The 144,179-nt window shown below is 44.9% G+C and overlaps 1 long non-coding RNA gene across 1 annotated transcript; it reads right to left on the bottom strand.

Moving 5' to 3' along the window:
• Window positions 1-47,517: 47,517 nt before the first annotated feature.
• On the bottom strand, window positions 47,518-113,430 carry LOC308552982. Its single transcript, XR_013998165.1, has 3 exons — window positions 113,280-113,430; window positions 52,718-52,779; window positions 47,518-51,856 (listed from the first exon to the last, which is right to left on the bottom strand). It is a non-coding gene; the product is annotated as an uncharacterized lncRNA (long non-coding RNA).
• Between the last annotated feature and the right edge of the window lie 30,749 nt (window positions 113,431-144,179).

Below are 144,179 nucleotides of genomic sequence, written 5' to 3'. Positions count from 1 at the left end.
TGTGGTGCATTCTTTGTTCATTTCCAAAACAACCCCTTTCCAAAGCAGTGATGATAATGCTCACTTGGAATCTGTAATTGTGGCTTTAGTGAGCCGTGTTTAAAGCATAATATCTAAGAACAAAGACCCGTCACAGATGCCGAATTGCAATCCGAAAACAGGTCAAGGGCCAGGGAGACCTCCGTAGGCTAACTTCTGGTTGTATGCGTGCCTTTGCTTGACAGTGGGACTCATCTTAAGTATTTTTTCATGTAAAAAGAAACATCTGAAGGCAAAAGTTCAACTGAAAATGTGAAATTCTGAAGCACATGTCTATTATATATGACCTAGTTTGAAATCTAAATTATTTTGGAGTTTTATTTTATTTAGAGAAGTTCATTTTGGAGTTTTGGATAAGACTCTCCATATTAGGCCAATGGAAATATTCACATATTTCCTGATTTTTTAGTGGGGGTCTGCAAGCCACAATCCATGAACCAACTTTGGTCAATCATTTTTTTTAAATGAATAAAGTTTTATTGAAACACAGTCATGCCCTCTCATTTATGGATTTGGTAAGCTTCTTGGATCTGTGGATTTATAGTTTTCATCAAATTCACAGCATTTTGGCTATTATTTCTGTAAATAGTTTTTCTGTGCTAACTCTCCCTTACTCTTTAGGATTTCAATTATATGTATATCAGGACCCTTGAAGTTGTCCTGTAGATCACTGATGCTCTTTTCTTTAAAATTTTTTTCTTTGTATGTTTCTTGTTGGATAGTTTCTATTATTATGCCTTCAAATTTACTAATATGTTCTTCTGAATTACCTGACCTGTTGTTAATTCTCCCCAGTGTAATTTTCATCTCTAGAAGTTCAAAAATGGTCTTTTTTCCGTTTTCTTTTTCTAATTTTAATTTTTTTATTAAAAAAATTTTAATTAATTTTTAATCACAGTTGGCATATAGTATTATATTAGTTTCAGGTATACAACATAGTGATTCAACATTTATATAATTCACAAAGTGATCACCATGATAAGACTAACAGTTTTTTAAAACAATATTTTTATTTATTGTTTTTGATAAACAATTGTATATACTTAAGGTGTACAATGTACTGTTTTGATAGATGTATACCTTGTGAAATGATTACCACAATCAAACTAAGTAACATACCTAACACCTCCCATAGTTACGTTTTGTTTTGTTTTGTTTTGTTTTGTTTTGTTTTGTTTTGTTTTGTTTTGTTTTGTTTTGTTTTTGGTGAGAACACTTGAGATCCACTCTCTTAGCAAACTTCAAGTGTATAAAACATTATTATTAACTACAGTCACCATGCTGTACACTAGAGTTCCAGAACTTACTCACCTTATAACTGAAAGCTTGTACCCTTTGGTCTTTTTTATACCTTCTGTGACTATGTAGCTGGGAAACAGTTACAATAACCTTTAGTTATAATAATATAGTTATAACAACCTTTCATGTTCTTATTCTCTAAGTCTAACATCAGCGTCCATCCTAGGCCCGTGTCAACCGGCTGACTCCCCTCACTATGCATCCAGTTTTCCTGCCTCTGCAAGCCTGCTAACCTTTGATTGAACGCCAGATACTGTCAATTTTACCTATCAGTTGCTGAATATTTTTGTATTCCTATAAATATTCTTGAGCCTTATCTGGGACACAGTTAAGTAGTCTGTTTTATTCAGATCTTCCTTTTAAGCCTATTAGGAGAAACCAGGGCAACATTTTGTCAAGGGCTAACTGGCCCCAGTCTTGAGGCAAGAGCTAAGAGCTCTACCGAATGCCCTGTGCCCGGTGAAGCTTTTCAGGTTGGCCCTTGGGAACAGACACTCTTCCTTGCCTTGTGTGAACGCTGTATGATGTTCCCTCTGATCCTTTCTGGTGGTTCTTTTCCTGGCCTCAGACAGTGTCCTCAGATGCCTGCACCGGTCAGGTGTCTGCTGAATACCTAGGAGGAGCCCTTTGCAGATTCCTGGAGCCCCTTTTCTGTGGACCTCTCTCCTCTCCAGGGCTGTCCTAGGAGCTCTAGATCCTCAGTCTCCCTGGATCCTCAGCTGTGTGTTTTCAACTCAGGAGTTTGCTGGGCGCTGCTTAGGCTCCCCTTCTGCCCCATGGCATGGAAACTCTTTTAAGACAGGAAGCTGGGGAAATCATTGGCTCACCTTGTTTGTTTTCCACCTACCCAGCATTGCTGGATGCCCGCGGTCTCGAAAAGCATTGTTACATTGGTCTTGTCTGGTGAGTTGGTTGTTTCCTGTTACTCCATCATGGCTGGAAGTGAAAGTCCTGCATCACAGAGTTTTAAAGCCAAAAAGAACCTCAGGCCACTTAGGGCAATTCTTCTTTATATGGATGAAGGCCCTGAGGCTGAACAGATTCCTGGGGTCCAGATCAGACGGAGCCCGGAACTTGGTTGGGATGCTATGCTCTAGTTTGAGTTCTGTTGTTTTCCAAAGATTATTGATTTTAATGGATCCGCAGTTGGTTCCCTCCAAGTCACAGCTCACTGCTGGTTAAAAATATGAGGGTGGCTCTCCTGATGTTTCACTAAAAGGTGACAGTTGACAGACAAAAGGAAATAACGGAGCCATCATTTAGTATAACCGTTAAGTATGGACCTGATAGCTTTCTAGACCTCATCCGGGTGCTTAATAAAGCAGCAAAATGCACAGTATTTATTAAAAGTTTCCATCCAGCCTTAGCCAGTTTGGTCCAGCGGTTAGAGCATCGGACAGGGGACTTAAGGGTCCCAGGTTCGATTCCGGCCAAGGACACGCACCTCGGTTGCAAGCTCCATCCCCGGCCCTGGTTGGGGCACGTGTGTGCGGGAAGCAACCATTCGATGTGTCTCTCACATCACTGTTTCTCTCTGTCTCTCCTTCTCCCTCTCTCTCCCTTCCACTCTCACAGAAAAGCAATGGGGAAAATATCCTTGAGTGAGGGTTATTAAAAAAAAAATTCCATCCAGTTAGTGTTTTAAAGTGTACTTAAATGGAAGCTTATAGATATTAGAAATTTTGGTTAATAGGACACTACTGTAAGTATAAGTATGGCCATGATGTTGATAGCAGCCTCCAGAGACCCCCCAAATAGCCCCACGGACACCTTTGCTTCATTGCTTCCCGACACATCCCCGTCTGTTTCCTGCAGGGCATGTGTCGGGGGCCGCAGTTCTCTCGCTTGCCCCTGTCTCCCTGTCCGCCCCCGGCCCTCACCCTCTCGGTTTGAGCGTGAGCTGCACGAGAGCCCCGGCCTCCTTCCCGCTGGGGCTGGCGCTGCAGACACAGGGGCTGGCACACGGCGGGGCCCCCGTGAGACTCGCTGAATCGCTGGGTGAAAGAATGAGAGGCTCCTGCAGGAAATCAGCACAATGAGGATGGAGCAACACAGCAAGAAACTGAACTTGGGTTTGGAACCTTTAAAGCCAAGCTCGGCCCTCGCATGAGCTGCGTTCATTCGTTGAACAAGTACATACCGAGCACTGGCTGAGTCTGTCGGGGCTCCGGGACACGTGCCAGACCTTGGACAAGTCGCTTCAGCTGCCTGGGCCTTATTTTCTCCCCTTGCAGATGGAGACGGTGAGATCCACCTCCCGCGATAGTAATGTATGGAAAACCACCGGGCGCCCTGCAGCGCTCACGTAAACGTAGGCTACTCTTGACTATTTTTATATAACTCCCTTTTAAATTTCTGATCCTTCTAGAAGGGGCTTCATGACCTCAGTCTGGGAGGATGTGAGTGGCTTCCTATGTTTAGTATGTAAGCCTCTCTGCTGACGTAAGCAACCATGGTGATTTTTCTTTATCTTTTAAAATTTCCTTCGGTGGGAGCATCCTAAACATTTTGGATTTTCTCAGGGAATAAGATGTCTTCATCCTGCCCTGACACCTCTCCCTGAGATATATGAGTGTAGGAGGCCCCTTTGGAAGCCGGCCACTGGGGAGAAAAGAAAAGGGAAAAGCTGGTGCTTGCACGTTGCCTTGGTTACAGGCATCACCTCCCTTCTGATTAGGGCCTGCCCTCCCCAAAAGCCTGGTTTTAATTTCCCCTTTGAAATGCAAACTGGGTCTTGTTGCCAATTTAGATTTCACTGGTCAGCTGTTTGGCACATTCTGGCCCCCTGAGGCCATTTCCTTTCCTTAAGCTACTCACTGGCCTTTTTGCAGTCACGGCTCCTTGGTGTGACAGTTCTTGTTTGGGTTGGGATGAAAGGCCCTATTACTGCTGTTCCCTGGTCACCCTAAACCACTCTGGCCATGACTGTAGGGTGGGGTGGGGTGTCACCCCACGAGATATGAAAAGAATGTGATGAAGCCCTATTATATTGAATGAAATACCCCACGTTTCCATAAATGCATTGCGTGGCTGGGATGATGTTAATGTTCTTATAAGTTAAAGGTGAACTGGTGTGAGGGAAACAGTGGAGATATAGGTGTGTGTGTGCGGGGGGAATCCCAAAAGCTGGGCTGTTTTTTGGGGCAACACTGGTTGGTTGGTTGTATGGATCCAGCCAGGTTCATCATCTGTCAGGTGAATTTAATCGCCCATGTTCCTGAAGGTGCAGGGAGCTGCTTAGGGGGCAATAGGCCAAGGGAAGCTTTGAGGGCTGGGGTGTGTTAGCAGAGAGGTACCTGGGAGGATGTGGGTGGGCAATCATCAAGCTAAGGAGGAGAGATGAAAGGGGCAGCCAGGAGGTGGACCAGGACATTCGAAGCTGGGGGAAAAGTAAGCCTTGATTTGGACTGATGGGCCTCGGGAAGAGTTCTATCCGGGAGGAGAGAAGAGTGGCTGGTGATGAACAGGGATTTAAGGGCAAAATATGGGGTGGAGAGACATATGCAGCTATCCGAAGCCACAGATGCTGGGCATCCACTAGGGCGGTTCTTGGATGGAACCCCAGGGGGATCTTTCCTCGCTGTACTAGGGGGTGGCGGTGCGGCTTCCTCATGCTGAGAAGTCAGGGCAAACCATGGCGTTGTGAAGGCCATATTGACAAATGTGACAATGCCTTGGAAACTGCAAAGCAGTTCAAATACTTGTGATTACTGATGTCCACTCTCTGATAATAACAAACATGTGCACGGTTTCCCCTTTCCAGGCCCTGGGGGGGAGGGGGTCCTTTCCTGCCAGTTGACTTAGGTCTAGCCAACCTCCATCCAGCAGAGGGTCTAGCAGTGGAACCTACAAAGAGAAGGAGTCAGCCCTCCAATTTCCCCTCCCAGGCGTCTCCTCTGTCCTTATGCGAAATTGGAAGGGGCTGGAGAGGAGTGGCCTTTTCTAAGCCAAGAAACCGTCCTATTGAGCCTTTCCTCCAGAGCAGTGGGGCTCTTCGCATCCTACATCCACATAACCAAAAGGGCCCTTTGAATGCTTCCAGGAACAGAACGGTTTCCTGGAAAATGACTTGCTATCTTCCCCATTTAGAGATACAGTTGGCAACTCAACAGCAGCCTCCCTCGCTAAAATGAAAATCATTAAGTTCTGCACTCGGATATGCATGCAAAACGCCAGGAGCAGTTATCAGTGATAGTAAGGTGACGACACTCAGGCCCAGAGCAGTTGAATAACTTGTCCAAGGTCACACAGCTAATACAGGCAGGACTAGGGTTAGCCCCCAGGCTTTCCCTTTACCTCTGAAGTGGCATGCTACTTTTGGGCTGTTATCTCAATGACACCCACCGCCCCCCCCCCCCACATCCTCACCATTCCTGGGAGAAAGGGGATGTCCTTTGTGAGCCATGCTATCCATATTAAATAAAGTGTGTGAAGTCTGGGGTCTGTTGTGAAGTGTGTTTAACATTCTTAGGCTGGGGATCTGGCCATCTTGGCCGCCGCTCCCTTTGATGGGAACTTAAACATCAAGGCTGTGATAATAGACTCTGCCTGTCTTAATGGAAAATATAAGCTGGGCATTTTGCACGTGCACAGGAAATTCTTTAAAAATAACCAAATATTAGGAGTTTATTTTTTATTCTTAAAATAAAAAAGTTGATGTATCTGCAAAAGTTCCTCTGCAGAGCTCTTCATAAACAGTGTATTTTTCAGATGTCTGTAATGTTAATGTCTGGCCAACCAGCATGTGTAAGACACAAGACCCCATAGTCATCTGTGCAACATCAGCCGTGATCCCCCTGCTGATCACTGTAGGCGCCACTGCCCGGGTCTCCCTGCTCTCAGCCCTGCCCGTTCTGCCCCTCCACCGCCACCTGGTGTAGGCCTTTTCCTCACCTGGCACCCAGAATGGGCCTTTCAAAATAAAGGTCAAAACGGTTCGCCCCTTCCCTGCTTACTTTGTTGTCTCTAAGTGTTTTCTTTTTTTCAGCCAATGTTTGCAGAGTCCTCGTGCTGTGCCAGGAGCTGTTCCAGGTGCTGGGAACCTGTCAGTGACTAAGACAAAGCTCCCAGGCCTTGGACAGCTAGCAGGAGACAGAGAAGAATACAGTCAGGATAATAAATAAGGGGGGAAAAGCAAAGACTAGAAGAAAAATACAGCGAGGGAAGGGGAATCGCCTGCCAGGGCTGGGGGTAGGGGTGGGAGAGCGCCCTTCCAACTTTAAATAGGGCAGTCACGTCAGACAGCGCCGTGCAAGTGTCCTGTGAGCTCAGAATCCTGCGATTGCTCCCGTCGCTTTCCATCTCACCCGGGGAAAAGCAAAGGCCTCGCAATGGCCCGTAGGACTGCAAGACCTAGACCTCTCCCAGCTTCCCTCTCCTTCTGTCCCTTGATTGTTCCCCTAGACCGGGGTCGCTCGAGCTCTAGTGGGCATCACATGGAGGCCTCATTCGACCCAAAATTGCTAACACTGTGAAATCCAAATAAAGTTCGCAGCTTAGTCAGTAGTGTTGCACCAGTGTTCATCTTGGTTTAAAAAAAAAGTCCCATGATTACGTAAGATGTTAACATCAGGGGAAGCTGGATATATGGGAAATTTCTGTACTAACTTGACAATCCTCTGTAGATCTTAAATTATTACAAAGTAAAACATGAACACACACACACACACACACGCGCACCCAGTCGGGCTTCACCCAGAGTTTCTATTTCCACAGGTATGGAATGGGGGAATTTGCCCTTTTCTAACTAGCCCCCCGGTGATGCTGACACTGTTGGTTCAAGGACAGAACTTGGAGGACACTGTCCTAGGTCACTCAGCTCCAGCCACAGTGACCTCCTGGGTCCCCCTGGACCAGCCCCGCAGGCTTCCACCCCAAGGCATCTGCACTGCAGTTCTCTCTGCCCGGCAGGCAGCTCCCTTAAGAACAGGGTGTTCAAGGTCCCCTCACCTCCCCAGGTGTCGTTCAACAGGGAAACCTGTTCACGGGTTTAAAATGACTGCCCCAGGAGCCCTGGCCATCGTTGCCAGTTCCGTGTTTTCTCCATAGCACTCATCACTGCGACACACTATGTGTTCCACTATTTGTGTATTTTTCTGTCTCCTGTCACCTCGGCTCCAGAAATGTAAGGAGGGTGGCTTCTCTGTCTCGTTCTCTGCCACTCATTGTTTTCGGCTCTTATAACAGGACCTGATCACAGCATGGGCTCAAACCCTCTGCGTTTACTAGAGAAATGACTTGGATTGGAATTTACACCATCGGCTCTCCTGGTTCTCAGGCTTTGGGGCTTGGACCCGGAGTACCTCCTCAGCTCTCCTGAGCCTCTAGCTTGCTGACTTGGTGACTGCAGATCTTGTGACTTTTGGGCTTCCATACCAATGTGAGAGCCAATTTCTTATCATAAATCTATCTGTCTATCTATCTATGATCTATCTATCTATCTATGATCTATCATCTATCTATGATCTATCATCTATCTATCTATCTATCTATCTATCTATCTATCTATCTATCTATCTATCTATCTATCTATCATCTATCATCTATCTATCTATCAATCATCTATCTATCTATCTATCTATCTATCTATCTATCTATCTATCATCTATCTATCTCTATCATCTATCTATCTATCATCTATCTATCTATCTATCTATCTATCTATCTATCTATCATCTATCTATTTATCTATCTATCTATCTATCTATCTATCTATCTATCTATCTATCATCTATCTACCATCTATCTGTCATCTATCATCTATCTTCTATTTCTCCAGAGAACTCAGGAGAGTAATATACTCCTTTCTGATCTCATGGCAAAAGATACTTCTGCTTTGATGAAGCACAACCTCTGGCCCTGTCTCCTTGGGGACAGGATAAGGGGCAGATGCTGTGCCAGCGCCTCTAGCATGACAGGTCAGAAGGGTAACTATGATGGACCCCAAGGGTTAACTATGATGGACAGGGCCATGACATAATTTGGTCCGCTGGGCCCGGCTGAAGACAGAGTCAGGGCTAGAAGCAGAGACCTGAGCCTGATCATGCGAGTCGAGGAAGGTATGTGGAGCTGGTGCTGCTCAGAGAAAAAGCCGACCTCTCAGAAGCCTCCGGGGGACACAGTTTGATCCCACCAACGATATGACAGGCAAGCCCTGTGCCAGGGGTAGAGATACCAGAGTGAGTCAGACACAAATTGGCCCTCACCAGGCTCACAATTTAGTTTGAACAAATGGGCAAAGAGATAGTTTCAGAAGGACGCTATGTGTGTTACTGTGCCTTCAGCCAGCCGGACTCTGCATTCGACCTCCATGTGTTCGGCTCTGCCTCTGAGGCATTGCCTTTGGAAGATCACTGAGTCCCTGCTTCAGTGTGGTCCCTGGCACCTGGCTGTGTCTGTGTGACCTATGATCTCATGACCCCACAGATTACAGCACTTCCATGCCATGGAACGGCCAGTCATCAGAACAGGCCACATCACGCGGATCTATCATTTGTTCCTGAATAAGCATTTTCAAGTAGAGGACCACAAGCCAGATATATGCTGGAGGGAAGATGCACTTTATATTTGGAAATTCTACGAGTCTGCTGGAGCCAAAAGTATATTTGTTGTTGCAAAATGCTGTAATTACTAACGATGGCAATAAAAGCTATGAATTTTAAATATAAAATAGTTATCAGATCCTTCAAATACTTAGCAAAGAGACAGTGTGATGCTAATATAGATATTTTAAAGGGAGTAGGTTAGCTGGATAACTTGAAAAACAAGTTAACAGTCTTTTGGAGCCAACAAATGTCTGAATAATAATGCATGACAGAATAAGAGAGAGAATGGAGATTAGATTAGAATGCTAATGAGTGTAGAATTTTTCAAGTGTCAGTATTTGTAACACTCCTTAAATAGCCTTTAAGAATCAGATTTGCCCAGCCGGGCATGGCCCAGTGGTTGAGCATTGACCTAGGATCCAGGAGATCTCGGTTTGATTCCCGGTCAGGGCACATGCCCGGGTTGTGGGCTCCATCCCCAGTCCGGGACATGCAACAGGCAGCCCATCAATGACAACTCTCTCATCATTGATGTTTCTCTCTGCCTTCCTCTCTCTGAAATCAATATATATATATTTTAAAAATCAGATTTAATTTGGTAATATTTTTTTTAATTGATTTTAGAGAGAGAGGAAGGGCGAAGGAGAGAGAAATCGATCGGCTGCCTCCTGCCCACCCTCTACTGGAGATCTAGCCTGAAACCCGTGCATGTGCCGTGACCCAGAATCAAAGCGGCAACCTCTGGGTGCACGGGGCAGTGCTCAACCAACTGAGCCACACTGGCCAGGGCAGATTTAACTTTTTGGTATTTATTTCCCATTTAGACCATGAGTTTTTTGAGAAAAAGTCTTATTAGGAATGCTTTTCCTCTTGTGAGGATGAATTTTAAAAAATTAAAATGCCAATTTTGCCCCCTCGAAGGGGAAAACTCTCCAAAGTCATGTGAAACAACATGTATGAGAAGCCTTCTTCAGACCTAGACCTTAAGGCCACACAAAACAGGAATAAAACAGAAGTGTGTGGGAAGACACCATGTTTCGTTCTGGTGGGTTGCCACGCCTCGCTGGGCAGCCCAGCTGGGTGCAAGCTCAGTCGTCTTAGGGAGAGAGCCCAGGTGTCAGGAGGCGAGGGATCCCAGCAACCCTGCATCCCAGGGTAAAGGGCCTCCAGGGGACCAGGTGTGGGCTCCCACGGCAGCCACCCCAGGAGTGGCCTGGACAACAGGGCCTGCGACACACCAATACCCCGAGCAGGGTTTCCTGTTTCCAGGGAGCAGGAGAGGTCAGGACACCTTGCAGAGCACAGCAAACTCAGTGATGGAAGTTCTACATGGCTGGGGTCCCTAAGAGCAGCTCCCAGGTAGGCCCACACACTCTTTCTAGAGGAAGTGAGATCTTCACATCGCATGGTTAATGCAGAAAAGACCTCAGTCTCCAGAGCTGGGAAGACCTAACGTTTGATGCTGGCTGTTGCCCACTGCCCATGTGACCTCTGCAAGCTTCAGTTTCCTCATCTGTAAAATGGGTATAATAAAAGTAGTAGTAGTAGTAGTAGTAATAATACTACTAATAAGTACATAACACTTATTGAGCACCCACTACTGGTTAAGGCTGTTTTAAGCACATTCCAGGTACTATTTTATTGACATTCTATGGAAGGGCAATCCTTTGGGGTGGGTCCTAGTGTTGTCCCCATTTTAAAGATAACAAGACTTATCTCAGAGTGTTGTGTTGGAAGGATTCAATGAGTTAAAATGTGTAAAGCTCTTACTGGCAGGCAGTAGGGCAGGTACACATTAAAGACATTCATCTCCCTCCCTTCCTACCCTTTACCCCCCCTTCCCTTTGTCTCTCAATCTCCCTCTTCTTCTCTGTCTCTGTCTGTCCCTCTCTTTCCTCACCTACAGTTAACTTCACCCAGATTCCTCGATTCTCCTTATGAGGCCTTTGGGCCCCTCCAAAGGCGTATCAAATGGCCGGGGACTTGCCCGATGGTCCACAGCCTTGGTTTCCTTCTTGCTGTCTGGCTCAGGGCTCAGCGCACGCGCTGGTAGCTGGAGCAGCACATCTGGGCTGCACTTTTGGTGGAGAGTCCGTGGTCCCTGAAGCTCTTTCTCAGATGTTCCTGCTTTGGGCCCCTCAGATTGACCCATAAAACCCCAGGGCTCTTCTGAATGACGAAGGCAGTGATCAGATTTGTTTGTCTTCCTGAGCCCAGTAAATGGCTTTTCAGTGTGTCTGTCCCAGGTGGCTCAGATGTCCAAAACCACGTGGCTGTGACTGAGGCTACTGAAGCCGATTGAAGCTGGCTGGTGTTCCAATTGCAAACATCACTCCCCCCTGGGAGCCGGGCCCAGGAATGCCTGCCACCCCAGCAATGCTTGTTCCAGCAACCTGAATTGCAATTTCTTTGGATTCAACAGTAGCAGAGCCCTGCCTTGGAAGTAGCACCAGACACACTATTGATTGGAGCGAATGTAATGGGCTGGTAGGCTTTCCGAATGCCAAAGAATATCAAGAGTCTCAGCATTTGCTGGTCTCTTTCAAATGGGTCCCAGATGGAGCCCAGCGGTTCTGTCCCCTGAAACAGCAGGGCAAGCCTTACCCTCTCGGGTTGGGTTACACTGCGCATCTGTCTCCCCAGGGTTCTGGGGGAAATTCTTTTCAACCTGGATTCTTACTGGTTGACAGCCATGCACTGTCATCCCTGATGGATTGGGCGGTGGGAGAAGAGTTCCCACCTCATTAAGGGCACAGGTTAACTGGGAGTGATCGATTTTCCATAGCTCTGAGAAAGCCTACAAATCCTTTGGATAAACACGGGGTTGACAGCGAAAACAGTTTCCCCTTCTTCCGTTGAGGGCGGCAGACAGAGTAAATATTGACAAATGGACAGGTTGACTTTCCTAAGAGGCAGCGGCAGGTAAATGGTGCGGGGGGAGAAATGCTTGGGTGGAGTCATTATGAACAGAGGGAAAGGCCTTCTCTTTGGGCACCATCTCCGACGTGGTCTGTGATGAGACCAGGTTTTATGAGTCTCAGGTGGTTATGCTGAAACTTTGTCAGACAGCAAAATCGTCTGGGTCTTGACCCTACCCCTCCCCACCCCCCACCCGTGGGGACTCTGGTGTGGAAGGCCTGACGGGGAGCCCTGGCATCCATAGTATATTTACAAAGCTCCCAGTGGCTTTGATGTCAGCCAAGGCCATGAGCTCTGTTAAGAGCAAAATATTTGAGCTTAGCATGACCCTTGATCCCTTGATCCCAGCCATCTCCAAGGATTTTGTCTGGTCTACACTGGAGCTTGGGGACAGTGTAGACGATGTGAATAGTACCTTAGCCTAAGACTTTCAAAGTGTGTATTTTGGACATTGCTGCCGAAGGAAGCCTGGTTACGTACCAAAGCCGATGGTCAAGCTGACTTCCAAAGACCCCAATCCTGTGGATCCCCACCTGACCCACCCGGCCCACTAATGGTCCAGCCTCACTTCACTGCCCTTGCCCACTCCCTGCCCTGACGGCTGCTCCTAGGCCCCTCCACGCATGCTGTTCCCTCTGCCCGAGGGAACTCTGTCCTGCTCTGCTGTGAGGCCTTCTCCCACCCCCGCCCTGAAGGTGCACCGGTGATTCTCTCTCTTCATACTCTGCTTGTTTCCGTATTTCTGGACATGTTTTTTGTGTGTGTGTGTGTGAGAGTTTTTAAAATATGTTTTCATTGATTTTAGAGATAGAGGGAGAGGGAAAGAGAAACAGCAATGAGAGAGAGAAGCATGGATCAGCTGCCTCCTGCACACCCCCTACCAGGGATCAGGGATCAAGCCCACAACCCAGGCATGTGCCCTGACCGGGAATTGAACCAGTGACCTTTTGGTGCATGGAACACCGCCCAACCAACTGAGCCACACCGGCAGGGCAAACATGGTTTGATTCTGTTTATAGCCTCCCTCATCACACGGAAGTTTCCTGAGAGCAAGGCTGTGGTTATTTCCACCAGGGTACCCTTGGAGCCAGCCAAGTTCCCAGGACATAGGATGTGCTCAACAAGGGTTTACGCAGTGACTGAATGAACCCACGCAGAGCTGCATGAACTCAGCGTCTGCCCTCAGAGGAGCCCTAGAGGCCACCGCCTGACCTTTCCAGGGTGGAAGCTACTTTTCTACGGAAGACACGTGTAGGGGCTGCCGACGAGAAAGGCCCTCGGCATCTCCCGGCCTTTCCTTTCCCTGTCCTGCCTGCCTTCTCTTACTTCGCTTCAGCCCCCTCTCACCTCCCCGCACTCACGCAGTCCTCTTGCCTCCTTTTTCAGGGAAAAGCTCAGGCTGTTGGGAGAACCTCCCTCGATGCTTTTCCCCTTTCTGCTTCCCATCAAACACGTCTTCATTTATGCCCATTTCTTCTCTACCCTACAATCTCTCGCAAGGTAAGATGTGTTGAGCTCAGGATGGGCACGGGATCTAGACAGAGGCCTGGAGGACGCCTGGAGTCCTGGAAGGAGCTGGTCACCAAAGGGCAGGCTCCAAGATCTCCAGTCGCCTCTAGCAGCCCCGGCCTTCTGGACTGGCCTGCACAGGAGACGAGGGGCCAATTCCAGGCAGGGGCCCCCATGGACCATGTCTTCTCACTAAGTCCCTCCTCCACATTCCTCAGCACTGTGTCTCACAGCATAAAGATGCAATCGGGTTCACCTTCAAGGTCATTAGAGTCAGATTTCAGCATCTCTTCTCAACCCAACGCACACACATGCTGAACGACAACAAACCAATGGGGGGGGGAAGCGGAGAATTCATTCTGTTGTTAGACTGATAAATTTTAAATATGATCTGAGTTAAAGGAAATTTATGGAGATGGTATTTAATTGCCACATTAGGTTGGCACGATAGCACGGGATGGCAGGAAAGACAAGAAGGCAAGGAGTCTGGATTGAAACCTGATTTGTGTCCTGCCTCTACTATTTACTAGGCTTTGGGAAGTCCTTTAGCCTTTGATTCTTAGTGGTACAGTCTGAAAACTAGGACAAATTCCTAAGGTTATGGGGGTTAGATGACATTCTCTAGGTGAAAGTTTCTGATAAGATCACAGAATAATACTAGGGAACATTTACTGAGTGTTCACTATGTCTAGATGCTTTGCCTTTATTAACTTACTTAATCCTCACAACAGCCCTGTGGATGTTATTCCTACTTTACAGATGTGGAAACTGAGGCACAGAGAGGTGGAGGAACATGCCAGCGAGTGGAGAGCCAGGACTGTGCTCAGAGGCTGGACTGTAACTTCTCTCTGTGGGTAAAGATTGAGCTTTTTAGGCTTCTGTTAGTCAGGCTTCTTTCCCTGCATTGAAATGAGGGAAGAGATGAAAGTAATGTCACTTTAAATCCTTCAGCAAGAAACAGGCAGGAGAAAGCAGAAGAGTCCGTCCCGAGATTGAAGAAGTCATGTTTTCCAAAACATTTTGTCATAAGAGAAGTAGAGAGTGTTTGCATTACAAGGGCAGTCTGTCCTGTGTCATGCAAATTATCATTCCCCCCTCTGGGGGAATTTTGCCAAGGCAAAAATCCCCTCTGTTGCAATTTGACCTGTGAAAGGAGCTCCTACTTGTGTGGGGCAGCCCAAAGCACTTGTGTTTCTTTGTCCTTTTGACACGTGATTGATGGCGGTCTCTGGAGCCCTCTGCATTCATGGGCTGCACCTGCAAGATGCCTTTCTCATCAGCAAATGGTTAGAAGTTCAGACTTACATGAGTCAGCATTTCCAAACATTTACAGCTCTAGATGTTTCCATTCATGCTCACTTCACTAGGTATTTGCTGCTAGTGTCTCCATCCAGCAATGACATTTTGATGTGGCCAACCGAGTTGGCTTCAGATTAATGTTTCCTGTCTTAGCATAGTGTTTCCATTGCTCAGTGCTAACGGTGGCAGTGTGGAGGGTTTTAGCATCCAGATGACACCTCAGAGGAAGAATGCTTGCCTCCCCTTCCCACTTCCAGTCACCAACACCTTTGATGCTATCCCTCATCTATTGCAATTCTAATCTAAGTCCTTCTGATTCCAAAGGTTAGGGTTTACTTATTTATTCATTTCCTCATTTATCCATTAATACATCCATTCATCCATAATTCATCATCTATCTCCATCCATTCATCCCTCACCCATCTACCTATCTATCCATCTTTCATCTACCCATCCATTTATCTAGCACCATCCATTATTCATTCATTCATTCATTCATTCATTCATTCATCCATTTATCAATTCTTTATCATCCATCCGCCATCCACCCATCCACCATCCTCCCTCCCTCCCTCCCTCCCTCCCTCCCTCCCTCCCTCCCTCCCTCCTTCCCTCCATTCCTCCCTCCCTCCCTCTATCCATCCATTCATTATAAGCTCTTATTGAGCACCTATTGTGATACAATCCAACTTTAAGTGCTGGGAATCAGTAGTGAATCAAACATTTAGCTCGAGTCTCCAAGGGGTCACCATGTCACATCTACCATCTTTTAGATTGTACTTGCTCATGTGTTATCTCCAAGCTTCCCACACTTCACTTACCATCTGCACAAATTTTGCCACATTTACATATAACTTGTGCTGTTATCTGCTTAATAACTTTTAAAAATGAATCTAACCTAAATTAATTTATTTAAAATAATATAAATAAATAAAGAAGGCCTAGCCCTAATTGTATGAAAGGCACCCTTCGGAAGTGTGCATGCCCAGGCTACGCAGCAGTCCCTGGTGGCACCGCAGCTGGCCAGTGGCCTCTTGGAGGTTGCGTTTCCTTTCAACTTCTTGTTCTCCCATCGCATTTCAGTGTCTGCTTCTCTTCCTGGCTCTGAACCAAGGTTGTGTGAACAGAGAGAGCTGAGTTTTCCCTCCTGGGATCTTTCCTGCTACTCTCTCCCAGTACAGCCCTTGAGCCCTGCTCCTGTCTGCTCCCACCACCACCACCACTCTTCCCAAGCCCCCGGCCCCCTAGGACATATGAATGGAGGCCGTTTGACCCTTTCTGCAATAAGCCCTGAGTGACACCCTTAACCAGGGGAGTGGGGTTTGAGAGTAATATGAAAAACTATGAAATTCTCCCAGTGCGAGGGGCCCAGCCCAGTTTTGGACAATGAATCATGGTCTCGGCCAAGATGTTCTCATTACAATATCTGTTGACCTCCTCGGAAGAGTGAAAACTGTTGCCTAAAAAATAGGAAGCTTCTCAGTCTCCCCCTCTCCATGGCCCTGCCTCACTCCGTGGTGGTCTTATTCTGCATATCCCCTCTGTCTTTCTGTCCATCTTCTTCCCAAGTGACTGCCTTATCCCAGCTATGGACACATGAGCCTGGCCTGAGGCCTGCCCATGTGCAAGAACTAGAATGACAGAAGCGATAGCTCAACTCCTTGCCATTTAAATTTCCTTATTACTTCTCTTGTTATATATTTTTAGTTAAGATCATGCCTGGAATGATGCATCTGACTCGTGGGCCACAGGTCAAGGTGAACATCAGCAGCTAGAATGGCCCAGAAGAACGTCAGAGTGGGCCAAGTGACAGGACACTTTTTTTTGGAGACATGTTTTGAGTGAATAGGGGTTTATGGAACAGGCATGTAGGATGGAATATCTATTTATCATCATAGGTCCTTCATATTATACTTGAGATAAGGAGTTTTTTAAAATAGCCACTCAAAGTCTTAGTGTAAAAAGGGGCCACATGGTGCACTGTGAACTTAGATGTGATGGCAGGTAGTCTTTCCACATCTCCACAGGATGCGACTAAAAAGCTTCTTTTGTTTTCCTTTTCTAGCTTTATCTAGAAAAGCTTTTCTAGATCTCAAACAGTTGTCTGTTGCATCACTGTCATCCTCAACATGCTGTGCCCTTTGAAACAAACATTTATGGAGTTCTCACTGGGGACCAGCCCCTGGGGTAAGTACTTTACTTTATCACCTTATTTAAACATCACAACAACCTTATGAAGTGGAGACGGAGGCATTGAAAAGTTGAGTCGCATAGCTAGTAATGCCAGATCATCCCTTGACTACAAATCTGTTTGTTTTTCTTTTTCTTTTTCTTTTCTTTTTCTGGTCTACTGCTGGTTCTCTTGGGTCTAGAATGTATCTGGCACATAGTAGGTGCTCAATAAATATTTGTGGAGCGAATGAATGTATGACACCCATGTTCGCGCTCTTGATAATTTTGCTGGTGGATCTCAAACTTAGCTCATCATTAGAATTTTTTCTAGAGCTTTTCAGAAGGCAAATGCTGCAGGCCCCATGGAGATTCTGAACTGAGGCCCAGGAATCTGATTTTTAATACACTTTCCACCAGATTCTGATGCAGCCAGCTCAGCCCCAGGATGCAGACAAATTTAGCATCCATTGGCCACCACATTATACTGCCTCTTGAAAAAATTTCAGTTTTTAAATACTTCTGCAGAACAAATAAAACCACATTGGTGTTTCTCAATTTGTGTGGTTGAACTCATGTCCTTTTGACAGACCTTTCACATTTTAGAATCCTACAAATTGCTTTCTTTTCTGAAATATTAGAACATAACATTGGATCTTGGGAGGCAACTGGCCCTTCCCGTTGTTGCGCCCAAAAGTCAGATAGCTATTTCTTGTTCTTGGTCCAATGATCTTTCCACTAAGGAAACCAGCCACCCTTGTTCATTCTAGAGGAGAGAGGACACAGGGGGTAATCCAAGTGCCTTTGAATATCTGGAAGGGGAACTAGAATTGTTCTAGCTATTCCTGGAATAAACCTAAGATTGAGGCAGTCTTAAGTCTTGTTTTGCCAGGAGAGCTCCAGTTTATCCCTATTGTCCTGGTATAATTAATAATAGTGCCTCTATTTAGTCTCAGACATGAACCTGGGTTTGCACAATAAACGACATGGCCATCCTACTAAAGACCGGAAAGAAAAAAACTATAAGGAGATAAAGATAAGTTTCTGTTCATTACAAGAAAAGAATCTCCATAAGACATTTTTAGAAATCCCCCAAATCCCCAAAATATGCAATCAGGCTGCAAAGTTAGTGAGCTTCCTATTACTGGAGGTGTTAAAAGAGAAAGAGACATGGCTATTTGTGGAAGGTGATGGAAAAGAAGTCAGGCGTCAGTGGATGACCTTGGAGATCCCTCTGACTAAATGTCCCAAATTCCCAGGGGACAGCAGGATCCCTGGTGCCTGAGCTGTGGTAGGAGCATGTGTCATGCCCACACCCACATGGAAAGAAGTCAGGAACAGCAGAGCCTGTCCTCACTCTTGAGTGGAAGGCCATCCCGTGGTCAGCAAGCACAAGATGTTTTCCCAGTGCTGTAGAATTGGAGAAGGCTCAGGTATTTAGGATTTGGCTCTCAGCATCACACCCAATGTCCTCTGCTGAGCAGGCTGTGCAAATCCTCAGGGTGTGATGCACTAGGATGGCCTGCCTTTTCCTGGGAACCAGAGCCACATCTGCTCCCATCTGTCCTCATGAAAAGTGCATATAGTGTAAGCCATCCTCAGCTCTCCACCCCTCCCACCCCCAGGTCACTGGGCAGATGTCCATTTGACCCTTGGTGGAGCTTGACCCCTGCTCGCACTGAGCGTCTCAGAGCTGTGCAAAGTGTTAGGGAGTTTCCCAACATTCTTCAAGGGAGCTATCACTTTCGGCCCTGCCCAACTTCCTATTGCCTTACATCGTTAGGAACTAAGGCGCTGGATTTCGTTTCTAGCTCTGTGAATTTCCCTAAGATCACATGGTGCCTGGGCGGCAGGGCCGGGGACCCAAACTCAAGGTGTCCCAGGAGAAAGCTCACTGCAGTATCATGCATCTTTCCAAGGGGATCCAGACGGCAGAAGCAAACTGTGCGGATCCCAGGCTGAGACACTTTTCTTGTTGTTGTTGAAAGTCACAGTTTATCCTGCTATCCTTAGATTAGGAGGAAAATGAACCCACTGGTCGCAGAAAGAAGCAAGAGTCCTCTAGGGTCTGGCATTTGGTGAGATAGGTATTCAGTCATGTGCATTTCCACTGTTGTTTTTTTAAATGTATCTTTATTATTGAAAGTATTACAGATGTCCCCTGCCCTCTCTCCGCCCCTGCCCTCCTCCCAGGCCTCCGCCACACTATTGTCTGTGTCCCTGTGCTATGCACATATGCATATAAGGTCTTTGGTTAACCTCTTCCCACCCACCCCCACCTTCCCTCTGGGATCCCTCAGTCTGTTTCATGCTTCTATGTCTCTGGGTCTATTTTGTTCATCGGTTTATTATGTTCATCAGATTTCACATATGAGTAAGATCACGTGAAACTTGTCCCTCTCCGATTTCCTAGCAGGACATACCTCAGGGGTTTAAGAGCACGCGTGTCTGAGGCCAAGTTACCTTGCGTTCCATAGCTGCAGTGCTTGAAGGGCTGTAGCTGGCCGTGCCCCAGACAAGTGGGGCGCTGGTCTCTTCCTGCAAACCTTTATCTTGGTCTTCATCGCAAGGAGCGCACTGCCATGTGCTCTCAGCCAGAGTTTCTTGTCCGAGGTTCTTGGTTTGGTTGACAACATCCTGCTCAATACAACTTTGTCCTCACAGCTGTTGTTACAGAGATATGATGACGGACTTTGGCTGAGGAACCTGGTGGCAAGCATGGAGGGACACACAGGGGTCAGATCATACAGGCCTTGCAGGCTGTGCTGAGTAACTTTAGTTCTATTCTAAGGGCAAGGGCAAGGTATTGAAGCACTTTCGTCAGGAAGGTGAGGTTTTAAGGTTTGCAGTTTGAAAAGTCAGTCTGGCTGCAGGTGACGAATAGGGGCAAAGTTCATCTGGGAAGGCTGGTGGGGTGTCATTGCAATCCTCCGGGTGACAGGAGCTCGCAGCGTATAATCCGGCGGCGGTGCTACATTTAGAGAAGTGAATGGGCTCCAGAGATCGTTAGGAGGTAAAATGAATGTGAGATGATGGAGTGGGATGTGGCACGTTACAGACGCTTAATAAATATTTGGTATGGGAACGAGGGGGATTGTTATGATTCTGCCCATTCTCTGAGATAGAAAGCAGCGGAGGGAAAGAGCAGGTTTAAAGGAGAAAATTGCAAATTGGGTTCTGGACATATTGACTGAAATAATGAGATATACAGTGGGTAATGGGCACTTATACTCCCAAGGTGCTTCATGAAAGTGGCACTGTGGGGGGTGTCACAGGGAAGATCCCCACACCGGCAAGGTAGCAAGGCTCAACGAGCTGTGTGGTCCCTTTCCGCTGGTGGGGTCTTATGATTCTAAGCGGAAATCTTTAAGATTTCCCCTCGTCTCTGGTGTCAATCCAGGACAGATCTCCAAACACTTCGAGATCAGCAGCAGCATGTAGCACACAGCGTGCATGCCCCCTTCAACCTCCTTCCAAAAATGTGTCCCTAAGGAAAAAAATTGACACCCTCATCATGCTTGATGTCCCCAGAGAGCTGTCACATCCGTCTTCTCCATGGATTGTCACCACAGCCCTGTCAAGCTAGATGCGACTTTCACGTCCGTTTTACAAACAAGGAAACCAAGGCCCAGAAAGGTGAGGTGTCTCATTCAAAATCCTCGGTCCCTTTGTCAGGCTCACAGGAACTTCAGAAATGCTCCTGGGCACACCTGGAGGAAGAAGCCATCAGACAGCCAGCCCACGATTGTGGCAGAAAGCAGAGAGTCAACAAAGGCAGTCGGTTTTCCGATCCTCACTGGCCTTCTGTCAGCTCCCGCAGACTCTGTGGCGTTAAATACAGTTTTTCATAGACAAGAGGAGGTTAGCAACAATCCTAGTGAATAGGAATCTTGCTCCATTAAAATTCAGAGCTGGCTAGAAGGTTTTATTTAAGGCATTGGTGCCCCTAAGGAGCAGGCTGGGTAAATGCCCACGGTGCTACCGCATGAGATAGAGTTCCCTTGGGCCTGGCTTCTTTGGCAGAAAAGTGAAATTGGCCATGTCACTCCCTCTCTGAAGTCCTTCACTGGTACCCTGCCTTCTACAGCAGTGGTTCCCAAAGTGTAGTCCCTGGACCAGGAGTATCAACACCTCCTGGGAACTTATTAAAAAGCAAAATTCTCAGGCTTCTCCCCAGACCTTCTGAATCAGAAATCTATGCTCTCCTGGTGGTTTTGATACATGTTAGCTTTGGGGAAGCATTGCTCTAAGGGATATAGTAGAAATGCACAAATGTTCTACACATACATGTCTCCAGGACATGACCTCGGGCTGCTTCTTTACCCTGATCTTCTCGATGCCTGCTGCATTTTCTAGCAATACCCGTCTGCTGGTAGCTCCGTGCAGCTATCACATCCTGTCCACACCTCTGTGCCTTAGCTCATGCAATTCTAGAATGATCGACCATCTTCTTTCTAGAATAATGTTCTCAATGAAAAGCAAATGAGTCTGGTTAATTCTTAGCCAGGCTTGAAGATCTAACTTTGGTGTCTTTTCCTCCTAAGGCTTTTTTGAAACCCCAGATTGCTTCAGCCAGTCAGCGACCACTCCTAGGCTGTCTAGCTGGGTGTGGGCGAGATTAATACCCAAATAAAAATGCATTTTAATGTTATCCAGGGGAAGGGAAGAATGGATCTTTGACAGCCCAAAGCAGCAAACAGCCAGTGATGCTGGTTTACAGATGGCTCCTCCCAAGTCCTTACATACATTGCTGTAGTCACACAGACTCCTCTGTATTGTAAATACCCACTTCTCTATCTTTCTCCCCACGAAAGGGGGGGTAGAGCCCATGGGTCCTCAGCCCCTAACACAGACACTGCCACTCAGTAAATGCCATTCAAATGCATCAATCAACATAATTGAATGAAGAATGCTTCCTTCTCACTTAGTGGGAAAATCTATTTCCATAGCAGCGGGAATAGAGCCCGTGCTAGAGACCAGAAGTTGATCTGGCTCTCTGAATCCCAATTCCGATGCCCGGGATTTCCGCCCGGCAGATGCTTTTTGCACCCTGCATCACCCGGGCACGCGGCCTGCCTGAACTCACGTGTCTGCTCCATCCTTCATCGCTCCATTTCCTGGGAAGAAACGCGAGCCGTGGGGGCCCCGTGCTAGCTGCACATGTTTTCCGTTTCATGTTTCAGCCAATAAATGAGAGACTCTCTCACGGGCCACTTAACACATATCGCAGACGTTTCCTTGGACAAATGGTCTCTTCTTCCTCTGGGAACCCAGCGCCCGAATGACCTGCAGACCTGATAGGTGCACAGAGATGGGCTTAGCATGCCCAGTGGCTAAAGACAGAGCGCCTTTGATTTAACTGTGTGACTTGACGGTGAGCGGCCTGACCTCACATAGGTCCCGTCCTCGCAGCTCAGGTGGCTGTGCCTCGGGTGGATGAGGCTGGGCACCTGGAGGAGCTGCCATCTGGATGGCCGCACCCGGGGAATGAGGCTGGTACCAGCTGGCGCCGGGGCTGGGGCTTCGCTCACTCCTTTCCTTCCTACCCCTTGCATGTTCCTTCTACATTTTTAGCTCTCTCTGAAAATGGACAAGGGGCAGTTTTAGCAGGGACGGAAGGGAGAGTTATCTGAGTCCCGTTACATCTTCCAGACTCATCATTACCGGCCAAAGTAACATGAAATCAAAACTCAGGCCTGGCTACCAGCTGCAACAAGCAGAAATTCAAGACCATAACACATAAAACACAACCTCTCGCAGACCTAAAAATCTGTGCAAAGCCACAGAGCTCAGAAATAGCATTTGGTTCTTCTGCGAAACTACCACTTTTTTTTTTTTCTCTCCCCGCCAGACCCAGCCCTGGAGAGAATTGATGGCATTCTCGCTACTGTCCTTCCAAATGGCAAAAGAAGGGAACAGGAAAATAAGGAAAGGGAGACTGATGTTCCAAAAACGGAAACTAGGAAATTTGAAAATTTGAGGGGTTAGGGGAGATACTCTGTTTAGAGGGAAAGAACTCAAAGAGAGAACACGGGCCTAATGCTATGGCACTAGGCTCGCCTGGCAACATGGCTTATCTCAAGAGGCGCTTGCTTCCAGACCTCAAAACTGGCCCCGCTGTGCTCCAGAAATTCTTCACTTCACTCTAAAATAGAACTTGTAAAGAGAAGTTGGAAGTAACTTTTATGTGGTTGTTTTCTAAAAATCTCCTCTCCAACAGATAAATCCCAAACACTTCACTCAAAGCAACAAAAGGTCCCCATGATATTGGATGTTTATGCAAACCTTCCAAGCCTCCTGTGTTTATAAAAGTGAGCTGGAAATATTCGAGAACAGTTTGTCTTGTGGAATTTCAACATTTCCATTTTTGCTTAACTTTGGAACCAAAGGTTAGTTTAACGCTGTTACAGCATCAATAAGACCACACCATGTTGAAGCTCACGTCTCATTAGATAAAAATATTTGGTACAGAAAGATTAGTTTTCTAGGGCTTTTAAAACTTGAGGTGAAGCTGGGCTTCAGAAATGTCCAGAAGCGGTTTAATGGCTATTGAACATATCGCTCAATCAGATCGTACTTAAGGGTTTGATGAAATAATATGTAAGTCACTTAGCACAGCAGCTAGCAAATAACAGCTACTACTTTTATAATACAATTTCTACTCCACTGATTGAAAATACATGTGGTCCCCGAGCAGTCTCATGTAACAGATGGGGATTAATTTTTCTGTTTCGTAGCATCTTTAGTCTCTGGCTCATCTAATATTTCAGCCATCAATTACATTTTTATGATTATTATCATGGTTGGGTAGGTGGATATTATGAGAGAGAGAGAGTGAAATCAGGCACGGTCATTCGTAAGATAATTAAAGTATGTGAAAAACTCATCTTATCTAGTAATCAATGAGATGCCAATTAAAACACAAAATGCTTTTTGCCTACCAGCATTTTGAAACCCAAAATTGTAATTTTCAATGTTCTTAAAAATTAAGTGTAATTTGGCACTGTTGATTTTGGGGAAGCAATGTGACGATATATAAATTAAGTGCCATTGACATGTTTCTATCCACCTATTTTTAAGAATTTATCTGGAATCTCTAGGAGGAAAGTGCATGTGGTCAAAGATTTAGGTACAAAATGTTCACTGCCTCGTGCATCTGTCAGGATCTCGTCAGAAAACAGGACATTCAAACCAAGTCACTAGAGGACAGTTCCATTGAAAAACAAAACAACAACAACCAAACAACTACTCACAAAGTACGGCCAGAGCACCAGGGCTGGTGCAGGACTGTGGGGCCAGCCCCAGGGAGGCACCCGTAGCAGCTCAAGGCCTAAAGGGCAGGGAGTGAGCGGTTTCCAGACCCTGGAGAGAGAAGCTGTTTGGAAAGAGCCTTCCTGGGGCCCACGTGGCATGAACGGCCCACCCTCACCTTGCTCCCAGCTTCTGGCCTCCTGCCGGCACCTCCCATTCTGAGGCCAAGCAGAGCGAGAGGCAGGCGAGGATTTTGACAAAGCCCATATGGTCCCAGGGTGAACAGTGGCTCTGCAGAGACAGATGAAAAATATTTGGCACCCTTTGTCAGTTTTAAGAGCAGGAATGAAAAAGGAAGACAGTTTGAGTGTCCAGTAACTCACTGGGAAATGAGCCCATCAGGCGTGGTACGTGTTGGATAGGGGTGCTACACGGTCATTGAAAAAACAATGCTTTTGAAGAAACAATAACATAGGAAACTTGTCAATGTAAAGTCAACTGAAGAAAAGCAGGGTAGAAAATTAGAGATGACTCCAATTATGAAAAAAATGCACACGTGACCCATTGAAAAAAGACTAGAGAGAACATGCCCAAACTTAAATGATGGCTCTTTCTGAGTTGGAGAATTATAGATTTTCTTCTTGTTTCTAATACTTGAATTTTCTAAATTTTACATGCGTACGCATTACTTACAGTAAGAAATACATTATTTAAAAGAACTTGTCTTCTGACTGCTGTCCTTTATAATCTAGTTAGAGAGAAAGATTGATCTCTAACTAATTACAGCAAATGCAATGGAAGATTAAAGGACTAACTCATTGATTTCACCTGCAGCAGAATCAGGGAAACTTCCTGGAGTAGGTGGCATTTAAACTGGGCCTTGGGAACTGAGAAGCATTTTGGTAGGTTGAGAAATGACAGAGGAACAAAGGTGAGAAGACATGAGAACCAAAGAGTCAGAGCTCAAGCTGGTGTGAAATACCCAGAGCACTACCGTAGATGGAGGATTCTAGAGCGCTACACTGGCAAGCATCAGAGGAACTTTTACAATATACAGATTTCTGTGTACCTCTCCACCTACTGAATTGGTGTCTCTGCTGGGGGGCCCAAGGCAAGTATTTTGAAAATGCTTCCAGGTGATTCTAAGGCATGGCCAGCATTTAGAAGCAGAGGCAGGCAAAGCCTGTAAGAGAGTGTGGTTGGCCCTTGTGTAGCGGGCTGTCTCCCTCCCCTGAGGGGAAAAGGGTCCAGCAGCCACCTTATACGATGTGCCCCTGCCCATGACTATAGGTGACTGGGCTGGGGTGGGCCTGAGTCTCTGGTGCTAAGGTGCAGATGTGCACAGCTTCCACCTGCTCTGTAACCTGGAGTAGCCAAGGCCGAGGGGGCACAGAAACAGAAGGAATGAAGCTTATGTAAGGAGAGGAGAGGGGATAGGAAACTGAGATGATCCTGTGACCTTCCAATCCCTGGTTCTAGTACTTTCTGAGGTCCCACTGGATCCATGGCCCTGAGTTTACTGAGACCTCCTTTGTCCTTATAATAGAGCCCAGTGTTTAATGTGGGCCTGACTGGAACTGGCCTCAGTTATCTGCAGCGATAGGCAGGGCGAGCTTCAGACACAGTGACATTGCATGTTGCAAAGTCCCAGCTGGAGTCTAGCAGGTGAGGCTCTGCTCCCAGCTAACCAGCTAGTGCAATCTTCCAAACTGTTTGTCTTGGGACAATAGGTTTAGTGGAATCAATGGGAGCTGCCACACACACACACACACACACACACACACACACACACACACCCCTAACGAGCTATCCTTGGCCAAATAACTTGGAACATCTCTGGATTAACAGTTACACTGGTTTCTTATTAAACTTACATATGTTATATCTCAATAAAGCTGGGAAAAATAAACTTTCAGGCTTAAATGCTAAGTATATCATAAAAAAATGTTGTATTTTTCTTTTACTAGAAAAATTCTCAGGACTTTTATATTCTCTTATGCATTGCAAATCTTCTACAGGGGTTACAAGATTCAGTGTTCCCCAAATTTATTTGTCTGGGGTACCCTTCTGCAGTGATTTGCCCCAAAAAAGCATGTTTAGAGTTAGTGCTTGGCCCATGAGAGCTAACTCATTCATTCATCTATTTCTTCATTCAGTTAACATTTATGAGAGTAGCAAAAATAAGAACTATTTCTCAATATGGCATGTTATTTTATGAAACGGATACACTAGCCTCTGGGAATTGTGTGTGTGTGTATGTGTGTTTGTGCTCTTGCATGTGTATGTGTACGCATATATGCCCATGTATGTACATGTATACATATGTGTGCACATGTGTATACACCGGGGATGTAATAAAGAGGAGAGCAAGACAGAAAGAGGGATGGGCCCCAGGCTTTGTTGCTCACATATATGGCTTCCAGATGCCCATTAGTGAAGATATCTTCTCAATCTCCAAATAGATGTCAAGTGGACTCAGGCTGGTTGCTGTGATTAATTCTGACTTCAATTAAAAGAAACCTCCAAATCGTTTACCCTCCAGCCCATCAAACGTAAGGTTCTGCCACAGCAGAATGTGCTTATGCTCAAACCAATTCTTAATTTGTGAAAGTAACTGGCCTCCCTCTGTAATCTTTTCCAGTGTCCTTTTCTTAAAAGGCCTTGATCAAAAGAAGTTTCCCTTAGGATAATACGGGAAAGTTTCCTGATGATGATAATGCTTTTGTCAGGGAAAGAAGGTGGAATTAACATCCGCTGAGCATTCCCTCTACGCCACGAGGCTGAGCATTGCAAACACTTAATCTTATTTGATTCCTCCGGCAGCCTTGTGAGGCAGGCAATTCATGTTTTCCTTTTTCCGGATCAGAAAGCCCGCGAAGGTACGGGCCCCGGGTCTTCATCATTTGGTACCTGACCCGTACTCGGCCTCTGTAACATGTTGATTGAATGAAGGAATAAGTGAATGAAGAAAAGAGCCTCCGCCATTTGGCTCAGGATCATTCAGCCTGTCGGTGTCTCAAACCACGTTTGAACCCAGGTTTGTGTGATTCCAAAGCCCGACTGCTTCCTTCCGCAGCCTTTTAAAACAGAGCAGAATGCTTTTATGTACATCGTTTGGTTTAATTCTACAACCTCGTGAGGCGGGGAGGCCACACCATCCCATTCTCATTTCCTCAGTGACAATACTGGGCTCCGAAGATCAAGAAATGTGTCCCAAGTCACATAGGTGGTAGGAGCGGATTCAATACCATCCCAGGTCTTCGGACCCCCGTCCCAGTGCTCTGGCAGCTACATCAGAGCCATCCTGAAAGCAGCTGGAGATCTTCCTTGGAGTGAGTGGTGTCCAAGCTGATGTTTAAGCTGATGTGTCACCACCCTCTCCTGAGACTCTAGTTGTCAGTCTCCACCATCAACGCACATGCACATGTTTCTCCAGAATCTTCTCTCCGCATTTGCCTCCCTGTTGGGAGCCTGGGGTCTTCCTCGCCCGGGCTGGGGTGGGCCGGGCCCAGGCTGGAAGTTCTCAATTCCGTTGGTGGCTCTCTGGGGCGGAAATGGGTTATTTTTTTTCCTTTTGCCCTTCTCTGTTTTCATTCGCCACTTTGTTCCAAGCTCATAATGTTTCTCTCAGCTTCTGTCTTCATGGTGCCAACACCATGGAGTGAAAAGTGAGTAATGCCCGCAGAAAACCCAGGGTCATTCATTTTCAGACACAAGGCCAAGAACTGGCCTCACTCGGCTTTTCCCCTTCACCAAACGGAAGAGATGCGAGGCACCTTGGGAAGGGTCGGGGGGCTCCTAGAAAAAGAGAATGCGTATGTTTGTAAATCTCTCTCCCCTATTCTTGCGTTTTAGTCTCTCACCAGCTCTCTCCTAGGTGATTTTGATAGGGGGTTGTTATAGACTAAATTATGTCGCCCCCCCAAATTCATATGTAGAAGTCATGACCTCCAGTATCTCAGAAAGTGACTGCATTTGAAGATAAGCTTCTATAGAGATGATTAAGGTAAAATGAGGTCATATGGGTGGGCCCTAGTCCAATATGACTTACGTCCTTATAAGAAGTTGAAATAGGAAACAGACATACACACAGGAAAGACCATGTGAGGGCCAAGAGAAGCCTCGGAGGAAACCAACCCTGCTGACACCTTGCTCTTGGACTTCCAGCCTCCAGAATGTTGAGAAAGCAAATGTCTTTTGTTTAAGCCCTGCAGTCTGCGGTGCTTTGTTATGGCCGCCCTGGCAAACTAACACAGATTCTGGTTCCAAGAAGTAGGATGCTGCAGTAACAAATACCTAAAAATGCAGAAGCGGATTTGGAACTGGGGAATGGGTAGAGGCTGGAAGAGTTTTGAGGTTCCCGTCAGCAAAGGCCTACCTTGTCTTGAAGAGACTGTTTTGTAACCTGTCAAATTAATACAGAGGTTAATAATAATACTATAAAAATATGGGAAGCAACTTTGAGATCATTCTAAAGTTCCAGAGAGAGTTTAATTGATATTAATAATTAATAATTAATTAATACCCCCACTTTATAGCCAACAACGACAAGCATGATTAATAAGCTCTCACTATGTGCCAGACACTATTTTAAGAGCTTCGTATATGTGCCTTGATTTTTACAGCACCCCTATGAGGTAGGTAACACTGAACGATAAATGACAAAAATAACATAGTAAAGAGTACAAGCCCTGGAGCCAGATACCAGGGTTCAAATCCCAGTTCTGCCTCTTACTTGCTGTGTGGCCTTGGGTGAATTACTTACCCTCTCTGAGCATCAAGTTTACCATCTAGAAGATGAGGATGATGGTGGTGATAATAGCTCCTATTCTACAAGGTTACTGGGAGGGTGAAAATAGTGAATAATGAAAATGAAGTACAGGTGTTCAGTCTAGAGCCTGGCCAAGTATGTGTCAACTATTATTATCCCTATTTTAAATATGGAAAATTGAGGCTCAGAGAAATTTACCCTGTCTGAGCTTGCTCTGCGAAAGCTTTTTAAAAAAATTCTATTTGGTATGCTACTCTTGTTACATAAAATCTTTGTTAATTTATCATTCTCTGAACACCAACACTGTGGTTTCATGGGAAGGGAGGCAGATGTCTAATGAGACTGGATCAATCTTGAGCATCACATTTGCCCCCAGAGAGAAACACACTCTGAGAGGGAAGTTGTAAAGTTGAACAATTAAGTGGAGGGTGTGGGAGGTTGATTGCAAAAATGGCCTATTCTCCGCCTCTCCTGTAGCCATGCCCCTTGTTTGCCGCGTCTCTCCTCCAGGCTTTGGCCAATAGAACAACTGGGAGTGACATGTTCCAGTTCCAAGCTCTCAGGAGGCCTTCAACACTATTTATTGCTTACTCTCTTGAAATCATCCCACTGGCCCATGAACAAGTCTGAGTCAGCCTAGCGGAGGAATTGAGAGGTACACGGAGGAGAGCCCATTCATCCTAGCCAAGGCCATCCTAGACCAGCCTACAGCCAGTCAACCTCCAAACACGAGACGCCGGCCAAGATCAGCAGAACTGACCCAGAGCTGACTACAAATGCGTGCGTGGTCCCAGCCAAGACCAGGAGAACCACCCAGCTGGTGCACAGACGCCCAAGCAATAATAAAGACACTGAGTTTTGGAGAACACTGTTACACAGCATTACTATGGTGACAGACAACGATGCAGAAGGAAAGGGGGATCAAGTTTTCAGTGGAAACATTCTACAAACTATTAAACTATAATAGAAAAAATATGTCTTGTTCATAAATTTAGGGACAGTGTTTTGCCCGTTATAATTGTCAGACATGTGTTGGGATGAAATTTTATGTTGGATGCTCTAAAGATATTCAAAGTCCACATTTTGAAATACACTTGCAGTGAGATTTTCCAATTTCCCCTTGCTAATGTGGTTTAATGAAGTACACTATTTGCAATGCACCAGTGTCACCTGCAGCTCCATCTTCCCAAGTGTAACAGCCATGGTCACCCACAGTCCTTGGAAGGCTGGGCTGAGTACTCTGCAAACCTGGTGCAGGTGGCCTCAACCATGCAGCTGTTTTCGAGGACTTCTTCTGGAGTGGGCCTCTGCGGAGTTGAGCTGGTGGGTTTTACTTGTAAGGAGGGCCATGGAGCCACCTGGCAGCCTGAAGTGACTAGACGGGAAAGGACATTCCTCTGATTGTCCACTCCCACACCAGGTACATTAGCTCTTCCCAGGCTGCGGGTTTCTCTGTGAGCTGGGAGCAGGAGAGGGAGGCCGTGGGAGCAACTGGATCAACTGTTCCACATAGAGATCTTTCACTTATCCCCCCATCCCTGCTCTACTCCCCCTAGACATGGCTCTTGCTGACTCCAAGCTTTGGGCCTCTTGGGCGGTGCCCCTGGGAGATGGCTCACACTCCCATTGTCACCCCCTTGGTGGCATATTCTGGGTGGCGACTTCTTCTTTCCTGTCTTCATCTACCAACCCGTCTCCTTCAAACTGATCAGAAACTTTCAGTCGCAGAGGTTCCTTCTCTTTACTGTAGGGTTATCAGTGAGATCTCTGGAGTCTGACCAAGGGAGCTCTCTCTGCCACATTGAACAAGAGGCTGTCCCTTCAGTATCGAGAGATGTTCGCCGACATTCACTGTCCCACCCCAGTCCCACCCCACTGCTCTTACAAGTCAAACCCAGACACTGTTTTTCCAGGGATCTGTTGCCAACCCCAAATAAGAGGTGCTTATTTTTAAGCACCCTCCCCAGTTTACATGTCATGGGGTGAATATGTCTTTGGGAAAATGTAAATGAGTAAAATAAAGATGTAATAAACACCATCAGCCCAGGTTCTGTGGGGGCCTCCAATGTCCCTGGTGCTTTTATAGATGCAATCTCTTAATTCTCACACTCCCTGGAGAGGATTTTCCACATCTCCAACTCCTAGCGGGAGGAAAAGGGGGCTTAGGGAGGTTCAGCATCCCTGCTAGCAAGATGGGGACCAGAAACTAGGTTTCCTTACTTCAAATTCAGTGTTCTACCCCCATCAGATTATTCTATTACTTCTTTCTTTTCATGCATTCTTTCTGGCCTATGAAATGTAGTCAACTACACAGTTTATTTATTAAAATTGTATTGCAACTTATTGATTGCTTCATTAAAAATATCAAACACTACATAATAGTAATGGCTAACATTTAGTGAATATTCACAATCTAATGGTCACTGTGTGTGTATTAACTATATACATAATATAATTCTCACTCTCCCATTATACCCCCATATAACAAATTTTTTAAATGTAGACACAGAGAGGTTAAGTAACTCTTCCCAGGTCACACAGCCAGTGCAGATCTTGGCTGCGAACCAAAACAGTCTGTCTTCAGAGTCCACGCTCTTAATCACTTACACACTGTGTTTTGTTGTAGACAGAAATAAGAAAACCACTTATATCTGATCTACTCGTAAAGACCAGCTAGTGCATAAACCTTTCCTAAATATATCACTTACAATATTACTCTATGATTCAGAATAATAGGTGACATCAGCTGAAAACCTAGCCCTTCTCAGGTGTCTGGTGCACGTTAGTTCCCTTCCCCACCTTCTGTAGGTGAGGGAGATCAGTTTTTCATCTGTTTCTTCCAAGAACACTTAGAGAGCACTGTTGATGAGCTGTGCTAATGAAGTGCTGGGCCTGTGACTTGATCAAGGCAAAGTCACTGCCCTTCAGAAGCTCCTAGTGAGAGGAAGAGGCAGATGGGGCAACACAGCAGGGCTTTCTATGGGCGCCTTGGGGGCCACAGGGAAAGGGTAATGTCCATGGCTGGCGAGAAGGGGCACTTTACAGAGCAGTCTTGAAGGCTGATCAGAAATCTCCGGTGTGAAGAACCTGCGCCTCAGCAAGGAGAGGTGTGAAATTCAGGTGATAATAGCAGTTAACAGTTTATAGGACATACTCTGAGTCAGGCAGTGCTCTAAATGATGTCTATCTCAATCTACCTACTAATCCATTACGCCTGGAGAGGTGAAGTAACTTACACAAAGTCACAAAGCTGGTAAGTGGCGGGGCTGGGATTTGAACCCAGTATAGCCTGGCACTAAAGTCTGGCTGTTGCATTACCTCTAAAGAGGTAGGAAAGTTAGGGGACATGCATACTTTGGAACCAAGCAGATTCAGGCCCTTCAGTGTGTATTTGTTAACCATCCCAAAATAGCCCAAGTCTACACCTGGAATCCTCACCTCTTTGTGAATGAGCAGCAGAAGAGGAGGGGAGGGCAGGAGGCTCCAGCTCACAGCTCTGCAAACAGCAAGGGCTCCGCTTCTGCGAGGAGCCTCGGCCTCTTCTAGGAAAATCACTGGAAGAAGGGAAGGCGGCAGGAACCGTCGCTGGGCCGACGAGCCCTTTGCGATCTGGATTCCTTGGAAAACTTCCACATGACGTTAGGCCTCGGCAATCTCAGCAGCGCCTGCACTTGAGATCCTTAAAGTGATCTCAATAAATCACCCATAATTCATGCAGGGCTGTGTTGAATGGCTCATATTAAGCTGGACGTCTAAGGCTGTGGGTCTAAAGAGATTTGAGTAAATTGGAGATATATCAAAAATGCTGGAGAAAGGACAAACATAAACGCTTGGCTCTGTTCTTCCCCTGGACAAGAGGTTCTTGTCTCTGCAGCTTAAGGCTTCGCTCTCTAAGAAGAAGGATCTGGGAAAGCGGGGAGGTTTTGTGCCTGTCCCCTCCTGCCCCCTGGTGCCACCTCTGGGACTCTCCAGTCTCCTGCCTGTCACTCATCTTTCTTGTGAGCACAGTAGAGGCCAGAGCAAAGCTTGCGGGCAAGTGCCATCCCCACCTGCGCCTGGCACCAGCTGCCCCCTCCTGCGCTAGCCCTCTCCGGCCTGTGGGAACCTGGGCACACCTTAGCCCATCTCCCCTGCCGGCTTGGACAGAGGCCACCCCCCCCCCCCCCCCCCCGAAGGCGAGGTGCGCCCTGCCTCTTTTCGGAGAGGTTGGCCCTCTCTGGAATGTGGCTTACTAAGCAGTAGCTTTGCAACCTCAGCTCTCTGATAGCCTCCAAAAAGTGATGATTTTATAAATGATCCAGCATTTTCTTCCTTGTTGAAGTGGGATCACCATTCTCTTGGGGTTTTCAACATTCTAGGCAGAAGTGGAATTTCCTAACTAATACCTCTCCTAAATGTAATTGCTCTCGTACGGTCTTTCAGGAGCCCGGATTTGGTTCTTGGCTCTAAAAGTCATGAGCTCCGAGACCTGTGACAGGTTGCCTGGCCTCTCTGACACTTGGCGTCCTCGAGTCCAGCGTGCAGGGCTGACGGGATTATCTCAGGAGCCTCACTCAGTGCTCACGGCCCATTATTTCCCAAGGTCCTGGAGCCCTCCTCCAGCCTGGAATGTTCTCGGTCCTGCCTTATTTGACTGTCAAGTCTTCAGGAGGGCGTGTCTGGAGTGTGTGAAACGTACTTGCTTTTTGTGTGTTTTTCCAAAATGGGGTGGAAGGTGGGTGGGTCAGGGGTTCTCCTCTGCAGATTGCAGACTTTCATGTGCTTCTAGTCACAGGTGAGGTGCAGCCTTTGAGGCAGACACACCGCAAACCTTAAACACTTCTGGAGTTTACCGCAGTAATTAAGGGACTTATTTTAAATGTATTTTGATTTCATTGCTAGCACTTAGGGAAAGTTGTACTGGTGCCAGGTGAGGTGAAATCTGTCAACAGGGAGTTTTTCATCTTCTGTTGCTCCCAAGACGCTCAGGCACTTAAGCGGGACCAGAAGTGGCAGTGCCCGGGCGTGAATGCTGGAAACGAGGAGACAGCTTCCCCGAGCGGATGCCACGGCCTCCCTCTCGGGCTCGAATAGCTCTTAAAAGGGTTTCTGTCTTGGGGACATGCCAAACCCGGGCTCCTCCCTAAAATAAGGCAGTGCCAGTGACCTGGGACTGTCTAGAGGACTCTGAAGCCTTTGGGCCCACCAGGGGTGTCCGTGGTGGGTGTCAGTTAAGATGAGGACAGTCTTTCCAACAAGCCTCGTGAGGCTTTATTTGGAGCTGCAGGATGGACACTAAGAAATAAGAAAAATCATGCAAGAGAGTGCAACAAGGCTTGTGTTTTTTTCCATTAAAAAGATACGTAAGTTGGCAAAATCATTTTATTTATGTGTTCCTTTATTCAAAACACATTCACTTGGTAGCTACTACATGCCAGCTACTATGCCAGGTGTCTGGACACTGCAGTGAGCAACACAGGCAAGGGCCTTGCCCCCATGCAGCCTGGAGCCTAGGTGGAAAGAGATTAGATAGGTATTTACGTAAAATAATATTTTAAATTATCTTTGGGATAAGTACTGGTCATAAGAAGTACAAATATTGTAAACATTTATTACAAGAGCTCAAAATCAGGCAAATCTGGAGGATTAGAAAAGATCCCTGTTGAAGGGGCATTTTCACTTAGATTTGAAATATCTAGACACTGAATAGATGGTGAGAGGGGAGAAGAAGATATTTCAGTTGGAGAAAACAGCAGGTGCAAAGGCCCTGAGGCAGGAAGGGGTTTTGCAAAACCAGCCTGCCTAGGAGAAAAGACCTGTATGTGCTGATATTTGGCGAGTCCTGTCAGTTAAATGCCTCTATTGGCTCTAAATAACTCCAATCTAAAGTCTCCCAGGCGACAAGCCCAGGTCATGCTCCCAGGACTTTCAGTCAATGTTATAGGACCTCATCCTTCAATAAAAACAGACAACTGAGGGTCTTCAGACCTTTGAGGACATCCTATAACATGAAGTTCAGAACCACAAGAGCAAATACAGAAGAACTTGCAAGAACGATCTAATTTTCCGGGAGCAGAAGGAAAGCTTAAAGTGAGACAACACTATAATAAAACACTCAGAGAAACAAGAGAAGTTAGTGCACCCATGACGAAAGAACAAGTCGGTATAAAAATAACATGCAGAGGATTAGAAAGAAAGAGCTCTTGGCAATTAAAGTTACGAATTATGACATCCCTAAATGAAAAAATAATCATTGAAATGGTTGGAAATTAAAGTTGAAAATATCTTCTAGAAAATATAAAAAAGTCAAAGAGATAGAAAAGACAGTAGGAGACAAAAGATAAGATACTAATTCTATCAATACTGGAGGTTTGATGGTCCAGAAAGAGACAACAGAGGAACAGAGAGAGGAGAAATTATTAAGGAAATAGCATAGAAAAGGGCCTTAAGGACATACAAAAATAATCCTAACACTCCTGTGGAAAGGTGGGATCTATTTCTCCGCTCCCTGGTGCCAGCGGGCTCTGTGGCTTGCTTCAGCCGCTAGAGAGTGGCAGGAGTTCTGCGGTAGCCTCAAGAGACTCTGCAGCTTGCACTCTTTCTCCTGGGACCCTGCTAATGACGGAAAGCCAGGACCAAGCCTGGCTACCTGCTGGAGGACGGGCGATGAGACGGAGCACAGAGAGGCGAGTCCAGCTGAGCCCAGCCTAGGTGGGCACAGCCTGGCCACCGCATCAGAACCGCTCCGCAGGGCCCAGGCCAAACGGCTCTCCATGCCTAAACTTGTGGGTAATGTGCGGTAAAAGCTGATACGATGAGTTTCTAGACTGAAAAATCCCACCAAGGGCCCATCCCAGTGAATGAATTGAAGTCCCACAGATCCCAGGACATCATGAGATGAGAAAATCTCAAAGGAAAACCAGATCACTTACAAAGGAAGAGAAATGGGGATGGCAGGGAAATTCTTAGCAGCAACACTAGGTGCTAGTAGATAGCAGAGCAGTATCCCTGAAGTTCGAGGGAATAATATTTCTAACCTTGATATTTTCTATCTAAACAAGATGTATTAGGTTTTATTGCTGCCATAACAAATTACCACAAACTTAGCAGCTTCAGACAGCACGGATTTATTATCTCACAGTTCTAGAGGTCGGCAACATGGCAGTCTTGGCTCCTTCCTCAGGCTCGGGGCCTCCAGGGCCGAAATCCCAGTGTTGGCACAGCTGCGCTCCTTTCCCAAGGCTCTAGCTCGAGACTCTTGTTCCAGTGTCAGGTTGTTAATGGAATTGGACCGATACCCCCATTTCTTTGCTGGCTGTTGGCCAGAGGTTGTTCTCAGCTTCTAGAGGCTGCCCACATCCCCAGGCTCACGGGTTCCTTTGGCTGCCTTCAAAGCCAGCAGGGTTGCAGTGGGTCTGAGAGACAGAAGACTGTTGGAGACTAGATCCCATCAAGCAAGGGAGTAAACCTATGTGTAAGTCTTGGGACTGGAAATAAGATGATGTTGAAGCCCCAAGACAGGAACTCCGTGGAAGGCTGAGATAGGAATGTATGAAAAACCTTCATGGAAGAGGATGGGGGGAAAGGTGCTGAGCTAAGTGACCCTGGAAGTGTGCGGGTCCCTGAGACTAAAGGGAGCTGTGCATAGTGCTGCACTCCAGTTGATAAAGTTGAGTCCCATACTGGAATGGGTTAATGACACTGAAACCACTATACATGTACACTGGGATCAAATAGGTAAGTAGATGACACATGCCAGGAACTAGGTTTTTCACTGTCGGGGTGAAGAATTATAGGTAAGCGACGAGGAAAGGTTAGAATGATAGTGTCTTAATGGGTTAGAGTTGGAGACCTCTATGAACCCACGCAGCTTCATATAGATTCAGATGGTTGCATATAGAAACATTTACAGAAATATATCTGTACACCAGTTCGTATACACACACATAGCCCCTTGTCCTCTTAGATGAAAGGGTCTAGAGGCAATGATGCCCCTGTGGCACTGAGCACACTTCATGCTCAGATCTTAGTTTCTAATACTGTTCTCCGGTAAAAGGACCCAGGGCTCCTTGGAGAAAAGGCTGATTCTAGGACTGTGGCAGGAAATGACCAAAATGATTCGGAAGCAACTTACAGTGCCAAAAAATATGGAAGGGCTCGTAATCAAACCAGCAAACACAACTTCCAGTAATAAATAATAAAGGTATGTCAAAGGTGTATAGGAGCCAACAAACGTTCAACCACAGTTGTTCTGAACTACAAAATAATTGAGGTAACAAAAGTAGTATTGAATTACAACCCAAAGTATAAAAAGAACCCGAGAATCCATCTTGATAGAAATGATTGAATAAGTGAGTAAATGAGAGGAGAATGAACACCCCCTCTGCAAAGGAATTCCAAATAATTTACGCACATGTCCATGATCAAGGCGATAGAGCATAACCCCCACTCCTTAAGTGTGGGCTTGACATAGTGACTTTCTCCCAAAGATTATAGTTTAAAAAAAAAAAGAAGAAGGTAATTTTATAGTGGAGAAACCTGAAAGTAGTACCTCCAGCCAGTTGCTCAAGGTCAACATCAACATTGGTAAGTCACAGTGATAGTGTATATTTGATAGGATGTGATGAAAATGGCATTTGACCTCTGTGGTCTTTCTCCCCAAAACCCATAGCCCCAGTCTAGTTGTGAGCAAGACATCAGGCAAACCCCAAGTGAGGGGGACATTCTACAAAATATCTGACCAGTGCTCCTCAAGGCTCTGAAGGTCTTCAGAAACAAGGGAAGTCTGAGAAATTACCACAGCCAAGCAGAGCCTAAGGACACATAAATGTAATGTGACATCCTGGTTGGGATTCTGGAGCAGAAAAAAAGGACATTAGTTAAAAACGAAGGAAATCTGAATGAAGTATGGACTTTGGTTCTGAATGTACTGACATTGGTTTACTAATCGTGGAAAATGTATCATGGTGATGTAAGATGTTAATAATAGGGACACTGGTGTGCGATATATAGAAGAGTTCTGTAATATCTTCACCAAAATTTTGTAAATCTAAATTTTTTTTAAAGTTTATTAAGAAAGAATTGATTAAAACATTTTGGAATATACTGCAACAGTAAGGATGATATCGTTTCATGAAATTTTTGCTTCACTTAACTATAAATATATATGTAGACACACACTAGGTCTTGAGGGCAAATGCATTTCTTCCTGAGGATTGTGTATACAAAGTTTGAAAAACACAGGATTAGAGGGTTCCGTTAGCTCTAATATTTCTTAAAATTATTCATTTTAAGTTGTTTAATGAGAGGTTTCATTCACTCAGTCAACAGTCATTCAGCAATTAATCGCCATGTCCAGAGTCCTGTGCTTTGTACTGCAGGGCATGGCACGGATGAACAAGACACAGGGGTTCCTCCGCTAGAGACATTAGCAGGCAAACAAATACGGGATCATGCAAAAGGCTGTGAAGTAAATGCCAAGCAGAGGCTTATAAAACTGCCATGAAAGCACAGAGGACAGAGTCAAGACTTGACTCAGAGTCAGGAAAAGCTGAATGGGAACTGGCGTTAGAGTTAAGACTTTAAAACATTTAAGACTCACTAATGCTTGCTCAGCACTTCGTATGTTTTCAGAGTCTCTGCAAAAATATCACAGGGATCATCTTATTTTATCCACACACCCATCTGGCTAGGTGCTGGTTTTACCCCCACTCTAGAGAAGAGCAAACCGAAGCTCAGAGAGGTGAGGGAACTGCCCAGGGATGCACAGCTCTGGAGTGAGGTCAGATCTGTGCCATGCCCTGTGTCTTAGAACTGACTACCCCATCGACACCACCTCCCAGCCATTCCCTCCTGTTTACTGTTCCCTGCTCTATTTTCCTCTAGCTACAAAGTATGATTTAGGAGTTTCACGCCCTAGAAATAGTATTTTGTTGCCTAGCTACCACTGCTCGTCTTCCTTCTCCCTCCTTATAACACTCCTACACAACCCTCACAGCCCAGCACAATTGCTACCTCCCTTCTGTGAGTATCCTTTAGTCTCTAGCAGAACCCATTGCTCCCTTGTTTGTATTAAAGCTTTTGTTGAAACTCTCTCTCCCCCACCTCCAGCCCAGCCATCCCACTCCAATCAGGGCCAGTCATCTTTCTCTCGTGTTTCTGCCTCCCAGCCGTGTGTCTGGCGGCACTATAGTCGCCGGATAAATGAGACGGGAAGGAGGAAAGAGCTGCGGGATTTCCGTGAGTGGATAAGGGGGATCCCAAACTGAGGATAACACAAGTATAAGTGGAGTAGAGGGCGGCCGAATAGTCCGGCGGCCTAAGGTGTTCAGACGCCTTAGAGAGATGGCAGCCCGGGGCCGGGCTCTGCAGAGCTGGGTGCCTTGCCAGGAAGCTGGGGCTTTATTCTGTAAAAAGTGGGGGGGAAATGGTGCACCATGGAGGGGTTTCAGGGTTTCAGGACAAGATTTGAATTGAATGAAACATCTTATTTTGTCTTCTCACCTTTGAAGAGGCTGGAGACCAGAGGAAATATGAAAGCTAATATTTACAGTGTCCCTATTATATTTCAGGCCCTGTGCTGAAACCTTTACATAAACCCTCTCATTAATTCTCACGATAACCCAGTACACCTGCTATTTTCCCTTGTTTTACGACTGAGAAGGTGAAGCTTCGACAGGTTGAGTAACTGATCCCAGATCACACTGTTGAGAAATGGCAGATCCAGGAGCTGAAGCCAAGTTTGTCTGGTTCCAAAGCTTGGGTTTTCTCACCACATCATTTGCCTCTTTAAAAACTCCTCAGAGCCCCTCCTCTTCCTCTGGCCGCTTTCTGTCTTCCCTGACCCACCTCCCTGGCCTTTTCATTCCTGTTTTCCTGGACCTAAGTGGTAGCGGCCTGGGGAGAGGGCGGCCTGAGCCCCAGCAGTAGGAACCACGATGATGGGTTTATTTGCCTCCCGCCGCGGAGGACAGGGGGACCGAGCCTGGGACGTCAGCCAGAGGCACTGGCTATGAGTACAGCCCCTGGATACACTGCCCATGGCCCTGCTCCTGGGAATCTTTCTGACATTTCGAAGGAGACCTTCCCTCCAGCTTAGGGGTATCCATTTTAGTGCCTTCGGGCATCTGCTGGTTTGAAATCTCCTTTTGGATGGATGTCCTTTGTTGTTACTTTTCTTCCAAGTCTCTCAGGCTAACCAAGGACACTGAAGGAGTTATGAACTTTAAAAAAAAAAAAGCCAGTCCTTCCTTTCTGGATAATGGTCTTATGATTCTGGCATTCCCATTCAAGCTTCTCCAAACTTTTCAAGCAATATCTGCTTTCTGTGTGCTTGTGATTAAAATAAGATGTCCCTTAAAAGCCACTCCGACCTCTTGTGATGCGGTCATAAAAATGATTTCAGCATTAAATACCTCATTCCCATCGTGTCAGCTTCGAGACCACTGCTGGATGAATCATCGGAGAAATGAAACGCTTAGCAAAATGTTTTTCTTTCTGATTGCAGGGCTGAGGTTTATTCGATTAAAGGATGAAGGTAAATTGATCAAATATGTGGATACTTGGAGTTTGTTCTTCTCTGCTGAGGGAATTTTGAAACGCAGCGATCTGATTCGATTTTCCTCTCTGTGGCTCCCCGTGAATGAGGAAGAGCTCACGAGAAACGCCCGATGGCCTCACCGCGTGCATGACAATTGGCCTGTTTCCATTTTTAGTTTTCCTGATGCCACTATGATCTGGAGCGATCACACCAGCGTCAACCAGCGTCAGAAAGGCCCCCTTCTAAGGAGCACCCAGGGACCTCATGACAAGCTGGCTTTGAAGCCTTCATGGAGTTAATAATAAAACATAAAAGCCTGGCCGGCATGGCTTGGTCATTGAGCATTGACCTATGAACCAGGGGGTCACCGTTTGATTCTGGGTCAGGGCACATGCCCAAGTTTTGCGCTTGATCCCCAGTCGGGGGCGTGCAGGAGGCAGCCAGTCAATGACTCTCTCATCATTGATGTTTCTATCTCTCTCCCCCTCTACTTTCCTCTCTCTGAAATCAATAAAAAATAAAAAACACTGAGCTTTGCAGATTCCATCTGCAGAGTCCATCTCCATTAACATTTGTCCTTCCAGCTTGGGGTTCCTGTGGCCTGTCACTCTTTTCCACCTCTGTTGCCTTCACTGTCCTGTGACCCAGGTAGCTGAAGTTTCAGGAAAATGAGAAGAGGCTGAGAAGAAGCTGAAGGATGTGGGGGCAGAAAAGGAACCGTTGGTTTTAACTTTAACTGTGCTCTCAATCCTTCACCCCGCTGGTTTCCAGAAGCTTCTGTGTCTGGGGGAGTGGCCAGCTGTCTCCCTGCTCTGAAATCCCCAATGTTCTTTAAACTCTGTTGTTTTGAAATATCACTAACCATAACAGTAATAATAAATAGTGAACTTGGTTAAGTGTATTCTGTGCACTCACAGTGCACTGAAACCCTCCATTCCTCATCTTATTGAATCCTTACAACGTCCCTACAAGGTAGATGTCATCCTTATACATATAGATGCGGGATTACTGGCCAAGCAGTGCTTCTGGGGGATGGCAGCCTCCACGAGGCATTCAGCATAGACTCTCCCAGTGGCCAGTGACCTCTGGGGTTGAGTGTAAGTCCCTGAGGTGGGGGGAGCAGGGAGAACCTTAGGAAAATAAACTTAATCCTATCTCCTCTAGTAGGCTATCCCAGATTCCCTGCTACACACACACACACACACACACACACACACACACACACACACACAGAGGAGTTCATTTCTCTCTCCCTGCTCTTTTCTGCACTGGGAAATGATACAGAAGGAAAAAAAAAATGTTTTATTCATTCATAAAATAAACATACTGCCAGTTGTTTGGAATTCAAAAATCAGTAAGTGGAAAAAACCATGGGCCTTTGGGTCAGTTCCCTTGTGTTTGCATCTGGCTCTGCCACTTTTTAATTGTGCCATCTTAGTCATAATTTTTACTCTCTGAGCCCCAGTTTGCTCATCTATAAAATGGGATTGATGATATTTACACCTCGGGGAAGTTGAGGGGCTTGGGGCTACTACGTGCAGAGCCTGAAGTTCCTGGCTCACAGCCAATGGTGAGCAAGGATTGTAATTCAGGTACAATGTAGGAGGGGGAATGATTCAGCCTGGAGGGCCGTGGGGAGGGCTGGGCAGGGCCAATTTTTGGATCCACAGGATTGGGACTTCCTCCTACTTCCCCTCACTCAGGTACCTGGCAGAGTGTCCTGCTACTGAATCATTTACTGACTGTGCTTGCGAATAAAACTAGGCCATGCAAGGATCCAGGACTAGCCCTGTGCTCTGCGAAGTGAAGACTTGGGAGAACTAGGAAAATACTACTTGGCGTCCAGAGAATATCTGCTAAACGAGCTGATAAACACAACCAGAGGGGATTCCTTGTAGGCATTAACAAGATGCAGGGAGGGCGCCCTTTCTTTGGCAAATAGTTTACAAACAAAAGAAGGAATGGATGGACTCCTGGGGCCCACTGGGGAGTGATGCCACTTTGATAGCTAAAGAGGCCAAACCATTGTCAAAAATAGCAATATTTCTTGCACAACCAACTTCTGAAAATGCATCAGCAAACACTATGCTGCTGGAACAGCCAGAGACACGCCGGAAGCTGCTCATCTCATTAGTGGCCCTGGCCTGCCCAGGCCAAATGCTAGCAAAGAAGCTCGTGACACTGAGAGGCAGCAGCCCAAAGTGAATGAAAACCCATCTTGTCCCCCAGCTGACGGAGGTGGCGGACCCGGAGCCAGAATGTATTATCAGACTGGGGTTCTTTCAGGCTCTAAATTTAACCTGCTGGCGTTCTTTTCAAAGTAGCACCATCCTATTCAAACTTGTGAACTGAAGAATTCGCCATATGATGGGATTTGAGTGTAGGCAGAACCCGGTGTCCCAGGCTTGGCTCCGTCTTTCGCACTGTACGCCACCACCCCAGCGGGACCATCGACGGCAGGCAGACTCGTTCACAGAGCAAAGATCTCTATAGACTTGACCTTTCTTTGGGGTGACACCGCTAATGTCCTTGTAACTCTTAGCGGGCCAGGGGAGAGGATAGTGCCAAGAACGAGGGAGAGAAGTCAGAAAAACACTTAGAATGAACTAGGGTGTAAGAGAAACAGTACCTGCAAGGGAACCACAGCTGCGGGATGGTTTAAAGCACACACACCTTCCTCTCTCTGCACAAGGACCCACCTTTGCTGACACAAGCTTCAGCCAAGGGCTCAAGGCACATAAACACTGCCATGCTTGACTTCACTTGACTATGAAAAGTCCTCTTTCTGATAAACAAATAGAGATGGATAGAATCCAAAGGGGAAATTAGAATGATGAATAATAGACTAATATTACATAGCATAATCCTATTTTAGGCATATAATACACCCATAAACACATTCCAAAAATCTAGATGGATTTACATCAAAGTGTTAACAATGGGTACCTCTACATGGAAGAATTAGAAATAGTTTAAATGCATCTTCCTTTTTCTTATTTTTTTTTTTTAATTTTTAAAAATCTTTTTTGGTAAGTGAACATGAGCTACTTTTTTTTTTTTTTTTTGTCTCTTTGATTTATCTTTATTGTTGAGTATTACAGGTGTCCCATTTTCCCCTCAATTGACCCCCTCCGCCTCACTCCCACCCCCTCCCCAGGCCTTCACCCCATTATGGACTGTGTCCATGGGTTATGCATATATGCATATAACTTCTTTGGTTAATCTCCTCCCACCCTCCACCCCCCTTCCCTGTTCCCTCTGAGATATGATCGTCTGTTGCATGCATCAATGTCTCTGGATCTATTTAGTTCATCAGATTCTTTTGTTCATTAGCTTCTTCTTAAAGAAGACCCTTCAACGTTTCCTATAGTGCTGGTCTGGTGGTGATGAACTCCTTTAGTTTTTCTTATCTGTGAACCTCTTTATCTGACCTTCAGTTCTAAATGATAGCTTTGCTGGGTAGAGCAACCTTGGTTGTAGGTTCTTGCTTTTCATCACTTTGAATATTTCTTGCCACTCCCTTTTGGCCTGCAAGGTTTCTGTTGAGAAATCAGATGATGGGTCGTATGGGGGCTCCCTTGTAGGTAACTAACTGCTTTTCTCTTGCTGCTTTTAAGATTCTCTCTTTGTCTTTAACCTTAGGCATTTTAATGATGATGTGTCTTGGTGTGGGCCTCTTTGGGTTCCTCTTGTTTGGGACCCTCTGTGCTTCCTGGACTTGTAAGTCTATTTCTTTCCCCAGGTAGGGGGAGTTTTCTGTCATTATTTTTTCAAATAGGTTTTCAATTTCTTGGTCTCTTTCTTCTCCTCTGGCACCCCAACAATACGAATGTTGGGCCGCTTGAAGTTGTCCCAGAAGCTCCTTATACTATCTTCATATTTCTAGATTCTTTTTTCTTTTTGCTCTTCTGGTTGGGTGTTTTTTTGTTTCCTCATGTTCCAAATTGCTGATTTGATTCTCAGCATCCTCTACTCTACTGTTGATTCCCTGTAATTTATTCTTCATTTCAGTTCATGTAGCCTTCATTTCAAATTGGTACTTTATTATGTCATCGATTTTCTAAGTTGTTTCATAAGACTCTTACTAATATGGTTGAGCATCCTTATAAACAAAACTCTGAACTCTGTATCTGTTAGCTTGCTTGGTTTATTTCATTTAGTTCCTCTTCTAGAGATTTCTTCTGTTCTTTCCTTTGTGAAATGTTTCTTTGCCTCCACATTTTGGCTGCTTCCAGTTGTTTGTTTCTATGTATTGGGTAGAGCTGCTATGACTCCTGGAATTTGTAGAGTGGCTTTGTGTAGTAGGTGTCCTGAAGGGTCCAGTAGCTCAGCCTCCCCAGTCCCCTGAGCTGGGCCTTCTAGGTGCTCCCCTGTGTGGGCTGTGTGCACTTTCCTGTTGCAGTTGAGCCTCAGTTACTGCTGGCATCACTGGGAGGAATTGATCCCCAGGCCAATCGGCTGTGAGGACCAGCTGCAACTACAGCCAAAGAGCTGCTGTGCTGGAGACACCCCTATGGAGCAGGATTTACTTCAGTGGAGCTTTGGTGTCCACCAAGTGCGCCCCTTGAGTGTCACTCATGGATGTGGTAGGGTTGTAATCCAGCGTGGTCGAGTCTGACCACCAGGTGCATAGTCTCTGGGGCCTCCCGGGAGGTGCACAGTCAGCCTGTGCCAGTGCCCTGCCCAGGGCCACCCAGCATGAGCTCCACAGCAAACCGTAGTTGGCTGCTCCTTGTGCTGGGTTTGGAGGTGCCCAGGAGAGGCCCAGCTATGAGCCAATGCAGCTGCCGCTAGTGCCAGGCCTGGGGCCGCTTATCAAGACGTATGGGGCCCGCTGCTGCTTGTTTGAGAGATTTTAGGAAAGTCCTAAGCCTGAGGCTTGAGAGGCCACTTGCACAGAAAAGCCCCTGGAAATGGCCTGGATGAGCTGCAGGTGGAGGGGCGGGGCCTCCGGGAATCACGGGGCGGGGCCAAAGGTGTGAGCCAGGTGCTGGCGATTCAAACATGGCGCCTGCCTGCCAGCTGTGTGCGGGGAGGACTCGCCACAGGAGCCATGGCCTCCGCCAGCCCTTCTGCCTGGGAGGAAGCCGCCCCCCACCTCTCGCCCGGACTTCAGGCAGGTCAGTTCCTCCCCGAGTGTCCCAGGTCCTTTCAGGCCGCTGCCCGGCGCTGGGCTCAGAGGGAGCGTCGGAGTGAGTCCGCGCCGGGCCCTTTAGAGGAGCTGCTGGGGCTCCCGCAGCCTCCGCGACCCTCAGGGACAGTCCCCGCTGGTTTCACGGCCCGGAGTTGTGGGGACGTCTCTTCCCTGCCCTGGAGCCCTGGGCTGGGGGCCTGCTGTGGGGCTGGGACCTGTCCCTCCTCCCTCCTCCGGGACACCCCCGCCACCGAGATTCCCTCCCGGGTTTACCCCGCAGCACTGGGGGTAGGCCCGAGGCAGTGTCTCTGCTTCAGCCCCCATCCGCCCGCGTCTCCGCCCCTCCTCCCGCTCTCGGTGCCTCTTCAGCTCCCTGGTTGTGGGGCTTCTGTGCAGCCGGATTTCGGGAGGCTCTGAGTGACGGTGGTTCTGTATTTTAGTTGTGATTTTGATGTGGTTGCGGGAGGCGGCGGGGACCTCGTTACCTACGCCGCCATCTTGTTTCCTCCCCACATGAGCTACTGTTGTAATTGTAAAATAATATTTTTAATTTAAAAACTTGACAAGCTGATATGTGAAACTGATTGAACTATGAGCTATTTTCTCCTCCAAAGTGTGTAAAAGGTGCCACGGGAGGGGTCAGGGCAACGTGTTCATTGATGGAGGGAAATGGAAGTCTCCTGGGAATGAGCCCTTTCAACTGTTCACTGTGCTGATCCAGTGCAGCTTCCAGTCTAAGTGGGGATATATTCTCCTGAGGTCAACACACACAGTGTAAAATGATCTACGGTCGCAGTTGGGGATAGAGAAGTGAGCATCAGATACTGAAAGGGCAAAGGCGTAAGTGTAACATATTTTGGTAATAAAAAATTTCATAAAAACATACCCAGGGACATATGTATACTGTGGCTCGTCATGCCTTGTCTCATATGCTCTTGTCCATAGAACCATCACAAGTTCCTAGTTAACTGCAGGATAAATTCGAAGCACTAAGGAGATTCCGCCAACAATGACTCCTATTGGCTGAATCCTCTATTCCCCCGGCAGCCCCATCTTTTACTGTGTGAGGAGCACTCTGAGAACATCCAGGAGTTTGCCTTCACTCGTGACCGATTAACCTAGAAAACTCTCTGCTCCCCTATCCTTTCAGTCCTCAGTAAGTATTTACAGATCACTAGATGGTGGCTCCTGGAAGAGATAACAAAAGGCTGGAAAACTCAGCAGCAGGATTAATAGATCTGAGTCAGCAGAGTTTTCTTTATTCCTCGCGTGCTTTTGAAAATAATGTTTCCCCATTCTCTCTGTATAGCCAATGTGGTCACCTTCATGCTCCCGGTGAAATGGTCCCGGGCTTTGGGATGACAGTCTTTAGAAGTCCTGGGCTTTGGGATGACTGTCATCCCCTGAGCTCAAGTATAAGTGTGAACCCTCTGGCTGGGCTGAGGACCCTGATCCATCCTGCCTCAGCTTTCAGGTCAGGGGTTCTCTGTGGTGAGCAGAGAGTAGAGTCAACACCTTCAATGGAGTAAAAGTGCTCAATTACCTAGTTCCAATTTTATCCATGCCTAGCTTCTTGTAAGATGTCCTCATTGTCACACTTTGGATCAGAGAGACGTGGCTGAAGATGATGGGGAGCCAAGAAACAAAGCAAATCTAGCCTTGAATGTGGTTCAGATCCAATAAGGCCAAGGTGAACAATGAGTGGACAAGAGGAGAAATTGGAGAGAGGCACTATGGCATTGAGGTTGGTGTTCCTCCTAGACCCCTTCAACTCCACTGTTGAGAGTGACATGCCAGAATTGCCTCCTTCTCCAAAGAATGGACATGACCAAACAGGAGATGCCCACACTGAAGGAGAATGGAGAGGGAAGGAGAGCCAGAACCTGATGACTGCTAGGCACAGACAGGAAGAGCTTAAGTCATGCCCCAGAGCTCCCAGGGACCAAGCTGAAGCTCATCTCCAGCCAGGACTGAGTCCTTCCTTAGCTTCCTTCCCCTGTCTTATCCTGATGCCTCATTCCCTTCTTTCAAAACCATTCCACCAATAAATCATTTTCACAAGAATCCTCATCTTAGGCTCTGCTTTTATTTTTTATATTTTTATTGATTTTAGAGAGTGAGGAAGGGAGAGGGAAAGAGAGGGAGAAACATCAATGTAAGAGAGAAATATCAATCTGTTGCCTCCAGCACACACCCCAACCAGGAATCAAACCAGCAAACTTTGATTGCACAGCCAGCCAGGGCAGGGTTCTGCTTTTAGAGACCCTCACCACCACAGGTACCATATAGCTAAGGCCAAGTCCAGGGTTATCATGGAGATCATTTTTTAGGAAAATAATTTAATTGCAAGGTGCCATGGGTGTCACATTTCCCAGGCATATGCTCAGAGGGCCAAGGTGACGTCTGCACTTGGTTGATAACAAAAGGATGGAAACAAATTATAAAGCTGTTCATTGTTGCACCATCCAAAACAAAGCAAACTGCTAGGAGCATTTTGGTGTATTCCATGAATTTTATTGTACAGAATTTTAGTTACATTCCATGTTAACTGAGAGGTGATTTTTCACTTAATATTAAATGTCAGCATTTTTACTAAGTTATTTAAATGTCTCATGCTCCCTATTTTGGTAGCTACCTACCATCTTATCATTTGTGCATATCATAATTTACTTAAAGATCACCTCACTGTTCGCCAGTTATACAGAGTTCAGACTGTATTTTTGGATTATGCCTTTAGGATAGATGCCCATAAGTGAAATTACTGGGTCAAATGTAAACATATTTTAAAGCTAAGAAGCCATATTTATTTTCCCAAGGTTACATGTATTTACCATTCCACCAGTAATGTATGCGAGTACTTTTTGTACCCTGCGACCTCCCACCTTAAATGTCATTTAAATTTTGTTTTCTAATATTTTAAGGAAAGTAATATTTGAGTGTCATTTAAATTTGCATGTTATTGTTTGCTTATAAGACTTGGTATTTTCCCATGTGATGTTTACCAGTTTTGGGTCTATTTTGTCAATATCTTATAGGCGTCCTTTGACAATCTAGCTCTCAGGATCACATATCTTATCAATGAAATGAACTCTTTATGCTCCAAAGATATGACCACTTTTGTCATATGTGTTACAAATATTCCCCCGAGTTTTTTCTTGCTTTGTTTTCTAGTATTCCCTTGAAACATGCAGATATATCACATTTTGTCCCCTCAAGTCTATTGATAATTTTCTTTGTGATTTATTGCTGTTATTTTTAAACTTAGTAACTTAGTAACAAAACCATTTTGGCTTTTAGAAGACTATAACACCAAAATGTTAGCAGATGTAGATTTTCTCAGGATTAAAAGAATGGTTCATTTTTCTTATTTGTATTTTCCAAGCATTCTGGAATGAATTAATTTTCTGTAATAAGGAAAAACTTTAATGTATTTCCTAAAATTTCTTCTTTTTTAACATCGAGTTTATTTTAGGGAGAGATAAATCTTTTTAATCCTCCAGGGACTTGTCATTGGTGTTAATTTAGCAATTGCTATGTGCCAAAGCAGCTGAAACACCAGTGGCTTACAACAACAGTCATTTCTTATCGTAGCTCATGTGTCTGTAGGTCATCCAGGCTCAGATGACCTTGGATGGGCTCTCTCACTTGTCTGCAGATAGGACTGGGGGGCTCAGTGGAGCAGAACTGGGCTGGGGCTGCTCATCTGGGGCAGCTCTGCTCCACCTGCCCCTCAACCCCTCCTGGGGCCGCCAGATACTCTGGCACGTTCTCCATCTGGCAAAGGTAGAAGCTCAAGAGGGCAAACTTATGCACACAGGTTCCCTTGAGACCTAGGCACACACTCACTTCTCCTTCATTCTTTAAACCAAAGCAAGTCGCATGGGATAAGGAAATGTACTCTGCCCGTTGGAGGGACTCCAGAGTCACCTGAAGGAAGAATAAAGAATTGGGTTCAATACTGCGATCAGTCTACTGATCTATGCTTACAAAGAGATGTCTATTTGTGCCTGGTTTGGCTTATCAATAAAAATTCTCTAGAGAATATAGTCAATAGTATCCTAATAACTTGTGTGGTGACAGATGGTTACTAGATTTATTGCGGTGATCAATTTGTAAGGTGTAAATGTTGAATAACTATGTTGTACACCTGAAACCCATATAATATTGTATGTCAACTATACTTTAATAAAAAAGAAAGGAAATGAAAGCAGTAAAAGAGATGTAAAGTTGATGGAGAAAAAAAGTCTACCGCATGTTCATGTATACATACCCCTATGATTAAGACGTGTCTATTATTTAAGGTGGAGTTGCTTAGAAATTGTGCAGCTTTATGTAAATATAGTTATCCCCAACTTTCTTAAAGCTTATTAATATACTTTGCAAAAGTTTCACTCACAAAAAATTATTTTTTAAATTACAAATAGTACACTACAAATTGATAGAGAACCTTTCTTAAATGCTTCACAGAGAAACACCCAGTTCCAGACCAAGTAATTAAAGTGGGGAAGCGGAGCAGATTCTGCTTCAGACATCAGACTCCAGGGAAATTTGAAAAGGCAGAGATGGAGGAACAAGCTGGGGGCCCCATTTACGGCTAAGCAGCCGGGGGGCACCTCCGCCCAGAAACAAATGGGCCCCAGGGAGAGACTTTCTCTAGCGCCTGCCGTCTGTGAACAGCGCCCTGTGAGGGGCACGGGCCTGGGCAGAGCGAGTAGAGTGGAGCGGGCAGGTGCAGTGACAAAAGCAGCTCCTCTGAGAGGCTTGTTCGCACTGACGGCAGCCGTCTGGTCGGGCAGGTGCACGAGCAGAGGGAGCTGAGCAGGACGCACGGCTGGCCTCCCAGCCTGCCTGTCACCGTCACCGTCACCGGGCCCTGCTCTGGGCCGGGTTCAACGGAGACATGGGGTCCGGCCGGCTAGGAGGTCATCTTAAGCGTGGCTGAGGTGGCCATCGTGTTGGTCTTCCTGCACCTTCCCAAAGCAGGTCACAATTCACAAAAGCTTTCCACAGGCTCCATTCCATGTGTCTCAGTGGCCATTCAAATATATAGGAATGTCTCTTCCCTCTTCTAGTGAAGAACCTGAAGGCTCAGAAAGGTAGTTGTTGGACTATCGTAAACCAGACGAAACATAGTTTGGGTCTAACTCTTTGCAAGTCCCGTTTGTGGAGAAAAGGAAGACTTTTTGTGGTCCAAGGATTTTAGTCAAGCGAGTGTAAGTTTCTCCAGGTTTCACCAGCAATAGACTTTGGGGTGTAAAGTAGGATGAGGTCAGAAGGGGATTCCCAAGAGAGCCCCGGGACCACAAATCTGTTTCTGACGCAGCAGCTGAGGCCACGCCCAGGGTCGAAGGGTGAGAGGGACAGACTGACCTGACGTCAGGGCCTGGCCATTCCCTTCTCTTCAAAGCCCTCACTCAGGCCTGAGGTCAAAGGTCTAATCGCGTTTCTTGCTGCTCCTTTCAGGACACTAATGGGCTACTTGAAGAGCTCAACTTGCTAAAAGCCCCACTGCTTTTGGAAAGAGGAGCTTTTAAGTGGGCACTCTGGCATTCTGCAGTTAGATGAAAAGGGTGTTTGATACTCCAGAGGGTAGCTGTCACCTGGGGGAAAGGTTAAGTCAATTATTTTGTCTAGAGATGGAAAAGATGAGGAGTCCGCTTAGTCACGGGCTTCAGGTCTATGGGGGCCACTCTGGGGAAGACCGTAGCACCTGCCCACCCTCTATAGCAGAAGGGTTGGGCTCCTGTTGAGGGAACATGGTCTAGGTGAGGCTGATGGACAGACAGTTGGGTTGTAGCACTGCCTGTCTTTGCTTCGGCAGATTACCATCAATGGGGTCTCCCCAGAGGGACATCATCAGGACAGGAGGTTGAGGTTGATGACCCTTAGAGCTTGGTTCTGGACAAGACAGAGAGTGCCAAGACCTAGATGTGGGTCCTGATTACTGCTTACTTATTTGGTCTGAGAGACCATTTCCCTGCACCTCAGTGTCCTCATCTGTATAATTGGATTAATGGTTATTTTCCTATAGTAGAGTAAGGAAGATGGACCAAGATAATGTATGTGAAAGTGCACTTCAAACCACATGGCACTAAGCAAATGAATGACATTATTTTTCCTGGAATAACTGCTGATTATTTTTCAAGTCTGGTGTGCACTAAAATTTTTCTTCCTGCTTTGGATAAAGTTGCCAGATTGCTTTGGACTCAACCTTGAAATAAGGTGCCAATTATTTTTTTCTTCTAATTCTCAGGCCTCTTGCTGCATGTCCTGCTTGCTCCTAGCTGTTCAAGGACTTGTGCCTTTCAGAGAAGCAGGGAACCTCAAAGAGCATCTTCTAAACCAACTTTCAATCCATGTTGGTTTTCCTTTCATGGGTGGTGGTTCGGCTTCCTCTTGAATGCCTGTGGTGATAGAGAAACTCACTATCTCATTTTAGAAGCTATTCCACTAAAAAATTTCAGATAGTTAATAATTCATTTCTTCCTATGGGAAGCCCAAATCTATTCTCCTATAGCAGAGCTCAGAAACTGAGACATATCATCCAGAAGCTGGTAAATAAATGAATGATGTGGTCTTGCTAAAAACAGGAGTCATGGAGGATGCAGTTAACTGGAGAAGAGATGTCTTTCCAAAGCAATGGCAGCTACTCTACACCAGTAGTTTTTATAGCCCTGCAGGAATGTGGGCCCCGACTTACCAGACCCAGAGCTTGGCTTGGGCCTGGGGTGGCTTAACTCATGTGGAGCGCCCAATGAGTCACACTTGAAAAGAGGCTCTCCTCTGGGATATTGTTATATATCAAAATTAGAAATTGGATTTGAATCATTTTAATAAACTTTTACTTCTCAAAAGGAGCACCCCAGGGGTGCTCTCTCCCCAGCCCAAGTGCAGAACCTAGGGCAGCCTCCCCAATTACTCTCCCAAAGGGTGGTATTTCCAGACCCCCTTAACTTTTAAGAGACAATGGAACTCTTTATTTTTGTGTAAAATTTCAAGGTTGAAGTTAGCTTTATGTTAAACATTTCATAAAGCCAGACAAAATATTCTCTGGGAGGTGAATGTGACCCATCCCCCAACCCCAATTTGACATCTCTGCTGCCCAAGAGCTGCCACCCTCAACTTAGTTCTATTTTGGGGGGGCCAAATGGAAACAGACCATTCCCAGCTCTGTAAGATAGGCCTTTGGAGATGCAAAGACATCTCTTATCCCCTCTAGGTATTTTCCCTACCAGAGTAAAAACCACTAGCAAGTTTTTACTTACCTCTTTGTCCAAACTTCCAGCAGGATCCCCATCTCCTCTGACCCAGGACTCTTCAAACTAGACTATTAGAAGAAAAACAGTCCAGAGTAAGCTTCAAGTTACAAAACTTGTGATGAAGGCATTTAGAGAACTTACACAAGAGGAATTGAGAAAGGCAACCTCAGAATTGGTTCAGCAGCTCAATGACGGTCATCAAGTTGTTCACATCATTTTGTTTTATCTTGCTCAGAATGCCAGTGATGTAGCCTACGGTGACAAACTGTCCTGGTTTCCCAGGTTATGGGACTTTTAGTGTTAAAATTTGGAAAGTCCTAGGCAAAGCGGGATGAGTTTGTTATCTTACTTCTCTCCTCTTAGTCATAAGATGGCTGCCACAGCCCCAAACTGTGTCAGAAAATGGGCCATCTTTACACATACTTCTCTCATAGAGAAAAAAATAGTCTTTCCCTAAAACCCCAGTAGACTTTCCCTTCTACCATTGACCAGAACCCTTGGTCCAAAGAGGATTATGATCACTATAGTTGGCTTAGAACAATCATCATTTTTCCCCTTGGTTTGGGCACATTGGAACCAGACCTTCAGTTGAATTCTGCTGGTATGGGAGAGGGGAGGAATGGCCTGTGGGTGGGCAACTCACAGTATATGTCACAAATGCCACGCTGAAGATTTTGGACTTTGCCCCGAAGACAGTGGGATATTATCGAACAGTTTTAAGCAGAAGGCAATAGGCTATCACTTATATTTTAAACTTGGAAGCAATAGTGTAACTGGATTAGAAGGGATTTGGGAACAAGACTGAGAGAAGAGAGATTCATTAGCAGACTACCGCACTAATCCAGACAGGAGATGATAAGGTTGGAACTAGGACTGTGATTTTAGATGTGTAAACGAAGTGATGAATTTGAAAAAGTCATAGGACATCATCTCACACATGAATGAAAACTGCACACAGCACAGGTCAGGCTGCGATTATTCCCATTTGTGAATAAAAAAGAAAATAGTGGCACAGATCTTAGAGGTCACATGTCCAAGTTTCTCTCTGATGCCAAACATTATCTGCCTAATGAAGCTGAACTCCCATCGCTACCAGAGTGGGATTTCTCCCATAATTTGGCTCTTGGACAAGTTCAACACCAGCTGGATTGCTCTCCTGGAGCCCCCGCGTCTACCTGGCGCCAGGTGGGTGTCAGACTGGGCAGAAAGCCCTCATTCTTTGTAGTTAGACAGCTTTGTAGATGATGACTGGGGCAGGATGTGTTGACTAATCAAATCTACCTCAGCAGAGATGAGCAGTAATGTAGACTTAAGAGAAAGAACATGAAGTTGGCAATATCAGTCCAAAGATTTGCCTCCCAATCCCAGGAATAGTCTTGAATTATTTATGCATGTTTTGCAAGTGAAATCAGCTAAACTCCCAAAGACCTCTAAAAGTGGAAAATTAACCTAGTGGGAAATCTAGCTTGGGGTCATGCATTCTCCTTGGTGAGCCATGAAAAGGACCATGAGGAATATATTGGGTGAATGGTGGCTTTGGTGGCATTGCTGAATAAAAAGAGGAGTTGGGACAAGAATTTGACAGATTGTGCCTATGTCACAGCACCCTATTTTTTTCCTTTGCAGGTCTTATCGCATCTGGCAATTATACATTCATAATGAATTTCTAAGTTGTGGCCTGCCTACCCCATGAAGATAAGGGTGACAGGGAGTTTGCTCACCACTCTATTTCCAGGGGCTAACACAGTACTTGGCATGTAGCATATGCTTAATAAATATTTATTGAATTAATTTTTTAATTAAATGATTACTCCATGCTGTTTCTTTGCCTATATCATCTCTTTGAAGCCTTCTAAAATCCCCGTAACATAGATAATGAAACTGAGATTATTTCTATTTTATAGAAAATAAAACTGAGATTTAGAGCTTTACAGTGAGTTAACTGGGGTCACACATGGACCTAGGCTGTCTCATATCCCAAGCTCTTTTTTCTCTAAATGTGGTTTGGATTTTCATTTCATGTAATGATATTTCTCAATACAGAGGAACTCGATGTTGGTTTAGCTCTACCCCTCACTTTATAGATGAGAGGCTCTAGGCCCCAGGAGGCCAAGCATCTTGGCCAAGTTAAATCAGTTCTCAAGTAAATCTAACCCAGCATTGTTTTCAACTGGACCTTGAAGTTCCTTTAAGATAAGGCAGCCACTGATTCAGAAAGAGCCAGAGCCTGTGGGTTGGACCTGACCTATCTCTACAGCATTGCTGGATGTCTGCAGAGTAGAAAGGCATGAAAAAAAACCTCATCAGATACAAGTTTTAAAATCTACACAGTTGTTTTCTGGTTCTTAGCTTTAACTGGCACAGTCCTCTTTTTGACCGAGGGGAAGGCCAGCCTCAAGCTTTTGGAAAGCCACTGTAAGTTTGCTGTTGAAAACTTCCAGGTTTGGATGTAATCTAGACTCTGGTAAAGTACTTAAGCTAATAAAGGTCTAACGCTTCCTCCAGGCTCCTTCCGAACGCCCTGCTGGCTCAGCGTGTACAAACCCACAGGAGAACGCTGTGTCCATGGCTTGGACAACCCCACACATGTGATCCTGGCCGGGGCACTGCCCAGAAACCAGGACCTTTGCACTTCCCTGTCCCTGTCCTCTCCTGACACTTTCCTCCTCAACATGCTACCCGAGTCACTTCTTTAAAAATTTGATCTGTATGTCCCTGAATTTCAGCCTACGAGGTATATTACCTGCCTGAGGTTAAGCTTGCAATTCAGCCAAAGGCACTGAGAAAGCCCCGGATTCTAAATCCATCTGCCTGCTCCTTCCCCACCCCCTGAGCTGAGCCCTTCCCTCTGCCAGGCACTGGGCCAGGACCGCCACTCAGGTGCCTGTGAGTAGCACCCAGCTCCTGCCAGCGGGGCTTTCATCATGGGGGGGGGGGGTGTCACACTGCAAAACCTGGCATGGTCCTGGTCAATTCTTTGTGACTCACTGGACTTTGTGCTTTTCTGTGGCCCAGTGTGGTCTTCTGAATAGAAGAAAGATGACTGCCTCAGTCCATATATGACAGCCCCCAGGGCATGAAGGAGCCTCTTTTTCAGTATTGAAAATTTTTCTTCCCAGGAGCCTCAACAAAATATCCCTCAGGTCTCACTGGCCTGACTTGGGACACATGGCCATCTCTGAGCCAATCCCAGAGGCTGGAGATAGCATGAGTGTCTCAGGACTGATTTTCTTGCAACCCCAAACCAGAACTTGCTAATAAAAGCCAATTTTCATTTTTAAATTTCTGCTAGGGCATTGTTGCTTTACTTAACCGATCCTCATCTTCTCCCATTTGTTATCATCATCACCATCTGGAAGGCGGATGTTTAAGATCAATCGTAAAGGAGAAAATGAATGAATCTATGACAACTGAGTAGATTTCTTGCTGCTGGCACATCTAGAAATTTCCCATTTCCGTTCCATTTTGGACTTCATCCTAGAGGCCATGGGATGTCCTCAAACATTTCTAAGCAGAAGGTGGTAGATGGGCTGTTGCTTGTATTCCAATGACTCACGTGGGTCAAATCTGACAGGAAGCCAAGGTAATTAAGGAACCCTCATGGGACAGCAGTTTCAGTCTGTGCGAAGCAGATCATCTTGAACATGGCACTTGGTCTCCAGGGTCATACTTGGAGGAAATCAATGCAACTGATCGGTAGCACGGAGCAGGAGGGCTCAGGTATATTCCCAAGGGTCTGTCCTACCCAAAAGCCAGATGTTCTGCCTCCCCCTAAAGCCAATATACGCTGAAAAAGTTCCCCGTCAAAGCAAAATCTTGAGGCCCACTGTCTTCCAGGCTCTTTCAACTGCCACTGAGGGGACTTGACAAATGGTTCCCGCACGACTTCTCTTCTCGCACTGGGATTTCGGTTAGCTAAGGTTTACTAAAAGTACTTTCTTTTCTGTTCATTCAGGGAACACCACTTTCAAAATTCAAGTCAAAATGTCCCCTTCCCTGAAGAGTTCCTGTCCATACTGAAGCTATTCCTAAAATTAGCAAAGCATTCCTTTTGCCACAAAACAACAGTCCCTTTACAAAAAAAAAAAAAAAAAGACTATTTCCTTTCTGGACGCAGATTGATGTAAGAGAATTGAATGGGGGAAAACGAGCTTCCATCCAGCTTCTGCAGTTGCTTCCCCATTGGCCCAGAGTCGGCCTGTTATTGGGATTATACTGCACTCATTTGGGCAAGGGCTGCTCAGAGGCAAAAACTCAGATCCATTGAAACCGGATGCTTTCATTCAGTGACTCTCAAGCTTGCGTGTTCATCAGAATCTCCTGGAGGGTTTGTTAAAACAAAGATCTGGGTACCAACCCCGGAGTGTCTGGTTAGTCAATCTGGGGTGGTGCTCAGAATTTGCACTTCTAGCAAGTTACCAAGTGATGCTGATGCTGCTGGTCCAGGGACCAGACTGGAGACCACAGCTCTAAGTTAATAGTTTTCAGTCCCCACAAAGTTTTGAGAGAAGAAGCCATTCCCACCAGAACTGTGTGACTGGCGGCGACTGGCAGTCTCCTAGTCTAGAGGCTGTGGCCTGTGAGGGGCTCTGGGGTCATGTCTCTGGCTGGCCAAATGTTATCCCCACAGAGGGCTTTGGTCACTTCTTTCCTCTGAAGAAGCTGTGTGAGAACTGTCAGGGAAACAACACCGTTTGGGGTAGCACTCAGATGAACTTGTGTGTGAAACTGGGTTCCTTTGCTAACTAGATATGTGATCGTGAGCCAGTGAAATAACTTTTCCTGAGTATGTTTACTTGTCATCAAATACAAATAATAATAATATTCTATTGTCATGGTTTATAAACCTGGCTAAGGTCTCTTCCCTCTCTCAAACCTGTTTCCCCTTGATAGTCCCCCTTCTTGATAAAGGACATCTCTACCCAACCAGCTGTCCATAGATCCTGGGAGCCATTTCTGTCAACCTCTTTCTCTTTCACTTTCTGCATCTAATCAACCACCAGATCCTTTCTACCCTACTTCCAAAATGTGCCTTGGCCCTGCACACTTCTGTTTCCATTGTCCCTCCTGCCCCTACATAGCTACCTTCAACTCAACTACAAAAAACAACTTTTGACATACCTTAGTAGTTCCTATTTCATGTAGAATAAAACATAAAATCCACAGCATGGACGACAAAGGTCCACAAAGTCTTCAGGCCCTGCCTCTCACTCCTCTCACTCACTGTTCTGGCTGTGCTGGAGCAGCCAGCTTTGGGATTGCTGAACATGCCAAGAAGCCAAGAACTTTCCTGCCTCAGGGCCTTTACACATTCTGCCTTCTCCCCTGCAAGCTTTCCCTCCCATTGTTTTTCCAGGCCTGCTCCTCCTGCAGGGCATTTGTACCTGCTGCCCCTCCGCCTGCATTCTCATTGTCCTAGATCTTCCAGTAGACCTCTCCCTCACTTCATGCAGGCCTGCTCACTATCACTCTCTCAAGTGAGAGGAAGGGAGGAAAGTGGGGTAAGGAAAGGAAATGGAGCCAAGACTAACTTTGAAAAAGTGCATTACAAAAAGACCTTTCCCTTGCTGTGACAAACAGCTTGAATTTTTAGTGTCCAGAACAGAAAGGGAAAAAAAAGACAACTACACCATTCACCAAGTATATAAGATAAAACCTGAATAGTGCCTCAGAAGTCCATCGATTTTTAGCATGAAAACCAGACAGGACCCCAACTCTGATGTAATGAATGAGATTTTCATGGCAGCCTGACAGGAATGTGATAGAAAGTGTCATAAGGCTGCAGCTTCTTCAGTATAAGCTGATGCCAACGCATCACAGCTCGGGCCTCATGAGATGCAGCTCAGGCCCTAGTGTCTTGCTGATATGGCTTCATTTGCAACAGATTTCAGAACTGAAAGAACAAATAGTGTTGAAATAGATCTCCCAGGTGATTTGTGTTGCCTTGAGGCCTGAAATATGTGTATGTTGTTTTGTGTTTTTTTCATTCAATAAAACTTACTGGGCACCAATTATATTTCAGACATTGTGCTAAGTAAGTGCTGTAGCAATGCAGTCACTACTTGGTGATCAAGGACATGGGACTTAGTAGTGATTTCTCAAGGAAAGAGAAGTCACTTGAGACACTTTATGTGTGCATCCAATCACCCATCCAATTGTTTATTCTCAAATATTTATTGGCACCCTGCCATGTGTCAGGCACTGCGCTAAGTGCTAAGGTCAGAAAGGCGAGTAAGGCAAGTTTCTGCCTTCAAAAAGCCACTGCCTAATGAGGGAAGAAGGCCACTGTAGCATGCTGCCATACTGAAATTACATACCAAACATTGTGGGTGCTCAGAGAAGACCAAATGGACACACAAGCTATTTTCCAAGAATTAATCCCAAGAGAAGAAACTTGTATGGTCACTTTTCTTATGTAGAGGGTAGATGGTGGCAAAGGGAGAGAGAAAGTATGCGAGAACTGAGAAATGGATGAGGCCGGCTTAGAGTGCAGCAATTAACAGAGGAGCCCTGGAGGTAGATAAATTTGGGCTTGAGATGCCTCTGCCGTTCAGAAGATCCAGGACCTACGGGTGATCTAATGCTGCCATGTAGAGCCATGAGAATCAAGAGAGAGAATGCTCATACAGTAATTAACACCGTCCCTGGTGCAGAGTACCCGCTCCATATGCTCTACTTGTGCTTGTGTTATCATATAGTCACATCTCCTTTGCAAGGAATGTATGTTGAAACATCAAATGGGGCTTGGATATGTTGGATGCTTATGCAGGGGCCATGAGGACGGCAATAGACTTGATCTCTGAAGGACCAGAGTCCAGGTAAGAAAAGATCAGTAAATTGGGAATTGTGATCAGAGGTCCACCTGGCCTTTGTGGGTCCTCAGACGAGCAGCACCTGCCATGGCAATGAGAGTTGAATACTAACTGTCCTCTGTCTAGAGTGTTAGGGACTTGCATGGCTCAGAACAGTGCTTTTGTGCGGGGGGGGGGCTGGGGGGGGGGGTCTATTATCCTAAGGCTTACTTCTAGCTCCAGCCTCACCAATCTACTTTGGTGGGTTATATCTCAGATATTGATCTCTTTGGTGAAAATGAGTCAGCTCAGCATAAATTTGGGGGTAACCTTTGGCCTTGATAAATTTTGAAAAACACTATTCCCCATTACCAAGTTTTCTGAATTGGTTGAGAAAGTAGACCATCTATGTATATATAACAGTAATAATAATATTATATAACATCATATTATTACATACTTTATGTATTATATGCAATACAATAATAATAATATCTAATTTATTGGGTGCCTATTCTGTGCCAGGAACTGTATTATATGCTTTACATAAATCATTTTTTAAAATTCTTACAGTATTTCTATGAAGGGGTTGTTTTTGGATGAAGAGACTGAGGCCCAGGGGTTCTAAATCATTTGTTCAAGGTCCCCCAGCTGGTAAACTGCTGGGATTAAATTCAGACAGTGTCCCTGGAGGCTAGCTCTTAATTGTTAGGCTTTCAAGTATGTGTCCTTACCTATATATCTATATATCTATATATCTATATATCTATATATCTATATATCTATATATCTATATATCTATATATCTATATATCTATATATCTATATATCTATATATCTATATATCTATATCATCTACCTAATTAAACAAATTGTTTGTAAAGCTTGGTATAGTGCCTGATACATGGAGGGGCACACTACATGGTAGCTATTATCAGCAGTACTATATAGAGCGAAATCTGACTGTTTACTACCTAGTCATAAGCACTATAGCATGGTAGTTAAGGGAATAAACTTGGGAGCCAGAATTGCCTGAGTTCAAATCCCAGCTCTGCTACTAATTACATATGCAATCTTGGGTGAATTCACTCAGTGCCCTCACCTATAAAATGAAGATAATAATATTTACCCATGTGGTTGTTGTAATGACAATGTCCACACTCATCTGAGTGTATGCCAGTATTATTATAATAATCAGTACTAACCCAAAGAGCAGGAACTAACCTTACTGCAGATCAAACATGCTTTTTCAGTGACCAATGCAACTTGGGAGTGAACTTGTTGACCTTGGAGAGTCTCACACATGTTCTGGCTCAAATCTGAGAAATGAAGGTGTATAAGGTATGTTGATCCAGCTCCCTATCCCCACCCCCATGGGAAAAAGATGTGTCAGGCCAGTCATACAGGTCACTGGGTACAGATGCCCCAGCCTTTGAAGACCTGAGCCTACAGAGGTTGAAAGAACAGGCACCCCACCGGGCAACGGTTCAGCTCAAAGTTCACATTGTTGCGCATTTGAGAACTTCCTGACCAGCCACCCTGGTGTCAGAGGGATCTGAACCCCTCCTTGTCTTGGGCCCTGACATGGAATTGTGAGCAAATGCTCACGTTCACAAGACAGCACAGGGCATCAATGGGCCGATTATGTCAAACATCAGAAGACAAAGCAAAATAGAACTTCAAAGACTTAGGAAGGGCCTGGAATCCCCTTTCAGAAGTCAGCAAGGTCAGCTGTTGCTAAAATCCCCATATTGGGCTCACATTTTGGCTTTGAAATTACAGCTCAGATGGCAAATAAAATTCTTCAATGTATTTAAACTTTGATGAAATCGTTTCACCCTCTAACTCTTACCTGAAAAAGATTTCTTTTTTTTCATGAAGGTTTCCCCTTTGAATGTCACTTCTACATTTACGTTATAGCGTTCACACAGCTTCCATAAATATGTGTGTGCACATTTATACCATATATTTTCCCTCTAAAATGGAAGGAGAGAGTGGGGGATTGGAAACCTTAATACTTTTTTTTTTTTAATTATATAGAGGATTGCATGTTCCTTGGACTTTGAAAAGGAAATACTTTCTAGCTATTTAGCTTGGCAAGTCTAGAAAAAAGGTGCACAGAATCTCCTGAAAGGCTTTTTTAAGGAAGGAAAAGATTTTGTGAAATGGGTTTTAATAAAGGCACTTAGGGAAATATAACTCGACCTGAAATATAGTCTTACTTCCTGCCTATTTATTCTTTTTTTAAAAAAATTATAGTGTATTTCATTTTCACACATAGCCATATGCAATTCACTGTTAAATGTTTTTAAAAACTTTAACTGTAAAATAAAACACAGATACAGAAAATTATAAAAACCAAACATACAGCTTAGTGAATTATAAGGCTAACACTCAGACCAAGACATAGAAATTTACCAGATTTTCCTGAAGCCCTTTACATGTGTCCCCTTCCTCTTTCCAAAAATAACCACTATCTTGACTTTTAGAGTAATGACTTTCCTGCCTTTTTTATGATTTTGTTACCCAAGTGTACATTCTTAGCACTACAGTTTATTCTCACTCACTCACCATTTTGATGTTTTAAATTTTCTTTTAATCTACTTGTTTTCCCTCCATCCCTTGCTTTGGCTTATAATTTATCTGTTAAAGATCCTTAGAGGTTTGACCTGTGGAATTTCCCATTTGTCTGGATTTTGCTGAATGTGTACTCATGGTGCTTTTTGACATGTCTCTCTCTCCTCTGTATAATCTGCAAATCAGAAGCTGGATCCAGAGACCGATAAAACGTTGACTCAGTCATTTTGGCAAGACCATAGGAAGTGGCATGTTATTTCATTAGATAGCATATGTCTAGTCGTCTCTCTTTTTGTAATGTCAACAACATTTGAGGGTTATTGCCTAGACCCATTAATTCACTGGAGATTGAAAAATGGTGACATTCTAATTCTATATCTCATTTTACTTTTTAGCTGGAGTAATTTATAAAGAGATGCTTCTCTCATCTATTATTTGGTTACCCAGTTGCATAGTTTATATATAAAAGGACAAATTCTTGATTCCTTCCCTTTATTTACTTGTTTTCAAGATAATGAATTGGTTCTTTATGACCCTCTAAAACTGACTATTTTAATTTTTAAAAATATACATCGTTATAAACTCATGAATTTAAACATATTTAATGGATTTAAAGACATTGCATTTCTTACCTTTATTCAAACTCAAGTTGTCCTATTTTTGACCAGTGGAAATCTCTTAAAATTGGCAGCTGAGTCCTTCTGACATGACCCTATTAATCTTTGGCAGCATCTTTTCTGTTTGGTAGGACAAGATGTTCTAGCCCCATCTTGCGTAGTTCCCACCCCAAACTTAGAATGAGCTACATCTCCAAGAAACCCTGGTTTCTTACAATGGGAAATGATATCTGAAGATCACAATCTGGGCACTACAGATGCTTATTGCGACTACAATAGTCATGTTTCCAGACTTTTTGTTGGATGGAATGAGGAAATAAATGTATTTGTAAATATGAAATATCTTATAATGGTGTTTCTGATTCAAATTTAGAGTTGTGGGATTTTTACTTAATTCCTCCCATATCATATATGTATTTCCTGTTTCTTTCATTCCAAAAACACCTGCGTTAGTCCATGGTGGTGATCACTGCCACTGTGAGACAAGCAAGAAACTCTCCCTCACTTCAAGGCAAATGTTGGCTGCAACATGGGGAGAGGTAGAAAATAAGCCTTTATAGGTTGCACTGAAATTAGTAAAAACCCTTCTGCTCCGGAGAAGAGGCAAGAAAACTCACTCATACATTGTATCAGGATCCTGCATTGGTACAATGCAGAGGTCTGCTACAACTGGTGGATGGACAGGAAGCTCACACTCATCCAGGACACTCGGCCATCACAAGACACAGTTTGAATGCAACATGGAGGGAGGGGTGATTTGAAAGAATACTGAGAAAGGCAAATTTAAAAAAATTTTAGACCATTTACATTTAATATAATTGAAAATATAGTTGCATTTAAACTTATCATTTTACATACGTTATTCTATTTTATTCTGCTGAAAAGTGTGGCCCAAAAGTCTGGAGGTAATCTAATTTTCTTTCCTTGATGAGTTACTAGCTATTTTTGCCTGGATGCCAAGGGATTTTTTTTCTAAATTTTAAACCTAGTAATATTTCTTGCTATCATTCAGTCTATGTTAATATTCTCAGATACACAATATGCTCTTTCAATATGAAGTTCCAAATGTTATTTAATTTCAGGAAAGTTTTCTTGAATTACATTTTTTTTAGAATTTGTTCTGTTCCCTAATTTTGGTTTTCTTTTTAGGAGACTCTGGTTATTCATACATTGGATCTTCTTTAATTATAATATTTGCCATGTTCTCTTGAATACTTTCTCCCTCTTTCTTCATTTATTTTTTATTTAAAAAAACGTTGCTCCTTTTACTTTCTGTGTCTGTAAAAGCATCACTTGTTGTGCTTATTTGTTCTGTGCTCCTTATAATTTATTCCTTATAGTTTATTTCTAAAATGATTTGCTCTTTTATTTTAAATTATCTTTTCAGTTCTGTTTCTGAGTTTTTTTCAAGTTCCACTTTTTGTTCTTTCATGTCTTATATCATTTTCTTAATGTCTTTTATTCATTTTGAAGCAATAGATTGGAGTTTTGATCTGTTTTATGAACATGCCTTTCTGGCATGTTTGCATTTTCCATAGCGATATTCAGATGTCTTAGTTTCTTTTTTCTTAAAACAACTTTTCATGGAACTTGACGTCCATAGTTTTCTATTGCTCATTTTTATGTGAAATTCGCTTCTGCTAATTTTAGAAGAATGTAGCTTTCTTCAGATAAAATGTTCAACTTCACAGAGCTTATTCTTCTGTGGTTTTCAGGTCGTGTTAAAAATATAAAAATTTTCTCTCTGAAATTTCCTGTTTTTCCCTCCTTCCTCTACTTTTATCTGAAACTTCTCTTTCGTCATTAGCATTGTCTCTAACCTACTAAATTTGATTCCACTCCTAGCATTTTTGTCTCAGTGTGGGGCCTTGTCCTGAAAGCAGGAAATGGCTGTCAGTTTCAAGATTTCATAGGATGTAGATGGACACAAGATTTTTAGTTTTCACTAAGTATCCTCGTGGACAAAATCCTACTGAAATGTCTGTGTCAGCTGTTGTTCCCAAATTACCTCTCTGTGCTTCTCAGTGAATGACGAATGGCTATTTGAGCTTCTTTTGTACTCAGGTCCTTCAGTCACCTTCCTGCCTCCTTTGCTTTTCCAGCACAGATTGAGACAATGCAGATCTTATGGTTATCGGTGTTTTATCCATCACTCTATATTTTTGGGTTTGAGGACATACCTTGTCACCCATTCTTTTGCAAACGTAGCCCATGAATTTTGGGTTTTGTTTCTAGCAGCTCTACAGAAATTTGAGAAGATCTGAAAACTATACTTGTATTGCCACCACCTCCTTCTCGAAATTCCTTGCCTATTTATTCTTAAATATTTGCTGAATAGTTCCCTGAGAAACTTGGTTTTTATTAAGCACGTTTGATTGAATTACAACTTCCTCATTTTCCAACTAGTCCAGGCTTCTAGGGGAGCTCATTCATTCATTAAACATTCCCTGAGCACCTACCATTGTGCATTAAGCCCTAGAGATGCAAAATTGAACATGACATAATGAGGTCACAGTCTAGGGTGTGGGCTATGACATCATGACCTGCTTGAAGGAAGGAACACAGAAAGAAAGACCTGGGTTATCATGGACCTACTGGCCTGGCTTTTCTGTGTGGTACAGAACATGCTCTCATATTCTTCTTCTGCTTATTCGTTTGCCCACCACCTTTATCTCCACCATAATGTACATGTGCAGAGGAGAGATCAGCATAAAAAAGGCTTTCATAGTCTTTCATCTGATCTTCACAATAACCCTGGGACAAAGTATTATTGTAAGTGAGGAAATAGATGTTCAAAGAGAAGAAGTGATGTGTCCAGGGCCATACCCCTCAGGAAATGACAAAGCCAAGACCGAAACTTTGGTGAGTCTGATTCCAAAGTTCTTTGTTCCCTAGCCTGATACATCTGTTGTTGTTTTTTAGAGTTAGTTTAGAGAGATTTGCTGTAGGACTCAGCCCACAAGTGCTTTTATAAGGTTCATGATGACAGACACTAGGGATTGGCTAATGTAACACCCGTTTTCATCAATTTCTGTCTTGTCTGCCTCCTCTACAGAGGCCCGAATTGGCAAAATTTCACTTTCTCAGTCTCCCCTGCAGAAGAAGGTCGTGGCCCTGTGGCACAACTCTGGCCATGGGCTCTAAGTCTATTCAGTGCTTCTGGAAAACATCTTGCTTTTCTGATTAAAAGGATATATATGGCATGTGGCTGGTCCTTCCTCCTCATTCCTAGCTCTTCAATTGGTTGTAGATTTGATGTCTGGTGCCAGAGCAGCCATCTTACAACCATGAGGAAAAGACAAAAGAATCACAGGGATACTGGCCCTGAACCAAGGTCTCTGTTTGAGAAAATATGAAAACAATGACAAAGAGCCCTCTATTTGTTTAATCCACCTTTAGGTAAGTAAACTGAGATTAGCATCCAGGAGTGTTCCTGATACACTTGCCTTTGATATGACTAAGGCTATCATAAACTTTTAAAACTTTTCTACTCTAAGCAGTAGGATCTGGTTAAAAGCATTGTTGTAACTGTAAAAAGTGATTCAGATACAACGGAGGCTAGAGTTCCCCTTTGGATGGACCCACTTTTTTTAATCCTACAATGTTTAACTTTATATTGAGCCTCACTCAAGGCAGGCTAGCGGCTACTGGATTTGAGCAGTCAACATTCATGCAGTTTCTGTTTACTAAAGCATTAGCAGAAACATACACTGAAAGATATACCACCACATAATAGATCCCAGATGTGTTATATTTTTTAAAGAGAGAAAAAAAGGTAGTTGGAGGAGTAAGGAACCAAAGAGCATTTTCTGTGAATTTGATCAGGCTTGGTGGCAACTCGTCAGAGTGAAAACTAACCAAACTCAGAGTCAAAATGCACAGGGACTATGATCCAGTTCACCCTGTTTAAATTCAACAGATGATCACTGAGTCTTCCTCAGGGCCAGGCTACCTGTGTTATCATCGCCTCTCAACAGCCTGTGCCTTTCTGATCGCCATCCCAGTTTTAAAGACAATTAAAGGAAGGTTAGTAGGCTGCAGGGGCTCCGGCCACAGAGAAACGGAACTGGGATTCCGTCCCGGTCTGTCTTACTCTAAAGCCCACATGATTGCTGCTTCCAAATATTTCAAAAGCAATTATGATGTCTATAAACAGAAGGGGGAAAGGCATTATTTTTTAAAAGCAGAGACTTTTCTGTATAAGGGAGGAAGCTCTTTCGGGATGACTTCAGTAGATGGACCAATGACATTTGCTAAGTGGACACCACCAAAGCAGGTGTTGACTCCACTCTCATCACCCAGAAAATCTCTTATCTTCTGCCAGCTGTGTACTGGACAACATGGTAGGTGTGTCTCTAGATGATGTAAATAAAAATAAGATGCTTACCTATCCTGGTAGGGGAAAAAGTCTCACTGGGGACATGGAACACGTACACGCAAAGTGATTACACATCTGTCTTTGTTGGTAGTCCCTGGTCTAGATCCATGTTCTGAATGACTGAGGTTGCCAGGTAGTCCATTTCTTCATCATGGAGTGAGCAGGGAGAAAGGCAAGTGTCCAGCCAGAGCTATCCCATTAACCATCTCTCAAACTCTGCCACAGTAGATTGGGTGGATTTATGAGCCATAGAACATGCCTACAGGGGTGGCCATGACAGGAAGGGAACCTCAAGGCCCGCAGTGGTCTTCTACTGACTGAACAGAAGCAGATATATAAAGCAGGTCCTTGAATAATGTCATTTCATTTAACATTCTTTCATTATAATGTTGATTAGTTTCCATAGGAACCTCACTCTTACTTATATTAATTAACCTATGGTAAAATTGGTTTCATTATATTTTGTCTCACTTTAAGTCATAGAACCTATTAACAGTGTTAAGTGAGGACTTACTATGTATGCCTTCAACCTTGGACAATTTTCTCTCTTCAGAGTGTCCTACAGGACACTTTGGATTTGGGGTGTGAGTGTTACCTGGGTCCTGTAAATGGACTTGTCAAATATGTAGAATAATAAACATTCTACAATTTCTATACATTTTTAAGACAAGAGAGCAGCTGTTGGCAAGCCCTCAAGGTGCTAGAATGTGACCAGTGCTTCAAGTTTAATCTAAATTGATGCCTTACCTCACTCCACATCTGAGATAGCGAGACCCCACAGAGACGGAACCCCAGGAGCTCTCTATGAAATACAACATCCTATCATTCTCAGGAGGCCTGATGAGCCTCAGAGAAGGAGTAGATGAAAGGAGGCTGTAAATTACTTCACCTGGATGGGCTTGGGCCCAAGGCAGCCTAAATTTTCAGCAACACATGGCTGGAGGAAACTGAGGAGAAATCCACTCCATAAATCCAGTGTGAAGTGGCGATACTAACCCTACCACAAAAAGCCTACCTCTAAGGGTGAAGGGGAGAGTAGGTCTCCTGCAGAAAGGGGCTGGTGGGCCATGGGGCTAGAAAGGGAATGGTGTCATCTGTCAACCTGTACCCATGACCCCCTAATTCGGGAACTCCTCATTTGGGTCAACAAAGAGAGAAATGTGATTTTAGAACTTTTCAATCACAAAAGATGGATCAAAGAAGACTTATTCCTGCTTTCCTAAATGAGCCACCACCGTCAGCATCAGAAATAACTGAATGTACTCCCAGCCGCCTGGGGAATAAGCCAGGCACTGGACTAAATTCAAGCGTCCACTTTGAACTTGGCACTGGCATCTAGTGGATGCTCTTAGACTTATGCCCTTTTAAAGGATCAAGAGCCACACACCTGGAAATAACCGAGGTATCTGAGTAAAGTGAGCGAGTAAGGAAAAACACTGATAACATGAGTAGCACCTCCGCAGTTATAAGCGCTGCGAATGCATGTCTACCAAGCTTTTCTCCCTCCCGCTCCCCCTCAGCAGTAATTCTGAGCTGCTGGGGTTGGTTGGCCAGGCACCGTGTCATTCTGCAGGTGAAGGGCGATTGTCTGTCCTCAGCAGAGTTCCTGGCAGGTAAGGCAGACAGACCACCGTCTCCTTCTACACTGTAGGTATGTGTGAAGCTGGGTGTGGCCAGGGCCTAGTGAGATGTGTGAATAAGAACCCTCACGGGGGTTTCTTAAGTTGGCCCTAGAGAGAAGCCTTGGACTTCTGTGACAAGATGACAAGGACCTTGGCTCTATCAGGGGCCGGATCTTCTGAATGATTTTGCCATACTCCCATGGCTGGGCAGGGGAAGAAACCCTGACAACAGGACCTGTGTCCCCATCCAGACCGGCTCAGTGCCCTCCACAGTGCCCTCTTCGCTGGAATCCAGGCTGTGGTCGTGCTATAAAAAGCCCTTCTGCTACATGTCTGGGCCTCGGGGACTAGTCTCCAGGCCTTAGGTCCTGCCAGCCACTGGGAGTCTATCCGCTTCCACTTGGTCTATTCAGTTTCCAACCCATTGCTTCACAGTGTCCTCCCCCCCTCTGGCTCCTTTGAGCTTGACCTTTTGCTTGGACCAGGGCCTGGACCAGGGCTTCAGCTCCCCCTGAGATGCAGCTCCCTGGCTGGTCCCACTCAAGCTCTGCAGCCACCCTGGCTCCTAAATCCTGGCCCAGGGCTCAGATCCCCACGTGACTGGGAGAATCTGTGTAATAGCACAGTCCCCACTGGGAGCAAGACCACTAATGGGACACAGTGTGGAGTGTTACATAAACATTATTTCATGTTACCCTACAGCAACTCAGTGAAGTAAGTAAGGGTCTTAATTCTCATGTTCAAATGGGGAAAAAGACTAAAATAACCTACATGAAGCCATGCGGCCATTAAGTGGCAGAGACAGGATTCAAGCTCTCTGTGTCCCAAGCACAACAGCGTACTCCCTCCTAACTTGGGAAACTCATGGGACCCACAGCTAAGTCTTTGGGAACTTACTGCTCCAAATGAAGACAATCCACTTTAGTCTCATAAAGACCGATTTTCTCTTTCTGCTAATTATTGCAGCCTAGAGGTGAGGGACAGGGGTTGGCCGTCTTGCTCTGGCTGTCAGGAGGTTTGTAATAGATTTGGGGTGTTAATTCTCCATCCTCTGCTTCCTAGACCAAAGGAAGTGAAGGAATCTCCCCCACCTAGTATTTTGGGGCCCTGGACAATCCATTTTGGCCTAAGAACAAAGTTAGGCCAAATTTAGAACAAAATGTCCTCAGATAAAATGAGTTGTCTCTCCCCACCCCCCCCACATGATGTATTTGCTGATTACAGCTGTGTCACCCCGAGGGACATGGACACATCCACTTGACTTCCTTCCTAAGCTGCACGCATGTGTGCCAATTGCACTGTGGCAGAGGGGACAGTGGTGTCCCCACCTCTCCTGTCTGCTCAGCCATAGGCTGGCCCGTGCAGAGTTGAGCCAGGGGGCATTCTCACACCAGATGGCATTGACTGATGAATTGATTCCCTGCTTCTCGGTGCCTTTGGCAACCATCCCGCAAGCCCTGCCCATGATCCACCGGCATCTCCGTAAGATACTGCAGGGAAATGAAACAAACTGCTCCTAAGGAATCCGTGGTCCCCCCGATCTTCCCCGTCATTTCTGAAATTCCTGGGGCAGCCCCAAAGGAGAATCAGTTCTAACCAGAAAGACAGCTTAGGCCTGCAGCGTATGTCTCCCGGCCTGGGAGCTGGACCAAGGGGTTCATTTTATAACCTTCCATTTTGCTTCGGGGCCCAAGGCTGGACACTAGTTAAAGACTAGGATGAAGTGCATCTGCGAGCCTCAGCTGAGCTCCCGAAGCAGGTGATCTAACATCTGGAGCCCTAACCACCGCGACAGCCCAAGTGCTTTCTCAGCAGTTTAAACCCAAGTTGTCAGCCAGAAAGAGGAACAGGAAACCGACAGGGTTTTGATGATGCTCACAAGTCCGTTTCCTGCCTTCACCCTCAAATAGCTCTGCTGACCCCTCAGGCTGCTAGTTTTAGAAACTACTCGATAAATGCGAGGTTCTGGTGACACCGCTCGGTGTCTCCATCAGGGCTCCCCCCGCAGCGACGGCCACGCGCCCTCCCGGGTCCAACTGGTCCTCTGGGTGCGCGGCCAGCTCGGGCCCACCGCGCCGCGGGGCCTCTCCAGCGGCTGGGACCCCCTTCCGTCCCCCTGCGAGGGAGCCACCTGCCCGCACGAGCTCTTGCAGCTTCTCGTTTCCTCACTTTGTCTTAATCCCCCGCTGCCCCTCGCTCCCTCCTGCTTCCACCCACCCAAATCCAAAGTCACGGGCAGGCAGGTGTGACACAGGCGTCCTGGGCGCCAGTGTTGGGAAGGGGACAGAAGAAGAGGGGCTGCCTTCTTCTTTCCCCACCAAAGTCCTGATAAAAAATAGTCTTTACAGGTCTTTGTCTGTAAAATAAGGGACTTGAACTTGCAGTCCTCTGAGGTTCCTACCAGCTCCGGTGATGATCGTTTCATGAACATTCCATACTCATTTTTGGATCATCAGGATGAAAGCCTATTACTTTCTTTTGTCCCACATACTCCCCCCCACAACCAAACATGCTGTAAAATGAATGCTTCTCCCCCCCCCCCCCAATAACATGTTTTTTCTATCATGAAAAATGAACAAAAAAGGCACTTCTGCCATAATTCTACCCTGCTTTAGACTGGATATCTGTAGAGATATTTTTGTTTTCACAATGATTGGGGGATCCTACTGGCATTTAGGGTGTGGGAGGTCAGGGATCCTTCAAATCCTGTAGGATTCAACATAGAATCTGTGCCTGGACTGTTAACAGGTACTTAACAAATATTTGTTTAGCAAATGAGCAGAACAATGACCACAGCTTCCCTCTCTAAAGCTTCATTTTGTAGGAGAGTAACTTGCTCATCTAAGGATCTTTAAGTAGGTTATATGCACACACAAGTAGGCCAATCTCTTCACCCAAGAATAACCATGTGGGCTCAGTTCTTCATCTTGCTGCTCTAAACTATAACTTTCTTGGGGGTGAGGACAATGGTCCATGTGGTGGTCTTTAGGTTTACCCAAATATTTCCAGACTGCCTTCTTCTGGACATAAGCTAGGATTATACTTTGCCACCTCTTTGGATATTAGCCATGATCAAATGACTTACTTTGATGAATGAAATATGAGCGGAGGTGATGGGAGTCACTTATGGAGGGGTGCTTAAGAGCAAGTGTGCAATTCACCAAGTTTGTTTCCTCCTTCTGAGGTAGCCAGGGACCCTGGTAATGAGATAGGGCCTCTGGGTGACTGAGCGACTAGGCTGAGTAGTCTCCTTGCTGAGCTGTGTTGGACATGTAGAATCTAAGATCCACCTAGGAAGGCTGATAACAGAATGTGAGCCAGGAATAGTCGATTGTTTGATCAAGCCACTGGGATTTGGAGGTTATTTGCTACCACAGTAGAGTTGACTTATCCTGGCTGCTCGGGTCTAAACCTGGAGTTTTTTAGGAAAACCAGTAAAAGGTATCCCCACTGTCTCATCCAACATCTGAATGAAATGAGAAAAAAAGACAAAAAGTTAGGCAGATGGAGGCCAAACTCTTAGCTCTATTATTAATTTAATCCGGAGAACACTGGATTGAAGGGTGTGATGGTAGTGGGGGTGACACCTACTCAGCTAAGTCTCACAGCTTTATTTGGACATGGGTTCTCACCCAGGTAGAGTAGATTTATTCACTTGTCAAGGCTGTCCTAACAAGTACCATAGACTGCATGACTTAAAAAACAAAAAATTATTTTCTCACAGTTCTGGAGGCCAGAAGTCCAAGATCAAGATTTTGGCAGGGTTAGCTTCTCTCCTTGACTTGTAGATGGCTGAATACCTGTATATTTACATGGTCTTCCCTCTGTGTGTCTGTGTCCTGATCTCTTCTTCTTATAAGGACGGCAGTCATATTGGATTTGGGCCCACGTCCAAAGACTTCATTTAACCTTAAATACCTCTTTAAAGTTCCTATCTCTAAACACAGTCACATTCCAAAGTACTGGGAGCTAGGACTTCAACACATGCATGAGTTTGGCATGAGGGAGCTGAATGAAACTCAGCTCATAACAGTAGGCTTCTCAGTTGGCAACGCAAGTCCAAAGAGCCAAAAAGGTGGAGCTGAGACAAGCATGCCCCATTATAATCTTTGCAAGTGTACTACTCACATGGCCCTCTTTCCAAGTTGACTGACTGCCTGCCCCCAAGCTCTCCTAGGGTGGCGTGGGAGAAGGTGTGCAGAGATGTCAACCATTTCACACCAGCAGAACTCCTTTCACATGGAGGGAGCATTGGGAGTGGGAGGAAGTAGCCCCCTCCAACAGTCCACATCTGACTCACCCCTGTACACTCAGCACCCAAAGCAATGGATCTTGGCTTGGTTCCATTGAAGACTTGGTTCATGGAAGATACTCAGGAGGGCAAAACAGTCTCTTTTGTGACATTTCTTCCATTGTTATGTGTGTTTTTTGTTTTTTCATGTTTGATTCAACCACTGCTGTGTCATGTTACTCTTTGGTCCATGTGTCTATTTTTTGCCTACTCCACCCCAACCACACCCGCTCTACTAGGAGGAAGGATCCCCTAACTGCACCCTGCATTGCGCCAGGCTCACAGCAGCTGCCCAATGGGGTGGTGGCAAATTGAACTCTGGGTTTATTTTTGACTTCTGAGTTTCTCACACTGCAGTTGGGCCTGAGAAATAAGAATATGGTATAGCGGAGCCTGACTAGGCACATGGTAGGAAAATCCTTCAGGCACAGGGCTGACAACTATCTCCCCAGGTAAAGACGAGCCACTGTGGTCCTTGCCGTCTTAACTGGTATTGGGTGGGTCTGCCAAGTTCCACTGCTGCTGGGAAGGGAAAAAAATGAATGTGAGGGAGCCAAGCCAAACGCGCGCAGCTCTGCCATGAGACGCCAAAGTGGCCTTTGTGAAAGATTAATGGGGCATTTGGCTCTCAGCTTCTTACAAGGGAGAAGGGAAAAGCTCTCTGAAAAATAGCAGTGGCTCCTGGCAGGGACTCCAGCAGAGGGGCTGAAGGCTGCGGGATGCCCCCCCGTAAGTCTTCTCCACAATCCTTGCTTTCTCTTTTCCCACAGTCTCTCGCCACCCTACTACTCGTGCTTCGTTTTCTCGCTTCTCCTTTGGTGTTTGGCCTCCCAGAATGAGGTCTGCCTTTCCTTTTAGTTGCCTGTCATCCAATCTTCTTCCTGTTCTCATTCATCAGGGTCGGGACACTTTGTCTGGTGGAAAGACACAGACCTTGGAATGCAGCCTGGGCTCTCAGCTCCGCTCCGTAACTCTCTGAAACCTGTGCAATGGACACGGATGGCGTTTGTCCCCTTCCTTTGGGGATGGCCCCCATGCAGTCCATGGTGGAAATGTCCCTTCCTGCTGCAGGGGACTCTGGTTGAAATGTCAATCAAGTGGCACCACCGTCCTGTGATCGGAGCATGTAATCCCACTTGCCTCAGGGATGGTGCAAAGCCACAAAGCAAGGGCCGATCAGAATGCTTCTGGGGGGCAAGCTGGAAGGACTGTGGGAGCCTGTGGCTGCGGGAGTCACCTCTTTCCCCTTGGAGGAGAGGCTTTCTGAGGATGAAGCAATGCAGAAGAAAGCAGAGTGAAAGACGGGGCACAGATGGAGCACCTGGATCCAGAAGAGAAGCCAGATCAGCCCCTGAACCCTGAACTTTTCCATCACCTAGGCCACTGTGGGTTTCCCCCCTGAACTAGTTTCTTTCACTTGTAACCAGTGAAGCCCCAATGATCACACTGTGTGACTTTAGACAACTCATTTAACTTCTTGGAATCTCAGTTTCCCCCTAAAATTGGACTCCCTGAGCCCTGTGCCCCCAGTTTAAGTGGCGTGCATCCCAAACAACATATGTTCCCCTCTACTCCAGAACTCAGCGTGCCTCATAACATTTCTATACTAGAATCCCCTCCCACTGGACCGAGAGCTCAGGGATGTGACTTGCCCATCTTAGTATTTTCAGCACTTACCCTGGGACATAAAAGAAACTCAAAAATTATTGATTCGCTCCCATTTCCCCTCCTCTTTTAGAATTCTAATTATAGCACCTGCCTGAAGGTCTTCCTTTTCCCTTCTATTTCATTTCTTTCCTGGGCCAAGTTTCCAGACGATTTTCCCCAGTCCTCCTGCAGGTAGGTTTTCTTACCTGGGTACTTGGTGTACATTAAAAAATTATAGTTGTTAGTAATTGTGGCCCAAGTGGTGCTGTAAAGAAAATCTGTTTCATCTGTCCTTGCCAGGGAAGGGCCAGTTGGTCAACTGTGCCCACAAATAGCTAGTTGCTACAAGTATTGCAAGACGTTAATGGCCAAAGTCACTGCTAGTACAAGAATTAGGTGCAACCAAAGGTAATTTTAGCTCGGTGTTAAAGCAATGACTCATGAAATTAGTCACTTGCAGACTCCATTCCTCCCCTACCCCCCAAGTCTGTCTGGTGTCTTAACAAGAGACATAAATGGTATTGCAGTTACCCTGGAACATTCCCACACAAATTCGTGCTGATCCCAAGGTGCGGATGTCACCAAGCAATCCCCTTCTCTTCCTTTTTCCTGGCCAGTCCCTTCTTCTGGCTTTCCAGTTTGGATGATTGGCACCAACCTTGTCCCAGGCCCCAGGCCCCCAACCTGGTGTTCATGTTAAACTTCTTTCACTTTGTTCCCAAGTCACGAATATTTCATCTCAAATCCATTTCCTCTCCTACTGCCACCACCCGATCAGGGCCACTTACTTTCCACCTGTGTGGTTTTAGGAGCCCTCTGTTTGCTTCCTTCCCCTCTAGAACCCTCCCCATTTAGTCCAGTGCTTCACTCCCTCACTCGAACACCTTTTGCGCTTCCCCACTGCCAAGTGAATCATAGATGCTAACTGTTTGGAGGAACAGCTTTGGTCAAAGCTCTTAGCCTCTGAGGATGACCGCTTTCCTGAGGAAAACTCACACGCTCCTATATTTTGGATCTAAGGCAGTCTCATTATTTATGTGATAATCGAATCTCATATAATCTCGTTTTCAAGAATAACTGTTCTGTCTATTTAAGTGTGAGATTTATGGCCATGCCTGAAGATTCTCAGAGTTTCCTGTACTAAAGCTAAAGGACGCAAACTCAAGCATTCTCTCTTTCAAGGTCTCCCTGCAAACCAGTACCTGGGATTAGTACGCCAGACAATCATCTTTTTCCCAAATTCATTTATTTTAGGAAGATCTAGACATTGTTGAAGCCCCTGAGTCACCTGTGCTCTCAAGTTCTTCAGCTTTCGGGTCATGCCTGTTTTCAACATAAAATCAAATGGCTTGAGGCCACAGCCTTTGGAAATAGCAGAATCTGGTCAGCAGCTAGAGCTTCCATGAAAACAAAAAGCAGCTTGAGGAGTTGTAAAAGCCTTGATATATGTTAACTATAGTCCATAAGGGTTTAAAAGCACAAAACAAAACAAGGAAGGAGAACCAACCCAGGATGAGAGGAATATTGCCAATTAGTCAGGTGATCCTGGGTTACGCTGCAGTGACAAACTCCCAGATCTCAGGGACTATCACATGAAAATGTGTTTTGTTTATATGAAGTCCACTGAAAGTCCCCTGCCTCTGCAGGGAAACTCCCTTCCAAGGGGTGACTCAAGGAGCCACTTGTGATTCCAAAATCTCAACACATGGCTTCTGGGGCCACTGAGTCGGGGAAAGAGACTCAGGAAGGAGAGTTTCACTAACTCAGCCTGAAAATGACACATGTGACTTCTGTTTATAGCCTGTTAGCTAGAAATAGTCCTATGGCTTTGCCCAGCTCACAGCTTCAACATGTGAGCAAGCAGTGCTCTGCCAGGAGGGCTGGGCTCAGGTTGACTCACTCTCTTTTAATTCATTTACTAGGCAATGTCCTAAAACTTATGAAAAATTTCATCTTTATACTTCTGTACTTTCTGCTCTAGAAACACACAGAACAAGGAGAGAGAGAAGAGAGGTAAAAAAGAGAGAGCAGTGACTTACTCTCTGACTTTGCTTAAATCTCATTGACAGACAATTTGAAATTTACATTTATATCTCATTTTAGAGACCTGAATACTTTTTTTTCCTCTTTTTTTAAAAATATATCTTTTTATATTGATTTCAGAGAGAGGAAAGGAGGGGGAGAGAGAGAGAAACATCAGTGATGAGAGAGCCATTGACCGACTGCCTCCTGCATGCCCCCGACTGGGGATCGAGCCCGCAACCCCGGCGTGTGCCCTGACCGGGAATCGAACCCCGATCGCCTGGATCCTAGGGCGATGCTCAACCGCTGAGCCACGCGCGGCTGGGCTGAATACTTTTTAAAGAGCATCACAGAACAGTCCAGCAATGAGTATTCTAATGCTGATTATTTCATGAACTAATCTGTGACCGTGAATGTCCTTTACTTCCCTGATTCTCAGCCTGCTCATCAGTACCCTGAGAATGATAGTTCTTAGGCTTCACTGAGTTTTTGTGAAGTTCAGGTTAAATGTCTGAAATGCAAAGTGCTCAGCTCATTGTAGGTGCTAAAGAGTTTGATAAACTGCTTCCTACTTAATCTAATACATGCTGCTACCATCAAGATATTAAACATAAATGGCATAGAGTCATTTTCGCCCATCAGAATGTCATGGTTGGTAAATTCATTCCTGAGGGAAATAATTTTAGAATAAAGGCAACACTCATTTTACTCCATTGAGCTATTGTGAAATTCAAATTAGATCTGTGAGAAGGCTGTATAAACTGTAAAGTCCATGCATATGTTAAGTATTGGTGTTAATAATATCGAGAGCAGGGCTGGCTTCCTAGGCAGTGACTGAGCAGCCATACAGGTCCCTGCACTTAGCAGGGTTTCACACTTGGTCAACGATCTGTGGTCACCATCTTGAAATTCTTAACACTTTTTTGAATAGGGGCCCCACTGTTTTATTTTATACTGGGCCCCACAAACTATGTAGCTGATCCTGATTATGATTTAAAATGTTGCTACTTTTTTTGTCAAAAAAGGGAGTTTTAGACGCATTTTCTGATTCCTTTCGGCCCTAAAAGTATATGATTCTAAAACATATTCCAAGTGTTGTACCATTTTTGTTTTTTTTAAACCATTCTGCCATTCTTCTCTTTCTAATCAAACATTTTTTAAAGTATCTGTTATTTCTCACAAGCTCTCAATCTTTCAGTTTCCACTCCCATGAAGCTCTGGGAAAAGATTTAATTTTCCCCACTAGTTTCAGTCTACTTAGCAAAAGTCCTTGGAGACAGTTTCAACTTTGTGTTCTTATGAGGCCTCTTTCGAAGCCTGCCGGGCTGTATGCCTGATGGTCTGGATTCTAGACTGAAGTCTTATATTGGCATCGAGCGATGTGCTTTATGCTTCTGCAAACTTCTAACATCTTTTTTAAACATCTGCTTTGGAAAGAGAACCCGGAGTTATGGCATTCTTCTTCCGAACCCGGAAAGCTGAAATGTAGCAGAAAATGTAGAGGACTTGGCATCAGCAGATTTACCTTCAAGGTCTTTCTTCATCACTTGCCGGATGTGCAAGCCTAACAAATGGCTTAAATCTCTCCGGGCTTTCGTTTCCTCATCTGGAAAGTGGGGCGGCGAGGGGTGGGAGCAAACAGTATGTGATTCACGGGGCTCCGAGAAGATATGGAAATAATGTTCTTGAAACTACTTTTAAGGTGTGATGTATACATAGAAAGGACTAGCCTGCTCTAGAGATGTTTTCACTCTAAATAATTTCATCCCAGTAGTGAGTTAATCAGCCATGATAACCTAGAGAGCTGGAGTGCCCCGTGCCTCGCTGCACTATTTCTCTCTAACACCGTGGTGGTCCTGCACAGGCTGCTCTGGGTTCGGGAGGAAACAGGTTATTTTTCTCATCGATATTCATTCAGCAAATACCTTCCGAGCACCCAGCTGTGAGCTGGGTGCTGTGCTAAGCACACACCAAGAATTCTGAAATCAGGTCACCGTCTAATACATCCTCAAAACCAAAACGGCACAGCTTTATACTTCCATCACAAATAGTCCGGCGGCAAATATTTAATGGGCATTCACTATATTCAAAGTTCATAATACGAAGATTTTTAAAGAAAAAGTAGGAGGTGCTATGGGAATTGTAACAGGAAAACTAACTAAGTCCCTTTAACAAAAATAATGGGGAAAGGCGGGGCTGGGGGTGGGTGGAGGACAGTTAACGTAAAAAAAATGGAAACAGAAATCCTCAAGGAATTAATAGCAAAGTATCACAATGGGCCATCTCAGTTAAGAAGGATAACCCTTGGGCCGGGGGTGAGCTGCGTAGGAGAGAGAAGTAAAAAAATCAAATATTAAAATAAAGAATTTATGTGCTGCTCATCAGTAAGAATTATGATTCTCTCCAAGGGACCTCAGAAGGAAGAGAGCACAGGGGTGTGGGGTAGGAGGAACCTGACGGGCATTAGGAGCAGAAATGGGCTGAGAGAGGACCAGGCGTGAGGCGCCAAGAGGCAGCGAGGCCGGCGGGCAGCCCCGCGGCAGGAAGGGCTGCGCCCCCCGCCCCCCGCCCCCCGTGGCGCCGGCCTTGCAGCTACTCGGCACCCCCCGCGGGCGACGATGAGTCTGGAGGGGTCGAGCTTTCCTCTGACTCCACAGGCACCCTTCGGGCCGGCAGGGCTACACTGGGAGCGCCGCAGGGTGCTGTTCCGATGACATGTTGCCGCCAGCGGTGTAGCCCATCCGGCCCACCGCTCTTGGGCATCACCCCCAAATAGTCACTTTAGTTACGTTAAACCGAATTTCCTCGTGTGGGTGGGATTTCTGAGAAACACAAGGGAAAAGGTCAGTCAGTTGTGGGTGGAGGGAAGAGATAAGCAGGGAGACGCGGGCAAGCATCGGGAACTCCGCAGAAGCATGAAGTCACCAGGAACACCCTGAGGCCCTGGAGAGCCCCTGTGCGTGCGAAGGGTTGGGGGACCGCCCTGGGGCTCTCCGTGCTGGGAGACGGCTGTACACACAGCTTTACGTAAGTATCACGGGACGAGGTAACTCCAGCAGGCTGGAGAACCGGGGTTCCTAAAGAGCCAGCATCGGGATTAGGGGATAAAATCCCCTCCCCCACAGACACTCGAGCCATTGCTAGTCCTCCATCCTTAGGGGAACACACAAAATGGGGCTACCGGTTTCTAAACTCTACCTGCCAGGTATGGTCTGACAGCACCTTCCAGAACCCTGGAACCATCTTTCTCACAGCCAGAGTTGCAACCTGACTTTAGGAAAGATCCTGTACCCTCCCTAAGCCTCAGGGTCAAACACCTGTCTCGCCTCGCCCATCAGTTGTGATTAAAACAAAAGAGAGCAACACAGCAACAGCGACAAAAACATCCTCGGGAAATGTGAGAGGCCATAGAAATGGAGGAAGGTTATTCATGCAAAGGTCCGTGGTCTTGTCCCCGGACTATGGCCGACCGCAGCCCATTGTTCTCGGGGAGGGGAGACACAGGCCGGTCTAACTGGTTCCAGCTGCTTGGAAGTGGTGCTCACGGGCCCAGGGGGTGTCCTAAAGGTTCTCATTTTACTGGGAAGCACAGATTTCTCCACCCTCAGGATTTGTAATCTAGACTCAAAACCACTTTCAGTCATGCCGATCATTTTTTTCTGAGATGGTCAAACTTTTGCAGCTAATTATCAGTTGGAGGGAGTGCAATGAAATCTGCGTTTCTATGCTGGGTTTTATTAAAATGACTGTGATATCAGCCAGGGGCTGTGGTAAGTATGTGCAGTGGGGTTTTCCTTTTGCTCTGAGGAAAGGCCCAGCAAGCTTTGTAAATCAGTACTATTAACTGGAATGGTGGAGACTTACTATAAGTAAACACTATTGCTTCCACTTTTAAGAAATAATGAACTGTTTCCTGGCTTTTCAGTTAGGAAGGCATTGGGGAGCTGTGCAGGAAAGAAATGTAATGTCTAATAAATATACTAAGGAGAAAGCATGATTAATGGGACTTCAGCTGGACCCTCTAAGCTACTATGCCTTTTAGCCCAGGAACCTGAATTTACTGGCATCTTCTGAAAACCTAGCTCTCACAAATGCTATAATGAATACTTAGAATCCCAGAAAACACAAAAATAACCCTACCTTCAAACTTTATGGATTTGTCTCAAGACAAAATTTTCCTTGAATGGTGGAGGAGGTTAAAAGACTGTAAATGCCCCTCAGTGTCCTTTTATCATTTGCAGTGAAAATTCAACTTCCTCCTGCCTATGATTTGCTGGGGATGGAGGGAAGGAAAGAAAACAGATTGTGCCCTAGAATCTTCTTAGGACTTCTGAGCCTATCAATACAGAAAATTTTAGAAGAGTTCATTAGACCTGAACAGGTCCCCCAGATCGCTCTCATCTGCGCCCACCCGTCTCCCCTTCCATTCTTGGTCACTGAGAACTAGGTTTACCAGTTGTCTGATGCTGTGCCTTCATTGATTTCACTGTCTTCCCTGCTTTATCTGTGTTGTAATCACTCTGGCTTCTTCTCTCTAAGGCTGTGCTTAAATCCCCTAAAAATGGAGGGTTCCCTCTCTTCTCTTTTCATCACAGCTGAATCTCAAAAATGTGCTGCTTGCACACTTTTTACCTATCGCCCATCGTTCCGCCACCACTGTCCCTGAAACTTACGAGAGTCACCATGTGCCTTCTACTAACCACATCCTAAAAACCTCTCTTCACTAACTATTGTACCTTACCCTTCTGCTTCTATGATTATTTTCACACCGATGCTTCTGATCTTCCTTTCCACCAGCTGTGTCATGACCGTCTCTCCTTTTCCTGCTCCTCCCAATTGCTCTTCTTCAGTTTCCACTGTCAGCTTTTTTTTTTTTTTAATGGCTCTTTTAAATGTAGAACCATCAACCAAATTCCATCCTTTCTTTTCTCTAACATGGTTTCTTCCTCTGTAAAAAGAGGGTGATGTTGCTGGTGGGAATGTGAAATGGTGCAGCCACTTTGGAAAACAATCTGGAAGTTTCTCAAAATTTTAAACATAGTATTACCATTAGACCCGCATTTCCACTCCTAGGGATATGTCCTCACACTCAAGGGGAATAAAAACACATATGTGAGCACAAAAACTTGTATACAACTGTTCATAGCAACATGATTCATAATAATGAAAAAGCAGGAACATCAACCAAATGTAGAACCATCAACCAAATTCCATCCTTTCTTTTCTCTAACATGGTTTCTTCCTCTGTAAAAAGAGGGTGATGTTGCTGGTGGGAATGTGAAATGGTGCAGCCACTTTGGAAAACAATCTGGAAGTTTCTCAAAATTTTAAACATAGTATTACCATTAGACCCGCATTTCCACTCCTAGGGATATGTCCTCACACTCAAGGGGAATAAAAACACATATGTGAGCACAAAAACTTGTATACAACTGTTCATAGCAACATGATTCATAATAATGAAAAAGCAGGAACAATACAATTGCCCATCAACTGATGAATAAGTGAAATTTGGTGTATTCATGTAATGGAATATTACTCAGTCATGAAAGGGGGTGGAATGGCAATAGTCTACAGCATAAATAAACTTCGAAAAGATGCGGCAGCATGAATAAAGGGCATCACAGAAGACAATATAATATAATTATATTATATAATTTCAATTATATGAATTGTCCAGCACTGAAAAATTTAGTATCTTAAAACAAAAGCAATTTGCTACTTCTCAGAATTCTATGGATCAACAGTGTAGTTCTGCTTCAGGTAGCAGTGGCCGGGGTACTGGGAGGGATGGAAAGCCTGAATGTCCTTGTTCCCATGGCTAGCAGTTGGCGGTGGTCGCCGGCTGGATGCTCAGCTGGGACCATCCTTCAGGAGCTTCAGTTCTTTTCTACATGGGCCTCTCCACATGATTGCTTGAGCTGCTTCATAATATGGTACCTGGGTTTTATGAAAGAGAATTCCAAGTTGACCGACAAGGTACGCAAGCACTTATCAAGCAGCCACTTTTGGATAACGCTTGCCAATTTCCAACTGGCCAAAGCTTGTCATATGGACAGGCCCCAAATCAGTGCTGGAAAGGCCGACACAAGGACTTGAACGCTGGCAGTCATGGATTATTGAGAACCACCAAAGTAACAGGCTTTATGAACACAAAAATGACAAATGTGGGCAAGTTTTTGGAGAACCAATGAGAATTTTTCTTCTTCTCTATCAGCTAGCTATTTTGGTACCTTCTCTGTAGAACACTTACAAGGCATAGAAGGTAAGCTTACTCATCAAACATCAGACTAAATGCCTGCCCCTTTGCTGGGTGCTAGACACGCTTTACAGGTTTACAGAGATTAGACTAAACCTGGGTTTAAGGAGCCTATTTTAGTTCAGTGCTCTGGGCTGTAAAGGGTGTGTGTGTGTGTGTGTGTGTGTGTGTGTGTGTGTGTGTGCGCGTGTGTGTGCGTGTATGCGTGTGTGTTTACTAGTGCTTAGATACAGTTGGACAGGTCTGTGGAGACCAGAGCAAGAGGATCTTGTATTTCATGCTAAAGTATTCCAGGCCCCTGACACCTCACTCCATGGGGGATGGGACCATGGAAGGTTTCATCAGAAGAGCCAGGAGACTGGGCGTGCATTAGGCAGACTGGTAACTCTGCATCCTGCCTTGGTTTCGTTTGTTTGGGTTTGCCCCATGCCATCTTGAGGCATTACTCAGTGTTTCCACACAGTCTCCCCAACATGAAATCCCCTACATGAAATGCTGGTGAGAAATATAAATTTTTCTCTACGTTTGTTCAATGTAGACATTTCTACATCTGTACAGAAACAGAAGGTTTCATGTGTGAGACTGCAGAGGGAGTCACATTAATGATGCATAAAATCTCACTCCCCCAATTCCCATTCTCCTTAGTCCCTCCTTTGGCTGCCATCAGGGTCTCCATCTCTCTCTGGAGCCTTGCCCTGCAGAGCCTTCAATTTCTTCTGACCCGAAGTCTTTATTGGAATTATGCCCCCTTCCCCCTCAATCTCACTATTTCTTCCTCTTTCTCATGTGCTCTCCTAACGCTTCCATTCCCATTGTCTCACTCAACAAAAAAAGACCTGCCAACGTCACTATCTTCATACACCTTGAAAGGCATCAGGGAATATTATTTAAATAAAATGTCGGTATATATTCCTGATGTATCTTTAAAATCTCACTTTGGAAGCAATATGAAGAATGGATACTAAACACAGAGAGACCAATAAGGAAGGGGTTGATTAGCATCAAAAACCACGTGGAGAAGCTGAGACAAGGGGCTATGGAGATGCAGGTAGAAGAGGCAGCTACCGTAGCAATTAGGAGGTAGAATCAGGTGGACTTTGCCATTAACCCAGTAGCATTACTAAAAATAGTGTTACTTCCTCGATAGGATTTGTTAGGATATGTTGAGCCAGACCTAGGAAGAGAAGTGACAACATGACAGGGAATTCATCAAGGTGTTGCCATGGTGATCCTCTCAACTCCCATGCCAGCCACATTGAAAGTATCAGGTATGACAATACATCAGGAGACTGATTTTTTAAAATACCAGATCTCACACATGCAAATAGTTGTTGACCTCTAAGTCACCATGGGCAAGTGTCACCTATTCCAACAATGCTGCCATTGTTGAATCCTTTCTGAACTCCTCTTTGCCATCTGCCTTTGGAGCCAGGATATAAGACACTTAATAGTCTGGCCTCATTACTCGATGGTGACTTTTAATTTTTCTTCCGAATAGCGTTAGGCACCATGAACATCCAAATTGCTTTCTGGACACCAAGACTAAGCCTTTAAGTTAGGAAAATAAACTGGGACATGAGGAAGGAAGAGCCTCCGCTGAGGTTCGTGGTTGGGGAAAAGACAGTGCCGACAGATTTGTCATGAATAGATGGCAGAGCCAGTCCTGTCCTCCACTCCACTTCCAACCTCCTGAGCCCCGCACATCATCTGAATGCAGTCCGGGCAACTTCCCCAGGTGCGACACTTCATTCCTGGGATGCAAGAAGCAAAGGGATTCTGAGAATAAGAAAGGACACAGACGCCTGGAAATGAGCTTTCCTCAAAACGAGCAGATGCTGGTTTTCAACAGAATGAGGTTAAAAGTATGTTTTCCTTTAGAAGACTTTGCTCATCTCCAGGGTCTGCTTGTACCAGGGAACAAAGGGTATTTTAGAGCAGTCCAGGCTCAGTGGGAAGTCCAGGCAGGTTCAGTATGGACTGAACAGACATTCCTGGTTGTTACAAAAGGTAAGAAAAGAAAGTATCAGAAACTGTAAGCTATTAATAAGTAAATGCATTTAATCCATGTGGAGTGACCAGCACTTCTAAGAAACTCGAAGGCCCCAATTCTTGCATTTTACAGATCAGCACCTGAGGCCCCCGAAAGGGAGAAGTAACTTGCCCAAGGTCTCCCAGCAGTCAATGGCAGGGCCAGGGCCAGATTCTGGGTCTCCCATTTCCCACTCCTGGCCTCTCTGTATACATGTCCTAACAATCGCAGAAGGAATGGGTGTCAGCTTCTGTCTATCGGGTGACATTGTGAAGTTCATGCTTCAAAATTTACCCTGATAAACTGAAAGCAGAGAGGCCAGCCAGGAGACTGAGGTTACCGTACCATCAGGAGGGACATGATGGAGACCTGTCTCCCTAGTTACTGGGGAAGTCAAGAGGAAGGGCAAAGTCTGGCAGAGTTTGTCAAAGACATTTGTTGAATAATTGAATGGGATGTTTGAAGGGACAAAAAGAAAAATATCAAAGTGATTTCAAAGAGGGAGGGCTTATGTTTTCTTTATCTTTGTATCTTCTATAATAGAACTTTAGCATACAATGGTACACCACAAATATTTATTGTGGGTCACATTAATGGGGAAGACCAGAGGATCACAGTTGATGGCTGTTCTAATGAGTCAGGCTCTCTGAGCATAATGGGAGGAACACAAACTTGAGGTCAGATAAACCTGAGTCAAATCTCATTGTCCTTACTTAGCAGCCAAGTGATCTTGGGCACAAAGCACTTCTATCCTCACCATCACTACATTAGGGAAAATATGAGAGGGGTGGGGAGGGAAAGAAGAGGGTGAGAGACTAAATACAAGTGTGTGTATAATGTGCTATCTTGACTCAATGGTTGGCCCCATGGGAAGCCCTCAATAAATGCTCCCCTTTATTTACTGTGTCACTGGCTTCTGTCTTCTTTTGAAATCCATGCCTCCTCATTTCTGAATCTGCAATGTTGAGTTCTCAGCTCCTCTCCCGTCTCTCTTTTCAAGGGGATGGAGAGAGGAGGGAGAGGACTCCTGCTATGGAACTTGAGATTGGTCCCCACCTGTGAACCTGGGATTGATTTGGTGGTCTCCATCTGCTTGGCTGGCAGCTTTCTAATGAGGGCCTGGGCACCCTTATAAATGCATAAATCACATCAGCTCTGTTAAACAGTCATGAGAATAACTCAGGAGCCCAGATGTGAATTACAGACCAAGGGTGGGCCTGCTATTAGTGCCTCCAAGTGGTGACAACTTGCCTCCATTTTCATGCATCCCTTCCACACTTTGTTAATATCTCACCTTTGATAACAGTATTGATTCCAGAGAATTAACAATTCGAGCCCCATCTCTGGGCTCAGAAGGACCTTGTTCCAGCTTGAGAACAAAACAAAAGCTGAGATTCTATGCTGTGCTTGCTTACATATGCCCTTCACAAAACTGTATGTTGTTCCCATCTGAGACCTGCCAGCTTCAGAGGCTAAGTCTGCAAGACTAAAGGAAAGCATGGGCTGGAAAAATTTTGGAGGAAGTCCAGAACTGCCTGGGCAAGCCAATCCAAATAATTCAGGCAAGCAAAAATGTGCTTGGACCTGAGCTGGCTGTCTAGACGGTCATGATTGCACACAGGTATGACCTTGCACTTCATTTGGCCTGTGTTGAACTTATTTAAAGGTGCCTGTCAATGAGTGTCTCGGTTTGGGTCCCCCCAGAAACAGATTCAGAATGAAGGAACTCAATGCAAATAATTTACTTAGGAAGTAATCCCAGAGTATCTTGGTAGGAAATAGGGAGTGTAGCGTGAGATAGAGAAGGGAAAGAAACTAATAAAGAGGGTGTTGTTCAGCTTGTTAAGACTGTGGGAAACTGCAACTCAGTCTTTCTGGGTAACTATTAAGTTCATTATAGAAATGCCCCCAGAATCACACCCCAACAAGAAAGCAAGGAGGCTGGGGTGTTTGTTGATCACCAGCTCTCTTCTGTCCTGGCTCTACCAGCAGGAATACAGAACAAGTCACATCCTCTCAGGCTGAGTCACAGGCATGCTTGATAAATAGCCTTCAGCCCATGAAGGAGAATGTCTAGGGCCTGTGGGCAGGGCATCGCCAATGTCTGAAGCCAGTGAGTCAAAACACAAAGCTCCCTAACTCTAAAGCATTGAACCCATTCTTCCTAGAGATCGTTGAATCACGGTCACTGAGATAAAGAAGTCAGGAACCTTGGCAGGTAACTACTCCCAGAGCCAGGTATCCCTTCTATATAATAACTGCATTTACTGAGTGCTTATGATGTGCCAGGCACTTAAATCATCTCATTTCATTTTATAAGAACACTAGGAGGTGAGAGCTATGAATATTATCACTCGTGCTGCATAGATGAAGTAACTGAAGCTCACAGAGTCTGGGAATTTGCCCAAGAACACACAGTCAATGAGGAATGAAGCCAAGATTTGGACCCAAGCATCCGACTCAAGGGCTCACACCTCAGTCTCCATGCCCTCCCTGGTTAATATCCCCACACAGCCTGTGTCAGGGCTCCCCCAGACCAACATGGCTTATTCTGGTCTCAGAACTGTCTGTTAAGAAGCCTGTCGGTCCTTAGGTTGAGAAGTGGTTTGCCTATTTGCATCCTGCTCCTTTCAGGCTGCAGGGAAGATGGAAGGAAACTGGCATTTGCAGAGCACTTCCCCTTCCTGCTCTTCTGCAATGCTCAGAGAGGCCTGTGAGGTTGGACTCAGGACCCCCCACATTGCAGGTAAAGAATCTGAGTGAGGTTCAGAGAAATGAAATTACATGTCCACACCACAGCATTAGAGAGGTGATGGGATGAAACAAAGGGAATGTGGGCTGCAGGGTCAGCCACCTGTCAAAATTTAGTTCAGGCCTCCCTCTTCCTGACCAGGGAGGAAAAAGCTATTCCTTGCTTCTGGTCCACACACATTCTACCGAAGCACTTAGGAGATTTCATTGCACACCATTGGTTTACAAATAATGTCTTGTCCCACTGGGGGTCCTCTGATGACCTGTGAAATGCCAATTTAAATAGTTATGTGTTGAACAAATGTATCAAAATGATAGATGAATGAATAAAAGAGCAGGACGTGGGCTCATTCTCAGCACTGCCATTTTTTCTATTGAAGCTGTGGACTCTGAGAGGCCTGGATTCACCTGCCCTGGGATGGGCCTCACCACCCAGGTGGTCTGAGCCCCAGGCTGGTTCTTGCCTGGCAGAAGTCCCCACTGGACTGTCTCCTGCCTCCTCACTCCTGCTGACCTCTCAGTGGGCTTTCCTTTCTCCCCCATCATCTTTAAATTTTACTTTGCCTTTTGTCCCATTCCCTCAAGGTCTAGCAAAGTGACTAAAGCTTCTCTGACCAACCTATTCCTTCTAAAGTGTTGATGGCCACTGACAGTAATGTACTACCTTTGTGTGGGAATTCATATTTTAACAAGGAACTGTTAAACACCCAACGCCTTAGCTCAGCAGAATAACAAATATAATAATTAATAATTACTTCATTGCTACTATATGCCAGACACTATTTTAAATGATTTACAAGGTTAAACCTCACACTAATTATATAAGGTGCTAGCACAGGCTCTCAGACTTCCATCCAACATCTTCCAACCAGCCTGTCACTGGGGTCTAAAATCACTGGTGTGTACAGCCTGCTGTTTCTTCAATCAATGAACTGTCGTCACAGTGCCTGGCACAAAGTTGGTGTTTGGGTTCCCCAGAAGTGGACTCTGACACAAAGCTTTGAGTGGAGGTAGTTCATTTTGGAGGGAGGTGAGGAAACACTGGTTGGGGTGGAAAGGTATACAAGGAAGGGAAGGCCACTACAAAAGGGTGTGCTATCAGACCAGCTGAAAATGTGGTCCACTGGAGCTCAGTCCCATGAGGGAATGCTGGGAAATGGTGTAGAGACTGTCCCTTAGTGTTTTCACACCTTAGGAGTGGAGGAGCTGAGGTATTTATAATTAAACTCTAATTAGTCGTTGGTCCTCACCAATGATGAACTGCTCCCAGGGGGCGTTAATTCCTCATCACTTCCTCAGAGGGAACAGGTAGAGTAGCTCTGAAGAAAGCTCTCAGGTGGAGAGATACAGGTACTGGTAGAGGAAGTTGGCTGGAGTGCACCAAAGTGATAAGGTACAAAGGGCATTGATAGGCACCAGCACAGTCTGCTACAGTGTTTAATAAATACTATTGTTGAATGAATGAATGAATGAATGAATGAATGAGATTTCTGTTGGTTGGGTAGAACTCTTAGGCTCCAGACCTTAGTGATTTTCCACGTTTCAAGATACTCCACCGCAGAACACTCAGCGTGTCTGATCTTGTCGGTGGCAAGAGAAGATGCTTTACAAGAGTCCTGGGAACATGGACGGAGTTCTGGTTTTAAATTGTTCCACCCCCACGTAACATTTCCCATCGTACGTCTGAAGCTTTCATCACAGAATGCCAAAGCCTCTGCAGTAGCTATCAGGAAAGACAAAAAGGCCTCCAAGAGCAGATGTCATCCATTTTTCACTCATGAACCCAACCGAAATCCTAACCTTGGTAACACAAGGACAGTGGAAACTATGTGAAGCACATGTTTGGATTACATTCTCTGTTGATTTCTCCTGATTTATAGGTTCAAACCCAGCCAATGCAGGTTTTCCCCGCACCCTACCAATTTCTGTCTTGACCTAAGTGTTCAATATTTTGTGAAACTACAGTTTTTGTTATTTTTAGCCTCATAAAAATGATTAAAATTTCAAAAAGCCCTGAATAAGATTGGAAGGTAGTTTTTCTGTTTTTGTTCCAAGAATTATTTCACATTTCTGAATTAATACAGCTCCAGGTCCAGGGAATCACATGATCTCACTCCTCTTAAACACAGATTTCTCCTATTAATTTTTTCATGATATGTCAAACCAGAAAGTAGAGCTTTAGATCCACAAGCAACACATGTGGTGATGGCTCTCAGGTTAATGACAAGAAACAACTGCAATATAATCCTCTCTGGAAAAAGCTCCCTTCCTGAGAGAGACAGCATCTTTCTTTCCTCCGTCTCTTCCCCTCCTTCCTCCTCCTCTCCCTCTTTCTTCTTTCTCTTTTTTGTTCTTCTGTTTCTAAGTAGAGAGAGAGAGAGAGAGCGTGTGTGTGTGTGAAAAATCTAATGTACCTTGAATTCCAAGCTCATGTCTTGGAGAAAATTGAGAAGTTGCTCAAAAGGAGAGTCCAAGAAGATGCCTGTAGCAGGTTTGGGGCACTCTGACAGGGAATTATCCCCCAGAGACCAACAGTAGCTCTATGGACCATAAAATAAGACTGCTACCTGGGCACTTTGAGGTCCTCATGCTAGAGAAGCAACATGCAGGGGAGGAGCTTGCTGCACTGGACGAGGTGCCGGCCCTGACTACCAAGGGAAACGGAGTCCCTACGACACACTCAGGCCAAGGAAGAGTGTGTCTGGGGTGCAGGCAATCGCGGGGGCATCTTTTGGTATTACGTTCCCCTGTGGTAAAAATGAATGGGAAACTACAAATCGACAAAGGCAAGGCTACCAGTAGAATTAGGATTTGGATCATTCCTCTGGACAGAGAACTATAACCAGGTATGGGGCTTCCTGTGGGCAAAGAAAATATAGAAAAGATATGGAAGGAAGAAATTACAACTATCAACTATGATGATATGACCAGTTGCAGAGACTATGGCTATCATAGCTATGAGCATCTATTCTTTTCTTTGAAATATTTGCATCTATATTTATATTTATGTGTATATATGTATACAGTACCAAAACTGTATCTATATATGTATATGTATGTATATATGTATATATGTTGTGTGTATATATATACAACACACACATATATCTTCTTTTTATATATTACTTTTCTTTGTCTTTCCTCTTACCCCCTTCATTTACTATGTGGTGTAAGATGTGACAGAAGTGGGAAGCCTTATCTCTTGACATTTAAGTTACAGGATATTAAAGCAGGACCATGATCCAGCTAGTAATGAAAGTGAACATAGCCCAAAGATGAATACTCTCCTGGACAGGGTTAGCCTGTTTTCATTTGTGGGAAGGATATTTGCATCATTTAGGGGAAAGGATATTTAGGGGAAAGCGTGATTTTGCCATTGTTTTTATTTGGAAGTTAAATACAGAACCAAAAAAGAGATATCCTAAGTTAATAAGGGTTGCACTGTTCTGACTCATTTCATTGTCAACTTGGTTAACCTAGAAACTTTTTCAAAATTCTCTTCTTTCTCTCCCTAATGCACAGGGCTCCAGGTTAGAATTGGCCAAAGGAGGAACTCGTTCAGGATTTCGAAGGTGGAAGTAACCCAGCAGCCATCACTCTGGGCAGATAGATGATACGTACTCAGACATGGTTCTGAAGGAACGCAGAGGTCCTCGCTCATCTTTGCTCTGCATCCAGTTCGTATCCTTGATTGCTAACCCTCTGAAATTCTCACTGATGGGCTCAGAGATTCGGTAGCACAAAGGTGTCAACTTCCTTGGACTCCTAGAGTAGTTTTCCCTTTGCTACCCACTGCGAAGGCCGAATGAACTTGGCTCCTCATAGCTCCCTTTGAGCGCCAGCTTGGTCACCTGCACCTGAGCTTCAGGCAGACTGGTTGGTGGCTCTTCCTTTGGAATACTTTCCATAGTTTAGCTTCCCAGCTCCTCTCACACTTGTGAAAGGCCTCATTCCCATAGAAGACCCCTTATTCCCATAACATTCACTGTCACTCTGCATCCCCGATTGAACCCTGACTGATAGACCTACAATCTAGAAGGAATTACAGAAGATGTTTCCATAACATCTTCCCCAAATACAAAGAGAAGCAATGAGGTTCTGAGGTTACCAGTGCAAGACAGTAGGTGTCAGCTCTGGGAGTGCAGAAAAGGGTGACATTCAATTGGGGCTAAAAAGGTTAGCCAGAAATTGACTGAGTCCTTTGAGTCCTCCATTTAAAAATATCAATTCTTATTTTCACCTCCTACCTTCTCACTGGCATGTCTTTGGTATATGAAAACATGCACCTCCTACCTTCTCACTGGCATGTCTTTGGTATATGAAAACATGCACCTCCTACCTTCTCACTGGCATGTCTTTGGTATATGAAAACATGCCAATCATGCCCAGCATATACTAGACAGAGTCATATTCCTTGGTTAAACTGTGGACTCCAAAGCCAGACATCCTGGAGTTGGACTCGAATGAAACACATAAATGGTAGGTGAACTCAGGGCCACCTGAATCTGAGGACTTTCTTTCTCCATTCTCATCACTGCCCTTTTAGCACTTGACTATGGTGTCAGATTCCATCTTGGTCTAGTTAACAGCCAGTTTTTATGCAATTCTAGAGCTGTGAAATTCTCTTTCATTTCTGGACACCTTTTAATTCTCTAGTAAAGTGTTACAACCTTCTTGCAGAATATTCTACTGATCTCAGTCAAAGAACCTAAATCCCACATGATAGAAATAAAAAGCCAACATTTTAGCAAAAGACTTTATAGGTTTCCAGGCATTCCATGACCATATCAATCATTTATTTTAAGTGTTCAGGATGTAAATGTTGTAATAGTGACACTGGGAATACACTGTACTGCTCTGGCTTTTAACATGAGGAAATAGAAGTTCTACGTAGAGCTGGAAATAGTCTTGGGCACATGGCATATAAATGTACTTCTGAGACTTAAATCCCAGCCTTGTAATTAGTGTCATGCTTGCAGACAGACCTGGAGGTCAAGGGGCAATTAATTATGAGTAATTTTTCTGAAATAGAAGCCTGCATCATCCTGTATCCAACTAATTGCTTCAATCCCCTGGTGTTACACATTCCACTTTTGAGAGCCCTGGATTATGAAAGGGCTCTCATCCCCTAAGGGGGCTTCTGAGGCAGGTGGGCTGGAGGACAGACAGAAGCAGACACATCCCAAGTATCTGAAAGTATGTTTATTATCTCACTTGGGGTGAATGCATCCCTTGGGGTTCTTTGATTGCAGACCACAGAAGCAAATCTTGTCCAAAGCAAAAGGAGAATTTGGAGGATGGATAGGAAGCAGCTCTGAGAACATAAGGCGAAGCTGAGAAGTGGAGTGGGGGGTCTAGGGAGCAGACACAAGGGGCAAGCTCTTCAGGGAGCCACTCACTGTCTACTTGGTTGAACTGCAGCTGGTACCAGTGAGTCACCCTGCTCAAGACTCAGATCCAGGGAGAGGGATCATCAGGCTACCCTGGCCAGAGGCACGTGGTCATCAGACCCTTAAGACTACATACTGGGAGGGGAATGGTTTTCAAAGAGAAATCAGGATGTTCTTACTAGGTAGTGAGGTCACTGTGTCATGAGAAAATGGGTCTTGTGGTATCTGGCCACTGACACTTTGTACAGGTAATGTGAGCACGTCCGGGGCATGAGCTAGGGTGGCCCAAGGACAAACTCTCCTCTCAGGGTTATGCTTCCATCTCCCCTTTCCTTACTCAGTATCCCTGGGTTTGGGGATTACCCACCCCCAGATGGTATTTGTATTTCCAAGAGCCCCCAGCCATTCAATGTCTGACATATGCCACACAAAGAGAGTTATGAAACGGAAGCCAAATGACAATCGGGACAAAATTTTCCAGACATGTCTATATCTAGATCCCAGTGACAAGGAGCCTGAAAACTTTCATTATCTAGGCAGAGAAATCACCCCAGAGGAGTTTTCTAAGACGGCTGAATTTCTTTGCTGCCCAACAACTGCTCAATTCTCAATCCCCAATCCCTTATCTCCGGTCCAATGCATCTTTGGCCCCGATCCGGGCTCTTATTTACATAGCCCCTCATATCTGGAACAGCCTCACAGCCAAGCCGATGAGGCCGTTTTCTGAGTCTCTTCAAATCCCCAGAGCTTTCCTTCCAGAAGCTTCCAACAATGCCCCGAGGATGTATGAATATGTCTGAACATCTAGTCGAGTGTCTGCTCTGGGGGCATTTGCGCACAGATTCATTTATCTGCCGTCGTCCTGTCTCCCGTTTTAGATCAGAAGAGTCCCGAGGAGGAGGTCACATCTGGTTTGTTCCCCTGCCTCTTCCCACGGCGACACGCAGAGTGCGTGCTCCATCAGTGGTAACGAGCTCACATAAATAATGTGGCGAAAAGGCGGCACGTTGGGAGCCAGAGAAGCAGGTTCTAGCCTCAGCTTCTCAGCTTGCTGGCTGAGTGGCCACGGGCAAGCCCTTCAGCCCCAGCCCTTCGAAGCCTCGGCCTTCTCATCTTCGCAGAGGTGGCCGAGATTCATTCCACGCTGACTTCCACAGGGCCGCCGTCACGCTTAAATGAGAGCTGATAGGAAAGTGGCTTGTGATAGCTGTGGACGTGCCACGTGGTAGCCTCCCTGGCATGCCTGCGACAATCAAAATGAAAACCAGAGCAGCTCGGCCAGCCCTAGCAACGCTGGCACTCAGTCCTCTCAGGTCAGTGACCCTGCTGATGCCTTTGGGGGAACATTTAAGCGAGGAGGCCACAGGGCAGAGGCCCTGATGTCATATTGCCAGCGCAGCAAGGAGCGAGGCCGGCTGAACGCCAGCGGAGATGAAATGCTTCATCGGAGGGCAGCAAGGAGCCAGGCTCTTCCTTTCTCGGTGGTTTCTCTAATGTCCCTTTTCGCATCCATCCCTACCACGTAGACACTTGTTCATGCCCCGCCTGTTTCCTGCCTGGATCCCGGCCCCCTCTGCTGCCTGACACTCTCACTCTCTCTCTCTCTCTCTCTCTCTCTCTCTCTCTCTCTCTCTCTCTCTCTCTCTCTCTCTCTCTCTCTCTCGCCTCCTGATGCCATGTCAGTGCCAGAAAGCTCACGATGCCCCTTCTCAATGCAACTTGGAATGGCTTCTGGGTTTCCGCCCCGCCTGCCTTTTCTGTTTGAGGAATAGAGAGTTTTAAAATCACCTTCCTAGCACTCCAGCGGTTCCTGTCGCCCCCTCTTCCCCAATTTTGGATTTTGTTTGCTTTTCTTCCTGAAACTGCCTTCTAAAAGCAAAAGCTCAGTGACTTCTTTACCTCCCGTTTTGTTTCTTTCTTTTTTGTGTGTTTAACATAAATCAACTTCTCTGTGTCTGGGAACTGAAAGCAGCATATAACCCAAGCCCCCAGCCCTGCGAGAGGACTCGAGGCCTTGGCAGCGCCGTCAGGAGATTAACATGAAAAGGAACTCCTGTCCCGCAGACATTTGCTGGGGAACCCCGGCACTCAGAAATCACCCCCAGCCCCGAGTGTTCTGATCTCTTGGTCAAAAACTATGCAGGAGTTTTGCTCCAAGCCTTTCTCCTCCTAAACCTGGACCCGAATTCCTTTCTTTCTGACCATCTGGTCTCCTCATTTAACTTGGCCAAGCACAGCTTGACGACTCTCCCCCACTGTGATGCTACAAAGGGAAGCAAAGGAGACCTGAAACCAGCCTGATACAGTCTCAGGCTTCAATTCCATGCTACTTAAGGTGAAATAAACCATCAAAGTGATATATCGGGGAACTATGTGCAGCAAAGTCGTGTTCATTCAAAACTAAAGACAGGGAAGAGATGGATTTAGAATAAATAGTTCTGGTGCTTTGGGAAGAAATGACTGGGAATTCTATCCTGCCGTGCCTTACTTCCAAATATTAATGGCCAGCAGCATTCGAGTGCTTTTCTTCATAGTCAAGGGAGTGCTTTTACAAATGGACAGACATCAAAGAACAGCAGAAAACTAATATATATTGACTCTTTCTATTTTGAAAGCCCTTTCGGATTGGATATCTCAATGCATCCTTTCCTAAATTTTAGAAGGTGGATAAAGTGGGATTTAGTCAATCAGTCATGCACCTACTCAGCCCATGTTTACTGGATGCTTACAGTGTGCCTGGCACTCCTCTAGGTCCTGAAGATAGAAAGCACTGAATAAAACAGATGAAGTCCCTGTTCTGATAGGAGGAAAGGAAGACAGTAAGCAAATGTGGACAAATATAGAATATATCCAATGGGCTAAGGTGGGGATAAAAGCAGGAAATAAAATATAGCAAGGTAGCCCAGCTGGTGTGGCTTAGCGGTTGAGCATCGACCTATGAACCAGGAGGTCATGGTTCGATTCCCGGTCAGGGCACAGGCCCGGGTTGTGGGCTCGATCCCCAGTCAGGGGCGTGCAGGAGGCCATCGATGAATGACTCTCATCATTGATGTTTCTATCTCTCTCTCCCTCTCCCTTCCTCTCTCTAAAATCAATAAAAATATATTTTTAAAAATAATAATAAAGCAAGGTAAGGGGACTAGAAAGTCATAGGGGAGGCGTGTACTGTTTTCTATCTGGTGCTCGGGTGCTCGTTGATGGAGTCATATTTGAGCAAAGACCTACAGGACTGAGAGTGGAGAGGAGCAGATGCCTGGGGGATGCCTGAGCTTCCAAGGGCTCAGAGGGAACATTTAGGCAGGAATGTGTTTGGTTTGTTAGAAAACCAGCAAAGAGGCCATTGTGGCTGAAGCAGAGTGAGCAAGGCAGAAAGAGGTAGGAAATGAGGTCAGAAAGATAAGAAAGATAAGACATGTAAGGTCCTGTTGGACCCTGCAAAGGCTTGGGCGTCTAGCCTGAGTGGGTGGGCAGTCTTTCCACAAATTTAAGCAGAGTAATGTGATCTGACTCACATTTTCAAAGGGTTACTTTGGCAGAAACAGTGCACCGTCCTCTGGTGTCCATTCCCTCTTCCTTGCATAATAATGGAAAATCCAACTTTTTAGATAGACACATGATGTCCCAGAATAAAGACTATATTTCCCAGCAGGTAGGTATAGTCATGTGACTAAGTCTGGCCAATGGGCAAGAAGCGGGGTGTGATGTAGTGCTTCAAAAAACCATGCCTAAAAGACAGGCAGTTTGTACCTTTTCACCCCTTTCTTCTTTACTCTGTTCTTCATCCATTGCCTGGGATGCAGATGAGATGGCTGGAGCTCTAGCTGCTACTTTGGACCATGAAGACAAGGGCCACCCCTCTGGATGGGATCATGATGAGTTGGAAGAAGCTTAAGTCCCCAAGGACTTGGTGGAACGGATTCACAACTGTCCAAACAGGCTGCCTCCAGACATTTATTTTGTGTCTCTGTTTCTGGCCACAGAGCCAAGTCATAATGGGCACTGTGGCCCATTCTGTCCACTGTGTAGAGAATAAACTATAAGGGGGACAAGGGAAAAAATCAGGGACAATCTCTATTTCTTGAAAGAGCACATGGAGGCTTGAGAAGTTAGTAAAGAACGTTAGGATTGTGGTTAAAAGTGTTGGCTTTTAAAGCCAGCCAACACGCCTGTATTTAAATCCTGTCTCCAACACTATCTAGCCCATAACCTTAAGCAATTCCTTGGGCCCTCCAGGCCTTGATTTCCTTGTCTGTAGTATGGGGATGATATAAATACCTACCTCAGACTGTTATTGTGAGTATTAAATAAAATAAATTATGTGAAAAGACTTAACAGGGCCTGGCACAGAGTTGGACTCTGCACCGCCTGTCTGTGGCCAGGAAATAGCATCCTTCCAAGGTCAGTGTAGGTCATACACAATGAAGAGGAAATACTTCTGCTAGTAAGAGGGGAAGAGAGGGAGCAAGAGGGGGAAAGAAGCCTCAGCACATGAAGGAGAGGAGGGACTTTCAGGTTCTCAGAAGCTCTCAGCTCACAAGAGAAAACTGTCACTCATAGCTCTGGACAAGGTGCAGGATCTAAGGAGAGAAGGCCAGCGGTTTGTCCTTCAGCCTAGGGTCTGTGATACTTTTAGGGCTCCAAGCTGTCCCCTTTCTGGCCCCCTTTTTTTCTCTCCCCTTCTCTATCACCTCTTCTCTTTCCTCTTCTAAAATAAAAACCAGGAATAGTGAAAAGTTTGCTCAGTCATCTGGTTCTCAGGCTGTTTTTCCTTGGAGCGCCCGCATTTTTCAGTGGCTGGGCAGGAAGCTGGGAGACCGCGTGCAGAGCCTGTTCCTGTGTTTTTTCATCTGAGCACTGTGCTTTGCAATGTAAAGCAGCACTTACATGTTTCCTTTTTGGTAGCAGATTCCTTTCCTAATTATGTTTTGCTCAGACAAATATTAAAAGAAATTGGCTTCCTCTGACAACAGTAAGTGTAATGATAACAGGAAATGGCCCAGAATCACACAATAATAAAAATAGAGCTGGAAGAGAGGCAACGAGACTCTTGAGAATATTTTTGCTGCCATTCTTTCCCATCCCATCCCATCCCATCCCATCCCATCCCATCCCATCCCATCCCATCCCATCCCATCCCATCCCATCCCATCCCTTCCCTTCCCTTCGCATCCCATCCCATTCCCTCCCCTCCCCTCCCCTCCCCTCCCCTCCCCTCCCCTCCCCTCCCCTCCCCTCCCCTCCCCTCCTATCCATCTAGCTGTCCATTCATTATTCAGAAAACAATGAACTGATTGGGAAAACCATGTTTATAACTGGTAAAACTAATGAGAAGCCTGAAAAATTCAGTTCTTCTTAAATCAGAAATGTGTGAAACATTAAATACCAAAAATTAGAAAAAAGATATGCATGTCAGTTTCTACATAAAGACCAGCCTGTATTATACCTAGCACAACTCTTTTGTAAGAAAGATTGAGTCAAAATAATACACTTCCATTAATTATATTCTACATTGAAGGCTCTGATGAGTCCGGTAAAAAAACAACCTGGCTAAATTTGTCTAACCTAGTGAGGCCCAAATTTATTTAACCATGGAATTTATTTTTTAATTTTTCAATGACTACCTATAAGTTTTGGAATTAGGATTACAGTATACAAACCTTTCAAGCTGTTAGTTCTCAAGGAAATGTTATATTTGTGTTCTGACTGCTGCCCCCTGGGCACTTCACCTTAATATAATGCTCCTTAATTCTGTTAGCTTGTTGTTTAGGCCTCCATAAAGAGGCTATTCTCAGTCTGGCTGGCCTGGCTCAGGGGTTGAGCATCAACCTATGATCCAAGAGACTGAGGTTCGGTTCCCGTTCAGGGTGCATGACCAGGTTGCGGGCTTGATCCCTGGCAGGCAGCATGCAGGAGGCAGCTGATCAATGACTCTCTCATCATTGATGCTTCTATCTCTCTTTACCTCTCCCTTCCTCTCTCTGAAATCAATATATACTTAAAAAAAAAAAAAAAAGAGGCTATTCTCTTAACAATAATATATTCTGTTCATCAATATATTTAATTCAGCCAAAAATTTAGAAGGTAAAATGTCTTTGCCTTTGTAAGCTGATAACCATCACCTTGACCTTACCTGGTCGGGTGTACATTCAGGAAGAGAGAAAGGGGATATCTGTGCTCCAAAGCACTTTCTTCCCTTCCCTCTCTGCACAGGAAGTCCTTGGTCTCATTTCTACCACACGATGGAACCTCAGGCTAATTCACTTCACACCACACACAGCTGTTCTTCATTAAAGAGATAAGAACCACTAACATCTCTTTACTTCCCAACATCTGGGGAATGGAGCATCCATTATAAATCCACCAAGGACCCAGAGGGTAAATCCACCAAGGACTGAGATGGGAAAAGAGTCTAACCTATGTATGGATTAAATGAGATGACTGGACATAAGGCCTAGGTCAGAGTTCAGGAAAAGCCGATCTGAGCATGCTCAGCTGGCCCAGGTTTATCCAGTAGACTTGGTACATGGCTAGCAACAATGAAAGAGTGTATTTGATGAATGACAATTGCCATATGGGATCATGCACAGTACTGAAGTCCAGCTAAACCCAAAAGGAGTCAGCCCATGGACACAAAGGCTTTTTATTAGGTGAGGCATCTGTTCTGATCTCTGCTGCCAATTAGGTCATCCTTAGGCTCAGCCAACACTTACTGATAGCGGAGACACCATTGAGAGGAGACATTAACACCTTGACTGCTGACTAGAAATCAGGGACTCCCCTGGTTGTCTGAGAGCATCTGCAAAAACACCTCCCTCTAGCTGTTCCAGTTGACGGTTCCCCTCTGTTCCTGGAATGACACACAGACAGGGTGACTGTCTAAATACCCAGGTGACGTGGCACCAGCGAGAGCTTCCAGGACAAAGCCAATGAGCACCATGGAAAGTTTTATACCAAGACATTGATGTATTTTTCTTTCTAAAATAATACATGTAGTAGAAACACTAGACTACTACCTAATGTTTTGGGCTTGCTTAGACGCCTCTTAGTTAACAGTCCGCCACTAGGGCTGATTCAGGCTGCCCATCCAAGTTTCCAGAGCTGTCACTCTCAAAACAGCCGTTCCCCAAAACCGCGGTTTGTGGCCTGAACTCCATGCACCACACCCTGAGGTAAAACTTCCAGGCCTCATTAAAACATGGGTGTGCATGATTTCCAGAAGTATCTATGGAGAGTTGATCCACCTGAGTATAGATGTGGCATGAGGCCTTCAATCTTATAATTACAAGCTCTCTGGAGCCCTCACATTTTGGTATAAAAAAGAACAAAGTTCATAGTTACCACGAGCTGGGTCATAATCATGAATGAACTTACCAACATCAATCCACATAAAACAGTGTCCAAACTAGAAAAAGGCCAAGGCGGGAAACAGAGAAGACAGTGGCTCCTTCTCTGTTTCAACAGAGGCGCTCGCTCGATTCAACAAATGTGTACTCGTTGCTCGCTGTGAGCCACGCACTGTTCCAGGTGCTGGATGAGACAAAACCCACTGCCCGCATGCAGATTGAGGCCTATATCCAGAAAAGCTTCCTAGCGAAGGGGACATTTGAGCTGGGAGGGGCCTCTCTATTGCACAATCCCAGGGGCCACCATTCACATCACAGTCTATGTCAATGCCACCCCCTGGGGTGTGAAATGTCCAACCTGTGGAGTCTTACAGGGTGACCATGACTTGAGTCTGAAAGGACTAGGATTTTATTAGATGCAGAAGCAGAAGGAGGGCAGTCCAGGTACAGGGAAATAATATGGGCAAAGGTAGCAACAATCATTTATTTAGTGCCTACTGTGTACAGGACTCTAGGCCCTGGGGCTAGTAGGAGATAGATTCTTGAGACCTGCCTTTATCCAGCTGTATCACTCCTTCGGTCATAGAATTTTAGAAACACTTATTGAGCACTTACCATGATCCAGGCTCTGCTATGAACATGGAGATGTAGCTGTGAACCAATTGCAAATGGTGCCCAGCCTTGTGGAATTCGCAATCCAAAGGGAAAGACATTGAATAACTGCAAGAGGAATGAGCGTTTCAACTGTAAAGTATCAGGTCTTCGGAGCACTTAGAGCTGAGAGGACATACCTGGTTTGGGCAGCGAAGAGACTTTTGTGATGGGAGAGGATGGAAGACGGGACAAAAGCATGAGAGAGGGGAATGGATTTGGGTTATTTAAGAAATCAGATGTCCACAGTAAAAACAAATCAAGAGCATCTTTAAGGAAAATGAGTAGCTCAAAAAAAAAAGAAAAGATTTAATGCACCACCTTCTTGCTAATCCTGGCTATCAGGTGTCCACGGGAATGCGTCGGGGGCAGGGTTGACCTCAGTGTGCATTCTGTAGTCAGAGAACTTGATTCTCCACATGACAGTGTGGACACCAGGGTGAGAATTACCGAATACTAAGGGGACAGGCTAAGGAAGCGCAAGTGGTCCATGACTCCACCCCAACCAGACAGGCACAAACCATTCCTGAGAGTCTGGCTTCTCTTGGAAACAGCAGGCAGAGGAATCCCACAAACAGCCTCTGTAAGGAGGGGAAGAGTGGCCCATTGATAAACTTGGGAACTGGGAAGAAGATGCTGTGTGCTAATGCAGAAATTATGGACTGGGCTGATTTTTGAGGTCAGCCTTCTCTGAAGATGCCTGACGTGGGATCCAGAAGCCAGCAGAATGCACCACATTGTATTATCCATCTGGGCAAATTAACCTCAAAGCGCAGCCTCCCTCTGGAGGTTTAGGGAAGATGTTCCATAGTCGACACAAATACAGCAGCAGTGGCTTGGGTGCAGAGGGGAGTCCCAGCATCTTGGAGTGGCTCTCAAACTCCATCCAGCACACGCCAGACTCGCCGGGAGGGCTGGTGGAAACTCGGGTGGCTGGGTCCACGCCCCGAGTCCTGAGCAGGAAGCCTGGGGGGGAGGCAGAGAGCCTGCTTTTCTTACATGTTCTCGGGCGGCGCGGCTACTGCTGGACCACGTTTTCACAGCCTGCATATGTGGTGGGGCTTTTCAGGATCTGGCCCCAAGTCTCTTGTTCACAATTCTTTGCCACAGTTGGTTACCATGATGCCTTTGACCATCCCACAAAGCTGAGGATTTTTTTTTACATGCTCAGAACATAAATGGGGTCTCCTCTATACACAGGGTGGGGCAAAAGTAGGTTTACAGTTGTGAGTATGCAAAACAGAGTTTATTCTTGTATTATTATTTATTAATTACTGTATTATTTTCCATCCAAACAACTGTAAACCTACTTCTATCCACCCCCGTATTTGTTTTAGTTCCCTCCACCCTTAATTCCTCATTTCTGTCTCATGAAATTCTTCAAAGACCAGCTTAAATACTGCCTTCTCTATCAAGTTTTCTCTGATCTCTAAACTTCAGAATTAAAATTTTAACTTCATCTGGTGTTCTGTGCACTGATCTCTGTGGTAGATTATGATCTCCCCAAATATAGGTACCTTGTCATTCAGACATTCATTCAATAAACATGTATGAGGTGCCCATTGGCTGCATGTGCCTGGGATTGGCTGGGAGCTGAAGCTGTAATGAGAAAAGATATAAGCTCTCCACCTTCCAGAAGCTTATTTCATGGAGAGAAAGACAGGTAAACTGGCAACCACAATACACAGTGATCAGTACAAAGGTTGGCTATGGAAGTACTTGGGAAAGACACTCGCACGGTGTTGGCTGGTTCAGGAAAGAATTTCCAGAAGAACTGATTCCTTCCTGACATGTGAAGGATAGATAGGATTTAGGACAAAGATGTAGGAAGGAAGAATTAGGAAAAGGGAAAGGGTGACTCAGGCCAGAGATGAGAGAGGAGATATGGCTGGAGAGTCAAATCTGAGGAGAGGAGAGGTGAGAGGTGAAGTGGGGGAGAAGGTGGGGACAGTTTGTGAAGACCCTGAAATACTGTGGGTAGCGGGTCTCATCCAGTTGGGAGATAGAAGCTATGTGGTAGGTTAAACAGAGGAAAGTTTAGGCCATGAACTGATACCTGACATGCTATGTCAGAAAATTTTAAATGAACTTTCACTTTCTCAACACATGTCCGAGAAGAAAAAGTAGCTCCCTCCCCAAATAATTGCTTTTTAATTTAATTTTCCATGGACTCTACTACATACACAACAACAACAAAAACATCAGCGCCACACCCAGCGCTGAGCTGAGGGCATATTTTCCCCTAAAGCCATATTCCAGATTCAGGACTGGGCAAAGAACAACTGGAAGCTCCTCAGGCCAAGCCTCAAGGAAATCCATCCAACATTCCCAATTGCTATGAAACCCCAAACCTAAAAAAGGCAATTTGTGCAGTGCCCATTATGGTTTTATTATAGAAGTTTCTGTACAGCTGTGGTCAGGGTCCTCCCAGTGCTCATGAAGTGATGAGTCACAGAGAACAAGCAAGTGTGCATTATTCCAGAGGACTGACCGTGCAATGTATTTATATGGTACCTAAGGCCCATCAGAGCAAACATGTTAAATTTAGACATATATATATATATAATATATGTATATTGTATGTATATTATTTGTATATAGAAGGTCTTGTGGAATAGTAAATAACCTCTCATTGCGTGTGTTCTAAAGACTTAGAAGAAAACTTAAATTATCTCTATTCTACCCTTTTATACTACTTGTTTTGGTTATAATAGGAATCCAGTGATTTAAAAAATGGAATCAGAGACTTCAGCCAAATAGTTCAGTTCCCTTATCTGGCTGAGAAGGAAAGTAGGTTGAGAGTAGGGGAGAAAATCATAGAAAGCCTATGGTTAAAACCATTAAAATATTTGCAGGCCCTTTGGATGTTTGAAAATGGCTTCTGGCAATACTTCCTTTTGCACGTCGGCCCTCCTGCAGCCTCCCGACGGCTCTCCTCTTCTCCGTGTCCTGCACCCCCTCCCTAATGTAGCCGATCCTAAGGTCCCAGCTTCAGTCTTGTTCAACACCCTCCCTTCTGGATGCTGTCGAACACATCGATGGCTTCAACTGCCAAATGTGAATTCCCAGCTTTTGAACACCAGTTCCATAGTTCAGCCACCTATTTATTGTAACAGTTATTCTGCCCAATCCTTTACCTCCTCTCGGTGAAGAATAATACACCCATGTCCTTTGCCAGGTTCTCATGCAGGACACGCCTCTAGAGTGCGGAGAGTCCGGCTCCCCACCACTCTGATGTTAGGGGCTGTCACTTGACTTGCTTAGGCCGATGGAAAGTCAGTGGTCATAAAACGAACCTGCATGACCTGGCTTCCTGTGCCTCTGCCATCACTAGGAGGGGGCTATACCCAGGTGGCTGCTGGCCCCAGGGTGAGACATGTGAAGCAGAACTGAGCCTTTCCTGCAGCCTAGGGCCAGGTGGAGCTGCAGGGAGAGGCTGCCCAGGTGCGTGAGAGAACTTTTGATGTGACAGATATGTTGTTATCTTGATAGTGCGGATAGTTTTGCAGATATGGTCAAAGATCAAAACTTATCAAAGTTTACACTAAATATTTGCAGTTTATTATATGCCAGTTTTACCTCAATAACTTATAAACCTAAGTCTCGGTTTTTAAATGATCAGCTATTACATGAAATTTCAAAATTAATAACAGGGCTTGGCCGTACTAATGAGGGATTCATTTGCAATTGCTCTTCACCTGAGATAAGTTCCACATAGAGTTGGTTTCTTATTATTATTTTAGTTACAAAGTTAGAATATTCTATATAAATTGATTTTTACTGCACCTACCGACTTGGAGAATTGTCCATGATATATTTTTGAGTAATAAAAAGCAAGTTGCAGTGTAAAATGTGTGGTGAAATGACATCTTTTTGTTAATAAAAAGAAGGAAAGGAAGGGATCATATGTGCATTTATTCACACATTAGTTTGCATGTTTGAGCATTGAGGTAGGTGGTTTGCCCTGACAGCAAGCATTTCCTAGTTTTGGATATTTAACTGATAAGGGAAACAAACAAAAACTCATAGACACAGGCAACAGAATGGTGGTTACCAGAGGGAAAGGGGGGTAGGTAGGGAGTAAGGGATCCAGGGGGTCAAATATACGGTGACAGAAGCAGATTTGACTTTGGGTGGCAAACACACAATGCAGTGTACAGATGATGATGATGAATAATAGAATCGTACACTTGAAACCTATATAATTTTATTAACCAATGTCACCCCAATAAATGTAATAATAAATAAGATTGGGGGGGAAAAGGGGGATCTTATCCAAATGCTGGAAATTGCCTTTTTCAACTTGGGAGATAGTTATTAGTCAGTGAATTCCTAATGCATCCATTTGGTTGCCTTCTGCTCTTAAAAGTATTTCTTCATGGTACATTGGAGCATTTGGATGTGGTTTTAAAATATGACCAATAATATATCATCAGTGATTATCTTCAACAAGTGAAGGAAATCATAAAATACTGGGAATGAATCAGATTCCCAGCAATGGAAGAACTTGCACCAGTTTGGTTTTCTTAAGTAATTCTAGTATCTAATCCTTGACATTAAAATTCGTGATATTTTGGAACCAATATGGAGTGTATATCATTGAGACAGTCCACTTGCACAAGTCACTTGAAATGATATTTTTAAAAGGGTATTTTAGTGTCACGGAAAAAAGGGTTTATTTTTCTTGTCCTTCATTTGAAAAAAAATTGCAAGAGCACTTTCTCCCTCAAAAGCCAGCATGTTCTAGTGCCAAAAAGCAAAATGCTATACTCACTGCTCAGCTGATAACAAGGAACAAGCAGAGGCGCATTAGACTCGTTCCACTCATTAGATGTGATTTGCTTGGACTTGGAATTTTCACCATTATTTCCCAACCCAGACTCAAGAGCAGACGGCATAGCATTGGGGCCACCTTGATGCACAACTTTGGGGATACCAGTGCCGTCATCTTCCTGAGCACAATGTCAGCGCTGCTTCTTGGAGCTGTTTCTGCCAGTTCTCTTTGAATCTATCAGTGTGTGAACTGGCACTGGGCATGAGCTCTTTTATTTGCAGAGAAATGCCTTTGCTAGTGATCCTCGCCACCTCTTGCAGCCTGCACACGAATCCCCCAAAATGACTGTAAACTGCCTAGAAAAGGTCTTCTCCTGTGGCAGGGACTTAAGCAATTAAATGGAATGAGATGTCATCTTGCATTTTTCCCCCATGCCATCCTGCGTAAAGGCTAAGAGCTGTTCATACTCTGCATATCGATAGAGTCATCCAACAACAAATAACAGCAACTTCTCTACCACGACTGAGAAACCCTCAAGTGTCCTCGGATGAGGGAACCTCGCCAAAGCCTCATCCTGCTTTCTGCCAGGGCATAATATTTTTTATTAACTTGAGGCCAGTCTTAATAATGGTCCTGGCCACAGGGTGACTAAGTTGTTTTGCTTCAAAGAATATGAGTTGGGATGATTCTTCAAGAGTTTCGGTCTCTTCACTGCTTTAACGAATTCACCAATTTTGTATTGAGAGCATTATTCTGTCCTTGTTCTGGAGAAACTCAAGTGTTTAACACTTAAACCCCTAGGCTTGACTTTGTATAAAAATTAAGTGAAAACGTTTTTGGCTTTGTGTCTTCACTTTACAAAATTTCAAAATAGATAATACCCTGGGTATTAGAGATTAACATTTTAGATATTTATTCATTCATCATTTTGAAAGTTGGGATTCTTTAGGTATAATTTGCTTATAATAAAATGTACCCTCAGATATTTATTTTTATTTTTCCTGTGCATACGTCTGGGGGAGAGGCTGTCAAAAGCATCACATCGGCGCACATAGCCACTTCCCAGAGCATACATATCCATACTTGCCCTTCAGTCCTATTGCTGTTTATAACATTATTTTGAAACTACACCCTTATTTTCAACAATAACATTATGCTCAACAAATGTCTTTTGAGCCATTGATCTATTTATGAGAATTGTACTTAGAAAGCCACACAATAATGACGAAAAATGAGAATTCAGCAAATGTAAACAGGAATGCACAAATGAGGCGAAAACACACTCTTCAAGTTAAGTGAACATTAGCAAAAACAGCTTAAAAAATATAATGGAATATCTATGAAAACCACAATTATTTTTGCATTTCAAATTTGTGAAAAAATGTAAATAAATTTAGGTCACTGTTTTTTTCCTAAAAACTATTAAGTTGCTTCTGCCAGCAAGACAGCACTTCAGGAAACGGTGACTGCTGTCATGCTGAATGAAAGAATGAGTGAGTGAGGGAGTGAGGGAGTGAACTGAATGACTTGGAGAAACAAGGGGCCAGGTTAATTCATGCCATGGTCCCAATGAGTAAACACAACCTTTGTACCAAAGGCTAAGAATTTTCCCCTTCCACAGTGATGGGAGGGCCAACAAGTACCAGCAGAGAGCTGCCAGCAAGGAGACAAATAGGGGACACGAGGCACTCCTTAGTCCAAGCTGACTGTTAGGCATGTTTAGGGAACCCTCCTGGGTCATTCTGAAAGGGGCCTGGGAATGGACGTTTACAGACTCAAACTACCATGTTCACCATGGTAACTAAAGGAAGGAAGGGGAGAGGAAAGAGGAGAGGAGGGGAGGGGAAGGGAGGGGAGAGGAAAGAGGAGAGGAAGGGAGGGAAGGGAAGGGGAGGGGAGGGGAGGGGAGGGGAGGGGAGGGGAGGGGAGGGGAGGGGAGGGGAGGGGAGGGGAGGGGAGGGGAGGGGAGGGGAGGGGAGGGGAGGGGAGGGGAGGGGAGGGGAGGGGAGGGGAGGGAGAAAGAAAAGAAGAAAAAGAAAAGAAAAGAAAGAAAAGAAAAGAGAAAAGAAAAAAAGAAACGAAAAGAAAAGAAAAGAAAAAAAGAAAAGAAAAGAAAAGAAAAGAAAAGAAAAGAAAAGAAAAGAAAAGAAAAGAAAAGAAAAGAAAAGAAAAGAAAAGAAAAGAAAAGAGAAAAAATTTAATAACCTAGAGACAACAAGATGGCGGTGCAGGTAACAGCTGCACCCGCCACCTCCTGCAACCACATAAAAATCGCAACTAAAATACAGAACCACCCTCACTCAGAGCCTCCCGAGATCCAGCTGAACCGAAGCCCCACAACCAGGGAGCTGAAGAGGCACCGAGACCAGGAGGAGGGGCGGAGACGCGGGTGGATCGGGGCTGGGTCCTGGAGAGGCTGCCTCGGGCCCACACCCGGTGACGCAGGATAAACCCCGGAGGGAATCTCGGCGGTGGAGGTTTCCCGGAGGAGGGAGGGGTCCCAGCCCCACAGCAGGCCCCCAGCCCAGAGCTCCAGGACCGGGAAGAGACGTCCCCACAACTCCGGGCTGTGAAACCAGCGGGGACTGTCCCTGAGGGTCACGGAGGCTGCGGGAGCCCCAGCAGCTCCCCTTAAGGGCCCGGCGCGGACTCACTCGGACGCTCCCTCTGAGCCCAGCGCCGGGCAGCGGCCTGAAAGGACCCGGGACACTCGGGGAGGAACTGACCTGCCTGAGATCCGGGCGAGAGGCGGAGGGCGGCTTCCTCCCGGGCAGAAGGGCTGGCGGAGGCCTTGGCTCCTGTGGCGAGTCCTCCCGCACACAGCCGGCAGGCAGGCGCCATGTTTGAATCGCCAGCACCTGGCTCACACCTTTGGCCCCGCCCCGTGATTCCCGAGGCCCCGCCCCTCCCCACCTGCCGCTCATCCGGGCCATTTCCAGGGGCTTTTCTGTGCAAGTGGCCTCTCGAGCCTTACGCTTAGGACTTTCCTAAAATCTCTCAAACAAGAAGCAGCGGGCCCCGTACGGCTTGATAAGCATCCCCAGGCCTGGCACTAGCGGCAGCTGCATTGGCTCATAGCTTGGCCTCTCCTGGACACCGCCAAGCCCAGCACAAGGAGCAGCCAACTACGGTTTGCTGTGTAGCTCATGCTGGGGGGCCCTGGGCAAGGCACTGGCACAGGCTGACTTTGCACCTCCCGGGAGGCCTCAGAGACAGTGCACCTGGTGGTCAGACTCGACCACACTGGATTACAGCCCTACCACATCCACGAGTGACACTCAAGGGGCGCACTTGGTGAACACCAAAGCCCCGCTGAAGTAAATCCTGCTCCATAGGGGTGTCTCCAGCACAGCAGCTCTCTGGCTGTAGTTGCAGCTGGTCCTCACAGATGATTGGCCGGGGGGTCAGTTCCTCCCAGTGACGCCAACAGCAACCAAGGCTCAACTACAACAGGACAGTGCACACAGCCCACACAGGGGAGCACCTAGAAGGCCCAGCTCAGGGGACTGGGGAGGCTGAGCCACTGGACCCCACAGGACACCTGCTACACAAAGCCACTCTACAAATTCCAGGAGACACAGCAGCTCTACCTAATACATAGAAACAAACACCTGGAAGCAGCCAAAATGTGGAGGCAAAGAAACATGCCACAAAGGAAAGCGCATAAGAAATCTCCAGAAAAGGAAACTAAATGAAATAGATCCAAGCAAGCTATTAGATATAGAGTTCAGAATAATGGTTATAAGGATGCTCAAGGATATTAGTAAGACTATTAAGGAAACTAGTGAGATCATCAATGGCATAATAAAGTACCAATCAGAAATGAAGCCCACATGAACTGAAATAAAGAATAATTTACAGGGAATCAACAGTAGAGTAGAGGATGCTGAGAATCAAATCAGCAATTTGGAACATGAGGAAACAAAAAACACCCAACCAGAAGAGCAAAAAGAATCCAGAAATATGAAGATAGTATAAGGAGCCTCTGGGACAACTTCAAGTGGCCCAACATTCGTATAATTGGGATGCCAGAGGAGAAGAAAGACCAAGAAATTGAAAACCTATTTTAAAAAAATGACAGAAAACTTCCCCTACATGGGGAAAGAAATAGACTTGAAAGTCCAGGAAGCACAGAGGGTCCCAAACAAGAGGAACCCAAAGGGACACATCATCATTAAAATGCCAAAGGTTAAAGACAAAGAATCTTAAAAGAAGCAAGAGAAAAGCAGTTAGTTACCAACAAGGAGGCACCCATACGACTGTCAGCTGATTTCTCAACAGAAACCTTGCAGGCCAGAAGGGAGTGTTCAAAGTGATGAAAAAGAAATATTCAAAGTGATGAAAAACATGGAACTACAACCAAGATTGCTCTACCCAGCAAAGCTATCATTTAGAACTGAAGGTCAGGTAAAGAGCTTCTCAGGCAAGGAAATACTAAAGGAGTTCATCACCACCAGACCAGAACTACAGGAAAAGTTGAAGGGTCTTCTTTAAGAAGAAGCTAATGAACAAAAGAATCTGGCAAACTAAATAGACCCAGAGACATTGACACATGCAACAGACGATCATATCTCAGAGGAAAGAGGGAAGGAGGATGGAAGGTGGGACGAGATTAACCAAAGAACTTATATGCATATGTGCATAATGCATGGACACAGACAATAACAGGATGAAGGCCTGGGGAGGTAGAGGGGGTCAATGGGGTAAAAAATGGGACACCTGTAATACTTTCAACAATAAAAATAAATTTAAAAATATTTAATAACATTAAAAATAAAAGAAAAGAGAAGCAAATGGGCTAGAGATGGGCTGAAATGTATTTCCAGCTCTACCACTTCCCAGCTGTGAGAAAGCCAGGACTTAGGGAAAGTTGTTTAATGCATCTATGCCTCCATTTTCTCATCTGTGGAGTGGAAATAGCAATAATGACTATCCCATGGAGAAGCTGTGAAAATAAAACATGATTTGTATAAAGAACTAAACCCAACACCTGGCACATAGTATTCACGCAAGGCCACTACCACCACCTCACTGCCATTACTGCTACTACGACTACTAGCAATAATAACAATAATAATGATATTGCTCCTGATAATCATCATTATTACTATATGTGAAAACATTTCCAGTTTGATAAGCGACTGTACACATGATGAAATTCACAGAATTGTATAAATTCCCTCCCATTTCCTCCTTTTTAGTCACTGGAGAGAGGATATTATTGCAAACGTTTGAGGAACTGTCTATAGCCTTGGGATTTCATCCATTCGCTCTATCAGCAGTGATTTATTGAACACCTGCCACGTGCCAGGCATTCTGCTGCATACTGACGATATGGTGGGGATCAAAAATAGACAGAGTCCCTGTCCATGAAACATATACAGTCTAATTGGGGAGACAGACATTAAATAAATAATCATAAACATAAAAGCACGAGTAAAACCTAGGTCATTATAAACACTGGGGTTTTCCTCTTTTAAGAACATTAATGCCTTTCAAAAGTCCAGGGGTTGAGTTATTTTCAGACAAAGTCACTCTAAAAATCTGAAACGAATCGAAGCCCTTTGCCTGCTTTTGTATGAAGGGCATTTTGAAAATTAATTCCTGTACCTTGTTAGGAATGTATTTCTTTGTATGGGAACGATATTTCCTGCAACTGAAAATTAATGTAAGATGTTGGCTGCCCCGGAATGAAACAGCCGGCCGTATGAAATCATTTCGTGGTTTGGTACTTCATTATTAGCCGAGGGGGTCTCCACTCCCCCCGCCCCCAACCTTAGGCCACTGCAAATATCAATTAGTTCAAGTAGAAAAGATTGCAGCCAGGTGCACTGTTTGAAGTTTCGGGGGTTTTTCTCCTTTAGTTGTGGTGGGGGTAGGAGGGGGGTGAGGGAGGAGAAGCCTCTTTTGTTAAGTATTTGCAGTCTGTGGGCACCCTGGTAATTCAACAGGCATCTCTGGAATCCTAGGGCATCGGGACCTTTTGTATTGAACCGTCAAGCTCTAACCTCAAGGGCGTCTGCTGTGGGTTGAAATGGGAGCTGTGAGGCTTATTCCTGATGTGCAAAATGACACGATCCTCTTAAGAGTTAGAATGAGTTTGGTTAGATGAAAGGCAGAGACACAGTTGAGCTTAGTGTCTTATAAAGGAATCCAAGAGCTACTTATTAGACATTGAATTATCTTTTTATAAACACTAAGATGGGCCAGATAAAGTCCAGATAAAGTACATTTGCATGATGGGCCTTTTGCATCCCTAGCAAAGCAGATGAACACGCACCTGTAATCTTCTCCTTAATGTTTAAGGGTTCTTTAGAATCCCTCGTGTCAAAATGGATGTGAGTTTGAAAATTAGAATTGAATTAAGAGAAATATATTGAGTGATATTAGAGAGGTTCCTCTGGGTTTCCCAAATTCTTCCAGGGTGTTACTTATTACACTGATCCCCTAAACTCCCCAGGCAGGACAGAGTGGCAAGCTGTGAATCCTGAGTGCAGGATGAAAAGTTGCTGGGAGCCTCCAGATGGTTCCCACAGAGCTAACCCTGGGAGCCTCAGTCATCCTATGCATTAAACGATGGAATCAGCAGTCCTGCCTCGGCCTCAGAGCATCATGAGGACAAAACCAGACAAAGAAAACACCACTCCTACTATACAGCTACCAGGAGAGCAAGGACCGTCCCCTCTGCTTGACCCACATATCACAGGCCTCCTTCTCTGGGCTGTAATCTTTAGGGACAAGGTCTTACCGGTTTCTTGTCCAACCAAAAATCTTGATCATATGAAAAATGCTTAAAAGAAGGTAGAAGGAAGAATGATCTCAAAAAAATTTAGAAAAGTATAAAATCCACAGCTCCCAAGTTGGTGGCAACGCATGAATTCACTCGAAGCAGAATCATCCTCCTATATAATAGCAGGACCTGGAGCCAGACAGTCCAGTGGGCAGCGTCATTACAGTAAGACTATAATCAAACGCCCAAGGTGGCCCCTTGAGAGAGGACAATACATTGGGATCCTGTACCTCTCAGACTTTAGAATATTAGAAGAGGGGACCTCTTTTAATAGTCTCCTCCTCTTACATTTATTAAGTCGCTTGTTTTAATCAACTCCCCCACTCCTAAATATTTCTTAAGTGTGCCTTCTCTCTCCTTGCTGCCAGTGTCTTGATCCAGGCCTCCATAATCCCTTACCTAACTCAGCACTTAACTTCCCAGCTGCCTTCCGAAACTTCACTCGCCTTTCACTAATCTGCTCCCAACACTGCCACAGAGGGATCTTTCCAAAAGGCAAGTGGAATGTTTTTCTTCTTTGCTTAGAACTCCCCCGACGACCGCCCAGGAGATCATTCAGGACCAGAAGTTTCAGTGAACTTCCCAAATCCTTCCATTTGAAGAGAAATGAAGCCATGCCCACTTTCCCAGCCTCACCTCTCCTGGTTCCACTAGCAGGCACCTCGTCTACTCCCAAGGCCAGCGCGGAATCCATCAGCAAATCCGTCAGCAAAGCCCTTGGCCTTCGGACCTTGTCCTTTCCATGTCTGCCTTCCACCCCCCAACTGGGGCTGCCCTTGTCCAGACCACGATCTCTAGCCTAGAAGTCTGTGGCGCCTCCTCTTTGGTCTTTCTGTTTCCTAGTTTGCCCCCTACAGTCCAGGCTTCACACAGCTGTAAATAAGATTACTTTGTTTCTCTGATTTCCCATCTTATTTGGAAGCCACAGGCCTCACGTGGAGGCTACAGGTCTCCACACAATCTGAACATCAAAAGGGCAATGATTTGGGCTCATCCCTGTAACCCCAGCCCCTAGAACACTGTCTGGCACATTATGGGCACTCAAGGAGAATTCTTTGCTGGTTTTCTTTGATGTCTTTATCCTAGGCAATGGGGGAGAGTCAAACCTGGTAAGTTCGAATCCCGGTCGGTCTAACAAGGTAACCTTGGGAAAGTGACCTCTGAACCCCACTTCTATATTTGTAAAATGAAAAATATGTAAAATACTTAGAATTTTTGTGAGATTAAATAATATGAGAAGTGCTAGCTTCTTCCCCTAGGAAATCTGAGTTGATGCAGACCGTCACGTGATCCTTGAGGCAACATTCTGCAGAGTCCTAAACACAGAAATGTGGCTTCTTCATCGGACCAGACAGAAATGTCTGATTATTAGAGCTCCATAGCTGGCTTCAAAACTATACCATTGAGACTTATTCTGTAAGATAAATTCTCTCCTAGGAATATAAAAATCTATTTTTAAATGAAAATTTTCTCCCAATTCATCCCTACTTAGAAACAAAAATACATTATGAACAACATATTGGTAGGAAAACTACATATTTTAAATATTCTCCCTGTGTCTGTATGTGGCCTTTGCCCTATGCCTACGCCCCTCAATGGGAAGGAAAACAGAGCTCAAAAATTTTGTTTCTCTGTCAAATGTGATGTACTCAGTTGCTCCCTCCTGACTGGCACACCCAGAGCTTCTGCAGTGGGTAGGACTGTGGTTGGAGTGATCATATGTCCTGGCTTACACCTGTTGTTCCACTGCAATTATTAATAGCTTCTCTTTCACTCTCACACATGCCCTGGTTTAGACAATAAATTGTGTTGCCATCCTACTTAGTGTCCTTGTTTGAATGCATATTTTGACAGGAATAGATTTCTGGGGCCCATGGCATTTCTCTCTCCCTCTCTCTCTCTCCCTCTCCCCCCCCCCCTCTCTCCCCTCTCTCTCATCACCTTACTTAGATCTGACCATAGTCTTGAAATGCTCCTTATAACTGCCTCTGCTTATATTACAAACTGATCTTCGGGGTCTCTTTATTCTTATAATATGTGATGCTCCCCACTGTTATTTCCCCCAACTCCTTTCCTCAATATGATGTTTCTGATTACCTTATTATGTACCTATAGCAAATTAGACAGAAATAAGCCTCACTCAGGCAAATGTGTGTTTACTTCCCTGAGATGTCCCACTCTGGGTAGCCAAATCTTGACGACTATTCTTCTGGTCCACCTGGCCCAGGGCATGACAATGCACAGAGAGGCTCTCAGACTTTGAAGAACTGACAAAAAGGTTGACAGTGAGTGGAAGGCATAGATAGAACCATGTGTCAGTTTTAGTATTACTGCCTTTATTTCTATAACAATATATAAGGTCAGCTATAGAATGATAGGCACATGGACTGTTTATACTCAAAGAAACACTGGGTACCAGTGTGTCTCATCTCACCATCTTAAAATTAGAGGGGAACAAAGGGTACATGAACAGGAACAATTATGCTTTGATGGGAGAGAGGGGTGGAAGGGTTATAGAGTAAGGATGGCAAATGGTGCTCTACTTGAGTAGAACTCCATTTCATCGGCCACATAGGTGATGTGTTGACAAGAGCCATGAGTCTGAGTCTGGGCTTAGAAAGAGGGGTATGATTGATGAGTGAAGTGTGCATTGGGCACAGGAAGGGAGAGTGGCTACATCAAAGTCAATGCATTAGCTCACCCTGTTCTAGGGCAAAGGGTTCAGCAGAGAGATCAATGACAGAGTAATTGGTGCTGGACAAATAGGAGCAACTCTCCAGTTCATCAATGGCATAGATATGGCCCCCAAAGAAGAAGTGACTCTCCTAAAGTTCTCCAGTTCAACCAACTAGTAGCTGGACCATTAGTAGCCAAGGATCTGGTCCATTGGATATTTGTCTATTCAGAAAGAAAATAAAAGTACAAAGAAAAAGAGAAAGAGAGGCTGGTGAACGCACACTTTCTCTACTCCCCAGGGTACATCTGTATATAAGAAAACAGAAACAAAACAAGGAAAAGCAACAAACAAAAGTTGAATGAGGCTGGTCTTTACTGGGCCACATGGGTCTTTCTAAGTTTAAAAGCTGTGGGCAACAGGTAGTCCCCTAATGAGGAAAGCTTAACTTAGAATAGCTTGCTGACAGCTTTGTCATTGAATGCAATGACGTTTTTCTCTCCAGGGAGGAACATCAGGACCATACAAGTAAGGCAGTATCCAGGGAATATGTCCTCTGTGTGGAATTTTCCAGGAGGGGCTGGAATGAACTAGAACAGCTGTGAGTGGCTTTCAGAGAACTCCCTGCTCTTGCTGCTGAAATCAGTTGTATAACTTGAGTAACCAAATTTATGTTGTAAAACAGCTTGGGGCTCACCTTACCATTGAATGCAACTGACCTCATTCACGAATTTATTTTTTGTCTCCTGCTTCCTGGAAATAAACCAGATTGGATTATATGGGAATGATGGGGTAGGGGAATTCATTGTCACTTAATTACCCTCAAGTGTCATGTTTTTCCAAGGCCAAGCATGTCAAACATAAGGTAGCTTAGGAAGGAAAGGGTTTCTATGATAGAGCATAGGGGATATTGCCTGATTCACAGTAAAAAGCTCTAGCCCACTGAGAGCCCATTTGAGGACCACCCTTAATTTGAATCAAAACTCATCTTGCACCAGGCTCAAACTACAATGCAATTTTTTAATCTGGGTCAGAAATCCACAGGAGCTTAATCTCTAGACATCGGACTGCCACTCACATCTGAAGTTGGCCTGACTAGCCCCTGCTTCTCTGAATATCCCCAAATCCATGGTACTTCACCCAAAGAAATTATTCCTCAGTGGTGGGATTTCAGAATCAATGAAATTTTTAAAAACTTTTCGAATCAAACCAGGTAACCAGCTGTTTGACAAATTGCTCTTATTTGCAAAGATAAGAAAAATTGTCCTTTCTTCCTCATTAGGCCATGATCTGAAGCACACTCTTAAATTGGGCTATATTGGGCCATTAAAAATTCCAAAACACACAGGGGCCAGGAGGTTAACAAAAATGTGTGAATAGGATGAGTATTTAGGCCATGAGGATTAGTGTGACCTGAGGAACTGGATAGTATCTGCTCCTCTAAGGACATTTAAATTTATTTTTAAGGCACTAATTATCAAGCAAAATACCCCAGTTTGACTGTACTTCAAGATCCAGTAATCAAAATAACATTTATCGGGCACTTCCAAAATGGCAGGCACTCCCTTGAGATGTTCATATATATAGTCACTTAATCATTACAAAATCCCTGAAATAGCTACAATTATTACCTCTGTTTTACAAAAAATGAGACTGAGACACAGAAAATAAAATTAGCCATGTAATCAAAAATTGGCAGAGCCACGATTTGAACCCAAAGCTCTCTGGAGCTAGGGCCCATGCATTTAACCAAGAGCAAGAACTGAAATTGGTGTCTTCATCTCTTGCCAAGAGATTTTTGAACCTAGATGCTCCAACTAGGACATGGACGAAGAGGTCAATGGGTGGTTTGGAGTCAAAGGGAGTCCAGGAGAGATGGCTACCCTCCCCCAAGCCAAAACAGAGGACACTGAGTGGCTCCCATAGATGAAGGTGATACAATTGAATGCAATAAACCTTTGTAAGTGTCTTCTGTGCCCTACTGTAATAGTAACTCTTAAAAGAGTTCTATTCTACTCGCTTAGCTAGCTATCATCCATCTGTTGATAGTTAACTCTAAACTAAAGCTTCATTTCAACACTGGAGGTGCCTTTTCAATTATTCAGACAGCACATCATGACCCTCCCTCAATTAAGCTACTGACTGAGGGGTACGTTGCCCTGGTGATGATGTACCTGGCTCCAGGCACATGGCAGATGCTGCCTATTGTCTTTTTGAAGACACACAGTACTGACGTATTCTTATAGGTCACCATCAATGTCAGAGAAAAAACAAGTAACAGGTAGTCATAGGAACCCCCTGGTGTTCAGCCCTGTGACTGTCCAACCCTCTCCTGAACATTTCCACCCAGAGGCTCCACAAGTACCTCATACTCACCTCGGTTCAAACTGAGTGATTTCTCTCTTCCCTCATCCCCAAACCTGTTCTTCCCAGAGTATTTTTTATGTGGATTAACAGTTCTGCCATGTTACTGGTCTACATGAACTCTTACACTCCCCCCCCCCCTCAAACCCCCCACCCAACTGGTCACCGAGTCTTACTGAGTCTTCCTCGGAAACAGCTCGCAAACAGAACCTGCGCAGGCCCCTGGCTTTTTCTCGTCTGAGCTCTTGAAGTTGCTTCTTTATTGGTCTCCCTGACTCTTCTTTCTTTCCCTCCCATGATTCCTTACTCCAGCCTAAATGACTATCCGAACATGCAAGCATCCTTAAATCTATTTTATCTGTACTTCCATTGAGTCTGTTTCTTATAGTCTGACATCCTTAGCAAGACCTTTACCTCAACCTGCAAACCATTCCTCATCCGTGCCCCGTCACCCCAACCCACCTTACCCTAGAACTCTATATTACATGCCTGCCATCCTTACTGCACACCTTCAGGCATTTCCATATGCTTTCCCTCTGGTTGAGATGTTTCCCCATTTGGAAAACTGATATTTATCTTTTGAGACACAGCTCGAACATTACATCCTTTGGGAAATCTCTATAGATTCTTTTGGGTGGATTTATTTGCTCTTGTCTTTGGCTCCCAAGCTCTGTGGTCATCCCTCTGTTATACTCTTTGAATTAAAAGTTTTCAAGTCTATTTTCCCATGAAAGGGTGAGATCCTATATATCAAGGGCAATATCTAATGTGTATTCACATCCCTGTTAATGACATATTATTGTGAAATAGATCTATCAAATATTCACCATTCCACAAATATTTATCGAGTACCTGTCATCTGACAAGCATTGGGCTAAATAATTGAAAGGCAATGGTGAATAGAACCACATATGACCTCTGTCCTCATGAAGCTTGCAATCAATTGTAGAAACAGATATTAACCAAGCAAACATGACAAACCTGTACAATTAAAGCTGCACTACGTGTTCTGAAGGAAGACCTATGGCGCTCTGAAAATGAGGTTTGCCTAGCCAGGGAAATCAGGGAAGGATCTGAGCTGAGTTATGCACTCAGAATAGCAGTTACTTGGATGAAGAGGTGAGGGAAGATCAAGCAGAGGGCATTGTATGTGCAAAGGTCTTGTGGCAGAAGGGAATCTGGAAAATATAGGAAACTGAAAGAAGGCTATGGTGCCTGGAGCAGAGAGAACAGAATGAGCTTGCTGGAGGGTGAAGTTGGAGAGGTGGGTAGGGGACACACCAGGACATACCTTGTAGTTCATGCTGAGAAGTTTTATCTTTCTTAAAAAGCAATGGGAAAGTATGCAGCATTTAAGCCAAGGTGGGAGAAGATCATTTCTTATTTTGAGATCACTCTGGCTACAGGGTAGACAACAGATGGGATGTGGGAACACCAGGCAGGAAATTAGAGCAAAATCCTAAGTGAGAAAAGATGGCCACTTGGACTAGCTAGAGAGGTGATGGTGGAGATGGAGAAAGGTAGATGGATTTGTGAGATTTTTTGGAGTTGAAAGTAACAGGATTTGTGTTGCTTAGGTATATGTGAAAAGACAAATGAGAATCAAAGGCAGGGTACGGCTGAGTCACTAACTGGGCAGCGCAAACTAAAGATTTTCAACACTCTACTGTGGTTTTCTACTGCAGGTCTCGGGAGTGTGGGAAGAAAAAGATGGAGAAAGGAAATTAGGATTCTAGCTCTAACCAGCATCTGTAAGGTGAGGGGTGCACAGGCAAGATTTGCTTGGCCAATGTGAGGACTGGTTCAGAAGAGCTGCTGGACACCAAAGTGCCAAAGATGACAACCAGTGCGGTGTGCTTCCCAGTGAGACCTGAGCTAAGGCTTGGGCGATGAGTAGGTTTCAGACAAGCACAGAGTTGGAGAAAGCATCCCTGGCAGGAGAACATGGGACCTGGGCAATGAAAGTGAAAGAAAAGCTGCTGAGTTGCTTCTTCCAACGCTCTTTCATTTCCTTTAAGCAAGGAGATAATATAAGCAAGCTCTATACAGGTTCTAGTAAAATAATAACACAGAATCTATGGCTGAGGGAATGAATTAGTGCAAAGATGCAAAGACTGGCCTCTTTGGGAGTCAGGTCGTGTTCATGTTTTGTCTTTCAGAGTCTGAGGCTGCGCGCTAGAGCTATTTTAAATCACAGCTGAACCTCTGGCTCCGTGAGATGCATGAACACCTTTTGAGATTCCACTGCACTGCAGGCAGGGCACTAAGTTCTGGAACCAGAAAGAATGACATGGCCTCCACCTACCTAGTGTGTCAGCAATCTATAGAATGCCATCAAATAAGCTTAAGTATAATATGAACAATACACCTAAGGCTTTCAGAGTATAAATTAGCTAAAATTAAAATGGAAAAATTCTAACTGGACAAAATTGAAGAAATATGAGACCAGTGCTTCTTAAAGTGCAATCTCCCTGGACTGGAAGCCTACAAATCACCAACCCTGCGCTGCAGAGCTTGGTACCCAACTCAGCTAATACAGTCAAAAGCTCTGAGGGGTAGGGCCTGAGAATCAATGTCTAAACAAGTTCCCGGTGATTTTGATGCCCACTAAAAAGCACCATTGTATTAAATGAGGAGTGAGTCTGGAAATTAGAAAATTAAAACCGCTCTCCTACTCTGGCCCTTTTGAGGTGAAATAAACAAGTATTATATTTAGTTAATAAAAACCCTTTATTTAAATCCTTTATTTAATAAACATTAAATTCATTTAAACAAAGACCCTTATTATGTATCCAGCTTTAAGATTAAGGTCCTAAATAGTCAACAGACAGGGAATTCCAAAGTTAAAATTCTTTCCACCCTCTCTTGCCCGTACATGAATAGCCTGTATTCCCGTTTGCCAGTGCCTGTCACAGGCCCTCAGAGGTGATTATTCACGTTGTTGCCAAGTACATTACATAAAATATAAGTTACTCTATGTGTGACTTCTTATCAGTGTGGAGTTTGTACGTTTTAACCTCAATGTGAAATCAACTTCGAGTTTGCTTCTATGTGGCATCTGTACATATGTAATTTTTAAATAAACCCGTCCCTTTGTGTTAAGAGAAGATATCAGTGAAGTTGATAGGGAAGGCCTGGCTTTGGGGCGGGAGGGTCCATGTGTGCGTGTGTGTGTTCAAGGGAGTGGGGGCGAGGGGAAAGCCGATCACGGTGCCTGGAATGCAGCTTTGATCCCATCTTCCACTGCCCAGTAAAACAGCGTGTAACTCAGAAAGCATTTGGAGCACAGTTATCTGATCCAGCAGCCATGGGCCCCTTTTCTCAGATGACCAAATACCTTCACAATGAGACCACTCACTGCACTTGCCCTGAAGGGGAGGTCCCCTCACCCCTCACCTGATGTCATTCCTTTCAGGGGCCCAGGACAGCCTAAAGGGCCTTTCTGTGGGCTCTAATTGGGCCCTTCGGCCTCTTGAGTCAGCCTTCCCAGGTGAAAAGAGGGCAGATGTGGTTTTCATTGATGTTTCTTATCATGGGCATGTGGGGAGAAACTCACAAGGGCCCAAGAGCCCATGAAAAGGTTGCATGAAAGGTGGGGAGGGAAGGGAATGCGGAAAATAAAACTAATAAGCAATACCGTATTCAACTGTTTTATAACAAGTTAAAATCAGGTTCCTTCCAGATCTAAATGGGTCTTCCAGTCCTGTAATTAAAAAGGGAAAATGAAGCCGTTTCATGCCTTTTGCTCCCTTTGATCACTGTTATTTTTGTGACTAATGTGTAACTGGAGCTGCTTTTTCTGGGGCCTGGGCAGCTGCTGGAGAGAGCCCAGGCCCCCTGTTGTCAGCCTGTGGGGGCCCGTGGCAAGGTGGGGCCCTCAGGGTCCCAGCCAAAGGAGACCCCAAGAGATGCACCTGCGCTGACAAGCTTCCCTCTCTTGGCGCTTTCTTCTGGCACCTTTTCCCATGTGTTGCCTCCACCTCAAGGACTTGTGTGGGAAATGGTATTTTTCCCCTTGAAGGGGAAGGGGTGGGTGCATTTCAATGACAGTGCAAAAAATTGTCTCTTAAATCACAAAGAGAGTGACCTCTAAAGGCTCATTATTTTGATTTTCTCTCCCTTTGGTTCCTCATCAATTTCTATTCTTCACTATCCCCCATGTGTGCAGCGCACACACACACACACACACACACACCATGAGCAGCTGTGCACACACAGCTGGAAGCTCTGTGGATCCTTCTAGGCTCAGGTGGCTCAATCAGACTAAAAGGTGCAATGTATTCATTATTACCCCCCCTCCTGCCCATCTCCTATGGCCTCTGCTCTTGGTGATTCACTAGAGTGCCCTCGTGTGACACTCTTATGTAATACCATCTGAGAGTTTCAAAGGACACAAGAATATGTTTAAACACAGTGTCACCACAATTTAAAATACCACTTTCCTCTTTGCACCTTTATTTCTTCCGTGGCCCCATGAAGCTGAGGCCTGCTACTGCCTGAGGTCCTGCTATATCACAAGGTCTTTGTCATCCCCCAGCTGTGGGTCTAGGCAAAGCCTGGTACGTTTGGGACGTAGGGCTGAGTTCAGGTTCTAAATTAAGGCCTGAATGCTCTCTCTCAGCCATAAGCTGAGCATCCTCTGAACCGCACGGAGACCAAGTCAGAGGAGAACAGCAGTGCCTCCCCCGCTGTCCCGTTAGAGAAGTGGTCAGCGTGGACCGAGCTGACCTCCGGGCCAAGCAGCTAACGAATTAAAGCCGAACAGAGAGTTTCTCAAAGTGCGGTTCAGGAGATTACATCGCTAGAACAACCGGAAAAATTGTTAAAATTTCACATTTCCAGGCCCCACTGTACCCGTCAAGTCAGAATCTCTGCTACTGGGATCAATCTGCAGCTCCACTAAGTTTTCAAGTTGAGTTTCAGGCACAGTAAAGCTGGAGAAACCTTCCTTCTTCTTTTCGCACCCCCTCAGATTAGAGGTTTATATTTTAACAAAAGCTTTTAATTCCGTACACTAAGAGGATGTCTTCAGATACCGTGGCGGGGCCGCAGGGGGGATCATAGTAAGTGGGAGAACATGGGCTCTCAGCCCTTCTGGATTTTCCCCCAGAAGCAGCTGCACATTCGTCCGGAACACAGGGCCGGGCTTCTGTGTTCTACCCCAGGAGCGCACCCCAAGGAGAGTAGAGCCTGGCGGAGGGCTGGCTCCTGGGCTAGAGAACTTGACCTGGAGACGTGGACAGCCACTTGGGGGGAGAGGGCTCAGCTCACCTCCAGAGGGCCCTGATCCAGATGACTGGAGAGTACACTTCCAGCATCTTCTGCCTCATCACTGTCCCGCTGAGAAATCTTGTTCAAGTTGCCCCTCTGTCTTCTCTGACAAAGTCATATTTGTGCCTGACTCAATAAATACATTATTATTATTAAAAATTTCTAAGGGTCCTGAGATTAGGGGAAGATCCTGTCCCTGGAAATAGGGATATGAAGCTACACAAAAGTCTTCCACAGGCTGGGTCAGCAGTAAGGGAAAGGATATACCTAGTGATATGAAATATATTAAATCAAAATAAATCACCCAGCCAGGTGTGGCTCTGCGGTTGAGCATCGACCTAGGATCCAGGAGACTGCAGTTCGATTCCCGGTCTGCGGGCTCGATCCCCAAGGGAGGCGTGCAGGAGGCAGCCGATCAGTGACTCTCTCGTCATTGATGTTTCTCTCTCTGCCCCTCTCCTTTCCTCTCTCTGAAATCAATAAAGATATCTTTTAAAAATAATAATAATAAAATAATTCAAACCTATTAAAAGAGCTCTGAGCTCTCCCCTTCTCCATCTTAGCCCCACCACCCTTTTTCTCTGTTCCATCCTATGAGGCTTCTTTTGTTGTTTGAAACCAACACACATTGCTGGTCCTCATGAGGAAACTGAGGCTGGGCTTGGGTGCTTCCATGGCAGGAAGACTGTATGTAGGGCTCCTTCCTCTGCCTTGGCCACAGAGCATTGGATGGTCATTCTCACTGTCATCCTCGGTACGGGGCTAGGGAAGGGAAGAAGTGGGGGGTGGGAGAGGCAGCTTTCTTTCCAGCAGATGCTCTAGAAGGCCCAAGGGAGGCCATGAACGAAGCAGGGAGAGCCTCAGCTCTGGTCAGGCAGACAGGGCTTTCACCCAGCTCTGCCGCTTACTAGTCATACAACCTTCGTTAATATTCTTGAACGCTAAGCCTTGGTTTTCTCATCTGTAAAATGACTCTAAATAATAACACCTACCGCATAACTGTCATGACAATTAACAGAAATGAGGCATGTAAAGCAATTCCACTGTGTCTGCTGTACGTAAGTGTCCTCTTCATATTAACTATTGTGACTGGACTTTTAGGGACCACACTCCCTAGTAGAGTTTTAAGGTCTGTGAAAGGCCTCTATATTGATTAATTTTATATTATCCCATTTATTCTCCAATGTCACTCCGAGTCCCCTCCCTTCTCCCCCTTCCTGGGATTTGATACAGGTCTACAGATTTTTGTGAATATTTGAAAAACACATAGCTTTGTTTTGTGTGTATGTTGAAATTTAATATCCTTAAATGCGATTGTGCTATAAATTGTTTTCCACCTTTTGCACTCCACGCTGGGATTTTTAGAGCCGTCTATACTACTGTTTGCCAATGGTTCTCAACTTCGCTACAGAACAGAATCACTTGGGGAGCTCTTGAAAGAAAACAAACGTCTGAATCTCAGTTCCAGGGATGCTGATTTAATCTGTAGAGAGTGGGGGCTGAGCCTCGGGTCATTCTAAATGCAGACAGGATTGGGAACCACTGCTGTAGATAAAACTACCTCCCTGGCCAGGATTTTTTGGGCAGCAGGGTGTCTAGTCTCTTTTTCTAGTCTCAGCAAGTTCCTGCAGCCAAATCAACTAGTAATGGCCCTAAGGGTAGTGGCAAAAGGTAAAAGAAGAGAGAGAGGGCAACTTGCAGCTGAAGGGGTATGTAAGGAAGGGCAGAAACCAGGCGTACCTTTCCACCCCCTTGTAAGAGTCATGGATCAATATGTTGTTGATTAGCCTGTTTGTCCATTTAAATACTCAGTATTTGTTGAGAACCTCTGATCAACATTTTTGTGAATATCAGGTCCTTTGAAGCAAATTTGGTGAATTTTCCCTGTTTTCTCCCTTTAGAATTTTCTGAGAAAGCAGAACCTCCATGTCCTGTGTATCTTCAGCAACAGTTACAGCCTTGGCTGATAAATCACTACCCTCTTCCTCCTGCCAAACATCCCTACGCATAGCACAACCAACAAGTCATCTGTACATCTTCATTATACAGTGTCTAGAGAGACGTTGTCACATTTAACCCCTGCAGAAATTCTATGATGGAGGTCTCACCTTTCCTGTGGAAAAAACTGGGCTCCTCTATGAGTTGCCCAAGGTCATACATCTCCATCACTTGACCCCATACTCCTTTGATTGGAATAACCATTCACTGATGCTGTGGAGCCTTCCAAAAGAAAATAGGATGAGAGAAGACTGTCCTGGTGTTCTAGGGGGACCACATGCAACATGATGGCGAGGAGCCCAGCTTTCGTGTTGCATGGGGTTTCCTAGAACACCAGGACTCTCCTCACTCATATTTTCTTCTGGAAGGCCCACCAGCGTTAGCAGATGATCATTCCAATCAGAATCGCCGAGCCAGCTATTAGCTGGGTGATACATTCTTTCCATACATGAAACATGCAGAGGACACCCTCCTATCTGGCATTCATTGGCACAAGTAGTTGGTTGGCTCATTGGGAAAACATGGCTAAAGCTGGGAATCATTAAAAGGTGATGTACACATACATTAAGCATTTAAACCTAAAACATATCAATGTACAGTCAGACTCTTGATGCAGAGCCAAGGCCTTTTCTTTGGCTTTAAGTTCTCTAATTGGCGCTCCAACATTATCTCTAACATAAACTATACTCATAACACATATTTTAGGACTTTTTGTTTTCTACTTTCTTTAAGTACAATAGAACTTAATTGCCCCTCTGAAGAAGTCTAGGTGCAAAATTTCATTAAAAATTTTTTCATTGAAATTTTAAATATATAGACAAATCGAGAGAGTGGCCTGATAAACACTAAAATATCCACTGCCTAAATGAAACAACTTGTAACCTATTGCCATATCTATCTTACTCGTCAGTATGTATAAAGACCTATGTCTACATCCATTCACCTATCATCTACCTACACTTACTTCTGCTAAACATTCAAAAATAAATTGCAGGTAGCATTACACTTCTCTCTAAATATAAAAGCGTGTACGTCCTGAGGATGAGTGTATGCCTCCATGTCATGTCACACAATGAAAACTAACAATAACTTTATAATAACACCTGATATCTAGACTTCAAATTCCCCAGCTGTCACAGATTGTCATGTATAGTTTTTTTCTCAGCCAACACCCAGTCCTGGTTTATCTGCTGCATTTGTATATGGCTGGGGTTTTTTTTTAGAGGGGAGGCCTCACCTTTGTTTTATTTTGTTCCTCCTTGATAGTAACTTTTTAGAGTTCAGGTCATTGTGTGCTGTACCCAATATTCTGGGTTTATCTGAGTGTTTTCTTATGGTATCATGGTTTCTCTTTGCCCTGCATTTACTCTAAACTGGAAGTTAGGTTTAAAAGTTGAGTAGATTTGGGTTAAATACTTGGGGGCAACGTTGTTCACTGGCACCGCTGTGTACGTCATATGGCATCACATCTGCAGGTATTTCTGGTGAAAGAGCAAAGCATTCGTCTTGGGTACATACCTGGCAATAGAATTGTTGGGTCAAAGGTTATACGAATGCTCGATTTTCCCAAGTGGTTGTACCAATTTATACTCCTAGCTGCAGTATATGAATACCAATGGGTGCCACATTTAAAATTGTCATTCTACTTGGTTCGTAATGGTATCCGACTGCGTGCGATTTTCATTTGCCTTCTGATGATCTTAAGCACATTTTCATGTGCTTATTGATCATTTTACATTTAGATGTAAAATGCTTCATTCTTTTGTCATTTTTAAATTGCTTTGTCTGTCTTTTATATAACTGGCAATTTGTACATCTTAATCCCTTCCTCTCTTTCACCCACCCCTTAACTCCCCTCCCATCTGGCAATCATCAGCTTGTTCTCTGTATCTATGAGTTTGTTTCTATTTTGTTTGTTCATATATTTCGTTTTTTAGATTCCACATCTAAGTAAAATCATATGCTATTTGTCTTTCTCTGCCTGACTTACTTCACTGAGCATAATACCCTCTAGGTCCATCCATGTTGCACAAATGGCAAGATTTCCTTCTTTTTTATGAATGAGTAATGCTCCGGTGTATTTATGTGCCACAGCTTTACCCAGTGGCCACTTAGGCTGCTTCCATATCCACACTGTAAATAATGCTGCAATGAACACAGGGTGCAGATGTCTTTCCCAATTAGCATTTTGGATTTCTTCAGATAACTACTCAGAAGTGAAATTGCTGGGCCGTATGGTAGTTCTAGTTCTAATTTTTTGAGGAACCTCCATACTTTTTTGCACAGTGGCTGCACCGATTTGCAATCCCACCAATAGTGCCCATGGGTCCCTTTCTCTCCACATCCTCACCAATACTTGTTATTTGCTGATTTATCGGTGATAGCTATTCTGACAGGCACGAGCTGATATCTCATGGTGGCTTGACTTTGCATTTCCCTGCTGATTAGTGATGTTGAGCATCTTTTTATTATGCCTCTTGGCCATCTGTATGTATCTTAAGGAGAAATGTCTATTCAGGTCCTCTGCCCATATGGTTTGCCTGTCTTTTTTAGAAAATTGATTTGTAACAGTGGCTATGAGTCTTTTGTTGATTATATGTATACAAACCATCTCTCACTGTGTGGTTTGCATTTTCACTCCCTGAATTGTGCCTTTTGAGAAACATAAGTTCTTAATTTGAATATACTCCAGTTTATCAACCAGTTCCATTACGTTTAGTGATTTTATATACTGTTTCAGAAATTTCTGCCTAACCTAATATCATGAAGATATTTTCTACATTATCTTCCATGAACTGCATTGTTGTTTTTTCTTTTACATTGACACCCACAGTCCAGCTGGAAAAAAATTTTTTTTCAGTCTGGTGTAAAACAGGGGTCAATATCATTTTTCCACTTAAAAGATTATCCTCTCTTCACTTCTCCACTCCGCTCCTTTTATGAACCAAGTGCTCACATATGTTTGGTTCTCTCTCTGGACCATGTTCTCTCCTTTGGCCTGCCCATTTTGTGTCCCTAATACCACACTGCTGCAATTGCTACAGCTATATGACTGTAATGCCCAGTAGTATACAAGGTCCGGACTTGTCCTTCCTCCTCAAGATTCCCTTTGTCATTGGGAGGCTTTTGCATTTCTGAAGAACTTTTATAATCAACCTAATAACTTTCAAGAAAAGCTACTAAATTTTGATTAAGATTGCATTGGGTCTGTAGATCAATTTGGGGAGAAACTATGGTATATTTCTCTCTTTATTTAGATCCTGTTTAGTTTCTTCTCATAATATTTCTTAGTTTCGCTTAAGTGAGTTACTAGTCCTAATGTATTATTTGTAGATTATTTTGGATTGTCTAGGTAATAATCTCATTATATGTGCATGATGGTAATTTCTTCCTTTCAATTCTTATGCACATTTAATTCCCTTAGTGCCTAATTGCCAATGTTAGGCCCTCTAATACAATGTTGACATTGGTAATACAGTGGTGAGTGCTAGCCTTTTTCTCTCAACCCCAATCTCAGGGGAAAAAATTTTATAACAGTTTACCACTAAATATAAAGTTTGCTGTAAGTTTTTATAAATATATTTTAAAATAAAGAAGTTCCCTCTATTTCTACTTTCCCATAATTATTTTAAGTGTATAGATATTGAATTTTATTAACTATTTTTTAATCTATCAATATGATTACCTAATTTTTCTTTCCTATTAATGTACTGAATTATAGTGGTGATTTTCTAATGTTAAATCAACTGCTCTTTGTTGGGGAAGAAACCTCACTTGGTAACAATGTATACTGTTTTTGTATATCTTGTTTATGCATATTTCATTTAAAATATCATTAATATTCATGAGAAAGACTGAATCCCTTTTTGTAATATCTTTGTCAGATATCCAGGTTTGCTGGCCTAATAAGAGTTGAGAAGTTTCCCTTCTGCTTCTGTTCTCTGAGGAAGTACATGTAGGATTAGTGTTATTTCTTCCTTACATAGCTGGAAGAATTCATTAGTGAAACCATCTGGGCCTGGATTTTTTTCATAGGAAGATTTAAATTATGGATTTACTGTTTCTTAATAGAGATGGAATTATTTAAATGTTTCTATCTTGTGTTTTTCTAGGAATTTATCCATTTTATCTCAGTTGACAAGTTTATTCATAAAAAGTGTTTATAATAACCTATAATTATCTCTTTAATGTCTGTCCTCTTGTTTATACTGGTCATTTGTACTTTCTCTTTCTCTCTCTTTTAATTATTTTTTCTGGGGGTTATTAATTTTATTAGCCTTTTCAAGGAAACAAATTTTGGTTTTGCTGATTATTTTCTTTTGAATGTTTATTTTTTTATTTCATTAATTTCTGCCCTTATCTTTATTATTTCCTTCCTTCTACTTTCTTTGGATTGAACTCGCTGCTCTTTTGCCAATTTTTTGATAGATATTTGCCCATAGATTTTGGGCCTTTCTTTTTTATATATGCCTTTAAGGCTTTAACTTTTCTCCACTAGCGGCACCCCACTTTTTTTTCTTAGAGAGAAGGGTAAGGAGGCACCTTTTTCATGGCGGAAATGTTCCCAGAGCTCTGTTCCCCAAAGCCCCGCAGGCCCCGAGGCCCTGCTGCAGAGTTCCCCCAGCCCCCCTGTGCACCCCCATCCCACCCCAGTGTTCTGAGGAGAGGGCCTTCACGTGAATCTGTTTTCTGGATCTAGCTGGCCAGCCTTCCCGGGGCTGAAGATTCTGCAAGGCACTAGGGGAAGCATCCGATGAGCATTTGAGGAGCAGGTGGACAAGCCATCATCATTTAATTTGAAATATTTTTAAATTCCAACCTCATTTTTTACAATTTGACCCATGGATCATTTTAAAGTATCCTGGGTACCTTGAAATTTCTACCTTAATTCCGCTGTGGTCAGAAAACATTCTCTGGGTAATTTGAATTCTTTCTAATTTGTGAGCCATGCTTTATAGCTCAGCAAGTGGTAAATGTGCCACTTACATTGGAAAAGAATGTTCTTTGGTTTTGAGGTACAGTTTCCCTATATATGATGTTTAATTGTGTTCAAATCTTCTACATCTTACTGATTTGTTTGGTGGGGTTTTTTGGTCTTCTATCAATTACTGTGAGAAATGTTAAACTCTCTAATTATAATTGTAGATTAATCTATTTCTCCTTATAGGTCTGACAATGTTTGCTTTATTTTTTGATACTCTGTTATTAAATACACTTAAAGTTAGAATTATTATATATTTCAGGTGAAATAAACTTCTTATTAAAAAGTGTTCTTTTATATATCTAGTAATGCTATTTGCTTTAAAGTCTCCTTTAGGTTTGTGTTTAGATGATATATATTTTTCTATCCTTTTACTTTTAAATTTTCTATATTCTTGCAATAGTCTGACAATCTTCCCAATGCTGTGTAATTGCTAATGATGTTCATTCCTATTTCAGTTGGTTCAATTATAAGAAAGATGAAATAGACTTTGGAACAAAGAAAATGACCAGGGACAGAGAGGGACATTATATAATGCTAAGAGGGTTACTTCACAGAGAAGACAGTGATCGATCCTAAATGCATATCTACCCATCTAATTCTTGTCAAAGGTACAAAAGCAACTCAATGAAGGAAGGGTCATCTTCTCAAAACATGGTCCTGGAGCAACTGGATATCCACAAGCAAACATGAAGCTCAACCTAAGCCTCACAGATTATAAAAAATTAACTCAAAAGGATCATAGATTTAAATGTAAAAAATAAAAGTATAAAATTTTTAGAAGAATACATAACAGAAAATCTGCAGGACTTAGGGCTTGGAGAAGTGTTCTTAGATGTGACACCAAAACCATGACCCATAAAAAACAAAATACTTCACCAAAATTAAAAACTTTTGCCCTGTGGAAGGCCCTACAGTGAATGGCCCACAAAAACAGAGTGTAGCATGGAGTGTAGACTGGTAATAGATGCTGGTGCAGCTCAGAGACAGTCCAGGTAAACGATAGAGAAAGATGAAGGGATTCCAATAAAGCCCAGACTGGGTATCATTTTAGCTGCCACAGCAAGAAACTCACTGATTCCTTAGTACAGATTGACATTAAGAACCAAAACAAATAAAGAAAGTGGAAAAGGGGCTGCCTTGGAATTATACATTGAGCATCATTTCAAAGAGCCAAAGTGAGAGTAAGTTTTCAGGGTAGAAAAAAGGAGGCAAGGAATTCCATTTGGGGTCTGAAATGTAAGCACAGACGCGCACGAACATTCCTGTCTCCCAGTTTCTGCTTGGGGTGCGGGGCCCTGGGGGGAACTGAGTCCACAGGGGATGTCTTAGATGAACATAGAAATGGAAACCCTTCAGAAGCTGACATTGTTAAAACTAGTTCAGAAGGCTGTGGGGACAAAGGAAGCTTACCCTGTAGTTAGCTTTTCTGTAGGAACTCCCTTTCCCTTTTCTCTGTAAATATTGGTTACCATATTTATACATTTGTAATTAAGTTACATTTTAATCTTAAACTCACTGACTGTACAGGAACTACTTAACTAGACCACTCCTTCACACAAAACAAGTGTCCAACAGGATTTATAAACGGATTAGAGGGAGGGGTGGGCGGAGAAAGGACAGGATCGTGTGGAGCAAGGAACATAAGGCTGTGGCGGGGCCTATTGTAGCTCTAATTTGGAATCTTTCCCTCCTTCCCTCCCTCCTCCTTCCCTTCCTTCCTCAACTAAAAAATCAGCTATTCAAAATGACATTGTATAAAATATTTCTTTTCAAAAGAATGTGAGATCTTTTCTATTAATTATTACCTTTAAAAAAAAATTAGCCCGGTCGGGCATGGCTCAGGGGTTGAGCGTCAACCTGGGATCCAGGCGATCGGGGTTCGATTCCCGATCAGGGCACATGCCCGGGTAGCAGGCTCGGTCCCCAGTCGGGGGCGTGCAGGAGGCAGCCGATCAATGACTCATCATTGATGTTTCTATCTCTCTCTCTCTCTCTCTCCCTTCCTCTCTCTGAAATCAATTAAGATATATTTAAAAGTAAAATAAAATTAAAAATTAAAAAAAAATTAGACCCCTGTGGTCAAGAATAATAATCACCAGTTGCCTGATGCTTGTTACATGCCAGGCACAGTCCTGGGCCCTTTCATCTGATCACCCAGTAGCTCAGCACGGCATGTGGTACATGGCCATCCCTTTTCACTGTGTCTAAGACATGCAGTGTCCCTTCCAGACATACAGTGTCCCTGCCATTAAGTCTGAGAGTCAGTCTGGGTTGGTGGCAAGTATACAGAATTTGGAGTCGCTCACTTGAAATTAAGCACCAAGCCCATTCCTGTTCCTCGCTACTGTAGAGCGCGCTGGATGAACCTCAGACTCTGGAAGCACACAGCCTTGCTTCAAATCTCACTCACAGCGTACCCCTGCCTCTCTGGGACTCAGTTTCTTCATCTGTAAAAGGATGCTGACCAGAGTGAGCTTCTCCCCTGGTTTTAAACACGGAAGGAAATCGCGTGTGCAAGGCCCTGGGCAGTCCTGGCGCAGGGCGAGGGTCCACTGCCCTCCCTCCGCCCCTGCGCGGCACCTGGGAAGGGGCGCCGGCCAGCACGCATTTCTAAAGTGCGGGGCTTCCCGGCAGCCTGTTTCTTCATTGATTAAAGAGTAACAATTTTCCCTTCCTCCTGCAGCTGGCCTTTGAGGATCGCCTCAATTCCCAGATATGAAAGCGCCCTGGGCCTCCCCTGGCACATAGCCGGTGCCCGGTAAGCATTATTATTACCCACTTACGACGTGAGCGCGGCTTGCTGGTTCTTAGCATGCGGGCAGCCTCGGGAAGCCCCCAGCATGAGCGTACAGGTCAACACGCTGCGGGAAGCTGGGCAAAGCTGTCCAAGGCAAGGTGCTACGACCACCTGTGGCCTTCCTCAGCCTCAGGCCGCTCCTTCCCTCCCCTCCCCTCTGTCCCCTGGCTTCTCCCGTCCCTGTTATTCCCCAGCTGCCCCCGACCCCAGTCCCCTCCCGCAGACAGGCCCCCCCTGCACACAGCTGCCCCGCCTCTGGCCCACGGTGGCCTTCCTGCTCCTCCTTGCGCACGGGGCTGCTGGAAGGAAGCCCTTCCCTTCTCCCTCCACCCTGTTCCCTTCGGTAACACCCTCTGCACATGGGGATTATTTCTCTTGGCAGCAGGTGTCCAGCTGTCAAAGAGACAGATCAGTCTTGGCCAGAAGGAGGCAGGAAGGGAGGTGGGGAAATGAGACCCAAATGGAAAAGGCCCCCAGCCAGGAACTAAGAAATGGGAAGGGCATGCACGGGTGCCACTAAATCTGGAAGGACGCGAGGAAGCAAATCACAGACCTTTACCTGAGGATCCAGGCTCCCCGAACCCCCACTTCTTCCCCAAGCAAGCGCCATTAAGCCCCTCCCAAGTTCAAGTAGGACACAAGGAAGGGCTGAGTGAGAGAGTAAGGGGACATGCCAAGGAGAAAGACCACCTGCTCTGAAGACTCTTTACTTTTGCGTTTGCATTTGCCCCTCCAAAGTATAGCACAGGATGGTCACAAAGACTAAGTTAGTAAAGAACTGTAAGCACTAGAGCAGTGCCTAGTACATCTAAGCACTATGTACTAGCTTATTGTACTATTTTCATCATCAGTAATGATAAGAATGTATTAAATTTCCAGGAATGGAGATCATGGATTTTGGAATTAAAGACCTGATCTCAAATGCCACCTCAGCTCTTTCCTAGCTCTGAGAAATTGACCCAAAAACAACCTTGAGCCTCAGCATCCCAGTCTGTGAAATGACATCTTGCTGCTATGGGCTGAATCGCATCTCCCCAAATGTATACCCTGGAGTCACAGTGAAGCCCCCAATATTTATAGATGGAGCTTGTAAGAGGTAATTAAGATTACATGAGGTCATAAAGGTGAATCCTGATCCGATAGGATGGTGGCCTTATAAAAAGATTTTAAAAAAAGATTACACACACACACACAAAACCCACGTGAAAAGCAAGAAGGTGGCAGTCTGCAAGCCAGGAAGCGGGCTCTCAGCAGAACCTGGCCATGCTGGCATGCTCATCTCAGACGACAGTCTCCACAACGCGGAGACGATAAATGTCCACTGTTTAAGCCACCCAGTCTCTGACGTTTTGTCACAGCAGACCGAGCAGACTAATACACTTGACATGAATGGCACCTGAGAGGTCTATCCTCTCTGTATTTCTAAGCTAAGGAAATAAAATGAGAGACAAGAACAGGCGACGTTATGTTCCACAGGGCTACCTTCCCATTACCTGGAGTTTGTGAGAGCCCGGGGTCATTTCGGGGCCATTTCGGGGCCATCAGCCATCTTTCCCCAGTGGGGATGAGAGAGAGAAGGCTGGCTGTCGGAGAGACGGAGAGACGGGGGTGGTGGGCGTGCAGTGCCATCTCTGCTTCCGAGAGAGCCCCAGCTTTGGAGTCAGACGGTCTAGTTCCAACCCAGCTCTGCCATGTGCCAGTTGTGTGACTTTGGGCAAATTATTTCATCCCTTTGAGAATCGTTTTTGGGGGGAATCGAATGAGGAAAAGATAGAAGCCTGGAGAATTAGTCAAGACTCTTCTGTTTGCAAGGGACAGAAACAAACTCAAACGAGCTTACACAAAAGAAGGCACCAGCCCACGTTGGCACGAGCAACAGTCCGAGTTCCCGAACTGCAGGCTCCCTCCACCCTCCCGACTGCCCCTTTCCTCCCTGTTCTAACTCTCCCCTACCTCCTTGGCCCCACCTTCCCTCACCCTTCTTTCCATTTCAGTCCTCACTTGCCTTCAGAGTCTATTCGGTTTCCTTTCGCCTAAGCTCTGTTTACTTTTGAAAATATGTGTTTTCATTCCACAGCTCCCTACCCTCCATGCGCTTGGTTCCATGAAAAAGACAAAGCACGGAAATCAAAACCTCATAAACCCCTTGACCAGGACTTCAACACACTGGCTTAGAGGTTTTGAACCCTAACCTCCAGCCATTTCCAAAGTGTACGCTCCAAGAAGGTCAAGCTTCATACAGTGAATGTATATTTTGAGTCCAAATTCCTCAGGGCACCAGTGACTAAGTATTTAAACATGTTCTTCTTGAGAAGTTTCTAGAAGGAGAGTCAGGCTAAAACATACGGCATTCCACTTCCAACCTCCGATTCCATCCTGGAAACTCGGCCTCAGTATTCCTGTTTAGTTTTTTTCACTTTTACTTCTTATGCCATGCCTGACCCCACCCCAGCCCCAGCCCCAGCCCCAGCCGCACACTGATTCAAATAAACTCTGTGTTCCCAGCTACACAGAGCCATCCTGGGTTCTGCAAACACGCCAGGCACTCCCATGCCCATCTCCAGTGGAAAACCCTGATTCATCCTTCAAGTCCTGGCTCAAACAAAGGGTATGCAGCCCATCTCCCAGGAAATGTGTTCCTTTCTTTCATCTCACTTTGCTTTAACATACGATACTATGGCCATTTGTTTAACTGCTTTTCTTTCTGATTATAAACCCTTCAATGTCGGAAACTCTTAGTCGCCTCCTCCCCTTAGTACCTAGAAGTATACCTGATACATAGTAGGTGCTCAGTGAATGTGTGGAAAATGAAACAATGGAACGTCATACCTCACCTATGACCTGCTGGTGAAGCCATGTTATCCCATTTATTTACTGCTGTATAACAAAACTCTCCAATACATGGTACTTAAAACAACAATCATTGCAATAGCTCTCAGTGTCTGAGAGTTAGGAATTCAGAACATACTTGACTGGGAAGCTCTGGGTCAGGCTCTCTCACTTGGTAGGAGTCTGACTGTAGTTAAGCCTGGAACACTGTGGGTCTGGAGCAACTATGGGTCAGGAGGCTGGAGCATGGCTGAGCATGTCTGTCCATGCAGTCTCGAGGCCTCTCCACGTGGTCTGTCTGCATGGGCTGGTTGGGCTCCCTCCCAGAATGGCGGGTTCAGGGCAGGAGGACTGCTTACATGGAGTCTGGAGGATTCGAGATGAATCACCACTAATGATCTAGACTTGGAAAGTCGTGTATCATCACTTCCTTTGTACTTTATTGGTCAAAACGGTTGCCAAAGCCTGTTCAGTTCCAAGGCAAGGGGGCATAGACCCCACTTTCCATGGGAAGGGTATCAAAAAATTTGCAAATGCATTTTAAAACCACTGCTCTTAAGTGCAATGTGAAAAACTGATGAAATTGAATAAAGGCTAGAGTTTAGTTAATAGTAGTGTACCAAATGCTAATTTCTTAGTTTTAACAAAAGTGCCAAGGCAATGTAAAATATTCGGAGAAACTGGATAATGGCCATATGGGAACTCACTGTCCAACTCTGCAACTGTTCTTCAAACCTAAAATTATTCAAAAGTAAAAAGTTGAGTTATAAAACAATATTACACGCCTCCTCCTCCCCGATCTAATTACTGGTGGACAGCAAAGCTCATGTACTGATGCTGGTAATCTTTTCTAGACCGGATAAGCAGGACTTGCCACCCCCTCTACGGTGCACTATTCACAATGTTCTGGAACCATCTACTTAAATGCCCATCTCCCTTATTGGATGCCGTGTTTCCTAAAGGGCCTTTTCTTACTGTGTTTTTGTTTTTGTATCCTCAGTGCCCAGCACAGTGCTAAAATGATGAAGTAGATGGAACCATATGAAAATGCCAGTCTTGTAGCTCAAAAATTGTTGAATAGTGGCAATTAATCTACAAACAAAATCGAATGAGTGGACTTCACTTACATTGGTCCATGCTTTTGCTCAAAGAGAATAAAAGAGTCCAGCCTTCCTGAAGGAAGAACTCTTTCAGAAAAAGAAATATTGACCCACGGTTTTCACTGGGAGCTCCACAAAGACCTTGAATTCCTTACCCATTGGCTTCTGGAGTCCCCTCTGAGTTCTTGTCTCCAGAGCCAACGCCTTCGAAAGGCTGAGAAAGTCTGCCTTGCTCTAGTAGGCCAACAGCCAGAGGCCCGGGGGCCCCCAGATGCAGACACGAACGTGCAGGGTGGGGCGCAGGATAGCAGAGCATCCCGGCCCAGCTGGAAGGCGGCCACGGCGCTGGAGCGCGGCCGCAGGAAGCGGAGGCAGGAGGAAGCTGTCTTGTTGGCAGGCCCCACCCTCTTCCATTTCCCAGGAGGTCTAGCAGATGTCATCAGATGAGTTTTTCCAGACTTGAATGGAAGCTCTAATCTGATTCTAACAGGAGACAGTGGGGGGTGGGGAGGGTCACAGTTTTGCCACTTTCTTCCTTCCTTTCTCTCTTTTTAAACCCACACTTAGGAGAAGCAACAGCTTGTGCGTCCCTCTGCACGGCTCACACGAGCAACGTGGTCACCAAGGGGACCGGGGCGATTCGACAGAGTCTCACGCATGCAGCTCGGCTTGGCCGGGATGGGATTGAGACATCCGAGGGGAGGAGTGGGGCAGGGTGCTCGGGCCAGCAGGCTCCTGCCGGCGAGATGGCTTCCAGCTAGCTGCTCGGCCAGATCCCAAATGCGTTGCCTGTTGCTGTTTATGAATTATCCTTCCCCGAGCAGAACAGCTGGGGCGCTCTGTCCTTCTTTGAAAACGGCCGGGCTTTCCAAGGCCTCGCTCTGCAGAGTTTAACACGCACGGCAGCGAAACAGAGGCCTTTTCGGCCGTAGTTCGTTCACGATGCAGCGTCTGGCAGCCTCTCCTCCTTCGCCAAAGCCATCCTTGGGAAAGCTCTCATTCAAACACTCCAAAAGTTGTTAACCAGCGAGTCCCAAGACTTCGACATTTTGGGGGGCAATCTGTTTCTTATTTTAGCTGAAACTAGAACAAAAGAATGCCAACAATCCGGCGGTCCCTCGCCCTGTTACGTCACCAGCCAGAGTCTCCCTGAGCCCTGAGGAACAGCACGGGGTGGCCTCGGGAGGTTGGAACTAGAGAGGGGTCCTGATGGTGGTGCTGGGCATCTGGTTTTCATTGGTCTCATTCTTTATTTCCATGGGACCGTGCAGGCAGTCGGGAGTATGCTGAGGCCCGGTGCACATCGCCACTGAGGGCCTTCGGGGCCAGATGGGATCACCAAGATGAGAACCTGGATGTGGCCCATGCAGGCTAGCAAGGGAGAAAGCGCTTTCGTTCAAGGTCATGAATGCATATGGGTCAAGGGCCTAGGTGCAAAATGATCTTTTTGAAAGAGCATCTCTACAGGCTGTCCTTCTCAGGAGACCATACGCCAAGGGGGACTGATGACACCACACTCAGGGATTTACCTAAAAAGGAGCAGGATGCCTCAAGGTCCTGGATCCCATCACTAAACCAAAACGTGCCTGTCCTTTATAATTATATCTTCTGGAAGCTCAGGAAAGTCTTTATTTCTTTAGGTGGAAGAATTTTTATTGTTTTAGGCCACCATCCTAGAGACGATGACCCATCATGAGTCATTAGCCTCATCCTAACTCTGACTCTTTTGCTTCCCTCTTCCTCCCACCTTTCTTTTCTTCTTTCCCTCATTCAGTTGGTCAACATATAATTAGTGAGAATTTAATTATGCGCCTAATTATCCTAGGGTGCTGGAGGACGGAGCCATGAATCTGTCAGAATGGGCTCCATCATGTTGCAGCAACACATAATCCCAAGAACTTCGTGCCTTAAATAACAAAAGCTATTCTCATGCTTCCTACCATTGAGGACTGGGGGAGCACTCTGATCACCAAGTCCTTAGGCAGAACCCAGGTTGATAGGGGTTCCAGGCTGCCATCGATGGAGGGCAGGAAGATTTCAGACAGAGGCAGTGAGGGTGCAAAGAGAGTTACTGGGGCGGGGTGACTCTGGTCGGGTGGTCAGGTAAACCTCTCCGAGGAGGTGACTGTTGAACTGAGACGTGGAGTGTGAGAAGGAGGCAGCCTTGAGAAGATCTGGTGGCAGGCACTCTGGGAAGGACTGGCAAAAAAAACAGACCAGCCCTGTATTAGAAACAGTCTCGGCAGCCAAGGAACCGGTAAAGGGCCAGTGTGTGGACCACAGTGAGAATGAAAGTAGTGCAGGGCGTGTCCTTCAAGGTAGGCAGAGTCCAGACCCTCTCATGCCTTATAGGCCAAAGTAGAGTTATTTTATTATCATTTCTTTTATCTCTAAATTATCTTAGCAAATGAAGCCCATATAAGCTGCTAGAGCAGCCAAGCCCTTTCAGAGTCTGGACCTTTGCTGAGGTGCCCTCTGCTATCTTTCCCAACTCAATTCTCACTCAACTGTCACCTCCTCCAGGAAACCTTCTCTAACACCCCATGCTGACTAAATGCCTCAGATCACAGATACTATCAATTACGCACTTGCTTTGCAGAATCCCTCACTGCTACAAGCTCCTTGAGGGCAGAAAGCAAGCCCCTGGCACGGTACTGGACCATAGTAGGTCCTGAACTGAGGGTGATTAACTAATCAATATGCTTCTTGTACTTTGTGACATTAGGCAGTATATGGGACAGAGCTTGGTGAAATGCTACATACATATTGTTACTGTCACCACCTATTTTCCGCATGACCTAGACAAGTGCTTACCATAGATAAAGTGATTAGTGAAAACCTTCTGAATTGATTCACACGAGACTTATCTTACTTCAAGAAGATATGCAAAAGGAGGAAAGTAAAGTCTGTATTGATTATATCTATATACTAATAGATCATCAGCTCCTCTGCCCATATTCTCTCATTTAATTTTCACAACAGCCCTACAAGATGTAAAACTGGGGCTCAGGGAAAAATTAGTAACTTAAATAAGTTGAGACCTGCCACATAGTAGGTGCTCTATAAATATTAGCGGCTATTATTATCATTGCTAGTACTATTATTATTACTGAAAGAGGAAGAGGAGCTTGGGGCAGTATATTCCATGCAGGTGGAACAGTATGTTCAAAGCGGAGAGGAGAGCTCAAGTTAGGAGAGCTCCAGAAATAGAAAGGAGATCCCCTTGGGCAGAGAGCCTTTAACTCTCAGGAGGTCTGGGACTCCTCTGAGTCCCAGATGAATATCATGGACCCAGTCCCCAGAAATATGGACATACACACAAAGTTTTCACAATACTTCAGATTTACAGACACACAAAAGCCTATCCATGGATTCCAGAATAATAAATAATAATGGCGACCATATAATATTAACTTTATGCCAGGACCTAGTCTATAAACTTCACACAAATTCTCATTTAACCTTTAGAGCAACCCTAAGAGCTAGCTACTATGATTATTTTCTTCTTTGTAGACAAAGAAATTGAGACCAGGGAGTTAACTAATTTGCCAAAGGTCACACTAAAGTGTGAGAGTAAGTGACAGTGGCTGGGATTTGAACCAAGCTTGCTCTAGAGGAAGTCCACCCACCCACCACACCCATGCCTCTCAAGAACCTGGTCCCTGGAGAGTACTGAGCTCCCTTCTTACATTCAAAGGAGAGACTTGTTCTTTTAAGAGAAGACTTTTGTATGGTCAGGCGTGGCTCAGAAGTTGAGCATCAACCTAGGAGCCAGGCGATCAGGGTTCGATTCCTGGTCAGGGCACATGCCGGGTTGAGGGCTCCATCCCCAGTCGGGGGCGTGCAGGAGGCAGCTGATCAATGACGCTCTCATCATTGATGCTTCTATCTCTCTCTCTCCCTCTCCCTTTCTCTCTCTGAAATCAATAAAGATATATTTTTTAAAAAGAAAAAAAAAAAGAGCAGACTCTTTGACCAATCAAACAAAAGCATGGGCCACCTGTTCCTCTTACCTGGCACCTGCAGACCAAGACCTTTTCCCAGTATGACCATGAAAGTAAAAACCACTTGGTTCTAGAGCCATCCTGACTAAGAAATAGCTGGTGCCCGGGGCATCGCTGAGAACCATGCAAATCCTTTGAAATAATGAGCTGCCTCACTCCCCCCCACCAGCCTCCGAGCCCCCTCTCCCGGGGACTGTGCAAACATTCCTCTCCACCTCGGGGTATCAGATGTATTGGTGGCTTCAGCTCTCCCCCACAGCACACCTTCAAGTTTACTACCAATGCTGCTCCATTAACCCAGCCAGTGTAATAGAGGGACTGTGGGAAGGCCTCGACCAGCAGAGACAGGTAGCACACCCACAATTAATTATACACATTTATTAGAGAGCTGGTAAGCAAATCAATGTCATCGATGATTTATTCCCTAATTTGCTTTGAGCATGCACCTCATAAATCAATAATAGAAAATGGCATTAAAGCATTGGTGTTAACTGTCAGCAGAAGGCAGTGTACCGATTCTTTTAATTAAAAGAATGTGTGTGGTGAATGTGTCCATGTGTTATATTAGATATGTTACATTTTAAAATTGCTTTTTCACATCAAAAGAAATGCTCGGAATTTGGAAGAAGATGAAGAACTGTAAATTCACAGTAAGTGGCAAGAGTCCTGGCGTTTCTGGGTAATGAATGGTAATTTGACATGTAGCTTCATCCAAGAGCATTCTGGGAATGGAGATAATGTTCTCTGGTTCCGGGCCAGGCTGAACGAATCCAGAATGAGGGCCACTGCAGAGACACCGTCAGAAAGGCATAAAAGACAATGGCATGTGGCATCATATCTTTTTGGGATACCAAATAAAATTGATTCAGGTTTCTTTCAGTCTAAAGGAAATGACACCCTCCCCAAGAAGTCATTTATGTTTCTTTCAATAGACACAGCGCTCCCCAGTCTTCCCCTTCAGCACAGTGCTGCTCTGGGGCCATTCATTGCGTTCTCAGTTGTTCCAGCCCCTGCCCAGGCGTCTCCTTCAGGCTCCAGGCTTGTCTACCCAAGTGCAGGCTCCCTGGCAGAGGGAGTCATGACATCTCCCTGCAGAGCAGAGTGGTCAAGGACTCTGGAGAGACGACCTGGCTGGGTCGTGCCTAACTGGGTGACCTGGAGCACGTTACTTTATTCCTCATGTGGCTTCTCATCCGTAAAATGAGATACTAGTGCCTCAATTTGGGTCAGATCCCCTATCAATGCTCTCATGGTATCCTGTATTTCTTGCCTTTATGATGTTACTGGAACCCCAGTCTTTTTCCTTGAGTCCGTCTGCCTGTGCTCACCGGTGCAAGGAAATGCACCAGCAGGAGTTTGCAGTATAGAAAGAAAAATAGTTTAATATTGAATTGGCCAATCTGGAGATGGGGAGCTAATCCTAAAGTCTCGACTCCCCCATGGTGTGTTGCTTACAGATTCTATAGGGCAAAATCACAAGACACTGTGGGTTAGGGGTTTGGGGTGGTCCGGGGACCTGATAGGTCGGAGGTGAGTTGAGAGTAATGAATCATTTCTTGAGGTCTTGAGGACAGTTCTGAATTCTTTTTCAGTGTCTTTCTGTCCTCCATCCTGTCTCATGGGAAAATAGCCAGGGGGTCATTCCACCTTAGGGCTCAGGAACTGAAACCTAACTTAAGTCAGGATGTTATCTTCAGCCTGCCAGAGGTTTGGACCATGTGACCATTAGTCAGGTGCTGGCTACTGTCTTCTGCTGCCTCAGGGGGTTGTTGATTATCAGGGAAAAGGCTAGGTCTCTGAGGAGGTAGAGAGAGAGACAGAGAGAGAGCGAGAGAGATGATTCCTAGAGCTAGGATTTAAAACTAAATTTAATCAAAGTCATAAGAACCCTCAGTTTCAATGGTACATATCACAAATGTAGTTAAGTCACTGATTAAGCAGTTAACATTTAATATATGTGTTCTCCATTAGAATGCAAACTCTGTTGAGGCAGAGACCACATCTGCATTAGTCCCTGTTTTATTTCAAGTTTCTAGAAATTGAATGAGTGAATGAGTGAACATATGTATGGATCAGTTATATACGTGTCACATCTCCTACTAGAAGGTTAGTCTTTTGAGGGAAGATTGCGTATTTAGCTCCCTCACAATGTCAGGCATGGAGTAGGTGTCAAACATTAAGCAGAACTGAATTGAAGGGCCAGCTCTGTGGAGGGGCAGGTACACTCAAGGGAGCAGTGAGGACCCTCCCCATAAATACTCAGCATCCTTCTGAAGTAGACCATCATCTTCCAACTGCTTCTTCTCAGCTTCTCCACCTGAGAAAGCAGAGTTATTGGCCCATGCCGTGCAAATAGTGCATAATTGTAACACTATCCCCAGCCGTCAGCTCAGAACCCAGGGCAAACCCCATCCAGTTCCCATGACCTCATCGAACGAACTCATGGAGCAGGGTGGGCCACACCCTCACTTTAGCTCACTGGCATGAGTGAGAGCAGACATCAGGCCTTGGACCACCGTTGCTCATTCAGTGGAGTTGCAGCCTCAGCCACACTCAGGGTTTTATTAGAAAAATTATTTGTGTTGAGTTATATAATAGGCCACTGCTTCAAGGAAACCCACCTCAGACACACTGACTCTGAGAATCTGGACTTAAAGTACATGGATCTTAAAATTGGGGTTCTTTTAAAATTTTTGGATCTGTCATGTCCAAACATTTGGAAGTAAGTTGGTATTTATTATTCTCTTATATAACTGTATAAAGCGCTGAACTTGAGACCTGCAAAATGTCTGAAAGATCACATACATACAAAGTTATAAACATATGGCTGTAGATACCTTTTCATTGAAATAGGCATTCATTACCCACTCTACATCAAACGTGGAACTGTGTGCCAGGAAGTCAAATACAAATATGAACATGAAACAGACCCAACTCCCAATGATCTCACTCATAAGCAGGAGAGATACCATAAAAGTAATTCATTTAGATTAGAGTGTTTTTGGATTCAAATAACAAAAAATGCTAATTAAGACTGGCCTCAATAATTTGGAAATGTAGCAGCAAGTCCAATGGTGGGGTAGAGTCTAGAGTTGAGTGAGCTCATGGCTGATGGTATCATCAAGAGCCCTGATCCTTTTCCATTTCTCTGCTCTGTATCTTCAGTGTTGCTTTCTTCCTCCATTTAGGAAGGTACTTAATTCCTTTGTGCCAGTTCCAGATGCAACATCTAGACATGATTATTTCCACCAGCAAAAATAAGACAATCTCTTCTGTTGTCCTCTTTGTAGAAGAAAGGATACCTTTCCCATAAACCTCCTCTCCCATCTCATTGTTCAGATCCGGGTCTCAGTCCCATCCCTACTCCAACCACTGGCAAAATGTGTATGGGACCAACCAGGGGGGGTTTACTCTTGAGGCTATGAATGTGGGAGACATAAACACCAAAACAGAAGTGACGTTCTGGAACTCGGGAAAAGGGGAAGACAGGTGGCAGGAGACCAACCAACAACATC

Source organism: Miniopterus schreibersii (assembly GCF_964146895.1).
Source record: "Miniopterus schreibersii genome assembly, chromosome: 2".
NCBI classification, from domain to species: Eukaryota; Metazoa; Chordata; class Mammalia; order Chiroptera; family Miniopteridae; genus Miniopterus; species Miniopterus schreibersii.
The sequence above is the reverse complement of the archived record's forward strand: the minus strand, read 5'-3'. Positions and strand labels throughout refer to the sequence as shown.